Raw genomic sequence first — 144,179 nt, forward strand, 5'->3', positions numbered from 1 at the left:
CTTTAATGTGGACAAATATTTGGAGTTAGACAAAGGATTCACCTACTTTAACACCCTCTGTCTGGTGGGGACTGTTACCAAATTCTTAGCAATAGAGTGTAAGAATAGGGCAAGTACAGACCAATCTTTTCCCCAGCAAATGTCCTCGGCTTTTGTCAGTCTGCAGTTTAGGGACCTTCTGACTCACAGGTTGTAGCTATGTTTTTTACGTCTTAATAGCCTTTGATAGATTCCTCTTTCCTGACTGTTTTATGAGCACAAACCAAAGGAAGCTTTGGCAATGAATCCCACTAATTGTGTTCTGTTCAGAAGGGAAGGTCTTTCTATTTGTTTTAAACCTGCTGCCTGATTATTTTATTTGGCGCCCTCTTATTTTTGATTTTTGGGAAACAGCAAATAATTGCTCCTTATTTACGCTCTCTCTGCAAGTAATGACTTTGTGTGTCTCTCTCATGTTTTCTGTTTTCCAGGATGCAGGGTTTTATTTAACCTATTTAATCTTCTCTTGTACAGTAGCCAAATCTGATCATCCCTGTTAACCCACGTCTGTAATGTTTGCTGGTTCTACATATTTTTCCTGAGACAGGGTAATGAGACACAGTATTCAAGAAGCAAACACTCTGTCGTTACGTACTGTGGTATAATGATGACTTCTGTTTCGCTCTCTGTTCCTTTCTAAGCAAATCTGGCTCAGTCTATTTTGGTATTTTGACCTCTGCCAAGCACCAAACTGATATTTTCAGAGAACTGTTTACAGTGACTCTAGGATTTCTCTCTTGGCTGGTAATAGCTTACAAAGGCAATGCCTCTAACAGTACAGTGAGCCCTGCCAGAGGCTGATCCCGGGCACTTGCATTTCATCACCTGTGTTACTAAATAGCTACAACACTCCCCAGTGCAGTATTGGCCTATGCCAGCTAGCTCTCTGCCAAACTATTGCCAAGCATGGTTCAGGTTTCTTGAAGCACAAGTCGTCATCTGCCAGGAATGGTCACTAACAGGTAGTCTGAATGGAGCCTTGCTACTTGAGAAGGTTCAAAGAACGGTAATATAACGGGCATGTGCCATGACTGTAGTGTAAAAGAACAGTCCTGGGTAAGTGTAATGTACAAGTACAGACATAGCGTTACCTTCCATCAGTTGTACGCGTAGTTATTTTTTCCCATGGTGTAACTGCATTTCCACTTGCTGGATTTTACCAGCCATTTTAAAATAAAATCCCTGTCTATCATGGGAGGTTTCTGCTAATCTTTGAAACCAGTTTTATTCTGATGGCTTTGAATTCTTTTGTATCTTCAGGAAAAAAAAAAATGTTGCTTTAATATTGAGTCATCTAGGACTGTATGGAACAGTATGGATCCCAGAGAAGTTGTTGTGAATATGTCACTCTCTCATTGGTATGAAAACAGATGTATTAATTCTATATGTTTTGTTGTTGTTAGTTGTGTTTTTTTGTTGTTGTTTTTTGTTTGTTTGTGTTTTTGAGAGAGATAGAGAAGTAACCTCCCTTTTATGCCATAGTAACTTAGCTGTTTTGACTTTCCAGTTACGATATTTTGATCAGTCACCTCTATCCACATTTTTAGTTGAGTCTTTCAGAGAACTCTAATAGATGCAGAAGGCATGACCTCAGCTACAAAAATTATGGGGTATCTTCCCCTGTGTGTGACATCCATCCAGTTCCATTTGCTATTGTACTTTTTCCCTGGTAAAGAATTCAGATGTGCTAGTCTACAGTTTCCCAGCTCTTCTCAGCTGGTCTTTGTGCCTCAGTTCCCCATCTGTAAAACTGTGGTGCCGCTAGCCTGCGATCTTATAGGTCTGCAATGAAAATTAAATAATTCCTGTTTCCAAATCACTCAAATATGAGTGATATGAATAACTATAAGGCAAATAAACTATTCAGAAAAGAGTTTGTCTCCTAAGTAGTAACTAAAAAAAGGGAGGCCAAACAGTGTACAGCAATAAATAAAATACTGAATCACTCATTAATTGTAGTGTGCTAAGTAGAGACATAGAGTGTAAAGCTGAAAGGGATGATTATCACCCCCAAGTTTGTTCTTTAGCTTCCCCAAAGCTAGGAGACATCCTCACAGAAAAAGGTTTCTTCTTTGAGGGGTGGTGGTGGTGAGGAGGCTATTCAGTAAAACAATGAAGAATTCAGTATCATGCTTAGAAAAAGTATATGCGTTATTTCTATTCTCACTTTGTCTAGCTTGAATTTCCAGCTGTGCACATACAAAATTATTGTATTGGAGGGAGACTGGGGGTCAGAGAGTCCAAACCCCACTGATAAAGAATAGATGATCTCTACCATATAGAAAATCTGTTAATGCAGCAGAATATAAAAAAGTTTATTTTCATTCTAGGTTCCCAAACAAATCATAGCTTACCTCTGTCTTGCAATAGAGCCTGTTTCAAAGACCTTTGAAGTTTCCAACTGACTCAACAGGCTTTGGATCTGGCCCTGAAGTAGTAAAACCTTTGTTGAATGTTTATAGATAACCACTTAGTCAGTGCTGGGTTAAGAAAAGAAAAAGGAAATAAATTAAATGCATCTACCAGTGACATAAGCCTCATGAAGAATTAACTAGGATAAGCACTTATTCTAGTTGGTGCACTGTCGATCTGAACAATACAGACAAAAATAATAATTAAAACATAGCATCATGCTGAGATGAAACTTTCAAGAGTCTCTACTGTGTTAAGCTTATGATTTTTCTGTTTTTCTATTTACAAGCATAATTATGTCCCAGAGGCAACAGGAGCTAGTGCTTGTCAGTCCCCATTTCCCCCTCCGATAGGAGATTAATTTCTTTACACAGAAATCCAAAAGTTGATGCCAGAGCAATAATAATAATGTAAACAAGTCTTTTATTCTTTTAATCTGGAATGCATAATTTAATGGCATGGCTGTATAAATAATGAAAATACCACATCTACTTTAGACAATTAAGGGTAAACTGAAGGTAACATTTAATGTAGTATTGATTGACTGGATCAACAAAATGACGGCAGACATCTGTATGGATGATAGCAGTTAGGAAAATGCTACCAAGTATATCAATACAGATTAAGCAGGGGAGGGATGGAGTAGACTTGATGGCTCAGAGGACTGGTAATGGAATATGGAGCCTTTCACCTCCAGCACACTGATTCAAGCCGGCCTAGGTCAATCTGTGACTGAAAGTCATTACCATCAGATGGCTCTTCAGTGAAATGAGTTTGTCCTAATGGCAGGCTGTCTGTGTCACAAAATGCACCATCTATCATGACTGACACTGCGCTGAGATTTCCAGCTGGAAGGCTGGAATGAGAGAGGATGGACTCGGCGGTCCCTTCACCTGGGGAGCAGGGATAAGGACAGTTTTCAGGGCTTGCCCTGCTATGGGCTATGTTGCAGAGGCTTTAAGAATGTATAATTTTAGGAACCATGGTACTAAATACTAACCAAGCAAAGAGCACGAGGAAGGTACCTGTGCTAAAGAGATTGCAACTGAAATGTAAGACAAGACATGAACAAGCAGACAGAAATGGTAAATACGGGATAATTAATTAGGCAGTACCGCTAGCGTGATAGGAGCAGCTCAGCGCACCAACGGCATCAAGTTGCAGTACATTTTCTGCCGTACTTGTGGTTTTGGATGGCTGTGAGAGTACTGTTGTCACATGGCAGAAAGCACAACAGGATTTGATAAACAAAATGAATAAAAGCGCAGTGGAATCCAGTATCCTGGGTTAGTCAGTTGTGAGAAGCAACGTATTAAAGCTAAGTGAGGAACAAGACAGGATGAGAATAAAGGCCTTCAGAATGAAGGCAAAGTGCTTACAGAGACCACGTACATACGGGAACATGAGAGAGATGCAAGGGGTGGAGTGACATGGACAAAGGAATGAGATAAGGGGATTATTTCTTTCAGCAGCAATTCTGCTTGGATACGAGCAGAGCAAGACTGTATCTGTCAAAGCTGCCCAAAATGACATTGTTGTGAAGTGACAGGAGCATAAAAAGAGTTTTAGGTATGTGGTTGGATGGGCATACTGTACCTTTTTTGAGTTCTGGAGAAAGGTATTACCTGAAAGATTTAACATGAGCCTGAATATTAGCACCAATTAAATTGTTTTGTTGGTAAAATTTGGGCTGAAGTCCTGAGTGTATAAAGTAATAAAAGTGTCAATAACTTTTATTGATAACGATCACAAAATGAATGGACCAAAAATAATTAATAACATGCTTTTACATCATTGCGCTTGACCTGGTGGCTAGACATACACAAAGAGATACCAGGTCAGACAGTAGACAAAGTTCTTGCATTTTGGGGAGTTAATATTCTGTGTGCTAGTCTACTTTGTGCTGTCAGCTTGGAACAAAGATGTTGAGCATTGTTTTTCAGCCTTTGATCTACTGAGCCCTGGAAGCTCATGGAATGCTTCTAGGAGCTCTACAAAAGATAAAAAGGAAAAGCAAGCCTATGCTAACAACTTAATTTAACTTAATTCAACTTCTATTCAAAAAAATTTCACAAATTATGAAGTTGGAAACTACTGCATAGAAAGAGAACAAAAAGGAACAGTTTTTTGTTAAATTGTCAGAGTAACCTGAAGGAAAAGACAGTCACTGAAAACAACAACCCATATATTTTCTTTGAAAATTTGTGAGACAAAATAAAACCATGTAGCTTTAAGAAACAGGTTTGGATTTTTAAAGTCATTTGCTGGAGGGATATGGCAACAAATTGATGGGTGTGGTAACATCAATAGAAGGTACCACTTATTCCTCCCTGATTGATATGCATTTCAGTTGTAGTTACATATTCAGTAATTCTATTTCTTGTGTTTTTATGCCTGTAAGAGACAGATTACATATATTCAGAAACATATTCAGGATAGTGAAAATGGCAAAAGTTTTTCAGTGGTTGTAGAGATAATTTTCATGAAATCGTAATTCCTTATGCCCGACTCTATATTTTGTATCAAGGTTGCTGGTCATACACAGGTGTATTGTTTAGGAGAATAACTTGATAATGAAATGAATACCGTGATCAGGTGAAATTATGTGGAACTGAACTAGCACTGAATGCATTTTGCTATGAGGTCTCACAAGGACAAACTCCTCAGCAGTTGTTCAAATAATACAAAACCATGTAATTAGCGATGCTGATTCCAGTATTCCTTCATGTTTATTTATTTATTTTTGTTGTGATTACCTAGTCAAAAACCATGTGTAATAGCTATTTGAGTATGATTGCTCTTTTGCACATGCTACTCTATTCCAATATCTGTGAGCATAATCATTAATTGGGTTTAACTGAATCATATTAAAACAATCATGAAATCGAAATATTTAAATATTTTACATGTATGTGGTTCTTGCTAAGAGCTTAAAGAAATACAGTATCACTGCAAATTCTCAACACAGAGAAGTTAGAAAGATCAGAGATTGCGCCCACAGTGGGTGCAACCCACGTTCTCCCCATAGAGCAGGTACCCTAAGAAGAAAACATAACGTGGCCAGTGAGCTGCCTTGTTCCACGAGCTACATAGCGCTAGCATGAGGGTTCTTGGCAGAAAAGGTACAAAAACGCCTTGTGTCTCATCAGCTGAAGTCAGGGTTGGCTGTATTTCTAAGAAAGCTGTTTTGTTTCAGCCATCCATTAAGCTTGCTACAGAAATGACTGGAGAAAATCCTGCGGTTTGGTACGCGTGCCAGACAGAAACTCTGATGAATCAACTTTTCTTCAGGCTGGTTCTCCACTCTGTATTCATGTCATCTAGAAAGATGGGAAAAGTTCATCTGGGTAGGGCTTTCACTTCCTAAGTTGCAGAGGTAAACAAATGCAAATATTTCGCTTTGTGTATCTTTACTTCCAGGGGAGTGTTACCCCCGAATATCAAGTGCCATTTTGCAGGAAGCGAGGCGTGCACACGCCATACTAATCAGCGAGCCGCTCGAAGGCAGGGGCTGATCGCTCGCACCCGAGTAAATGAATTATGTGTTGCCAGGGGCATCGTCTCGGGGTGGTGAAAGGCTACCTGGCAGGGAAGGCAACTTGCCGTACGTGTGCTTTTAGGGTCTTAAATGTAAGTCCCTTCTGGGGCGGGCGGGATTGTGCTGCGTGTGGCCAACATGCTTTGAATTCCGCCTGCTTGGCAGAATCACAGGTGGGTAGCGGGGCCTGAACGGGGGCCGTGAGGCAGGGCACACCGCCCGGCCGACCTTCCGGGGATGCCGGGGCCGGGCAGCCTTCAGGTGCCGCGGGCTGGGCCCGGCCCCCCCCCGCCCCGGCCCCGCGTAGGCCGCTGCCCGGCGCTGCGGGCGGGCTGGAGCGGGAGGCGGAGCGGCGGGGGCGCCGGGGCGGGGGGCGGCGGCGAGGCCCGGCGGCACAGGACGCCGCCCCGCCGCCGGAGGAGGGAGGAGGGAGCAGGCAGCAGGCAGGAGGCGGAGCTCCGCCGCTCGGCCCCAGGTACCGCGCCGCGTCCCGGGGTAGGCGCTGGGCCGCGGGGCTAGGCCCGGCCGCCGCCGCCGCTAGGCCTGCGGTTGCCATGGCAACCGCTCCCCCCTCCCCCCCCGCCCCCCGCCTCGGGGCGCCGGGGGCGCCATTGGCCTGCGGGCAGGGCGCGCCCGCGCCGGCGGCGCTCTCGGCCGGCCCCGCTGCCCGCCGCGGGGCCCCGCCGCCATTGGCCGGGAGGAAGCGCTCGCCTCCGCGATTGGCCGGCGCGGCGCCCGGGTGCCGCCCACGGGACGTGGGCTGAGGGGGGCGGGAGGGGGCAGCGGCTGTGGCCGCCGCGGCCATTTTGGGTGTGGGCAGAAAGAGCCTCCCCTTCCTCCCGAGGGGAGCTGGGGGCGGCTGCGCCACCTCCAGCTGCCCTGAGGCGCTCCTTGGCAGCCCCCTTGCTCCCCTGTGCCCAAAGGCAGCCGGGGCCAAGCTGGGTTGCCGGCCAAGGCTGCTTTTGTGGGAAACACATCCCCTGCTGGGGGGCTCTGTAGTCAGGGAGGGGTGCGAGGTCTGTGCTGGCGCAGCCAAGGGGCTGCTGAGGGTGGTGGAGCAGACAGGAGGCCTGCGATGGGTCTACAGGAGGCCACCGTGGGCTGCATGATGCTCCTTCAAGAGCACCACGTCTCATGTGGCACCCACCGAGGCAGCTTGGTTGGGTTCACATGTAGAACACTGTCTGCGTGTAAAACCCTGTCCCGTGTAAAACCCTGTCCTCATGTACAACCCTGTCTACATGTAAAACCCTGTCCCATGTGAAAACCTGTGTGTGGGGTTTCCAGGTGGCTGGGAGCAGGACAAATAGCCATTGAGTGTTCAGGCTGGTCCCCCAGAGGCCATAAGTTCAGGCCGTGGTAGATGGAGCCGTGCATGGTCAGCACATTGTGGCCGCCTCTGCGCGGGGACAAAATGAGATACAACCCGGATTTGTTGAGTTTGCAGTGTTTACCTTGTGGGTGTTTACCTCTGGGGACGCTGGGCTCCCTTTCACTTTCTGTGGTGTGCATTGGTCGTGCTTAGGTTCAGAAGATCCTGGACAGAAACACAGAAACCGCAACGTTTCAAAGTGCAAAGTCAGTAGGGGTTTTTGCCAGCGTTTTCATATGGCTCTAAAATTGCTGCATGTTTCAACAGCCTACGTAGTTATGACGATATAGTGCCAGAAAACCCCTCTAAGAGCGCTTATGGTGTAACTGGGCTGTAGGTATGGCACACATTCACACACGCTAGTTCAATGACATGTCATATGGGGCGCAAGTTCTTTGCTCTCAGGGATCTGGCTCATTCCTATAATAGAGAGCTATTTACTGACAAGGATGTGAGGATACCTATTAATAAAGATTGGTTCTTCCAGCCTTCGCTACGGATTAAGTGGCTTCCGTAGTGGTAAATTGTAAAAGGGATGCAGAAGATCTACAGTTATGGCAAAATTTGAATTATTCCTGAAGTACTGCTGTTTGGCATGTTTTCCTTTGCTGAATCACTTCACCTCTTGGTACAAAATGGGCTAGGGACAAACTTGGTTGTTCAGAAAATAGCTTGTCTGTTCACAAAGGAAAAACTTGGCAGATGCTTTTGTTGGCATGATTATCTTTGATTGTGAATTAGTACAACTTACCCCTCTAGGACTTGTTTTGTGTCTTTATGGAAGCCCTGAAGATGTGAGTGTACTTCAGGTCAGTACTCTTAAGTATGAGCATAGAGAAAACAATGAAGAGTTGACTTTGAAATAAATTAATCACATCAGTGCAAAGAGTTGACAGTTGTTCACTTTTTTTTTTCTGTTATTCTTGCTTCAACATATAAATCCTTTTTATAATTTATTTTATAACTCTGTATTTATAATCTGCTAGCTCAATCTGTTTCAGTAGGGGTGTTGACTAGATGACCTCAAGAACTGTGTTCCAATATCAATGATTCTGTTATTCTGTTTATTAATTTAATAAAGAAGAGTTTACAGTGGTATTCTACAGTTGATTTCTTACTCTAAAATAGTATTTTGTATCTGCAAAAGCAATATAGAAAAAAATCACGGGGGCTTTTCAAATACCTAGGTTTGGAAAGATTGTATCAGATCACTAAAATGGAGATTCCTGTTAGCATTGGCAAAACTTCTCTTGTAATTAACTTCAAATCTTGTGTCTATATATACACACATATATTTCTATGTGTGTGTTTCTATTAAGTTCTGTAAAAACAGGATTATCCCTTCTGCTTCAGATGCAGACAGCTGAGCTCCTGAATTCAATTACTGCATCATATTTAATGTACAGGATTTTTCCATTTGTCTTTCGTTAAAACAGACTTCAGCAAAATGTAATATGCAACAATTAATTTTTTTCTTTAAAAAATCATGCATAAAGGCAGTGCTTTTATTATTATTTTTTATTTTCATAAACTTGAACTACACAGAGTCAGTTTGTGGACGTTGGAAGATTCCACGTGTGCTTCTACCTGTTCCCTGACTTCTTCATAGTTCTTGCCATAACATTGCAGCTTTTTTAAGAAAAGGAAGCCAATTTGTGTGAGTTTTGTAGCAGGTATGGGAAAATCCTCTAACCCACTGTTGATCACAAACAGTGAATGAAGACCTGGTCATGTAAGCTAATATATTAACCTGCTATGCTGCCAAGTGTATATCCAGGTTTTACTTTGTTCAGATATTTCAGCCATATCTTGCAGCTGAGTCTTAAAGGAGGACTGAAGCTTGGTGCACTTTATGGCAACACCTCCAGGAGACAACCAGTTTTCATAGGGACTATACAGAAAACAAGATGACGTGTGTTTTTTGTTTGTTTTGTAGTGCAATGAAGACATTTGCCTTGGATTTGTCTGTGTAATTTTTTCCTTGATACTATGAATTAATTTTTGTTTCTTAAATAATTTTTAAAATATTTCAAAAGAAACCAGGTGAATATCATAAAGATTACTTAAAATTCTGATTAATTATAGAGCTTCCTTGAGGTTTTTCTCATAACTAGGAAGTTCTTGGGTTTGTCCTCCTTTGGGATGTTTCCATATTAATCTGAATTTTCATTAGGCAAGACAAGCTGTGAATTATAGAAGAGGAGAGGTTAGAATACTTTGGGAAGTCTTTACATATCCCAAATGTAGGTTAATGTTACAAAACAGGGTTACAAGTTAAAAAAACTAATATGGGTTAACATCACCTTGGAGAGCCAAGGCACTCTGTTAAGTACTTATTCTTCTTAAGTAAATTGTTATGTTTGTTATGAAATACATAAAAAGAACGGAACGTAGACATCTCCTTCAATCCTCTGACCCTCTTCCAATACTACCATTATAATACAGTTACTCCTGGGGAGCAGAACTGCAAAAGTACATATTTCTGAGTCTGCTTTATAGTTTTCTGTTTTGTTTTTGATTTTCTGATTCTGTGTTTTTGTAGATTTTTTTATTTGCTTACACGTTTACTTTTTCTTGAGGAAAAAATGTAAAGAGCATAGCAGAATACATACAAGCTGATCATTTTTTAAAATGAAAGATGAAGTGCTTTTCAGTGCAATGGCTATCCTCATTTCAAATGAAGTCTGCAATGATTAAATATTAAAATGATCGATGGTTTAAATTAATATAAAAACTTTTCAGGAGATTATTACAAAGATTAACATTTTTAATGTTTTAATACTTCCATAGTTTATCAATCACAGGCACAGTGAAACTGTTTTTAGTTAGCAAGCTGATGATCTCATACATCACTGCAATATTATGCACAACATAAACATCACGATGTTGTTGGTAGAAGAGATGAAGAAACACAATTTATGTTACAACTCTTTAATAATCAGTTTTGGTCTGGAAGTATTTTTTGACACTCAGAATAATCAGGTAAGATTTTTTCCCCTTTGGAGAGAAGATAAAAAAGAAGGATGGCTCCAGAAAAAATGTGGTGTTTGCCATTTATAGAGGAACTCATGTTTCATGGAACAACAGAAGTAGGTGGCCACTAGTACTGCCACAGAAGAAGAAAAAGCACTTGCATGTGTTTTTCCAAGGAGGACTTGCATTAATGCAGTTTTAATATCCCAAAATTGTCTGCATCACCTATGATTCCCAATACATTTTTACTTTTTATTAGACTTATATTTGAAGGTCATGGGAAAATGTCATGGCACCCCAGGCACTTTTGTATCATAGGCTCTGTGTAGTTACCCCTATAATTCAATGCATTAAGTAAACACTTACTCCAGAAATTCTTGACATGGACAGTGCTAATTCCTTTGTTTTCAATGTCTTCTACAATTTATTTTTTTTTCCTTTTTTTTTTACAGCAAGGCTAAAAAACAGCTGTAATGTTTTAAAGTTTCATTTTGCCTCTCTAACCAGATATTACAATGATACAATGGATCTTATACAATAGTTTACTGTGTCCCAGGACTTTTTCGAATGTTAATGTGATAATTCATATACCAACAAAATATTGTTTATTCATGTGTTGTGATTGTTCTTGGCATCATCCTTCATCCAATATGTTTACCATCAAAAACAAGACAGAATTGGAAAGACACAGTGTGATGAATTAGCAAATGTGAGCGCAAGAGCACGTGTAAGGAGGGTCAGGAGATGCAGTCAGGAGAGGAAGGGTAAAATAAAAATCCAGAAATAGCTGTTGAGCTGGTGAAGTGAATAAACAGGGAAGGACTGTTCTGACAGCAAAAGCTTACAGTGGAGAAGGCACTTATGCCAGAAAGGGCAAGTATGAGAGAGGAAAAGAGCAAAGGTTAGCATTAGGTTAATGTTGAGAATAGTATTGGGAAGTTAAAATCCAGAGGGCATGCTGAAGCGTACCATTTTGTGCACAGGACCAGTTTGTTGTCAGCTACTAATGCTGTTATTTCTATTCTTAAGTAAGACAACAAAATAAAAGCTTAGGTTACATGGCCCGTAGCTGGTTGCCTCTAGTCAGAAAGCCACGTTTATCCTCATGTGTTTCCACTGAAATAAAATAAATAATGAGACGGAATAACCTTTTGTGTTATGAACTGTTTTTTGTAGTGGGGAAACAGATTGGGTTGGAAGCGTAGTAGATTTCAAAGTTTCGATTGTTTTCTTTCTGGCTGCGCTGTGTGATGTAAATGAAGAAAAGGTTAAGTTTACCCATGGTAATTCCTGCTCACATTTACATTATCAATCAGCCTTTGTAGCTTTTTGTGCTTTTGGCTATTGTGTTTTCATTGTAATCTGTGCATATGAAGTTCTCAATTCTACAAACTCTTGCACTCGATTTTTTTCATGACTGGCCCTGACAGATGTGCTCTGGAAGCCTTCGATGCAGTGGTTGAAGATGCTGCCAGCTGGTCGCCTTCTCCCCACGTCTCCGGCTCTGGTTGCAGCCTGTAGGGAAGAGTCAGCACTACGTGCATCTCGCTTCCCTCACCTTAACCTAAACCTATTTTTCAGTGTCTTGACCTGTTGCATGGGCTGTGAACAGGGCTCCCGGAGCAGAATACACCCCACCTTGCTGCCTTTTCTTGCAATCATGTCACCCCTGGCACAGAGCTGCGGGCAGCAGCATCTTAAACCCTCGGAGATGCCCACAGTTCATTAGACTCCCCTGTAGTTTCAGGTGAACGTGTTTTTAACTTTGTTTTTCAGATAATCTGTATTTTCCACCTATTACTGTACCAAATCAGCTTGGGAGACATTTCAGTGCTTGGCTTTACCATATCATCACCTCTTCTTCAACTCTCACCTTCTGGTTTTGTCTGCCCTTAAAAGTGATCGTGCCCAAAAGCTCTTATTAGAGAGCATAAATCCTTCGGTCACACAGGGAGTATGCCACAGAAATTGTCCAGTAGGCAGTTTTAGTGTTGAACTCATTGTTTATGGAGCTGATTAAGCTGCCTGCAATTAAGATTACATCACTTTTCTGCAAGACCAGTTTTGTATTACTTATGTCCCTGCCAAAAGGAAACAGTTAACCTGAAGCAATGGATTATTTGTTTTGTTTTTGTGTCTTGGCTGTCAAACTGAAAGTACCCTATTCGTATAGCTAACATTTAAATTTGATTAGGTCCTTGATTTACTGTTACTAGATTAAAATTAATTTAAAAATTAGGACTGTACAGTAACAATAAAATGGATAAAGAGCTGGGTAGCTGCCAGCACTCAGAAGCAATGGCTGGAGGCCACTGTCAGCGGATGAGAGCTTGTGGGGGCTCTCAGCAGAGTTAGTTTCGGGTGTGATGCTTTTCATTGTTTTAGCCAGTTGTCTAGGAGTAAACGTAAAAGGAATAGCGTGACAAACTGTGGTGGTTTGGTGGCTGCTGGGCTGATGAAGAAGCCTGGCTTCTTCGTGATAGCATGGCTGGGATCACCACAGCACGAGTCTCTTTGTTAGAATGAGATCTGTCTGCAAATGTATTTAGGAAGTAGGAGTGCTGGTTGCGTGTGAAGAACGAATGATCTTATCTGGGTGGAAAGCTGGGGCCATGAGAAACTTGGGGTCTGTAAGGACGCTCCTGCGGCCAAAGGTGCCTCTGGTGCAGGGCAGTGGCAGAAGGGGCTGGTGCGGCCTAGTGTAGGTCGGGGCGGAGGTGGGAAGGCGGTTTAAATCCCTGTGGTAAGACCAGTGCTGGAATGTTGTTTCTAATTGTAATTTCTCAGAAAAGTGTATTCCGAAACGAAATTGCAAAAATGGTGAAAACACAGGCTTACTGCTGCTAATGGCAGTGGTGCTTTGGTAGTGGTGCCTGCCTTTGGCAGTGTGCTTGAAAGTGGGTTTCTGACCACACATCTTCCTTACCTCGCTCATGCTGGTCTTCAGCATGATGTTAGACACCTGTCCCTCCTATGTACATAGTGTTGGGCGTCCTAGGCAAGTCTGGGTGGCACCCCTGTGATTTTGTCATTTCTTTCCATTACACACGATGCGGAAAGCATTGTTTCTTTTTTGGTATTTGAGTGCATCGTAGAAAGCTTTCTATAATGTGTTTTTTTGACCTTAGACTTAGGCATGAGTAAATGTAAGTATGATTTTAGAGGAACCACAAAGAATTTCATCAGCTGATAATTTGGGATTTTTTAATCTGTGTTCATAAAATGGTCAAAGCAAGAACGGATGTTTCTTTCTTTGGATTTTTCTGACATATACCATTTAATTTGTGAATGTATCTTTCTGTAATTTGGAGTAAAAAGGTTAACAGAGCATTCTTAGATTGCTTTTTAACTTTTTATTCTGAAGGACAGGATAATTTGAAAGTCTGGGTTCTCTCAGTATCTTTCTGGGTATACAAAGCAGCGGACTAACAGGCTAAGTAGGAAGAGGGTATTCTGGAAAAATGATTATTATAGAGACAAAACCTATTTAAAAAAGCTTCAAACTATTTTCATTTTAAGTACACCAGTGGGGTTAAATAATATTAGTAACTTCTGTTAAAGTAACAGATCATAGTAATTTAAAACAAAAGGTCCCAGTGCACTTGCTAATATCCTTTATGGCTTCAGTAAAATACATCTGAAATGATTTACGAAGCGAAGCTTCTGGATGAATTCTTCCAGTTCTACATGAGAAGAGAGCCTGTTTATCTTCATGTGTGTTTATATATACCCATGGAAATTATGATCTAAATGTGGGTACAGTGCTAAAACATAGCCATATATGCAGAGTAGAGAATCCAAAGTACTTGCATTCTGTCATTTACTGCACACAAGTAATGTATATTGTATAGGCTGTGTTCAATTCTGTATCCTGACCATAGAAGGACTCTATAGAATCTGTGCTGTACCTCGAGGAGACCATCAAGGGGAGGGAATGGTATTTGGAAGAAAAAGCTCAGGGCAATGGCTCTCTGACCAAACTTGTCTGCTTTTGAGCAATCCTGACCTGAGCACTGTCAGTGCTGGGAAGAGCGAAAAGCTGGAAAGATGCTTGTACTATATTAGACTATACTAGTGTAGGTTTTCATACCTTATAAGAAAAAAAAGAAAAAGAAAAAAAAAGTATGGAAATAACCAGGATGGCTGTAAGGCTTAGTGCGTACCAGGAGGAAAACAGACCTGCAGTTTCTTTTGCTATTAGTGTCGAATGTTTGTTCTTCTATATTCATTCTATGATTCTATGATTCTTACCAAAGCCAGCCAGGACTCGTTTTACTGTATGCTCCAGTGGTTTTTGTTGGTCAGGCGCGATCTACCAGGCTCTGTTTCAGGCAGTGTTTCCCCCTCCTCCTGATTTTGTATTCTACTAATATTTTGACAATAAATACAATTTTGTGTGACTTCAGACATCCAAATGACTGCATTTTTTCTGTGTGTTCATCTCCGTTGGTGCCATCCTCTCCTTTGGCGTTCTCCTGGACAATGGAATTTGCAGCAAAATTTCTGCTTCCTTGTGACACACCCACACACTTTGAGATTTTGGGAATACTGGCAATAGATAGGGACACAGTCTCCTCCCATCCCACGGTCTTACAAGGAAGGCTGTAGGAAGGACCCAGGCAGATGTGCCTGAATGATTGCACCAGGCACCTTCAAAAGTTCACATAACCTGCCATTATTCCAATTGACATTTTTCTTCTGTCTGCTGTTTTTTCTTTTTGCTGCCTTTTCTTTCCAGCTACACTCCAGCTTGTACTCTTTGCCTTGAAACAAGGCAACAAAAGAGTTTAACACATTTTCTGATGTCTGTCAGAGTTCATTTTTTTCATTTGACTGTTTCCACATATGAAGGTTTTATCCTGCTTTTGATACACTCCTTTAATTCATTTTTTTTTCAAGATTCATATTTTGATAGATATCAATGATTTTATGCTCACTTTTTTTTTTTTTTCCCAAATAGAATATAAACCTCTTCAAGAGATGGTATCGTGTACACTATTACTTTGTTCTTTGTCTTAAAAATCATTGTGTTTAATGGGCTGTCTAGGTAGGTTTCAGGAGAGCCAAGTCTTGAGCAATTTAGATGTAATCTGCAGAGAGTGTGCTTGGGCTATTGTTTCGAACTACTTTGGAACCTACTGAACCGATGTTATTTAAGCTGTATTAAACTCTGCACCCAATTATGGCCTAATCCTTCAAAGCCAGTAGAGTAGGACTTGGTTTTGAAAATGCTGCTGCTAACATCTATGGGTCTGTTCACTAAGCCGGACTATTAAGCTCATTATTAAGTGCTGTAGGGCTGAACTTTACATTTGCTATGTTAGTGCTAAATCCTGTAGATTCTGGTTTTCTACTGGTTTTCACCTCAGACAATTTTGAAGAAAAAATGCAAAAATGATGTGGTGCATTTAGGCTAAGGAAATGCATGTCAGCTTCATCTTCTGGTCTTTACGGGGAAGGTTCACAGGTTATTCTGTCTTTAATCAGTTATTGGAAAACAGAAGAAAATGTAGACGCCAAGCCCGCCAAACCCACTAAACTCAACTCTTTACACTTAATGGTTCTTTTACATAGTGACTAGAATATATATATATGTGTGTGTGTGTGTGTGTATATATATATATATATATATATAAAGCTTAGTTGCTTTCCCGAATCCCTAAAATATCATGGGAGACAACGAAAGGGGCATACAACTGTTTTTCTTCATTTACAGATGAGGCGATTTAATACTTATTGAGCTGCAGTAGTTTCAGAGGGGGAAAAAAAAATATTCTGAACATTAAGTCCTTTCGAATACCGGGTTTTGTGATGGAGCTAATAATTCAGTTTTGCTGAAGTGTTACAATTAGGTCTACGTGTGCTGAAGTGTTATTTGCTGCTGCCATTTGTAGCCTGCTTTCAACTGTTGCGTGCTTGCTCAAGGTAAGAAGTGAGGCAATCGTTAGACTAAATGCATGGTGGCCAGTTTTAGCAATTATTATGGCTCGAAGTCATGTGTGATGGGACATTGTATTACACTGCAGTGAAATATGGACCAGAAGGACACGCTTGTCTGCCTCCCAGCTTTTTGCCTGTGTGGCTGATTTGTGGCTATTCTCTCTTGTTTTTCTCCTGGTTTCTATTTATTAGGCTGATTGGCAGGCGGGGATGGACTATTTGCTGAGAGATGTATTTCACCATGAACGCTAGACAAAGTTCAATGAAAATGAAGTCGAAGTAGGTGGGATATCAGTAATAGAAATAATGGGAAAAAATAGGCTGAAACGTAGCCTAATGTACTTTAAAAACATTTTTTGAAAGATGGGATGAGAGGCAAGGAAAAACTCCACCAGTTTCAAAATATCTTATTTTGATGTATTTCTTTAAACAGTTCTAATTTTTAAATAATTCACTCAGAAATTATGTATTTTTAATGGTACAACACCAGCAAAAAAAAAAAAAAAAGGTCACAATGGAAACAACAAAGATATTAATATGGATTTATTTATTGTGAATAACTTCAAAAACTGACTGTATTATTCTCACTGAAGGTTGTGTCCCGTTTTGCAACACTGAAAATGTCAAAAATCAGACATTCGGTCCTCTGGGTGGTTGTGACCTCCAGTTTAAGGTGAACATGCTGAAGGGAAGTATAATTACTCCCTAAATATTTCTTCTAATTTAAGTAGGAAATAAGAATTTTATTTCCATCAAAGATGAGCCTAAGCTTAAGATCTTCAAATGAGGAATTAGAAAGTGTGTATAATTAAAGCACCCAGCAAGCTATGACCTGTGGCAAATCCAGGAAAGCAGTAACATCTGGAAAAAATCGGGTTTTTGTCACTTCTCAAAACCAACGCAACAAAGAATAGAGGGATTATTTTCCAATTCAGAGAAGGGAAGGAAGAAGTTGCTGTTCCCACACAGTGCCATCCAGCAGGGCAAAGCAAAGTTTCTGAGGTCTGGGGATAGGAGCTCAGTGAAGCCACGTGGTGCTCTACTAAATGCAAGAGTTGTAACTTCATAACATATTAAAAGTGAAGTGCTTAGACAGACTTAGCTGATTTTTAAATTTAAGGTCTCTGACCCCTTGCTTTATACCTGTTATTTAAATTATTCCCTACTTCATCAAAGGAAATGAGTGCTGAAGGTGTGCGTGCTGGCGATCAAAGCAGGAATAAAGCTGCCTGTATTTAACTGAGCCACGAAACCTTCGCTGCGGCTGCTTCACGTGCTGAGGCAGAACAAGTAATTGCTTCCCATGGTTGCTCCGGACTTGATGAAGTTTTAACTCAGGTGGCAGAGAGCACAGGGTGGGCTAGGTGCTCGCCCGAGCCTCTTTCCACCCATTTACCTCTGAGTTCTACCATAACCCCCTAAAATGTTTAAACAGATTATGGTATTTTGAAGAATGTTAGTTCTGAAATACCGCATATGGTGTCATTTATTGTATAATTTTCCCTTTAGCAGTGATTTCCCCTTTAGCTCTTTCCTTTGGGAAATACTACATGTTGAACTGTCTGGCAAGGCAGAAGTGAACCACATGGATGCTTTTCTCCTTCGTGAACTTCAAGGGTATTTTCTTGACGCACCAATGCCGTCATTTATTCTTACAAAAAAACTTTCAGCTTTGAAAGTTTGCAATTTTAAATTTGGTTGGACGAAGATCTGTCTTCAAATTAAAACTTATAAATGTTTCACAGATGGTATAGCTCTGTTCAGCTCTGAAATCCGTAGGGAATTTGGTTCTGGAGACAAATAAAAAATCCTAATAATGAAAAGTAAATGTAAGGTGCATATAATCCCTAAAATAGGAACACACATCTGCAAAATGCCATGCTTTTTATAAGTAGTACTATAAAACCAATTACTGTACAGATATATTCTAAGTAATGTTTTTATGAGTGAGTTTTGGCCAAGTACATTTTGTTTTTTCTTCCTGTAGAAGTTGTGACAAACTTTGCTGGGCATAGAAGGAACCTCTGACAATTTTAAGTCTCTTTTTGCTTAAAAAAAAAAAAAAAAAAGAAAGAAACACAAAACACAAATTTACATCATTATGAAGTCTTTCAAAAAATCTAAAAATCTTTGTTTTTGCAATCTAGGAGCATAGTCTCCCAGAAGCAGAACTGCTAGAGGTGATTTGGATTTGGTTTTCTTAGCATTGCATCTCTTCTTTCACTGCAAAGGTAGTCGAGGTGGCCTTTGTGCAGAATTTAGGTGTCTCACATTCCTGAAATTAGGTGGAACTAATCTGGGTTGTTGTTGGAATTTATTTTTCATAATGGGTTATGATGAATGCTCAGGATTTTGAAATGGCCCAGAGAATATACTAAGTGTTCATATGGAATATTATTACCCGTGTACTGCCTTTGAACATAAATTTGGAGCTAATTTCATGGGTTTCGTAGGTGTTGTGTAACTAAGAGCAGAGCAGCACCTTTCCCCGAAGCACAAAGAAGTTTTCCTGGAAGTAGCAATGGGAGTTCTGTTCCTACTGCTTACATGGAGCTACCAAACAGCCTGGTACGTGGCAGAATAAAAGTTGTAATTCCTACATGGATATAACCGTGGGTTATTTGAGCAACATTTTTTCCACCTGACTTTGTACATTTCGGGCTTTTTTTTTGGTTATTTTTTTTCCAAATTTAACTGAATTTAAAGTGATCTCCACTACTTCCAAGATCAAATTAAATTAAAAATACGTTAAATTCCTTTTATTAAAAAAAAAAAAAAAAAAAAAAAGGAAATAAAAAGTCCCCAAGGAAAGCAGAGCTAGATTCTACCAGAAGCACTATGGGCAAGTATTTTTTTCCTTTGAAATAGCACGCTCATCCTTTGAGAGAAAGTTTCCAGAGGAACGGTGAAGACTGCTGTAAGACTAATGAATAAGACATGTTTAGGTCAGCCAGTGAATGTTTTTTAAGTACTGGTAAAGCTTTTTAAATTCTTATTCCTGACCAAAGTGTGAATAAAATATTCAGTTGCATTATTCCTGCAGTTTTGGCTGCTGGTTGCTTGCATTAAATTCCTTCCTTTGCTATACACAGAATACGGTTACTGTAATTAGGTGGTACACAAAATAGCCAATTAAAATATCAGCAATAATGTCCAAAATATATATTTGCAGACATGTTCTCACTTTAAGTGCAGAGCTACCTATTCTTTGATGATCACAGAGAATCCAGTGACTTCCTTGGATTTTACCTGAGGAGGCTAAAAGGCTATTTTTTATCTCGTGTATCTTGTAAGAACCATAATATCTGTTATTTATTAAACTGTGGACTATGGAAGTGACTGATGAAAAACAGTTCTTTCACTGACAGTAGGCTTTGAATCATACTCAGAAACGGTTTGGGTTATGAGTTGAAATTATTAACCTGCATTGCATCCAACAAAAAGACAACAAAAAAGGAATTTTAAGTTTGATATCCATTTGTAATTAAAGATAAGGTGTTTCTTAATATATGCAGATATTCATTGTGCATTCACCTGCATTTTCAATTACAACTTGTCACAGTACTTTTCTGTTCTGCAGTGTTCTTTTTTGTAAGTGTTTCTTTAAACTGACTAGCTATATTTCAGCAACAAAAATAGTCATCCCATAGATTATTTTTATTGTTTTAAGGTGTCCTCTGTTAATACTGAGGCAGCTTATTGTTGAAGAATTCAGACATAGGAGACTGTCAAATATCACTGCTAAGGTAGTTTGTACATATGCACATATGTAGGTCTTTGTGTGTTCTCTGATAGACACTCCAAGCTTTATTACTATTATTAATCATTTGTATTGCACCATGAATGCATAAAGTGCAGTCTTTGTGCTATATAGTCCCTGCACTTATTTTTTATTATTATTTTTGAAGTCAATCACAGCATATTTCTGTTTCATTAACATAATGACTTTACCTTTCTTTCTTTTTTTTTTTTTTTGGTCAAGAATTGTGCGTTGGGATTTAAACACTTGTGGTCAGCCCTTGAATGGACTTTCAGAACTGTTTTATAACACAAAATGCTATTGACGGTTGGAGGTGATAATAGGCAATTTATTGTGTGCATTAATTATTATCAGTCACTGCTAATGAATAGAACAGGAGGAAAAGAAAAATCATCTGTTCTTCTGAGGGTGTAAGCCTTCAAAAGTGAATTACTAAGCGGGAAGGGAAAGACGGTGAGAAAACAATTAAGGAAACCACAAAAACAAAGAAATCCTTTTGACCTTGTGGAGTCTGTGAAATAGCAATAAACAAATAATCATTCCAGTCAACCTCGCTTCATTTTCTTAAAATCCTCTTTTGAAGAAGCTCGGAAGTTGAGAGCTCACGGTGACTTCATGTGATCTGAAATCACTCTTGCAGTACGTTTAGTAGCCAGTGAAAAGAGCAGCTCCGTTGCATCTTTTCGGGTGGTCGCAAAATCGTTGACGTGCCAGGGACCCGACAGCTGCCGCATGTTGCTCCATGTGGTCCCTCTTCTGCAGAGAGATGGAGAAGAGGCCGGGTCCTCAACCTGCTGGTGTCGGAGGGGCTGGGGCTGCCCAAGACAGCGGAAAAAGACAAATTTCCTGCAGCAAATTTAACATGACCGATTGCTGCGGGATGATGACCGCTGCTATTTTAAATGGGGGAATGGCTCTTTTCAGGTGGTTTCAGGAGTCATAAAGGATCCTGGCTTTTCCTTTACGGAAATCTGATCAGGAAAGTTGCGTTTGAAGCCATTCCTACAGCGAGATTCATACATAATAAATACTATCTCTTATTAATCCATATTTCAGTTTAACTCTGGCTCGTAGCAAGTTACTTCCTCGGGGAACGGAGGATTCTTCGCAAGAGAAGGTGATGAGCCACGGTCCCCGAGGAATTACATTGTGAAAACAAGCATGGTTTCGTACATGCTAATATAGATCTGCTATTCCCCTTCCACATCTATCACAACACGTTTTAAATTGTGGCTGATCTTTTATGCAAATAGCTGTCTTATTAGACGTTGCGGCTGTATGTGCTAATGTCTCCGTGGGTTTCCCGGGAGTTTGCTATCTAACCATCAAAGCGGTGGAAATGCAGGATGATGGCTGCGTGGCTTTGAAGAACAAAGGAGAGCCGCAGCCTTTTCAGGTTCTAGATGCCGGGGTCCGTGGTGCCGAGCCACGCGGGCAGAGGCTCTGCTAAAGTAGGCCAGCCGTGTTCCCAAATAACGGGAAATAATTTTGTCTGCTTCCTCTTCTTGTGTTTTGTTGGCACTGCTAAGACTGCAAACATCTTTCACAGCTGACATTTTGTTACAAAACATTTGTAGGCTATTGAAATTGCAAAAGGCAAGTCAAAACAGTTTCTTGCATAAAAGAAGCCAAGAACTAGTTCTGCAGCACAAAAAATATCTGTTATCTTCTCAACTAGCTGGAAGTTGGAGTGTTACCTTTATTTTCCACTCTTGTTATTACAACGTGAATGCTATGTTGAGAGTATCAGTCAAGAGAATATCTGGGAAGCATAATAGAGGGGGAAAAACCCCGATGGATTACAGCTTCCTGCTTATGCATTTTAGATAAAATGAGAATATTCTCTGAATTAAACCACAGTAATGTGTGGAAACATTAGAACACTATAATTGAGTTTTCAGTTCAGATTAAAAAATAGCAATATTCTTTTATATCTTGTTATTGCATTAGCAAATGTTGCTGATTTTTGAGCACCAAAGTTCATTTTACATCCCATATCCCACCCTTTGAATTAAAGGAGCCTGGTTCAGTCTCTGTTGCGACAGTTTTGCTATTTGACATTAAATGTTAATAAATCTTATAAAAGAGATAAATACAGAAAAAGAGATTGTATGGTTTTAAATGCACAAATCACTGATGGGATCGTCTACTTCGAACCTTGTTTGAAGTTAAGAATGTAATACCGTGGCTGTTGAAGGCTGTGACGCCGACCGTAGCCCATTCAGCAGAGACTTGGCACGTGTTTCTGCGCATGGTTTGGCATGGCAGTGCCTTCAGGGGCTACGCTCCCCAGACAGTGTGCCTTGGCAGAACCGAGGGCACTCCCCTAGCAGCTGGTGGTGCCTAACGTGGAACTTGTCCATCCTTCAAGGCTGTATGTGCACAATCTGCAGACGGTTTGTGGTGACGCAGGAGTTTGCCCTTGGCACTGTCCTCGTCAAGGTCCATTGGGAAACGGCAAATACTTAATCTTGTGCCGCATCTTGGCCAACAGTTGCGCTTGCTGGAGTTGCTCTGGGCTTGAGATGGTAAATCTGGCACTTCTGGAGAACATCAGTCCTCCGGTGTGCACAGGGCTAGGTGGTAGGACGTTTGTGCCATACATATGATCAAATGTGGGGTGAAGGCATCGGTAGGATAAGGGATGTCTTCACACGGTGGGATTTATCACTGTGAGAAGGGTTGTCTTCAGCCCAGTGGAAAAGTTTCAAAACTAGTGTTTTCAGCAATGAACGTGACTTGCCAGGTATTTTTTGATTATAGAAAAGAGGATGAAATGAGCATCCTTACGGTATCTCTTGAGACATTTGTAGCAACCCTGTGAGGGTATGAATGGTGGCCCATTAAGGCACTGCACGTTACTTGGGTGTACTGGGGGGTTGCTCGATTGCTGCTCAGTGATGCTTGTTCACAGAAGATTTCACAGCTTTCACCATCAATCTCCATGTTCTTTCCATTTGTGGATCTCTAAAGACCATGGCAGGAAGGTAGGAGAGTGGGAGATTGCTGTATTTTAGGTATCTGTTCTTATCTTCTGCTCAAGGTGGCCTGGGGAGAAATCCCTTAGTTTTTTTGACTAGGTACGCCTGTGGGTGCACACACCCTGCCTAGTCCTGCCTCAGACCCATGCCCATTGCATAGATGTGTTTACCACTAATAGGAGAAGCTCACAATGCTGCATTCCCTCTGTGGTTTACTAAATATATATATCTACATATATACATGGAATGAAATTCAATGGTGGTACTGAAAGCTAAATAACAGAACAATCAGTTTAAAATACTTTTTTTTTTTTTTTTTGAACTCAAGGTAACAAGTATTTGGTAATGTTAATAACCTATGCAGTGGGGGAAAAGGTATGTTTAGAATTAATCTAATGGTTTTTAGAATGGTGATGATTAACTCTGGTGTCTCGGTGTCTCTGGGTAGGCTTCCATCTTTGTGTGTAATATAGTAAATGCTGTTTGTTACAGTTTCTGTTGGTGTTAGAAAACATTTATTTCCTTAGTAAGTTATTTAGGAATAATGTCTTTTTTTTTTTCTTCTTTTCTTCTGGTACTGACAGTGATTTTCAAATTGAAAACAATGGGTAGAAAAGATGCCTCTACAGCAAGGACTCCTGTTGACCAATACAGGAAACAAATAGGTAAGAGATCTGAAGAAAACTTTGTGTGCTTAAAAAAACCTCTGTTTTGTGCAGGTAGACTAGTTGGTTTAACAAAACGTATTCTTTCTGCTCCAAAGCTTTGTGTTGCTTAAAATAAGTGATGCAAAATAATGGACACTCTGAGAAAACATGTTGTATGCTGTTGACTAATTCATTCAGCAAAACCTTTTATACAGACTTTGTTTTGTGTAACTTAAAAAATCCACCTTCTGTATTTAGGATTGTTAGTGAAAGGCTGCAGTTAGGTGGCTACACGATGTTTCTGAACTGTTGGAACTTTCATTATTTTCCTGTTTGTCTCCAGTTTGAAATATGGACGTTTCTGAAAGCAATAAGTGTTTATGCTTATAACAATTTTTGATATGCTGAATGATACAGACCTTTACATGGTATAACTACATTTATTTTCACATTATTCAAATACTTTTAACATTTTAATAAGTTATTTTCTTTTTTTTTTTCTTGTTGCTACCCATTGTAAATGTAGGTAACCTGTATGCAAAGTATTCATGCACAGACACATACACTCACACAGATACACGCAGAGCAGACACAAATCCCTATTTCATAGCTTATATGCGAAGGTAAGTGACTAATTTTTGGAATCCATATATGAGGAGTCTGTCTCTCTAGGTGTAAAATATTATAAAACAGATACAATATTTTTAAAGTACATATATAAAGTGAAGTAATTTAATCTATACTTAGTTATTTAAGTAAATGATTTTGTTTCACAGTTGCTAAGCACCCACATCTGTGTTTAAATATGTGGAAAAACAGCAAGTGTCTGGGAAGAAAAGGCTGTTTATAATGCACATTCTTATGGTGGACGAGCTAAGGTTATGTGAACAACTGTAATTTTAGTGTGCCTTAATTTATTTAGTGCTACCTTAATATTTTAATATAATTGTTTTAATGGGCTTTTCTGCATTTAAAGTTCAAAGTAAGGGACTATTTTATTTTATTTTATTTTTTAACTATCTACAGAATGCTCTGTGTTTCCTAATCCTGGGCAGTTAGTGTGGCAGACTTCCTTGGTTAATTCTCTGAGATAGAAACGTGGTTGAAAATCTCCAAGTACACTTACAGATGGGAAACAAATATACTGAAAATGTTCAGATGGGCTCTGTGCTTTCGTGCAATTTAGAAAACCCTGCAAGGAAACTATTGCCTAGGAGAAGATGACACCTCAAATACTTCACCAGAGTGGGTTAGGTAAGAAGTAGAAACCCCTCAGTGTATCTTCAAGACAGTGCTTCCCATGGAACTGGGTGTTTAGAGAGGCTTACTGCATCAGCTTTCTGACATCATCTCCGCATGGTTTTTGTTGCGGTCAGTGCTTTTCCAGATACCTCTTTTAGGGTTGCTTTTCTTCTTTTTGTGAACACCTTTGAGTGACTGCTGTTGGAGTTGTGTTTTTTGAAGTCCTTTGCGTGGTAGCAGAGACTAGGGGTCTTGAAGGGCTTCTCAGCAGGGTAGGACTCTGGTACGTGAAGTTTCTCTCCTTCCAGCAGGAAATTCTTCTGTCCAGGCTCTGCCTTCAGCAGGATCCCCCTGGGACCAGGCTGGACCACTGGAGGACCAGTGAGAAGGTAAAGCTGCCACTGAGTATGAGACTTGCAAAATGACCTCACACTTCAAAGCTTTAGGTATTTCTTGCACGCTAACGCCACTGGGCACCATGGTTGCACGTCTCACACCTATGTTCCAGGACTGATCCGCGGTGACTTGAGCAGGGAGAGGATGCTGTGTTGTAGCAAGGAGACAAGAGAATGTACACTGGGGCCCAGCACTCGGAGAGATGCTGTCATGTAGCTGGCTCTCCTGTTTCGGGCTAGGCTTGTACAGCATGTTGTCTGAACAATTTGGCACCTTCCCTGTTATATGATGCAGCACCGTGATCTATTGGGTACTGCAAAGTGCAGTGTCTGAGGAGTCTCATAATAAGCTCATTTTCCTTAGAAGTGACACACTGCTCTTAGCTTGGCAAAGGCAAGTGTTAAAAATTATTGTAGGGAAGAATCTCACACTGGCAGGCAAATAAACTATATAACCTACGAGGTGTTTTTCTGTCTCCAGTTTCTGTGATTGTATTATTCCTTAGAGGACAGAGAGCAAGAACTGAAATAGACTATCCATTGCCTTTTGCTCTGATTATAGTTTTTTCAGCTCCCACTCTGGTTGTTCACTAATACAACCGCAGAGTTTGCCAATGGAAATTAGCTCTCTGCTCTCACCACTGAACTTAATGAATGTAACAGGGGGGAGCTGAAAATTTATGGGTAGGGTTTTATACTTTAATGTTGCAAGTGTGTTTGAGTTTTACATATAGGCAGTTTAGGCTAGCTTCAGGCCTGGTAACTGAACTTAGTGGAGCTATCCCTCTATTCTCCTTATGCTCCCAAGGTCTGTTAGTGCAATAAATGCAAACCTGCTCCAATGAACAGATTTTCTTACCATGATAAGTATGGAAGACTTTTTTTTTCTTTTACAAGTGATGATAACTCATCTGTTTGTCACAGAATCACAGAATGGTTGAGGTTGGCTGAGGCCTCTGGTGGTCACCTGGTTTAACCTTCTCAAGCAGGGCCACCCAGGGCAGATTGCCTATCACCATGTCCAGGTGGCTTTTGAGTATCTTCAGGAATGGGGACTCCGCAGTCTGTCTGAGCTACCTGTTCCTGAGTTTGAGCACCCTTAATGTAAAGAGCTCTTTTCTAATATTTAAATGGAACTTCCCGTGTTCCAGTTTGTGTCCATTGCCTCTTGTCCTGTCACTGCATAGCATTGAAAAGAGCCTGGTTCTGTCCTCATTGCACCCTCCCTTTAGGTATTTATATACACTAATGAGATCCCACTGAGCCTTCTCTTCTTTAGGCTGAACAGTCCCAGCTCTCTCAGCCTTTCCTGGTAGGAGAGATGCTCCAGTCTCTTAATTTTAATTCTGTTTAATCTGTTTCTTCATGGCCTGATTTCATTGAGGTACTTATTAAAAATCATAAAAGAAGAATTTCAATTTTCTCTTAAAATCTAGTCTTCAAATAATCCTAGATTTGGCAGCTTAGATACCTTTGCAGGGATGCATTAGTGTGAGGCAGCTTAGCAGAAGACCCTCCAGCTTACCAAACGCTGTCGCTCTCCAGGACTGTGTAGCTTCTGGGAGGTCATTCTTGTCTGTAAGAAAAGAGAGACAGAAGGATCATGTGTTTTGGAGGTGGATTACCTTTCCCAGATAGGTTATAATCTAGAAGCAGTGGGCAAGGGGATGCTGCATGGGGCCTGTCTTTAAAAACTTAATTTATCAAGTCCCTTTACAGTTCTAAACCCATCTGTGAATGATCGCTATCCTTTGTCTCCAGGTGTTCAGCATGTACGGGGTCTTGAAAATATTGTGATGTCTGCTGGCTGAACAGCTATCTTTTGCTGACTAATGGTGTGGTGTTATTTTTTAGCTCATGATTTACTGTTCCCTAGCCGTGCTGAATAGAAGGTAGCCAGATTGAAACATTCTTAGTACCTTTTTTTGGATGGAAAATGCAGTCTTCAAAGAACAACATGTCACAAAGTCATGTCAACTTCAACACAATTTTCAATTAGGTTTTTAGTGGAGTAATTTGAACTAAAAGCAGATTTTTAATTTCATTTTGTTCCAAGCTTTCTGTTTTGTTCTGAGTTTCCATACGGCACACCACATGCTTGCCCTATGCCATGGTTTAAGTTCATGTTGATCGCTTCAGTTCATTCTTCTTTTTCTCTCTTTCACAAGTGAGGGATCGCTTGTGTTTTGTTTGCTGCTGCGCCATTAGCAGTTGCTTTTTGCTTTCAGAGGGTTCCCCCAGAATAAAGACTGATATTGCTTGTCTCTGTCATCTGGCTTCCAGCCACATCTCTGCCGCTAGCCAAAATTTGTCTGTAGTGCTTGCAAGTGCTCCAGTATCCAACAGTGGCACTGCTTTTTCTACAGGGAGTAAAGGGAAGTTTTTGCTTATCAGACCAAACTAGCACTGACTGCTTGAAGACTGTCCCCAAGTGAGGCAGAGGACGGCAGCAGCAGCCTTTTCAAGCTGACTTGGACAGAGCTTGGAGAAAGAGGGGAGGAGGAAGGACAACGCCATGGAAGTTTGTCTGTGCTCAGTCCTCTCCAGCAGCCCCCACTCTAGGGGAAGCATGAGGCAAAGTGATTTTAATGTTCTTTATTCAACTGTCTCTCCCATACACAAATTTATACCTGAGCATGCACAACGTACACCCCCACGATGCAGCAGCAGACAAGGCGCTCCTCTGCGTAGCATTTATTTATCACTGCTGCTGTTTGTGCTGCTGTGCTTAATTTGCTGGGATCAGAGGAGAGGTGTGAGGAAGCATGCATCTTTCCGCATCTACGTAGCTTTGCTTCACAAATGCTGTGAAAATAGCAACAGGTTTTGCACCATATTTGCTTTGTTTACTGTTATGTACGCTTTAAGTTCCCAGAACAATTCCACATGTATATTTTCCATCCCTCTTCATCTGGTGTGTCACTTGCTCAGCATAGGAGCCGCAGGATTTGTGGGTAGTGTTCATGACTCGTGTGATTGCGGGATCCTAAGCAGGCATACTGAGAGGATTATAGTATAACTAAAACCTGGTCTACAAATCAGGAATAGACATACTTTTGGCTCACATTACTATTGTGTTGCTGTAACATAATTTTTCATGAGGAGAGGTTGTTTGCCAATCATTCAACTTCCAAGTTGGAGACTCAAAGGTCTGCTTATTGTCTGCTCTGAGTCCTTGGACTCGCTGGCTTGATCCTGCATGTCTGTAACACGTGTAAGCACAGCTCTGGGGTAAGCCAGGCTCCGTGCGGCCCCTGGGGAGGAGTGAAAGTTATGAATGAAAATAAATTCTCTTTTTGTCTTGGAAAGCGCAAGGTGCTAGGCCAAGTGTGATGGCTCGATGGTGGTGGTGCTCGCTGGTGTAACGCACACGCAGCCATGCAGAGGCAAAGGGGACCGAATAGGAGTCCTGGAGACCCTGGTGCGGAGAGAGGGCCATCAGCCTGAACAGCTACATCTCCGTGGGTGAAGTGGCCCCTTTTCAACAACTCCTGAGTGTGGGGAGCTGGAGACTTGTCCAAAACAAAGGCACCTCCTCCTAGCGTCAGGGCTTACATTCCTGATGAGGTGGAGAAGAGCTTGTGTGGCTGCATGAGCGCCTTGGGCAGGGACGGGCTCTGTGGCCTCCCAGCCTCCAGCACAGAGTACCTCAGCTGGGTGACCACAAAGGAGGGCAGGCCCAGCCTCCCCAGCCAGGAGTTATTTGTGCACAGATATCTGCACTGATGTGGTTGCACTGATGAAATAAAGGAGTAGATTGTGGAGAGAGGCATGAGGAGGATGTGACTAGCAGCAGCATGGACATCTCAGGAGTTCCCACCTCCAGCCACCAGCTCAGTCCTGAGCATGGACCTGTTGCCTCCTTTTCTCCAGAAGGAAACCCTTCTCATGGCAGGGTGCCACATCCAGTTGCCCTGCTGTTAAAAAAACTCCTCTCCCTTTACTCTCTACCACCTCACCTTTTTTATTGTTTTCCATTATTGTTCATTTTCTTTTTTTTTAAAGAGTTAATGTTCCTCTGCTTTCCTTATCCTGAATGGTGCCATACGTACTCAAATCTAATTGTCTTTATTTTCAGCTCAGAAAAAGAAAAACTGTTATGTTTTGATATTTTCTTTTGAAATACGTTACGTACTTTGAAGTGAAATGTGATTTTTTTTGTTTTGTTTTGGATCAGGATATGTTTGTTGTCAGCATCAAAATTTTAGATTTCATTTCTGAAACAACACCAACAGCAGCAAAAAATGTTTGGACTGAATTTGTACTGAAAATTTCAAAATCACACCATTTATCGCAAAACAGTAATTCCTGTATCTTTTGTCTGCTAAGAGAAGGCACAGGACCAGAAGGCAGTATTTTGATCATTGAGAATGCTGTCCTTTGTGGCAAGCAAATATGTACCGGGACTGATATCAATTGAATGAAATTCTCCAACCTACTTTTTTAAATAGTCTTTTTTTTTCCCCCATATTTGGTATCAGTCAACTATTTATTAGGGGAAAGATGGGAAGGGAAAAAGTACAGAAACAAATGCCTGCTATTCTGACTAATTTTAAGTTGAGACAAAAAGGAAGGGACCTCTCCTAGTATTTATTTTGGGGCAGAAAAACAAACCAATAAATAGATAGGACTTTTTTATACATATGGAACTCTAATCTCTTGAGTTTTTAAATAAAAAGATACTATTAAGCACATAATAAAGAGAAAAGGAGGGGAGAAAAAAAAAGACCACTCCTTTTGCTTTTACTTGAGAATGTCGTCAAGTTTTGCGATCTTCTCCTATGCTGAGTTTCATACTTTATGCTGATGTGCCACGCATACCACGTGTAGTCATTCTCTTGTTTGGGTGATGGTGCCATGGAGAATGAATTTCTTTGTCACAAAAACTGAGCTATATCTTTTGGCCAGTGATTGCTGCTTTAATTTCAATTTTATGCCAGTGGCATCACTTCTTGGAAACTAAAGAGCAGCTGAGGGAAACAGTGCTATGAAGTGAAACCTAGACTAGCTGTACTAATGCAATCCTCATTTTTTGTCAAATGGGATGTTTTTAAATATGTTCTGTGAAGACTGATGATGGATTTTAAGCACGTATGGTATGCGATCACTTATTTTTTTAAGTCCAAAGCAGTAAAGCTGTATTTTATTGCCTTGGCTGAGAGCATAGAAAGTGGTGGTGGGTCTGGATATGTACTTGTGTTTGTGTGGATATTACTGAGCAGGGACGGGAGGGGAGTGTGCAGCATGCCATGTGCTGTGGAGAATGATGGTAAGGAGGAAGGTGGGGAATCAAAGAATTACAGAATGATTTGGGTTGGAAGGGATCTTAAAGATCATCTAGTTCCAACCCCCCTGCCATGGGCAGGGACACCTCCCACCAGCCCAGGTTGCCCAAAGCCCCATCCAGCCTGGCCTTGAGCACCTCCAGGGATGGGGCATCCACAGCTTCTCTGGGCAGCCTGTGCCAGGGCCTCACCCTCTGAGTGAAGAACTTCTTCCTAATATCTAATCTAACTCTCCCCTCTTTCAGTTTAAAGCCGTTCCCCCTTCCCCTATCCCTACACCCCCAGACAAAGAGTCCCTCCCCAGCTTTCCTGTAGCCCCCTTTAGGCACTGGAAGGCCGCTGTAAGGTCTGCCCGGGGCCTTCTCTTCTCCAGGCTGAACAACCCCAGCTCCCTCAGCCTGGCTTCATAGGAGAATCCAACTCCCTTGGCTTCCATCCCTTCTCCACAGTAAATCCCTGTTGTTTCTTTGAACTTGTTTGATTATGCTACTTCTACTATACGTTTATACTACACATGTTTAGTACTTTTATACAGATGGAGGCTCATAGTCTGCTCTTATTTTAAGCTCATCAACAATATCACCATTTCACTGAGTGGTGTCGCTATGATTTTTTTTTTTTATAGGTGTAAATGACAGTGAAATTTGGCTCAGTGTTTCCAATTGCTGAGCTGCGTTTCAGTATGGTGTTATTTCAAGCACTTGCAGTTCCTGTAAGGTAGCTGGTGTCTACAGGGTTCTTGCAATGATACATATTTGTGCTTGTGCTTTCTCTGAGCTGCCTGATCCATTCTTCAGTGGATTCATTTTTGCAGTCAAAAATCATCCTAAAACAACCTCTTTGCATCTTATCCAAAATACATAAAAATTTTGCTGTAGACACATAAGCATGTATATATTACATCTAGAGACAGAGCAGTTTAACAATTTTAGAAATTCTTGTATCAGCCTTTGAAAATCTTATCTCAGATACATGAAGGGTAGACTTCAAAGTACTCACATCTGAATGTGAATCTGTAAATCTAACTTCAGACACATTTCTTATAAAAAAATCTCAGACATCATTTTTCTATGTATACAGTATTTATATATATTCATTCTCTGCTTGTGTTCCATGTGCTTATACTTGTAAGTAATAATATTTCAATATAAATGCAAGGAGAGTTGAGCAATGAACTACACATCTGATTTTCTCTTTTTTTTTTTTTTATCATCAGACAGCAATGCAGAAAAATAAAATGGTCAGTGCATATTTCCACATATGCTCTTGCTAGATGCTTAAGATGGACATAATGCATAGCTGTAACCACATCTTCACTTACAATGCTACAAGATGTTGAGCTATTTTATTTGGTGTTGTTAGGTTTTGCCCAGCCGTTGTCCCACAGTGGAGCGTGGCAGTCCATTAAATCTGTGCTGCTCCCTCAGTGTCTGGCTAGCAGAAATGAAGGCAGCAAGGAGGCTGGTGAGCTTTGCAGGGGCCACTGAAGCGAAAGGAAACACATACAATTCCCTTGGTTCAATTCTCTTCCCTTCAAGAGGTTTAACTGGAGAGGCTTTTGTATTTCATACTTCAGGACGTGACCAGTTCAACAGGTATCACACCTATTTATGGCCATAAAAAAATGTGTTAGGTGTCTGTGTTCTGGGTAAGCATGACCACAGAACAGCCATCTGGCTTCTGCAGGATGAATTTGTAATGAATTTTTACATATTGGTGATGGTTGTCATGTGGTCCATTAATTGCATGTTGACAGGGATTTCTGTAACTTATTTGAATTGAAATATTTTTTCAGTGGAGGCTTTTTCTTCTATAATGTCTTATTTTGGAAGAAAGAAGTTAGGAATGGGCTTCATTGTGGTTTACAAGGTCTTGAACTATTTATGGGATTGCCTGCTGAGTCTTAAATATAACTTTCAGGGTTTGGGTGTTGGATGGGAAGTGAAATAGCAGGAGAAGCATCTTAGTGAGCTCAAAATGCTAGAATGAAAATATAAAAAGGCAATTGCTTAATTTGAATTGGAATTACAGAAATTGCAAACATGATGCAACTGTCATTTGCTTTTACTTGATGGTTAAGGCTGATCAAAAATATGCACTATTGAAAATATTCACATAGGCAGGGTTATTTTGAGATGTTTCAAATGTGTAGCTGTTGGATCAGTACAACACAGCACCATGAAGTGAACAAAAGAGCCATACAGTGAGAAGTGGAATGTAGGTTATGTACCAGTACTCTGCTGTGACTGAGTGCTCTGATTGCAATTAATAAATTTACAGATAATATAAGGCAAGTCACTGATCTATTGTTTAGTCTCTGAAATATTTTACTTGAAGTCTTTTTCTTGTAATCATCCCAGCTACATAGATAAGGTGTGTAACATTGGAATGACTGAGTGGATTTTGCTCTGCAAAGCTATTGCTCTAAAATAACTTCTATATTAAATAATAATATCCTCAAGAGTTTTGACTGCCTGTTAAATACAAAGGGTAGAAAAAGGCTACCTTTGCCTTAGTTTACATTTTGTGAATGTCTTGTCTTTATTACCATGTCTGCATCGACGCTATAAGATTTGTAGCAGCAGTGACAACCTGAATCATGACTTCTGATTTTTCATTAACAAAATAACAATGAATTTAGAATACGTGTTTAATTGTTTAGAAATAATTTTCCTGTGGTATTTTAACCAAATACCTGTGAATACCTTTCTTGTTTGTTAGAATTGGGGTTTGATAATCTAGGATGTAATAGGTAACAGGATGTGACACAGCTCATCACTAAATCACTTGCTCAGGTTCAGCCTAGGTGATAGTCATGGGAAGATGGTAACTGCCTGGCAGATGTTGGGTGGCATTTATGATGCAATGTTTGTGCATTCAGTTCCTAGCGGAGAAGTGTTGAAAAACATCATTATTTGTTGGCAGTCAAAACAGCGAGGAGCTGGATAATGAACTAGCATATGGAAGGAAACAGTGTCTCAGCATTAGACATGGTCCCTTCAGCTCAAGGTTATGGCATACTGATGAGAGTGGCCCAGATTCACTGAAGCTGTTGCAAGACTGAATTCAGAGGGTGTGTTAAATCCTTCGGCTTCGGGCCCCTTGAGCATTGCACACATGCTGACCTGCCTCTTAGCAGTGCTAATCGTGCAGAGAAGAGCAATGAAGCTGGTGAAGGGACTGGAAAACAAGAGTTATGTGGAGCGGCTGAGGGAGCTGGAGTTGTTTAGCTGGGAGAAGAGGAAGCTGAGGGGACACCTCATCCCTCTCTTCAGCTGCTTTAAAGAAGGTCGCAGCAAGGAAGGTGAGAGTCTCTTTTCTCAGGTGACAAGTGACAGGACTTGAGAAAGCAGTCTCAGGTTGCTCCAGGGGAGGCTTAGGTTGGACATTAGGAAGAATTTCTTCATGGAGAGGGTGGTCAAGCATTGGAATGGGCTGCCCAGGGAAGTGGTGGAGTCCTCATCCCTGGAGGACACGGCACTGAGGGACATGGTTTAGAGATGGGACTTGGCAGGTCAGGATGATGGTTGGAATTAATGAGCTTGAAGGTCTTTTCCAACCTAGATGATTCTGTGATTCTAATTGACTTGACCATGATGCTGAGCTCTATGGCACTGCATCGCCTAGTTTGAAAATGGCTTTTACCTAGCCATTTCAGAGCACAGGCAGAATGAATGTGCAACTGTTTGTGTAGGCCTTGCCTGAGGGACCTTCAGTCAATGTCACTGAAGAGCTGGAAGGAGTTTTAAGTTAAGGTAGAATGTAAGTAGGAGTTTTGGAGGTATTGAGTGAAGAGGTGTAAGAATAATCTCTGTAGGCTTTTATTCTAACAGGTGAAAAGTCTGAATTTGGGCTGATGTCTCATATCTGCACGTGTAAGTTAAGCCTGGGACTGCTTTCTGGCACAGAGGCCAACTGCCATCGAACACCCCTGACCATACTGTTAAGCTCTTTATCCCTAACACAGAGTGGCTGCATGCAGACTGCTTCCTGGAAGTTGCTCCGGGCCCACATTAACTCTTGAGCCATGTGTGGGAATTGCCTGGGAGCTGCTTACCTTGGGCATGAACTGCATCAGGGACTGTGCTCGCAACTGGATAGTGCAGACCGTTCAATTCCAGTTCCTAGTGGCATTGTATAATATGCAGTACACCTGCAAACAGATAGCCAGGGGGTGCAGTTGACATTACAAAGTGACCTTTAGCAACACCCATCTAAGGCACTTGAATCTTGCTACTTCCCCATGTCACAGTGCATACTACACCATCATTTGCAATGGCACAGCTGTTTGTGTGCTGTTTTAACCCAGCTTGAAGAAAACGATGTGCTGGGCAGTTGAATCAATTCCCTTACCAGCTTCATCATCTGGCTGCATGCAGCTGGGCTCATACGCATTGAAGAGCAGGATGGCATGCTGCAGGGACTGAGACACGTGCCAGAACCCAGGCCAACAAGTGCCATAAGCTGGTATTGCTGTTGAACGTATTGTAAAGCCAAACTACAGCTCAAGTCAGTCTATAGAGAGTCTTTATTGCATCTAACACGCAGATTGTACAGATTAGGAGGCAGTGTGAGAAGGATTAGCTTCCTATGTAGGCTTTCCTTGATGTCCTTGGATTCACTTTTGATTTCAGTTGGGTGATGTCTGTGGGTCAGATCTTGATGAATTACATTATGAATAACAAATACTATCATTTAAGTCCATCTATTTCGGGAGATATTTTGCACTCTCTGCAGAGAACAATGACATTGTCTTTCGAAAGGCACAACCAAACCTAAATGTGTTTCTTTTTTGGCACAGCCTTTTTCATTATGGTCAAGCATAGTACAGTGTATTGTGCCTACCAAAGATTAGAAAGAAACAGAATGAAATGATTAGTGGAATTATCTCTGAAGAAATACTTTTCCAGAAAAGCTAGACTGCAGTCCTCCGTGTCTTTTCTGGAAAAGATGGGAACAGTGCAAACTAGAATGAAGTGTACAGGGAGAAACATTGAATAAATTGCAAATCAAATAGAACTGAAGGTACAATCCTTAACATACTTCATAGTGTGAAGTGTCTCAGAAAATCAGCCTGTTAAGTACAATACCAGATGGAAATGATTGGTAGAGGTACAAGAAAATCAGACTCCTGTCTGCAGCACAGGAGGCTCTGTGTATCTTGATAGGGAGCTTGGAAAACCACAGACCCTGTAGCATATATTCTGTGGAAGATTTTCTGCCCAAATGGCTTAATGGAAAAAGCAAATATGATCTGTTGTGTTTGCGGAGAGAAAACTATTAAATTGTAATGAGTAATCGTCATGAAAGGGACAGAGAGGGAAGTGCTTTTACATACTCTTCAGAGAGGGAGAATAAAACGTTTCGCTGTGAACTAAAGCAGAAAAAAAATTAGTTCATGAAGGATCATTTTCCCCATCTTTATTCTACCCCAATGCAAAAAGAGAAGTTGAAACGCATGGTTCAGTGTTAACTTTTTTGCTTTATATAGCTACGTTTTAGGCAATTTTTAGTCTAAAGAGAAACACTTCCTACAGTCGAGAAGCCATGACTGGAAGGTTGGATTTTCCTCTGGTGGAGGTTTGGGACAGGTATTGAACTACTGAACTGAGCAAAGTTATTTCAGAAGCTCATCCTTTTAACCGGGAGCAAAATCCAATCCGTAAGTGTGAAGATAAAAAATGAATAACACTTAGACGCTGGAAGGGCTTCTGTTGCTTTAGGATTTTATTGTCTTTTGTCAAAATACTATCAAAGAACTGTGCGCGTTGCTAACTTGGTAACAATTCTGGAAAAGTTTTGCTATAAAGGAGGCTAAACATGGTTTGTAGGTTTCCTAGAGAAGTGGAATTTCCATCTCTGGAGACTTTTTGGCATATATGAAGACCCAGTCCACATGATCTAGCTTTGAGGTTAGCCTGGCTTTGAACAGTGGGCTGCAGCAGGTAGCCTCCAGAGGTCCCTTCCAGCCTGAATTACTCTGACCTTCTCTCTGATTATTTGCTTCTGAAATGCATTCGTAGTGTATTTACTTAGAACGGTACTGGCATAACGTCATAACACAGAAAAGGTCCTCAGAGCTGCTCACTACCCTCCTTTGCCTGGGCAGATGGAAAAATAGAAAACTAAAGATGTGGCACTTGTCAGACATTGCTATGTGAGAATATCAGGGTGGGTTGTGTCAATGTCTCAAGGCATGGCTTATATCTTTACTTTGATGACCAGCTTGCTACCAGTGCTGTGAATTCATCAGCCAGAAATGCATAGGATAGGATAGGACAGGACAGGACAGGACAGGATAGGAGCCTTTGTTTCCAGTGAGCACCCAAAATACAGCCATGAAGAAATGTGTTTTGTCATTGTGTGTATTGAATGTAGAGATAAGAAAAGCTATTAGATAATTAAAGCTATTGGATAAGGTGACGGTGCATGTGAAGTACTGATTACTGTTTTGCTCATCAGTGAATTGAGAGATGCTGAAAGAACTATTAGAATGACCAAGAAAAGAAAAACAATTTTAAAGTTAAATTTTTTAGCCCAGCCAAACACAAGCTGAGACAAATGTGTTTGCTCTTAGTGAATGTTTTAGGAGTGAACACTAGGGAAAGGCAGCAGTCCATATGCACTCAGTCTGTAACTGAATTTAAATTGTCCATAAAGAGACACAGCTGGAAAACAGACGGTGATTTCTTACCAATAGGAGACTGAGGTTCTTGAGTGATGTCCTACCTGTAGTTTAGAGAAGAGAAAAGCTCTAGATTGCTTTCCAACTGATCATTTCCTATGATCAGTTTTGAACAAAACTGAATGATATGGGTGCCTTCACTAACAGAATACTGGATTTCAGTAGTTCACAAAGTCCTTTCTAGTCATATGTTCCATATGGACAAAGTTTCACTGTGAAGTGGAGCAGCTTTCCAAGATATTTATAGCTAGAAAATGCATTTGGAAGGATTACCATAACTTTCTGCCTGTAGTTTTACTTGCGGAAAAATTAATACTGGGTGTTTTCACCAAAATCAAAATTTAAGGAGAACTGAAAAGATCATGTTGAATTTCACACGCTTTTTTCTCCTTGTTGAAGTGAAGATGAAATTCATACTGAAAGTCTGGGATGGAAGGAGGGAGATATGAGAAGAGGGGTACATGTTTGTGGTCATGTTACATTTTGTTTTTCAGTGCTTGTGCTCTCAACGTAGTATGGTAAAACTTTCAAAGCATTTCCATAGCATCATCTCTTTTTGTTTGGCTGTTTTTGTTTGGTTGTTGTTATTTTGTTTTGATAATCTGCTAGGTACATTTGATGTTGCTGCTTCTTTTTTTTTTATACTTTATTTTAGAGAAGGACAGTACTGAGAGAGAGACAGAGTCTATTAGTAATTACAGTATACAATTTCTTGGGGAATCCCAAGGTACGTCTTTGACGAGACTTTTCTGTTGTCCCTTGGCCCTAGCTGTTGTGGGATGTCCCACTGGCAGGAATAGGATGTGACTCAGGCATTCTCATCATAAAAAATGTCAATGGGAAACAAAACAAAACAAAAGGTTCATACCAAATACCTCATCTCCAAGGGAACAGAAGAGAGAAGCACAAAGCATTTGTAGGTTTTTAAGGAACCCAGGAACATATTTCGTTCAGTAAGTAAATAGGAAGAGTTTGGATAGAGTTTATAGCGGGTGCCAAAGGCTATAGAATAAGGGCATGGTAATATGGGTGGTCTCCACTGTATACATCACTGACTAAAGTGCTTTTTTTAGGTAGAGTTCTCTTTCAGAAGTAAAACCATCTATGTATGTATTGAACAGTGTATGCGAAATCAGTTGTTTCCCAAGAACAATTTTAACTTAGCTTAGCGCATTTTAAATTAAATTCATGTGGGTGTACAGCACTAAACATTGCTGAAATCTTCAGCATAAAAATGCTGCGATCATGGAACTGCACACTATGATGGGGGACACTGAAAGAGCTTCATTCCCAGTGTATCTTGCAGTAGATGGCTGTATTGACTGAAGTGGGTTATAGTTAGGGAAATCCCTGGACCAGAAAGTGGTCAAGGTACATGTATCTACTTGGACTGTTGGTCACTAACATATCAGCTAGGGCTGCTGTGTGATGGTGGTGAGGGATGCTGTCCTCGGAAGAATGAGATAAGGCCATTGCTATACGTTTAACCTTGTAAAATCTCTACACTTTTACTACCAGAAAAGAAGGAAGACTAATCTAGGACTTGAAAGTCTTGACCAAGGTCATACACAAAACATGTGGCCGAGAGAAGAAGAGAGATTTTGGTCCTTGTCTATTATCCTCACCAAAAATGCATTTGTTATCTTCCTCTGGTCCCTTGTCTCACTTGTTACATACCATACTACTTGGTCAATGAATCTTATCATCCGTATTTACTTCTCTATGGCGAGAGGAAGGGGCTTCTGAACATTATTGTGAAATGGAGTTCTGTGTTCAGATTAGGAACAGACAACTTTATGTTAATTCCTTGACTTTTCAGTGCCTGCCTTCCTACCTGTTAATATCTGTATCTGTATTAAAAATACAGGTAGGTGGGTACCTCAGGAATTTTCATGTGTTATTTTGGAGGGGGTTGACCAATAGAAAATAAAGCACTGCCACACCATTGTGTGAACTGTCAGTGAGTTCTTTTGCCACACTCTGTAGCCCTTTTATCATAAGAAAAAAATTACAGATTAGAAATGAACCTGAAATTAGCGTTGTATTTCTGATGCTCCTTTGGATTTTGCACCAAAAGAACTACGAGGTAATTTGATGGAAATCTTCATTTTATGCACCTTTCACTCAAATGTTAGTTGCTCTAGTTTTGTTTTAATAATTTAGTGGTCCTTATTATGCATGTACAGAATCTCTTTGCTCAGTTCTTAGAACTTGGCTTAATCAAATCCACAGGCTTTTCCCTGGATCTATGAAAAGCATATTTGTCATAAGGACTGCATTGTTACTGGAAGTGAAGTTGTGTCTCTTTTCTTCTGAGGAACTGAACTGTTCAAAAACAGGCCATAGGGAGGGTGTGTGGCTTTGTTTTGTTCTGTGTTTCCGTATCTATCTATCTATGAAACAAGACATTCACAAAAGCAATTCACTCTGAGTGTGAGACAAACCTCTAGGTTGCGAGGGACTGAAAAATGACTGAAAAAGAAATGCATTGACTGTTTTTTCACTCTGCATGCTATGTATAATAAATGTGTCCATTCTGGTATGTTTAAAGAATCAATCAGAGAGAGGAATGTTAATAGAGAACTGTTCTGGTAGTTTACAAATAACCTCTTTCATCTGTCTTGAGCAATGCCTGTCCTTTCTGTTGGGAGCACCCTGCCACGGGAAGCGGTGGAGTCTCTGCTGGTGCTGCACATCAGGACTAACCCCCAGCAGATGCACCTCACCCAGGACCTAATTGCTGGGCTGCACGTAACAGTGCCTGGGTGAAATTCTGCGTCATGTATTGCCCTTGAGGCCAAACTTGGTGACTTTACATGAAGAGATCTCTTCAGCAGAGAAAAAGAGAGGGGAGATGTTACTTAGGACCTTGGTGATCAGACCAATGTCAACAGTAAGAGTTTCTGAGGAAGCAGGCACAGCTAAAAGTTCATTTTCTGTTTAATTTAGAGTATTTGTATATGCTTTTAATTCCAGAAACTGAAATTGCTTTGTGCATGGGTTTATAAATATTTATCATACATTTTTAATGAATAAGAAATTGACTTTAAGGGTCACTAGCAGATTCGGTTACTTTTTCAGGTACTTTTTAATTGTTTCTCATTATATTTGTAAATGCAATTTTAAAATATTAAAAAATAAATTAATATAGGCCAATAGAGAATCATCTCAAATAGATAACACTCATGAGCGTTTTTCACTTCTATTACACCATTACACCATTACATCTCAGAGTTTTCGATGAGAACCAAAGTCTTGTGAGGGAAAGAGATTTCCCAGGGTTATACAATAATTTTGTGGCAGATTGAGGAATAAAAAGCAGCTCCAATGTTTTATCTGCTCTAATAGAATAGTTTTCCAGACTCTAGGCTGTTTTCCTCAGCAGTCTCTCCAGCTTTTATGTTTTCTACAGGAGGCAACATACTTAGAAGATCATCCTATGGAGTTAAGTTTTGGAAAAAAATTATGCTGGGAGCAGTCCTTTCTTCTTTGAGTAAACTGCCCCCATAGATGCCTTTCACTATTTAAATTGTTTATGATGAAGTCAGGTTCAAAATAAAACTATTACTGAAACAGACTGACTTGATTCATAAAAACATCAACAGAGGGCTGATTCTGGAGATAATGAAATAAAATCAAAAGGTCTCAGATAAACTCATTGCTATTGCTCTGATGGCGATGTGATTGGAAAAATATGGTGTTTTAGTTAACTGACAAATGTATATGCCTAAAGAGGAGGTGTAAAGCCAAGTCTAGCTATTCTTGTTTCTATATTGATGAGTGCAGTGAATGGATATGAGACATTCTCCTGTAAGGCATCAAGTCCAGTCCTGAAGTCTGGAGTAAGATGCTGTTATTTTACATGTTCTAATACTCTGCACACACACATGGAGTTCTTCCATGAGCCTTCACAAAGGGGAAAGAAAGATGGAATAGTAAGTCTGGAAAAGTAAAGATAAACGTAAAGGCCAGACATGCTTCTCTATCATTTCTTTCTGTAGCAGCAAGCTTTAGTATCTTAATACAAACACAGATCTCATCACTGGCTGTAGCCCAGTTTGGCTTTTGAAGGTAAAATTGTGCCTTCTGATGTGCCTTGAAGACATTATTACGCCTTTAGTTCTGAGGTCCATAAGCCATTACTCTGGGTGCTCATAAATATGCATTTCCTTTACACTACAAGTAAGCTGCTATTGCTGTCATTCACTTTTAGTTAAGACCTGTCAGGTGATGTTTCTGTTGAAGGAAAGAAGTTTAAATTATGGGTGAACTGAAGATATGTAGTTCTTAGGAGTGCTAAAATTATGAGTGAGTTGGAGAGATTATTGCTCACAAGTAATTTTAGGATCTCAAGGGATAATGGTGATGTATACAAGAGATGTTCCCTTCTCCACTAATTCCATTAAAAGCCTCTGATTTCTGCATTGCTGGAGTGAGACTCCAGAAACCTGCTTTTCCAACTTACATAATCACTTTCACAGTATCCTGTAACATCCACCTCTGCTAAGGCTGTCAGTGCATTGACTCCTGGAGTGACAGTGATATATAGGTCTGACAAAGCATCCTTTGCAATGTGCTTCAGTGAAGTGAGAACTGCGAATGCTGACAGTATTACTGCAAACCTTTTACTTAGGCAGAATTAATAAATTACAACTTGTATTTTGGGATGGTCTTGTAATATACAGCTGGTCCAGAATGATATGACTTACTAGTGAGGAATTACTGCATCTTGGCAGACAGCATCCAATTTATTTTCAATTCTGAGAAAAGCATTATCCACTGGATAAGACAGTGGATCAGGAGTTAAGACATTCAGGATCACAGTCGTGCCATTCTTCTGGTGCCTGACCTCACGCAAGTCCCTTCACCCAGATGTCTTTAGTTCCTTCCCCCACCCTGTCCCTTTTTAGATCAAGTGTTGTCCTCGAGTGCTTTTCCTGGCTGCGAGTGTTCGTAGGGTGTCTCTCTCAGGTCGTGCAGCTTCTCCTCTCCTAGGTGAAATCCATGAATCTCATACTTGGACTAAATCTCTACATTTAGTCCTTTACACACAAGTTCTAGCTCCAATTCAGGTATGATTTAGTTCAGAGTTGGGAAGGTTTTCTTCAGCGAGTTGCGACCACCGGTGATGAATTACCAGCACATCAATCTGAAGCAAAGAATGTTTTTAGTCTTGGTGGCAAAGAGACAGGCTAATGTTAAAAAAAATGTTTTCATCAAGCAGGCGTTAGAAGGAAGTCAGCCTAGCCTCTGTTTAGCTGCGTTGTCACCAAGTCTCTGCCCCTGACTCATAATGTGACTTTATCAAAGTTCTTTGTTTGCTGCAAGTCTTTTTTGATTTTCCTAAAATCAGATATAGGATTTAACGACAGCTTATGTAGTAATACTGGTCAAATTACTACTGGCAGGGGCATGGGTGAAGGGGTGATTCTGGGGTGCCGCTGTCTCGCTGTGATTCTCCCCAGGGACAGGCTGCAATCGGTACTGTTGGACACATCAGGTAGCAAGGGGTTAACTGTAGCAGAGGGGGAGAGAAGCTCTGCTGACCTCCTGAAGCACCACCGACCCTTTATCCAGAAGGTTTAATATTGCAGTGCGTGGTGATACCGCGGCGCTTATTCAGCAACCACTGTCGTGAGTGATTCAGTGATGTTGTCTGGCACCGGCGTGATATACACCAGAGTAATTGGGAATAAATTTCGCATTACCAGTATTGAGAATGTTTTTTTAGGCAGTGGTTGCTTTGGTCCATTCATATGCTCAGAGGTTACACTTATTGCCAGAGACATTGTCTGGAAGAGTTTCTTTCTGGTTCAAAGTGTTGAACGGGTTTTCTTCTTCAGTGGGGAAAGAGGAGAGGGGGTATTGGTTTTCTTCGGATCGTGGTCTTAGAGTCATTTGCATGTGTGTTGGTTTTTTTTTTTGAAAAAAAAAAATCACTGGCAGGGGATCTTTAGCTTCTCCTGTGACCTCAATCACTCATATTCTGTGTAAGGTCAAAAAAATGTAACTTTATCTAAGAAAGTGGGAGAAATTTCTGTCTCTGTAGTTTTGGGGGTGAGAAGAACAGGGAAGATGTTTTGTGGAGCATCTGTTACATAGATATGTTTTATTGTGGGCAGCTGAATGGGGTGACCTGGTTGTCAGTCTCCACATTTTCCTTTATCCTCTTTAAATACTCTCAGCGGAGAACTGTTCGTAGTCATTTTCTGCCCTCCTGCATAAGGACGGGCTCACTCTTAGTGGAGCTAACCTCTGGTAATTATACAGCCAACATCACAATAACAATCAAACAGATGGGACATATAATATTCATAAATGATCGAATGCCGCTCCCTCATCTTTCACACCCTTCAGGACAGGGACACACGGTGTCTTGTAAGAATCTACAGCACAACCAGGAGGTAAGTAGCAGCCAATGTGATTTGTCAATCCAATCTGATTTTCTTCTGTGACAGAGTAGCAAATCTTAAGGATGGAGCAAAGGAAGAGGCGCCATATGCCTCGACTTTATCAAGGCGTTTTGACAGCGTATTCTGATAAAAAAACAGAGACGTGTGAATACGGAGCTACTCTAAGATAGGTACCAAATTACTATGAAAACTCTACTTGGTGGTTATTAATGGCTTGGTGTCTGTTTGTAGAAGTGTAATGAGGGGTCCGTAGAGGTCTGTTCTGGACCCAGTATTTTAATGGTAAATGGGATGATGAATTTAGTTTGCAAATTCAGTATGGGAGAAAGTAAAGAGGTAGGAGTAAAAGATTACCTTATGAAAAAAAGCAGATAATAAATCAACTGTTCTCCAAGTTTATGATGGATATAACAAAAAGTAATGTTCTAAGAGTTCAGTAAGGAAGGTCTAAGTTAGATATTGAACATGCGGAAAACTTCCATGATAAAGTTCATGAAGAACTAAGGGAAAACTAGTGAGACTGCGCAGTCTCCCTTTTAAAGGACTGTTAAGAACTATGTAGACAAACATCCGTCGATAATTACTTAAGTAAACTTCATCTTCCTCTGGGGTGAGGACACAAACAAGGTAACTTCTAAGATCCCTTCCAGACCTGTCTTCTGTGATTCTGTAGTTCCCGTGTTTGTGTTGAACATGGTTGTTGGAAGGTCCTCCAGATACTGTGAGTGTCGGTGACAATGATGATGACACTCCCTTTCTCTTGCCTTTGCTACATAGCTTCTATTTGGTAGATCTCCTCCTGTTCAGCTTTTTTACCTATTAGGTGAGGTTATGAGTGTACCTTTGAACAAAATATATTAAAGAAGGACTGAGGCTGCAAAGACAGAGGTTGCAAAGAACGAAGGAGCACTCGCAGACCTTGCATGGCTCTGGAAGGATCGTGCTGCATGCTGTGTCTGTCTTCCTAGAAAGCTTTGACCATAAGTCTGTAACTCTGTTTCCACTTATTACAGGGTATATCACATTTTCCTCTATTTGCAGCCAGCGAAGTTAATAAAATCGGTGTAAGCCAAGTTGGAGCTGGGCTCAGCCTGTCTCAAAAAAGCAGAAAGATTCTTTGTGTGCTATATGGCCCGTACCACACGTTGTGCTGCTTTTTTCACACCTCTGATCGTCAAAGAAACCATACGGTAGTTTCCATTCTCTCCTCAAAACCTAATCAAATGTTTGATAAAAGCATGCTTGTACTCATGTTAATGTTGGTACTTCGCTCCTAAGCAGTCACATTTTTGTTTTGCTTTCCTCAGTTTCAGAATTTATACTAAAACATGGTTGTGTATATGAAAGTGCAAATGCTGGTAGTTGTTCCATAGCAAAATAATAAAAATGTGCTCAAAACTACATACGGACATTAATGCATGTATATATTATGTAAGCGGAGAAGAAAAGAAGCGAAACACTCACCCAGTGACCTGTTTTGAATTAATTATGTTAATTTATTTTTAAGAAAGGTGTTTAACGTTTTCATAGTTGTCTGAGTGAAAAATGTTAAGAGAGATTGTTGGAGAGGTTAATTGGAGAGCTGTCATCATGGGCGTTCAAGATACTCCGTGCTACATGGAGCTATTACTTTTTAATGGCTGTCAGCACACACCTGTTGGGCTTAAGCAAAAGGTTTAAAAAGATTATTTAATTTCGGAATGTATGAAAAAATGCCCATCAAACTCTGTCTAGTAAATATCAATATTTTTACTGCTGTTCTTCATAACCTTTGTTATGGTCTTACAATTAATTGAAAATATTCTGCAGGTGTTGAAAATAATGAAATTTCATGACTGAATTAACTGATTTAGAGTATTGATTTTTTTTCTATGTTATTGATAACCAGCTTTCTGAAATGTTTCTTAAATTTTTATGTATATTTTTGAAAGATTCCTTTAAAAAGTATTTGAATTAGCACCTTTCTATACTTCTTAATTGCCTGTTATAGTCAACCTATCCCTAGTTGAGATTTTAAATGTAAAGCATTTCATTAATGCTGCTTTTCATGGCAACTCAGAGGAAATTCTGAGGGATTTTCTAAGGGATTTTGTTTCCAGTCAGAATATTATATTTAACAAATACTACCAGACTTGCGTTTTGGAATCGGAGAAAGATAGCAATAATTAAATGGGTATATTTTGATATATTTAAGGATGCTTTATATTTTGATTTTATTTTATTTTTTTAATCTTGCAGACGGCATACAAGGAACTTATTCATTTTAATGCATCCTTCTTGTTGGCTTAGAGCTGAAATATAGTTGCTTGAAAATTAATTTACCCCTCATGAATGACTGGTTGGATTATCCTTGTAGCATTAAATGTCAACCCTGAGCTCAGAGCACATTGTGTCTACGGTAAAAAGTTGTCCCTGAGCACTTAATGTTGTGTTAAATGATGATGTGTCCTTTGCAAATGTATTATTAGTGTCAAGCTGTTCTGTCTCTCAAGATTGAAAAATGGTCAGTGATTTGAGCTGCCATTAAACCTGAATAAAAAAGAGAGAGGCTGTGGGGGGTTTTCATGCTTTTTCTGAGTACACACATATTCTTGAGTATGTGTAAGACATAACAAAGTGTTTCTGTTAACCTGAGACTCCGAAAACTCTGTAATCACAGCAATTAAAAACAAGAAAACCTCTTTTCTGTTTCTCTGGAAAAGAGTGGTACTTGAATAGTCTGTGTGACATTGAGACCACAAAAAACTATATTAAATACTTGAGGGCTTCGTCCTGTTTTCATGCATATGAACTAGAGTTCTGGCACCAGTTCTCGAAGGTGGATTATAACACCCTAAATACAGTTACTGATGAGTGATTTGCTGTCTGATTTTAACTGAGGTTAGGCCAGAATTTTCTTTGGAATTGTGTTTTTCTGAGGTTCCCAGACCAATAGTTATTTCCAAATTTAAAGTTGTAGAGTTATAGATGATGCATGCGTATTTAAGACATAGATGTCAGTTATGATTAGAGTTTCACAGAGTTTCACTGGATTCAAATTCTGTTACTCATTGAATGCACAGTGGCTAGTTTAAGATCTCTGAAAAAGGTTTAAACATATACTTCTGTACACACATCTTAGACGATAGTTGCATTGATACCTCTGTGGATCTGGATGATTTTACAAAGCACTTGAGAAAACACTTCTTTCCCCATACCGGACACCTAACTTGCTGGCATTAATAAAGGCACTTAAAGAAAAACTCTGCTACTGAGACGGTCCATTTGCAGGAGTTTCAGGGCATATAGAAAAAAAAATAAACTTTATTCCATCACAATAAAAAATAAACTACTGTAAAATTATGGAACTGTTGAAGGTACTAACTGACTTGAACTTTTGAGTCAGTTAACTTGCTGTATTTGCAGCCTATTGAATTCACAGAATCATGGAACAGTTTGGGTTGGAAGATCATCTAATTCCAACACCCCTGCCATGGGCAGGGACACCTCCCACTAGACCAGGCTGCCCAAAGCCCCATCCAACCTGGCCATATTGAGCTGCTTGTCAACCACCATGCCCAGGTCCTTCTCCTCAACCTGTTCTCCACCCAGCCTGTACTTGTGCTTGGGATTGCCCCAGACCGGTTGCCGGACCTTGCACTTGGTCTCGTTGAAGTTCATGAGGTTCTCACAGACCCACCTCTCAGGTCTGTCCAGGTTCCTCAGGATGGCAGCCCTTTCCCTCCAGCACCACACAGCTTGGTGTCATCAGCAAAATTCCTGAGGGTGCACTCAATTTCACTGTCCATGTCACCAACAAAGATATTAGATAGTGCCAGTCCCAATAGCAACCTCTGAGGAACACCACTCATTACTGATCTGTACCTGGACATCGAGCCATTGACTGCAACTCTTTGAGTGTGACCATACAGCCAATCCCTTACCCACCAACTGGTCCATCTGTCAAACCCATGTCTCTCCAGTTTAGAGACAAGGATATCATGGGGGACAGTGTCAAATGCTTTGCACAAGTCCACGAAGATGATGTCAGATGCTCTTCCCCTATCCACCCCATGCTGTAGCCCTGTTGTAGAAGGCCACCATATTTGTCAGGCACGATCTGACCTTAGTAAAACCATGTTGGTTTTACAATTCCTTTGGTGCACATCAGTTACATTACTGATTCACAGAATTTCACAGAATGGTTGAGGTTGGAAGGGACCTCTGGGCATCTTATAGTCCAACCCGCTGCACAAGCAGGGCCAGTTAGTGCTGATTGCCCAGGACCATGGCAAGGTGACTTATGAAGATCTCCAAGCAAAAAGACTGCAAATTTTCTGGGCAACCTGTGCCAGTGCTCCGTCACCCACACAGTAAAGAAGTGCTTCCTGACGTTGAGATGGAGCCTCCTGTGTTCTGGTTTGTGCCTGTTGCCTCTAGTCCTGCCACTGGGAACCACTGTAAAAAGCCTGACTGCCCTCATTGCACCCTCCCTTCAGGTATTTATAGACAGTGATGAGATTCACCCTGAGCCTCCTCTTCTCCAGGCTGAGCAGTCCCGGCTCTCTAGGCTTTTCCTTGTAGGAGAGCTGCTCCAGGTCCTTGATCATCTTTGTGGCCCTTTGTTACCCCTGGTACAGTGGGGAAATCGAGGGGCTGCTCAAAGGCAGACTGTGGAAAACCTAAAAAGCCCAGAGGACCATTTTCTTCTGTCCTTGTTCAGTAGGATTTCGCAGGAGGGTTCCTGGAACCTTCACTAGTTCGAACCAATAATAATAATAATAATAATGACATTGATTTCAGCTTAACTAGGTGTACTGTTTCACACTTCCAGTTTGACAGTAAAGCTGACCCCAGTCTATCTCTAGTTTCTAATTATCTATGTATACATTTTAGTCTGGGTGTCAGCATCAGTTACGTTAATGTATTTTAATTAAACTACTACCAGTAGCTAAAATTTACACGGTAGCTGTAGTTTTGTTACGCTTTAAACAATACTTTAGCATATGAAATATATTGCTACGATGTGGAGAAAAATCTTACTAGTGTTTTGATTATGACTATAATACCAGCACAGAAAGATTCAGGACAGCAGTTTGTTGGTTGCTACAAATTATACTGAAAGCGTTGAAAGGAATTTTAAATCTGTAATGTTGATTAGCAAATTTTACTATCTGTCAGGTTTTTTGGCATGCTGTAAATAACTCATCTTCAAATAATTCGTCTGAGTAATTAAATTTAGATTGCACATTTCTCATTTCAAATATTTTGACTCTTATCTATTTGCTTTTCCATTGTGGCTTAATTGGTGTGGTCTATATAAACGGACAATAAATTTATATACCTTTGTTATAAAGATCAGTCAGTGAATAGAACTTGGTATTCATCCCAGACAGAATTATGATTGAATGTATTTGCAAGATTAAAGCACTGAATTTACTTTTTTCTAATTAAAGGCAATTAAAGATTTGCAGACACAAATAAAAGACAATGAATTGAGGAATAAGTGTAGGAGCAAGTCCATTTGCAGGTGAAAAGAAGTGCCTTTGAAGCAGAACCAGCTGTATTTTCATTGAAAGAATAACAGTTTAGGAAGCTTTTCTGCATGTGCTCGCTTGATAGCATAATGTACTCATAAGCAGCTTACGCAGTACAGTATTCAGAAAATAGCAGTGCATTAATTTTTAAAGTAGCAAATGCAGGCAAAGAGCAGTGCTGCCACATGACGATAATGAAGGTGGATATGGTAAAGTCTACTGAGAGAAAAGAAAGCAGAGAGCTCCTGAAATGTGAACATTTATAAAACAATAACTAGATATTCATATGATAATAAGCTTGGACAGCAGTATCAACAAAGGCCAAAGATGCAGTCCTGTTTCTGCTTAAGCCTGATGAATTGAAAAGCAGAGAGGCAGTCTTTAGTCAGTTATTCAATTCCAGTAATAAGCTATTGTTGCAATGAAAGAGTAAACATCTAGAAGGATCAGGAATCTAATTTTTTTTAAGAAGTTATTATATAGGCTCAGGTTGTATGGTAAATGGCAGCATCTTTAATCAAAATCTTAGGTGTAGTCCATTTTCTTAAAATATTGCACTCAGCACGTTGCATTCTCAGTTACATGTGTTACAGAGTTTGTTATCTAGGCAAAAATACAGTTATGCATAGTACCTCGTAATGTCACAGTGTTTCTGCAGAGTAAAAAAAAAATATCCCTGAGAACTTAATGAACTTACCTAGCTCATATGTGTTATTTAGTCTAAGTTTTGCATTAATTGTGGTGCCATTGGATGTTTAGTTAAAGAGAATACTGAATATACCAGAATATACCGATGCTGAATATACCAGATAGGGTCACCTCTAATCTGTTATTAAAATTATTGAATAGGAGATATTTGGGATCTTGTTCTCTAGTGTGAACAGAGAAAAATCACAACATTTCTTGTGAAATCCATAGCCTTTTAATCCTAGTTACATGAGGAGAAACAACTCTATGCTGCATATTGTATGAATACCTAACATTTGCTCTGAGGGAAACACTTTGGCATTTTTCACAATACAGCTGTGTTTAGTAGCTGAAAAACTCTCCCCATCTTTCACTGTTATCTTTACGCTTTTCTAATTCTACAGCTAATAGAAGAGTCTTCATTTCCACTCCTGGAAAGTTTCAAAGCAGGATTGCTAAACGGGCACAACTCTGTTCAGCTACTACTGAGGTCCTTTTGCCACCCAAGGAGCAGTAAAACAATATGGGCAGACAAGGACAGGATAAAGGGGTGGGATGAAGGGTGAGCACTGGAGAGCTTCTGAAGACAACTTCAAGCACTGAAATGGAAAGGTGGATGGTCTTTGCAGCTGCTCTTGGGAGGGACTGGCAAGGCGCAAGAGAAGCAGGGAGGAGATGGCTGTAGGCAGTAAGAAAAATTTCCTTATCATGGACTAGTTCTTTGGCCTTAAAAATTGAAAGAAAGTGATGGATGGACTTCAGAAAAGTTGTAAAGAAAGAAGTGGTGAGTTTATAAAAAAAAAAAAGTTAAAAAAAAAAAAGGAAAGTCAGCACTGGAGTTTGAGAGAAGAAATGAAGAATTGATTATAATGATAATGTGAAGAAGTAAAAGAGGAAAGTATTTTGCTTAGGTAATACAGAAAGTAAGATTTGGTCTGGAAATTTTCCAATTCTATGTTTTTGGCTTCTTTTTTGGCCTTCCTATGTTCCCTCAGGAAAACTCTCTGTCTGTCTTGAATAGACATTGGGTAAACCAGACAAATGAGGCTTTGTCTGATGAGTCCGTCTTAACTGGCTTTGATGGTCACTTTCTGGGAAGAAGAAACAACTTTAACTGATGACTCTGACAGATAAATGTACAAGAAAACTTGCAGGATGAGGTAGATAAAACTAGAAGAAATTGGGAGTGTGAATATACGTGTTCCAACTGGTTGAAATTGCAGACTCAGAAGAACATAGGGAGCTATTATTATTTATTTCTGCTTGTTTTCCAGGTGGTAATGATCAGTGTTCACGTGATACGGGCTTTGCATTTCATAGTTCTTTATAGTCCTGTAGTGCAGATGTCTTTCCCAAGGCCTCAGAAAGTTCAGATGTTTTAAGAGTCTTTTAGTACAATAGCTAAATCTGGTTTTCATTACAAAGGACTTCACAGATGCCCTTTTTAAACTTTTGCACTTCGTGGACTCAGACTGTTTCCCTACCATATATATTTTTTTCCTTTGGCTTTCACGTTTAGCAAGGAGAGTGGTAAATTCATGACAGGTGCATAGATTTGGAGAACTACCAGCTCTAGAGTCATTATTAAAATAGCCTATTTGTTATATAGGGGGGTTTAGTTGTTCATATCAGATTTAATATAAATCTGGATGTATTCTCTGGATAAGCTGAATCTAGTCTTAGCCATACCCACAGTACTGGAATAAACAGTACCAGAACGCTTGAAACTGTGGGAAGGAACACCAATAATCTCTCCCTTTTCTAGGAATAGACTGTGTAATATTTACCCTTGCTCTAGTCACCTTCACAGCTGGTCCTTGGAGAGGAAGAGGGAGAATGGGCAATGTGAGGAAGAGGAGGTGGGGATCAGCATCTGACTTTTTTTCTCATTCCTAATGGGCCTTACAAAGCTTTCTAGTTTTTATCTAACTCCATGGCATCACAGGAAGGGAAACCTCTGTCTGTCCTGCTTTATTTACCCCAGATGGGAGAACAGCAAATCTGAATTATGAGAACTGAAATTGAACCTAGTCCTTGTCAGTTTTATACTTCTAAACAAAAGTATTTGTTGTGCTTAAAACATATCAGATGGATAAATTTCTATAGTTTGTTCATGAGTAAGTAAGAACAGCTGCATCACTTTATTGAAAGTTGGCTACAAACAAACAAACAAAAAAATTCAAGACTGGGGTATACCTATGCCAAATTTCACCCTGGAGTGAATTTTTATGAGTTATAAACTCCTGCCATTTATAATGGAAATTCTGACAGCTCTTTAACTGTTTCATTGCAAAGGTACGACTGCAGTACTTTAGGAAGAAGAAACACATTGTCTTTCAGGCTGGTTTCGTCTCATGATTTAGCCATTTGGGTTGTTCCTGCAATTCTTTCTGTAACTGTTTAGAATATTACAGCACTCCACTCTCTGTTGCATCCTGTTTTCAGATATCATTGACTTCTGAAGAATAATGGTGCAGTCATCCTGTCCTGTAAATATGATATGTTGACTGGATGAATATGTTGGAACGTCAGTCATAAGTAGTCATTTTGTCATCTTCACTCCATCCTCTAAGAAGGCTCCTTGGATATATGCTTTTTTCACTTGGTTTTGGTTATTTTTCTTTTTGTCACTGGGTATTTTCTAAGTTATTTCAGTTCTTTTATGAATAATACCTGACCAGCGGATAATACAGAGACCTTCACAATATATAATCCCCAGGGCTGAGGAGAGATTATACCATGAGAGCAAATTCATAATGCGAGTTCAGCATCCACAATATTCTACACAGAGAAGAGCTCTGCATTGAGTATGAGCAGAGAGATGAAACAGAAAAGGTGGACAAAGGTAGAAGTGTGTTTCCATGAATTCAGAGTATCGCTGGAGAAGATCTTTCTTTTCCAGTTCATGTTTCAGAATTTCTCCACTGTGCTGTAATATCCCAGTTTTGAAGATGACAATGAAATGAGAAGATTGCACTATTGATTGTGAACATAAGGCCCCATCTGGCAGATTAAATGGGAGTGCTGCATGCACAAAACTACTGAGCACTCTTTTAGAGGAAAAGGTTAAGTTATCTGAATTTAACAACGATGAAACCTAGATGTAAAACTAGTGGTAAAGAAAATAATGAAAGATTTCTACTTTAAGCATTGCAGCTCAGCTTTGTAAATAGGCAAAAAGGACAAAATGCATGTACGCATGGGGCAGGTGGGGGGTGGAGGAAAGGACTTTTTTGAAAAGACAAAGCGGTTTCACTGAGATTCTACCCCTCTGAGCATTTTCTTAGAGTATTCTTCTTTTCCTTCTCCTCCTTTTCTGACTGTATCAGTACCTTGACTTCTGTGGACTTAAAGAGGCTATGGTTAATAGTATACAGTACAACAGTAGCAGGGACTTTAAGCAGGAAAAATATACCTGAGATATATCAAGTATCTTATGCTTTATTATTAAGTTGAGATAAAAGATTTATGACATTTCTAAGTACTTTCATGTCTTCCTCTGAACTCGGTTCATATAGACTCACAGTAATGAAACACTTGGCTGCACTATTTAGTGGCTGCAAGAGGTAGTCCCCATTTTTTAAAAGTCCATCTAAGACACTTCTGGAGGATTCTGTGTAATGTGTTTCTATAAACGGATGGTGCGAAGCAGTGGTTTTATTAATGCTTACTTGGACTGACCTGCATGTCTCCAAGTTCTGCTACTCACGGAATAATGTTCCCGTTCAGAATGATGAAACATTTACACTCACCAGAATGTCACGTATTACACATTTATAAGTGCGTTAGAGATGACTAACCAACAAAAATGATAATGAAAATTTTGTTTTGATTGAAAAGTGAGGGAAAAAAACGTCATCCGTCTTTAATCTACTTATTTGCTGTCTGATGCGTACAGAACAATTTAGTAAGCATCGTTCTAGTGGGTGGCTGTCGGTATGTGTATTTGGATGTCTCTCTGGAGTAATAAGTTCTGCACTGATTTATCAACTCTTGCTTGTTGCTATCATCACCTGTGCTGAGGACCGTTGTTGCACTGGTTGGGCCCCTGGCTTATAAAGCAGCTTCTGGTTAAAGTGCTGAATTGGGGGATGTTTTCAAAATGTTAGATCTGACTTTCAAACTGAAATAATTGCTGACATTCTTTATCTTTTTTTTTTTTCATCATTTTCAATAAATGTGTTTTTCTGCTCTAGGAAAACAAGATTATAAGAAAACCAGGCCTATGTTAAGAGCAACAAGATTAAAAGCAGAGGCCAAGAAAACTGCACTAGGCGTGAAGGTAGAGTTCTCTTTGATAGCTTATCCCACCTTTGTGTATTTCTTGTTTCTTTTCCCCATAGATGTACTGCGTGAATATTGATTTCTGAGAGATATTGTTTATGACACTTCAAAATCTAAGTGGAATGCCGGAATCTAAAATATTTATGATGGATTGCTTTTACTTAACCCTAAGATAACTAGAATAGATGAAACACTAAAGGATTTTAAGTAGTCCATGTTCTTGTTATGATGCATACTTTAATGTCAGTAAAATATTGTATACTTAGAAAATTGATCTTTTCTGTGAGCCACTCTGTGCACAAAACAAATGCTTTAATGATTTTATATTGTTACAAAAGTGACAATACACAAAACATCTCCCTTCTTCCTCTTCCTGCCCTATACCCGTTTCTAAGAACTAGGCTTTCTAGAATAAGTTTCTTATGTCATTTAAAGACAGTGTTTGTTAAATATTGTAAATTCACAGCATTATCATCTCAGTCTGCATTCTTGTGTACTACCTCTGACTTGGAAAACAGTAGGCTTAACTAACAGCAAAATACTTGGAAAGGGACTGAAATATGTTTTGGAAATGTCCCTGTTCCAGGCTGGTATGAAGTGTAATAGTGGCTGGCTGAATATGGCTGTGAATATGAAGAAGGAAGGCAATCAGGAATATTATGTTCTATCCAGGATCATCAGAATGGAGTTTGGCTGAATGTACTTTGGTTATTTAGGTGGCATCCAATATTTTTCCATCATACTTATTTTTGAATCAAAGTGATATACAATTAGCTTAGCAGGAAGGTTAAAAAATGTTGTGTTTTTGTTTGTTTGTTTGCTTTGTTTTTAAAAGATCAGACACCTGAGTATTCTAGTGAAAGGAACTTTAGAAATGTTAAAAGGAGAACATTTTCTTGTTTCTGGCAGATGAGAAATCAATTTTTTCAAGTTATAGCTTATAGCAAATGCCAAGGTATTACTACCAAGCTGTAACAGCTGTTGAGCTGCCAGATGATGTATTTGGTTGTCTTCCAGAATTTGCTATTATAATCACGAAACAGTGCTTTCTTTTTGCTCCTGATTGCTGATCTCGATCAAGCATTACCATGCGATGCAGTATGTTTTCACAACATAATCTCCTCAGTTAGTGCTGTGTGTCAGGTTTTAATGAGAAAAAGTAGATTGCCTTTTTTGTTTAAAGGATAGATTATTAACCTTTTGAGTTCAATGTTTTCTCCTTCCCTTCTTATTAAATTTTACTTTTTCTTTTCATTTTACTTTCAATGACATGACCTTTTAAAAGTGATGTTCTACCTGGAGACTTTTGCTGTACAGCCTAGTTCTTTAGAAATGTACAAGTTTTACGTGTATCTCTTACAAGTGAGAAAAATATGTCCTTCAGACTATGTTTTGTTTCATTTTTATCTTGAGTAATTATTACTTTAAAATGATGGAGAATAGAAAAGCATACGTGTAATCATATGTATAATGAATACCAAATATTAGTGAATAAGGAGAACAAGAACAGTTTATACTGTACAAATTGTTTCTGCATATTTTTGTAGAATGCCAGCTTTGTTGCAGTTTGGAATGACTTTTGCCATCAAAGTGCACACGTGCTCTCCAGGTCCTGGGGTGTTGTGTTCCTGGGGTTGCGCTAGTTGCAATGTCTTAGGTGTCTTAGGTTTGCAATTCTGCCTCTGCCTTTTAAACAAACAAACAAACAAACCAAAACATAACAACAATAACAACAAAAACTTTAAAATATTGTCTTCTGGCTGTTACATTTCTTGCACACATGGGCCATAAAATCTGATTCTGATTGCCCCCAAACAGATCTCAGTCGTTTTCCTTGCTTCCTAATTGCTGACAAAAGCTGGCAGAGCTTAAGCAAAAGGGAAGGGAAGGTGGACACTTCTCCCTGCAGGGATGTGCTTGTGGGGCAAGGAAGGCACGGCCTTTGTATACAACCTTCTCGCTGAGCTTATATAACCCATCAGGTTATGTACAATTCTGAAACTATTTCGAGGCTAAATGCACATAATTGTTTGTTTCCTAATATTCAGAGTTTTGCATGTGCCTGAGCTCTTCATTTGGGAAGGTATTCTCACAGCTGTCACTTCATATTAGCAAAGTTTTCTGATGCTGATAAACAACATGGTTCACCTTCCTAAGGGTGAGGTTTTAGTGTTTTTATACGACGTAGGCTCCGATTCTGTACTGTGACAGTTGACTAACTTCAGTTTTTGTTGAAAGAAAAGTGGTGTAATTACAGTGCAATGCAATAAGTAGGCAGCACTTTAAATAGAAATGGCCAAGGCTCTTGTTAAATGTTTGAGAAAAAACATATATATGTGCACTCTCCATTTATTTGTTTATCCAGGTTTCAATACACGATATAGTAGGTATGCAGCACTTCAAAATATATTAACATTTTCCTATAAAAGCTAAGTTGCAGGTAATAAAAATACTGTAGAGGAGATATAACCTTATCATACTTATAGAAGTACAACCTCTCAAGGAAAGAGGAAAATTTTATACATTTACGAAAATGCCATTTACAATAGGTTTTTTTTAGTACTTAGTGATACCTCTAGCATTGTTTTGCACTGGGGTCCAATTCATGGGAAGAACAACCACTAGATATAAACTAAGGTATTTAGGGAAAGAGGAGGACTGAAAAACAGAGAAGGGATGTAGTCCTCAATATCTATGAAGATAATGAAATTCTGTTGTTGTGTATTTCACCATAAGAGCTGACAACATTTGCTTTAAAAAAAAAGCCTTATAAATGACATAAAACTTTCGAGAACTGATCCCCTGGAGATCCTTCACATTTCATCGCTGGCATACTAATTAGCTTGTCTTGTCAAACTTTGATTGCCTTGTCATTTTAATGCAAGGTTTAAAGTAACAAAGTTTCTTTCAGTCACTGCCATTTAGTACTTTTTAATTTCCCCAATGAGAGATTTTATCCATGTTGATAATGTCAGAGAAGTAGCTAAGCACTAATAACTATCAAAAGTTAGTTCAAGCAGGGTGACCATGCTAGTATTCAATGTAATATTCACTCTTTAAACATGTTTAAAAATTAAATATTGTAAAAGAGCTATTGTGCTGGCTCTGTTTGTATACATGACACTAATGCAGACAGTGCCAAAATACATGGTGCGTCTTGGACAAGCAGGATCCCTGTCTTAAGAAATAACTTGGAGAGAAAGCAATCTGTTGGATGTTTCTTGGTTTTTGGATAAGACAAAATTCTTTATAGCAGTACCAAAAAGGGAGCCTCTGAATTTTCTCTTTGTGGTTGTTTTGTTGCCCCCAGAGGTCGTGCTGATGGAAGCCCACCTGGAGGTGACGACCAGGTGGAGTAGCAAGGACTCTATGCTGTCAGTGCTGACTCAGCTCTTAGAGGTGCCAGTGGGAGGGTGGCAAGGGGAAGATGGTTTGAGGAGTGTTCAAGTTCAGCCCCAAATAGCTGGGGTTTTGTATGCAGAGGCCAAAAGTAATGGGAAGTCTTGAGGAGATGTTTTTTTCACAGGCTGCAAGAATGAATCTGTGGTCCAAGGGATAGATGATGAAGTCTTCTCTACTGTTGGAAAGCAGACACAAATCTGAACAGTAGCATTTTACACCCACTTGCAAAGACATAATCAGCTGCAGAATACCGCTCCATAGAGAATTATTAGCATCATAGTACATTGATTGAGCTAAGAAATAAATGTTTCTTAGAGAAGTGGAAGCTCTCTGTCTTGTCTTTCTTCTGCATATCTGCTTAATCTATTGTTTAGCTAGCTAGCTCTCTATTAAGAGTTTATCTCATCTGGAACAAGTTATGTATGAAGAGATAACAAAACATTCCTAGTGTATTTTGGCAAAGGGTGTTCTCTGATTTCATGCTGCTCATAATCTGCTATGTTAGTGGACTGTTTGCCAAGATATGTTGGGAATACAGTTTCATAGCTTTGCAGAAATTAAGGCCACAAGGGACTATTAGATCATTTGATCTGGCCTCCTATATACTACAGATCATAAAATTTCATCCAGATACCTTCTAGGAAATCCAAGCACTTTTGTAGGCCCAAAGTACTGGGTCTTCAAACCAGTTTATGTGCCTCACAAAAAGAGCAGGGCAGCTTAATATACCACCAATGAACAGTGTGATATATTCCCGGTGCTCCCAGCAGTCAGACTTTGATCCCTGACCTTGAAATGGAAGGGAGAGGGGAAAAAAAGCGTACAAAGTGAAAAAACAAAATCAGATTGCTCCCGTCTGACCCTGGCCTGACCAGTACACTTAAGCACAGTAATCATGGTGACTTTCAGCATGTGAACAAGATGCACCAGGCGGGAGCTTAGGAGGGTTTTCTGTACCATCTCAGAGCAGAAGTCCATCTTTCTCAGGCTTTAGTATCTGGCTATGACCAAGCTCTAACACTTCAAAGGATAGTTGAAAGAAAGGAAGTCCAACAATAAAACATCATATCCCGGTAATGGAATCAATATAATTGAAGGGAAATTTATTGGAAAGGACAGAAACTCTTACTCTGATCCTATATAGAAAAGTCTGAAGCACAGAAGCATGAACTGTCATTATTTTTGACAATCTGTTACTCCAGGGATTCAGAATGTAGCAGTGACCATGAAAACAATTCCAGTCTTCCCAGGCCCTGAAGGAAGGGAGCAGTCTGGAGGATTTTTTTCACCAGATCCAGAGCTAGCAGCCAGGACCTCCTTTCACACATGCCCAAGCTGAAGTATTCTTCCCAATGGCTAATTATTTTTACCTTTATTTTTTTGAGAAACCTTGCTATAAAAGACTCACAGCCATGGAAGTCCATATTCTCCCCAAGAGGTTACTTGAATGTTCATTCATTCTTGTTCCTAGGAAATTACATCTTATTTCAAGACCGAGTTTATCTAATCTCGGCAGGACCTCAAGAGGTTCTTGTAAACAAGGTAGAAGGACCCCACACTGTGAAGCATCTTACTTAAATACAGGTATATGGCATATAGTTATATGCTGTAACCAAGCTACCTCTCATTCTTCTCTATGATAAAATAAATAACAGTCATCTCCTTACTGGAAATCCCCCTTTCCACATCTAGAGATCGCACTGAGGGAGTGGTTACCTCTTAAATCGAAAGACCTTTTTAGAGTCACAGGCTTTCAAGGCAGAGTCTTCCATTTTGTAAGTACTGCCTTTGTAAGTGCTACAATATTATCTAGTAGCATCTTTGTAGTACTACAATATTACAATTATAACTACTATATTATCTTGCATTTAGCTGTGTTAAAATGAATCCTGCTTTGTGATCATATAACCATCTGTTTTAGATGACATTGTAGTAGTACCTTGGTTTCATTATTTGAGACCATAATGGTTTTTGTAACATCTGAAAATCTTAATGGTAAAAGTTTATAACCTAAAAATTACTGATAAAAGTTAGTAAATTACTTTTGTTACCTTGCATTAGATGTTAAATGTCTTGTTAACAAGTAAACATTCATTTTTAGTTCTTATTTTTTGAAATTCTAAAAAATGGTCACAGTGAATGCCCAGCTAAAGTCTTCCACTTAGAAATTATATGGGATAAGAAGATTTATTTTTAAGTCCATGTAAGTTTTATTTCTAAAAAGACAAATGTCCTTGGTCCATGTGATTTTCTTTTTATCCCTTTTCAGAAATATCTAGAAATAGTTTCTATAATAGTTTCAATAGTTCAGAAATTTGTGGTACTCTTTCACCTAGATTAAGATGGTGTCAGATAAAATATATATATATATATATACGTCTATTTGGAGGACAATAAACAAATAAGTTAACATGTAAAAAACTTAAAATTTCCTGAGTGTGGTATTTTGTTATATACATGGTATCTGATACTGTTATACACAGTGTCCAAATATGTACAACTATATTCAACATATTTTCCCCACCTAGTCCCCCATGTTTTTTCATATCCTGATTAATCTTATTTAGATCCCAACTCTGCAACTTATTCCATCAGGTTGAATCTGAGGACATTACCAGAGTATTTTGGCATGAGAGACATAAAACTGACAAAAATGATAGGAGAATTAAATCTACGGTATTTTGTAATGGCATGTGTTTCCTTTATGGAGAAGTTTCTGACAAACTTAACTAAGCTGCAATCAATAGATTTCTGCAGAAATTCTAAATTTGAGAGAATATAGTAGAAAATTGTGTTCCTTTTAAAAGCTTCTTTGACTGTACTTTGGAATTTGAGAGCAGGGATTTTATTTCCTAGTGTTCTGCACCGTGTTATAAAAGAAAAAAGAAAAAAGGAGAAAAAGCCCTGTGATCATTTTAAGTTTATTTCTATAAGACTTCTTCTTATTGGTTAATTATTCATGGTGAAATCCTCAGAGTAAATGGATTTCGCAGAGGGATGATAGGGATGATCCATAAAGTGCAAGAGAAAGGGAGCTATATATGCCAAGCGGGGAGTATTTTAACATTTCATTTCTATGCATGGCTTAAAATACAAATAGCAAAGCCTGATAAGTATAAAACAAATTAGAATGACAATATGTACTGTTGTTGCACAGACAGTGTAGTGGTGTAGCGTCTCATTTGCTACTTACATTGCAAAATTTATGTTTATAAAAGTTCATAAACTGGATACAATTCTTAAGAGACTGCATATCCCTAGCTAAGAGCCAGGCGTCCTTTGTTAGACCATTTATTTTAGATTTTTGTTACTTGGCCTTCTTCAGTAACTCAGAATTAAGGTGCTTGCATAATTCTCAAGCTTGGAATTTCAATAAGGCTTGTCATTCCCAGGGTTAATAAATACTGATCCATTCACCTACATCCTAATGCCTGTGTAAGGAAAGTAATGTTATCATGGTGTTACTTGCTGTAAAACTTAGGCAGAGAGAAATTAAAGAGCTGCTCCCAAGCAGTTATTGGGCAGCCTGAGGATAAAATCAAGATTTTCCCAGTTTTGCATCCCAGAAAACATATCTTTAATGCAAACATTCCCCCCAGTTTTGCTGCTGCTACCGCGGTATTTCATAAGGGAGTCTGGGGAGAAGGGAGAGGGAAGGTGGCCTGATTGTAGAGCAGAAAACATGGCAAGTGTGACATCCAAACAAGGGAAAAAACTTTTAATACTGGAATGAATTTGCTGTCTGTGTCAAGTGTGAACGGTGCCTGCATTGTACGGTTTTGTTGTCCACTCTCCTGAGCAGATGGAGCTTGCAGTTGTATGTCACTTGTTTATTACATCCTCTTAAGATTAGTAGCTGTGTGGCCAGATGGGTCTGGGAGCACAGCTGTGGATACAAGGAAATAAATGAAACCTGTCTGATGCTGCCATGCCCTTTTGTGAGATACTGACGTGTTGTAACTGCAACAAAGCAAAAATCACTTTCCTTTAATATATTAGTGAATTAGATGTATTTTTTTTTTTAATCAAATCATATAAAAACAGGAGGGTAAGGCTCAGAGAATGGGATAACTCTAAGAGGAAAATGTAGCTGAAATCCTTAGCAAACAGCCTCAGCAAATTTACAGGAACGATTTTAATGTAAAATAAATTTAAAGTGCATATCAATTAATCATCCATATAAAATGTAAAGCAAAGGTTTCTATAGAACAAAGACTTCTATAAAGCTTACACCAACTAGGCAGTAGTATTTCAAAGTTTATTAGACGGCATATGTTGAATTATTGATCCAACATTCTGATAAACTATATAATGCATTCATGTAAATGCAAATGAAATGCTGTTCTATAGAAGAATGCCAGATTATGGGCTAGACTTTAAAAAGTGAAGCTAACACACTTTTAACTCCTTCATGGCAGTGGACGTGCAAAGTCAGTCACAAAGCTACCACGAATCTGGAGATCCCGGATGGGACTTGTCCTGCAGCGTAGATCTCTACACCTGACCCATCATCTACACTCCCTTCATAGTCTAAGGGGAGAAACAGGCATTTTTAGAGGGTGTCCCTGTGACCTCGTTTAGATTTCTTGTTTAGGACACAAGGAATCTTACACTGAAGAGGGCCAGATCCTCTCCTTCACCTGGAAAGGTTGCCTGATTGTCTAGGTGAGGTGTAGGCATCTCCCTTCTGTCCCACTGGCAGAGTAAGTTTGATGTAAGCATCTTCTGTACCAATTCAGATTAGTTGCTATAAATGCATTAAACTGTTTCTCCCCTTTTAAGTATATGGGTGGGTTGCTCTGATGCAGATGATTTGTAGGTTAACATGAAGCTGAGATTCTGAGGAGAGATTATTGCTTCTTTTTGTAGGGAGTAGGTGGTTTGTGGGGGTGGGCAAACTGACCTGTTCCTTATGAGTACATGATTTGTACGTGTACCCCAGTACATGATTTCAAAAATCCTTCACGGTGATAGGTAAGGAAGCGGCGCGTGCTGTTAGCTGTGAAAGTGGTACTTACTGTGGGCTGGAGGAACACAGGGGTTTTTCTCAAATCTGTATTTCTTCTTTTATTGTCTAACAAAATGAGAGTCAACGGTAAAGGGAGTGTGCTGTGCTTTCCTGGAAAATAAAAACTTAAAAATCTGAAACACTGCAACTTTGCGAGAAGTAGTGTTTTAAAGAGGATGATCACACTCTGATTTGTTATATCCAAGATCTAAAGCTGGAGCTTAACAGAGTCCAGCCTTAAGATAGAATATGATGATAGGCAGTCACATAGTGAATATGACGTTTAGTAGAAAAACATTTTTTTCTGATTCTGAAAGCTGCTATAAATCATGTATACTTTGGAAGACTCTTTTATGTTAATTAAGGAAGATGCAGCAAGTTGCAATATTTTATGGGAAGAGAGGCAAGTGCAAGTGCGAATTGTTGTGCTTTTTGCCTTATTGAAGAGAGGAAAGAAGAAAAGTTTCATCCAATTCTGAAGGATTTTGTAGATCCATATTGTAATGTATGCCAGGAGGTTGGGAGGTAGAGGTAGCAATTTTCATTGACTTCCACCATACTGTGTTTGCTTCATTAAAAAATTACAAATTTGTTGGCAAAAAGCAGTAACATATTGCTAGAAAACATCAAAATTCACAGTGTAAATTCATAACTTAAATTTGTGTTCAAAACTGTGGTTCATGAATTCTGTTTTCTTTTGAAAAGGAAGGGATGGAATAATAAAAGGACATAAAGCTCCTATTTCTAGGTCAGACCAAGATCTTTGAGCCAAGGATCTTATTTCTGGCGGTGTATCAAACTCACCAAAATCTTTATTAAGTGAATGGGTTTTATAACACTCTGAATTGGTAATCAAAAAGAAGAAATCATTAAAGTATTGATACATTATGCAGAGTCTACGTCTGGTGTTATTTTGATGTGCATTATAGAGGGGAAGTAACATTTATTTCTTATTTATCTTAAATTATGATAGTGTTCCTAACAGTTTTTGTTTTGCCTTTTTTTTTTTTTTTCTGCAGGAAGTTGCCCTTGTCCTTGCAGCTATATTGGTATTTTTGTTGGCTTTCTATGCTTTCTTTTATCTTAACATTTCCAATGAAGTTGACCTTGATCTGGATCCAGATGAAAACTAGCAGATGCAATGAATCTATCATCACGATTTCTTCAGCTTGAACAAGACTACGTAGGAACACACAGTCTCTTCACTGTGAGACAGTAAACAATGCCATTTCTTGCAGTCCAAATTAGTAAGTTTTGCAATACATCAGTTACTTCTACATTCCAGATCTCCAAAATAAACGAAGAACACTCACGCCCGGCAAGTATATTTGGTTAACACCGAAGCCAGGAGCTGCAGTACAACACATGAAGTTTATTGTTTACATTATTTTTTCTCAGGCAGAGAACTTTGATGTCGAAAGACAGGTGCTATTATTATCATGGGTATTGATGCTGACTTCACAGGATAAGAATCTGCCTTGAGTAAATTTAGGAATCAAAGCTTCCTAATAGCCAAATTAAGTTCCTTTCCCTTTCCCAAGAGGAAGCAGAAATACCAAATAAAATAATCTTTTATTGTTTTATATTTAAAGTATATCAAAAAACCCTCGGTCTTTCTCTCCCTTTTAATCTTTCTTGTAAATGTGTGCGCACACATGCACACACAAAGATGGAAGAAATTGTAGGAAAAAATTATCTTTTTAGAAGCAGTCTGTCACCTCCTATATGGACTTAATTTTATGTCATCCCAGATTCTGTGTGCCCATATATCTACAGTAATCTTTTTCATTCTTTTGCCAACTGTTCAGCACACATGTGTTCTGTCAGAAATGGCACCTGGATGACAGAAGCTCTAGCATTCGCATATGCCTCTGAAACACAGTTCTTTGCCTCCTGTGCTGTCTGAACTAGTGTAAATAGAAAGTTCAGTCGATGTTGGGTTTAATTAGTGTATTGCTCTATTATTAATATAAAGTCAAAATTATATTTTAATTATACTCTTCCTGTTGTTTGTGGTATCAACTGGCTCTACCTGTGAGGGGGATGTTGTAAAAAAATTCTTTGTGGTTATACAATCATTTTTATCATCAAACTAATGTGTGAAGTTGTAAGTATTAAGAGGCTTTTTTTTTTATGTACACTTCTAATAATTGGGAAAATCTTGGCTCTGTGTCATCCTTTAATTTTCACAAAGTCTCTTTCAGAATATGCAGTGTAGATAACATTTCTGATGCCTTTGATAACCACAAGCAACTTGAAGAAGTTGGTATGTCAAAGCAGCTGCAGGGAGCTGTTAAATTCTGCCTTTACACTGTTCTGCTTCAGCTTCAGCATATTACTGAGCTTATGGTTGTAAAGGTTTTGGTTTGATCCTTTAAATTTGTGGTCAGTCTTTCTCTAGTTTGGTTTTGTTTTGAAACCAAGAAGAGCATGGAGCCATTAGTGCTGAATGTGCAAATAAGTTAGGCAGATTAACTTCCAGAAAAGCTACTATAATTCTGAAATCTTGTTAGCAGACTAGCTTGGTTGTATCTTTGATACTAGTCTGTGGGCTGAAGGTTAGGTTTAATTGTAAATGAGACATTTACTGACTTTTCCAGAAATGCCTGAGTAAGATTCCATACACTGATTTTGAAGACAAAGGCATACCAAATCCTAGCAACTGTTATAATGGAAAATATATTTATTTTAAATTGACACAGTCCCATTATCACCACTTAAGGAACTTAGATCAATGCAGTTAATTTTTAAACCATACAGTAACTATGACCATATACGTTATGGCTCTCTAAGGATACACTTCTTATCTCTCGTACTCCTCATTCACTTTATGTAATGCAAAACAACTCCTCTAGAAATTCAGAGTACAACCGTCTTCCAAGAATATGAAAGGGAAAAACATATACATGCAAATATTTCTCATTTTCTAATTATGACTGTTACAGACACAAAATCTTAACATTTATACATTCATATGACTTATAGGCGGCTAATACTCTTATACGTGACCAAACGCTTACCAACACGTTGAATTTATGGTGAAGCATTTTCTGACACATGGCCCGCCTTTCAGTGCAGAGAAAAGCATATCACAATCTGTCTTCTTGGATGTGACATGCCGTTCATTTCACCAGTGCCACACCACATGTCACAGAACCTACAGACCTCTCCTTTTACTTTGCATGAGCAATTTTCTTGTTCCATAAAATGCTGGAAGGATTGCTTTCTTAATGTGTTTATGTAGCTCCCTGGGTGGTATGTGGTCTCAGAATGATGTGTGGTTATCCCCATCATGCAAGTTGTCTCGTAACTTGCTTTCTGACTTGGTTACATTAAAAAGCATGCTATTCTTACTGTCAAATTTATGAAGTTCTTAGAACATGAAGATCTCATTTCCCATAATTATGACTCATAGACAAAATCTGAAGTGCATAAATGTGTGACTGAAGCGACTTTCCTGTTTTGTGGCTTATCAGTCCATATTGCCCACAAGTACCATAGTTTGCAGTTTGTCTGTTGGCTTCGTTAAGGTTAGGCCTTCTCATTTGCATGAAAGATATTTTCATGTAATGAGAAGATTTTCTGTTGCTTAAATAAACTGGATAGAGTTCTGTTCAGTGTACACAGAAATACCTGGTAAATATTGCAGGAAGCACACTGTTTCTCTTATCAGCACAATAATTTCTAAAGGAACCATGTCAATATGTTTTTAAAGCTAAAAGCTTCCACCTTTCATAAATTTTTTTATCCCTGTTTTTCTAAAAGGCACAAGCACAACAACATTAACAATGAGTTTGGATTATGAGCTTACTCATTTATGAATTCGCTGAAATTACAACTGATTTACTCAAAGGAGATCATAATCTAACCTGAAGTTATTTTTACTTTCTAGTGACCATACCTGGTAATTTAGAATAGGGACTGATTTGAATCTTGCAAACATGTGGCTTATTTTGCTCTTAATTATATCACAGACTGAAATATGCCTCCTTATTTTTGGACCATCTATCTTTGTATGAGTTGCTTAGTGCCTATGTTAATAATAAATGTATTTGTATTATCTTTGTGCTCTTATTAATGTTGGAGGTATCACATTGAATTACATATACATTTTGAAGGACACTAAAGCAATCTGGACAGCACAATGTTCAAATGTGCACAGTGATATTCACCAGCTTTAGAATATTTATATTATTCTATACCTTTCTAACCTCTGAGCTCATATTCAGACTAAGTGTAGCCTATGAATACTTAAAAGACAATAAAGAGAACTTCCCTTGGCATCTTATCCAATACCAATACAGCAGATTTTCTGTAGATGAAGTTGTTCCGTGTAGCTCCCATCAACTTCAGACAAGTTGACTTTATTATAAAAGTGATACTTTTATACACTTGCTTCAAAGAAAGATTGCTGATCAAATCACTTACACAGCAGCCCTGGCTTGACTGGGTAGGTTTTTTCAAGGGTATTTACCTCTGGGAACAGGGTAGACTTCAGTCTGCTTGTGGAGTAAACAGAGTTTCTTTCAGGCAGAGGTTGTGGTGGAGATGCCTGTACTGGGCCCTCGCGCAGTGGGTGGGAGAGGATGTCCCATCTGGAAGAGTCTCTGGCTAGGAAGGCACGACAGCCTTCCAGCAGTGATTTTGCTCAGTAAATATTTCCTCAGCAGTTTTTCTTTTCCCTTTGATCCCACAGAGGCAGAACCAGCATGTAGACCATCTCAGGACAGAAGCCTCAGTATAGTAGTTTTACTAGTGCTGCTGGTGAGCATTGCCAAGGAAAGGCTTTAACTCTATTTCCTAGAGTCCATAAATATATTTTACTGGAAGCTTAGGAGGCATGTTAAGCATTTCCCTAATGGACCCTAGAGATGTATTTAAACTTTTGTTGAAGAACGCTTTATTTAAACTTCACTGTTGCATATCATATGGACATCATGTGATTCAGGGTATGTCATAGCTCCTTCCATTCATCAGACCAGCTTGTAGCAGGGACAGCACGTACATAACTGCAAAGATGTACAACACCAGCAAACTCATCCTTTCATTTAGGTATAATCTAGAATAGCTGACCTAACAAGCTGTGTTTGGAAGCAACTTCTAAACAACCCAACTAAGCGAAGGCACAGTGGAAGCCCTACAAAACTACCCATCCCATGTCCATGAAAACTGCTACCAAGGAAGAGGCTTTTCTGCTGAATTAGGGCCAAGTTTTGAATGCTGCCCCTTCGGAGAGGAAAACGTTGCTAGCAGCTCCCAGTAGAGTTATGATTCATTTTGCTCTGATGTATGGGATTGCGCCTATAAAAGGCACAACTGAGCCAACTGGTGAAGGTCAAATGCATTTGGGACAATTTTCTGTAAAGTACTGTACTTGAAATGCAGACTATGCAAGTTAGAGTGCCAACAAACAGGATACTACAGATCTTGATTGCATTTCAAGTTTTACTTACAGTAGCATAATAATTAGTGATGCTTATGACTAAGAAAATAACAATATGGCACATCAATAAGACAGCAGAAATGTGACGTTGGAACTGCTTCTTAAAAGATTTTGTGGTGGATTATGCCTGCACTTTGGGAAATGAATCCATGAGATAAATAAACTGGCAAAGATTGTCTGTGATCATATGCTTACAATATTTTTCCCTGAAAGAGCCGACGCTGATATATCGCAGCACTTTTCCCCATCATCCTCTTAGTTTGCTGTAATACATTCTTTCATAGATGTATTTCTACACTTTTCCAAGAGTGAAGAAATATTTTTTTTGTAGTTTATCAATGCATTTAACTGACAGAATCCTCTACTCTTCTTCCACCCCCACCCCCCCTTAATCAGAACCAAATTGGTGGGGAGACAGCCAAAATGTTAGGTACCAGTGTCTCTCAAGCAGATGTCACACCACTATTTTTTAGCTCGTTTAAATGAATAAACATGTTAAACTGTGAAGTATTACATTTTGGATTTTTTCATTTAAAAAAATGGGACAATCTGTTTACTGTCCTTAATTGAGACAACAATCCTGGTGGTTGCCAGTTTTGGCAGTTTTAACGATGAACTATAAATATTGGGACAAATCAACTAACTGGTGATTGTGAAGAATAGTTCAAGTAGAAGCCTCATTTTGCATGAGTACTTTTTTCAGTGCTATATATTTTTTCTAACTTCTATAATTGTTATACTGTTTTTGCATGTTAAAGCCACAAATAAATACATGACTAGTCAAACGAGAGTCCTGATTCCCTTGTCTTATTCTTAGTCACTGAAAAGCAGATAAAAGCTGGCAGCTTATCTAGTTTTTCCAAATTCTTCCCAAAAGGTGTTTGTTCTGGTCAGTTATAGATACGGATATTATGAGGTATGAAAAGCTTCATTTTGCTGCACCTTCGAAGAAGTGAGTCTGCCATTTCACAAGGAAATTGTAGGAATTTATAAAGCAGAGGCACAGGAGGTAAGTATGGAGTATGGTGACAAACTGATACCTTTGTCCTATCACAGCCCCCCTGCGAATGAGAGTGGAAAGAAAAAGAACGAAAATGGCCAGTTCTTCCAGCAGACAGCCACCATGCAAGTCACCATGTTGCTGGAGAAGAGGGTGGAAGAAATGCTAACTCTGATGTCAAATCAGAGCTCACTCAACTTTTTATTTTTTGTAGGGAAAAAAAAAAGGGGGCGAGGGGGGCAGGAGGAAATAAAGATGTCTGAAACGAAGCAGCTTCTCGCTGGATCAATGGTTCATATATTTAAGTAAGGAATAAACTGGGTTTGGTAAATTTACACCTGGCTAATTGTTGCTACCTTCACATTAAAAAACAACAACCAACAAAAAAGCCAAGCTAAAGTAGCATTGTGTGTCTGCTATGGAGTTAAATGTAAATGTTCTTACTGATATTGGCAATGTCTTCATTTCTCTGGAGACACCTTCTTCTCCTGTGATCTGAACAGCAGAGAGGACAGACAGGGAGGGAAATGGCCGGGGAGCCCTTTTACTGATTCTGCACTCCTCAAGCATCACCCCTGCTCAGCAGGGACCTGCTGGTGTTTGGAGTGGACTGCACTCCTGGATTGCTTTGGACAGGCTACAAAAAAAGAACAGAGCCGTGCTTAACCTAGAGGGCGAGTCTCCTACCATCACTGGAGCCTGATTTGTTACCACAAATAAAGAGAAGCTGAGAGGTTGAGGCTTTTTACTTTTATTTATTGGGTTCTCAGAGGGGTGCCAGAAAAGTCTTTTTTTGTTGTTGTTGTCTGTTTGAAACTTGTTTCTGCATAGTTGTTTGCCTTACTCAGCGTGGGACTGCTTTCCAGTAAAAGGGTGCCAGGCTCATGCTTACTACTTTCGGTAGGAAATCTGTAGACGTTATTCTTTTGCAAGGGCAGGATGAGCTGCCACCTGCATTGCTCTCACCTGGCTGAAACTGAAGAGACCTCAAATAGTTATTACGCTATAATACAGAAAGACCTGCTCTGCTTTGGGAAGGACAGTAAAATCTGAAGTCAGGGAGATTTTTTTTTAGCCTACCTCAGGAGCCTTCACACTGGCCCACATAGTTAGAGTTCTTACGTCATTATCTGCTTTCTTGTCTTTTGATGGCTTCCTTTAGCTTCTCATTTAAAAAGATGAGCTAAGGTGCTATAGTTTTCTAATTAAAGCAGGGCTGTTTTAATAACTGTAGCGTGGGTTCTTGCTGCCCAAATGAGCTTATGACTGTCCCTTCTTAAAAGTCAGATGGTCGTATCTGAGTTTATTTGTTCATTAACTGTAGCTATTCTCAATCTGCTCATCTCAGGCATTACTTTACCTTTGTGCCACTGTGTCTTTGCCCTTCAAATAATAATAGAAAGTGCTGAACAGAGAAGACAGTAGAGGGGCTTCTTCAGATCACTGGTGACAGTAGAGAGGCTTCTTCAGGTCTTTGAAGAGCAACTTTTTACTTGGAGAGCAACTTTTTATTCAGGCAGATAGTGATAGGACAAGGGGGAATGGCTTTAAACTAAAAGAGGGGAGAGTTAGATTAGTTACGAGGAGGAAATTCTTCACTCTGAGGGCAATGAGGCCCTGGCACAGGCTGCCCAGAGAAGCTCTGGATGCCCCATCCCTGGAGGTGCTCAAGGCCAGGCTGGATGGGGCTTTGGGCAACCTGGTGTGGTGGGAGGTGTCCCTGCCCATGGCAGGGGGCTGGAACTGGGTGGGCTTTAAGGTCGCTTCCAACCCAAACCATTCCATGATTCTATGATTACCAAAGCCACAAATTCACTTAAAGTTGGGCAACCTATGTTAGGAAAATTTTTCCAGATTTTGAGTATGAAAAGCAGCCCTTTAAAACCTGCTGTATTCCTGTGAATGTTATTTAACAGTCTTCACACTTACACATGAAGACTTGTGAGTTCACATTAAAGTAAGGCAAGCTAAAAACATGATTGTATTATTCATGACAATACTGCAGATTTATTTATTTGTTTATTTCTCATAGACATTCATCATCTTTAATTAATAGAAAAGCTGTTTTGGTTTGGTTTAATACAGTTTGGTCAAATGTAGCATCTCATTTGAAATGTTACACAATGGTAATTTACCTCTCTTTGCTTAAAGGTTGCATCAAAATAGGAATTACTTGTCATATGTATGAATTTTTCCAAAGACTGTGATGCTGAAATTTGATAATTTCTTCTTGGAAATTTCAGATCTATAACTCTAACAAGAGCAAAGGTTTTGAAATTATTCATTGACTGCTAATTTTACCTTCTGTATTAGGAAATTTTCAGCTTGATATCATGTTGGAGTTTGTAATTCCTGAAAAACAACTGAAAAGAAAAAAAATAAACATGTACGAGACTCTTCACATAGATTGTTTAATCTCTTTTATACACACTGCTATGAATGGACTATATTGGTGGTACAGGGTGATGGAGAGACGATGCATCTGAGACAATCTGCAATGTTTCCTTTGATTGCTGCACCCCGAACTCTGGGTGGCAAGTGATTCTGCTACACTATGTTATGCTCCTAGACACGGAAGAGACATGTCACTAAATGAATACTGTGTGCAGCAGAAGATAGCTTCTGTTTTGTACATCTTCATGTAAAATGTACAGATAAGGAGAAAGAAAAATACTCCCTGTGAGCAAGGGCATTTGAAAACAGTAATCATTGCTGCTGCACAGGAGACATGCATGGGCATAAAATGTATTAAATTTAAAAGGTAATATAAATACAGAAAGGAAGTTTTCATTACGATGCACATGTATATAGGATAAAAGTAGGTCTTACTCCTTTGTCATATACTCACTGCCTTACAGTACAAATCTGTAGAGTAGCTTCCACAAAGCTGTTATCCCTCCTATTCCACCACTAGTTTGGAGATCTTCATTGCCAACTCAGAATAAAAAAATGATTGTGTATTTCCAAGAACTGAAGAAAATTAAAGCATCCTTGTTAAGTATTCAATTATTTGGTTTCTCTGAAAGGGTCTACTGGATGATATGTACAATAATGTAAAATGCATCATGGTGTACAATAACAAAGAAATAACAACTGACTTTCAACTGATCAGCTAACAGTGGAGCAGGCCTAGGGGCCCTCCTTGCTTCCTTGCTGCTTCCTTGCAAAGCCTGGAGATCTGTCACGCCCACTCATCAACATTTATTGCAGTTACCAGCTTTGTTTTTGTGTCCTCTGTAAAGAATTAAGACTTTAGGGTCTTTGGTCTGTTTGCTCAGGTCAAGACTCTTCAGCAGATTTCTTCCAGAGAGCCGTGAGCAGTTTGAAAAGAGACCACATACTCTTACATCAGGTTAACAAGGAGGTCAGCAGAAGATGAAGACACTGAAAAAGTGACTCAGCCTCCCTCAGAGCAAGAAGTGTGTGCTGAGGTTGTCTGGCAGTGGGGTACCAGATATGTCAAGCTCCGTACGAAGGGAGGAGCGCGCCTGAGCAGATGGATCTCAGGGTGCCATCAGGGACTGGATGCAGATGTACTGCCAGATGCTACTTCTTATGCACTCCCCCCTGCGATGGCATAAGCCCAAGAAAACTTATGAGAGGACCCCAGTGAAATCTTGCTCTTCAGGAGTCAGAGTTGAGGCCATGAGAAGCATCCCTCATGCTAAGTATGATGAAAAGTTGGTCAATTCATTAACAGCTTAATATTATAGGAGCTGCAAGCGCTAAAATAGACCTTCCTTGACCTAACAGCAGGAGTTCATTTGTGAATGAACCTTTGTGAAAGTCTGGGCACATTACAGATAACCAAACAGTTTAATACTTGTTACGGGGAATGTATGCAGCTGAACAAGAGAGAAAAGAGATATTTCAATGAGAAATATGTTAATTCTGTTCCAGAGGAACTACAGAGGCCCCAGCTCTGATGGAGGCTGAGGAAGGAGTCATGTACACTAATGATGTCTGCCTCCTTTCATCATCTGCTAGCAACAGGGTAACATATCTTTCCACCCAGCCAACATGAAGACTTTAATTAAGTAAAACAGGATTACAAAACACCAGGCTACCTGGCTGCCCCAGTTTGGAGAGCTGCAGAAATAAAGATCTCAATTCATTAAATTACAGCTTATATAGATACCCCACTATTACGTGCCTCACAGACAAATATCAAAAACAGATCCACCAGCAACATTTTCGTGTGCTGTCAAGTTCTTCTGTGTCTCAGAAGTCTTGAGGAATACAGAGACCATCACATGTGTAAGAGTTTCTGTCTTATGTTGCTCCTCTCACAAGGTGTTCCTTGACCTTAGCATAGGCTGTGAGCTCAAGTTTGCAGACTAATGAGGAAGAAAAGGAGGATATTCTGTAAAAGCTCTGCTGTATGCTAGTCTTAATCATTCAGAGGCAGACATCACAGATGTCCTTGAAGGTGGAACTGGGATAAAGTACTCCAGAAAAGATGCTCTTGTCCTTGTTTGGAAAGCACAACGGAAAAATGTTTGGGCCTTGTATGTTCCAGTGGAAGAATAATCAGTGATGTGTAAGGCTGAATATGCAGTCCTGAAATGAGGGTAGCAACCAGCAATCAGAGGAGTCCCTTCTTCCAGAACCTCAAACCCACAACAGTGTCATGGCCCGAAGGAGCAGCTCTGCCTCTCCATCCAAAGACCAAGGCTTTGGCGAGCTCACCCTACCTGGGAGCTTGGGAAAAACAAACCTTGCATGGCCACTTAACAGCAGTTACACCGTATGCCTCTCCAAGAATGAAAACTTGCTCACACAGGAGAAAAGAGCTTGAGAGCCTCTGTGTAACGCTACCACCCACCAACACCCACTATTTGTGAATTACATATCTAGCTTTCATCCCTCTGAAAAACAAAGTTGATTTGACTAATACCATAATGTTCTTAATGACTTGCTTTCTATATATATGTGGCAGCTGCATTAAAAAAAAAAAAAAATTAAAAAATGCCCACACAGATGGTAGCTTGATTCACTCTGGCTGATGCAGATCGCCGTTGCTCACAGGGATGGATGCAGCACCTCTGGCAGGGCAGTTTATGTTACAGAAGGCAGGGGTCTGCTCATGGTTATGCCCTCAGGACACTTCTCCCCTTCGCCTGCTCTGGGACTCTTCAGTCCCTGCAGGGCCAGGGTGGCTGATGATGCTCCCTGCTGCTGCATCAGCCCTCTGAGCTGTTTAAGCATTGACAGGGCTTATCCCCGAAGCACTCCTGTGCAAGCAATACCCTGGAGGCAAAACCGAGACAGGAATGTAGGTGGGAGGATGAGCAGAAGCCTCAGGGGACACAAAGCCTGTACGCTAAGTTGTCAGGAGGATGGTGTCTAAATCCAACTCTAGTCATAAATGAAGGGAACTTGGAAGTTGGGTTGGTTTAGGGTTGATTTTTGGCTGATCTGGATGTACAGTGGACAGCTGCCCACACCAGAAGTCACCAGGGAGCAGAAGGCAGTCTGGAGCTGTAGATGTGTGACCCTGCCTTCGAAGGATGGCTGCCCTCCCAGCTTATCGGCCCCTTGTCTGCACTGGGACCTTATGGGTAACTTTTGGAACAACCTGGTGACAGGCTGGCCCACTTCACAGCATGCCAGTAATAAATTTGCTTCTGGGCGTGCAGGTTTGTGGGACTGTGATCTCTGAAGGGCTGCCACCAACTGCTCTTAGGGTGGCCTGTGGCTATTGTCTGTATGGCAGTAGAGGATTTTGAGGAAGACTGTGGGCCTATTCAAACAAATTCAACTTTTTATGTAAATGTTCTAATTTTGCTGTAGCATAGTTTTATCCTTTCTGTGCATGACTTAAGGAGAACTTAAGAAACTAAAGCAATACACTGGCAACATACACATGAACGACATTACCATAGCCCCATTGAGTTCATTATAAAGCCTGCCTGGAGAACTAGCCTTGTAGTAAGTGAGCAAGCCATCTTTCCTTCCAAAACCCACAATGTTCCCATATAAATTCATTTTCTGTGGATCAAGGATTGTGCCACAACAGAATCCGAGTGTCTGAGGCTGTCAGGGCCCTCTGGAGGCCACGCGGTGCCACCCGCGCCCAAGCAGGGACACCCAGAGCAGGGTGCCCAGCACCACGTCCAGGCGGCTTCTGAAGGGCTCCAAGGAGGAGACCCCACAGCCTCTGGGCAGCCTGTGCCAGGGCTCCGTCACCCGCACAGCACAGAAGTGCTCCTGGTGCTCAGGGGGAGCCTCCTGGGGGCCAATTTACAACAGAAACATTAGCCCAGCTTTTCAAAAACTATCCAGCAAAACAGTGTAGTTTTGGACTAGACTAGGACAAATAGGGTTTGGGGGATAAATCAGAAGCCAAACACTTTTCCCCAGGGGAAGAATTATAAAGGCCTGGACACTGAGAAAGGCTCAGTGGGACTGCAAGGCTCAGCCAAACTCTCGTATCGCCCTAAGCTCTATCACACGTGGTGACAGCATGGGCCCATTCTGCTGACAAAACATTTTCTGAAGCCAGCAAGGACATGGAGAAACGTCCAGTCCAGCGTGCAACCCCTGCTGAAGAAGAGAGAGCTCTACCCAGGGAGAAGCAGCCCAAACTGCATCAAAAGCATGACAGAACTTTGTTTTGAGTGTGGAATAAATGGATTAGGAATTCATGAAGCAAATGGAAAAATAGAGCTTTTATCATACATAAACAAGGATAAAAATATTGTAATTCCCCAACATTTATGCAGTTGTGGGGGTTCATTGAATTGTGCAATTCATCAGCTGTTGTGGATATTACAGCAAGAGTGTGGGGTTTTTTTTTATTTGTTTGTTTGTTTTTTTCCTAGTGTGTTTCACTGCTGTATCTCTCTCTAATCATGACCAAGATCTAAGCAGAACTTCAAAAGGCTATGTCACTTGCTGTCTCCCACACGTGTGTTTTTTCTTGTGCTGCATTAAACAACTGGTTTGCATTTGCTACTTTTCACAGGAAGCCAAGATAGAGCTGCAACTTCTGAATAGTCCTAAATTGAAATTATAGTGGGGAAAAGAAACCTAGACCCTCATCGCCAAAAAATAATTGAACAGTTGTATACTCTATTCAGTCACAGACTAAAATACTTATTTCTAATGATTAAGTAATAAATAATTAAAATATTTTAAAATTAAATTAAATATTAAAATACTTTTACATATTTTAATTAAGTCCATGATGCAGAGTACTACTAAATTCATTAAGATAAATGTGATAGGTTGGGATGAACGTAGGCATCTTAAACAGTGGTTCACTTTGCTCACTTTGTGGTGCCAGCAGGCTTTATCCCGAGATTTGCTCAGAACATATTTCACAGTCACTGAGAAGCTGCACACTTCAGTCCATCACGGGCAGCTTTTCTCTCCCCAGTCCCTCCCTAAATATGGTATCAGGATAGCTATACAGATTAAGATTTTGTCTTTAGGTTGAGGCAAATCTCCAAAAACTCATGATTACTAAACACCCTATAGAAGTTTTCCACAAAGATAAGCATTTTTTAGCTGTTTCTTTCCTACAGACCTCAATTCAAGTAATTTTCTTTTTATTATTATTTATTCACAGTTTCCCCTTCTCCTGATCCTAATCTATCACACAACATTGATACTATCTGTGTTTAACCAGATGTTGTGATTCATTCCAGAGGTGGAATTAATTAAATATTCTATTTAAATGTAAATTACTATTATTTTTATTATCATCCTCATCATCTAATGCTAGGAATGGATAATAAGGATTTATTTGTCCACATTTGGAATAGAAAGAAGCTCACAGAGGAATAGAGGAAAGCTATTTGTCTACCTAATGCTTAATGTGAACGGACTTGTAGCTTATTATCAGTGTTGTATTTTTTGTCTTGGCTTAGCCAGCACTAAATGTAATGAAAACAGTTTGGAGGTATTTGTCTGAATTCAGTAAACAAATTGTTTTAAACAACTTTGAACATGAATTTCACATTATGGCTTAATTTTCCTGGCAGACTTTATCATTCAGTTGTAGGACATCCTCCTGTTGAAGCACTGAGAGAAATGGTTTACAGGTGCATCTCACCTGTTGCTCATTGTGAAAAGATTTATACCATTTAAAAATAGCTGCAAAATTATCTACATGGAACTCTGCTACCTGTTTCTCAAAACATGGTGTATACAATTTATTCCTACTAAAATCTGGAGGAGTCTTCATTAGCAGAGCCTCTTCCCCAGCAGTGGGGGAAAATGTGTCCTTCGTTCCTTTGAGCCGTACTGGCTGATGGCAAAAAAACAGTCGGAAGCTCCCAAATACAAAACCCCAGATTTTAAGAAGATTCAAGTCCAGTGAAATTTTTGTCTATCTCCACAGTCTAGCATTTTACTATTCAATATCTCAGTTCCCTGATCCTTGGTTGGTTGCCCATGCTCCATGAACAGCACATAGGGAATGTCAGATTCACAAGGACAGGGCATGGTGCCTCACTTCAATCAAAGGACGTGGAGAAGTGGAAGCCAGGAGCCTGTCTGAAATCACATGCCTTCCCCTTCCCCAGCATGGCTTTTAAATTTCTATGCCATCATGAGGATTTGTCCTTTTCCCTACCATCTGGACACTCTCTTGACGGTAGGTGCCTAAACCTTCTCTGTCAAAGGTGGAGTGGCTGTCACGTCTCTGAAATCACAGTCCTGATGCAAATTACCATGGCTTTTCTCTGAAAAGGGACGGGAAAATCGCACACCAGCTTCCAGAGAAATGAAGCCTCCTGGCTAGAGTGTATTGCAAGAGGAATGAGCTCTGACCAGACAGAGTAATGCATTGAAGGTATCTCTCATATCCTATTCAAATATTGCAGTATTTGACTCCAGCATATTTCAAAGGAAATTTATAGCTGTCATTGTGTTTTATGTAAAATCCAATTTCAGAGCTGTTTGGTAGGAATTTTCAGAGGACTTGAAGCAGTCCTGAGGGAAGATAAGTGGAGAAACATAATTTTGGGGTCCCAACTAATCTGGTGCATGAACGAGATGTTGGGCAATTTGACCTTTTTAAGGTTGAGGAGCTTTTGGGTATCAGAAGGAATCAAGATGTCTGGGGATCTTCTGTACTGGCAGCTGAAGTAGGGGGGAGTTCAGAAACCTTCTGGATTAAACAACAAAACTCTGTTTTGTATGTAGGCACATAAATTCAACCTCTGCGAGATTTTGAGTGCCAAAGTCATTTTCTGGGTGTGAAGACGTGACAGCTATATGGCCACCCTTTAATATGAATTCCAAGTGGCTTTTTCCTTTTTATTCCACAAGTCAGGAAACTGTTATAACTTAATTTGTGCTCAATGTATGTTGAACAGCACTTTTATCCTGAGTTTTCCTTCCAGCATTTCTTGCTAAACTAACAAGCAATGAGCATGAAAACGTGTAAGGGGTTTCTATAACAACACTGTGAAATAATAAATACCACAAAGAAACTCTGCAATCTCAAAAATAACGTAAATGTATTTTACATTTAATTACTATCTGCATTTCTGACCAGCTTCAGAATAATACAGCCGCAAAAGTAATTAATTAATATAGGAATATAGTTTAATAACGGCACAAGGTTTCTGTGCTCACCCGTTGGTTACGGGCACTAGCTAGCATGCAGATAACAGGTTGTTGCCATTGTTGTCACCTCATTAGAAAATTAGCATTTAATTAACTTAGGAAGATATGGAACAATTTTGATATGGGAAATATTTGTACACATTGTCTATTGGAATTAAAAGCTCCCATCCAGCAAAAAGCACAGCAGCCTCTACAGCTGGTGGCTGTTGGCCCACAGAAACTAAACAGACCCGCCGGGCTGTGCAGCTGCAGTCGCTGCCTTTGATTTGGAGGGGAAAGGGAAGCTGTGAGATGCACTCTTATCTGAGGCATCAGATAAAAGGAGTGATCCAGCAGCGGCATCAGAGCTCTCCTTGCAGGCAGAGGAGCAGCACGTTTTTTCCCCCAAAAGTCTTCTTGCACCACCAGTGCCAGCCTATGAGCTACCAAGTGGAAGTTTGGAAGGGATGGCTCTGCCTCAGCCAGGGTCTGATGAAACCTTCCCTGAAATCAGTGGGAGCCTTTCCACTGACGTCAGTGGGTTTTGGATGGGCCCGCTGGGGTGTCGTGGCCTGACAGCCCCAGTGCTGCAGAGAGACAGATGCAAGGAGAGGTATGTTGGGCTGCCCAGGTGTCAACCACGGCCTGCCTGTGACAGAGGGGAACAGGACAGCGAGAGAGGGAAGGGGCTGCTGGAAGGCAGCTGGATTTGCCTGCTGTTGGTTTCTTGTGTTGATGCTGGCTGAATGGTCTGAGGTTTGATTTAAATGATCTTTGTGGCTAGAATGATCCTCTTTAAATTGCAATGTGGAAAAAGTTGCTTTCAGTCTCCTGCTAGCAAACACACACACACACACAAAATCCCTGATTCCCAGGGAAGATTGTTATTCTGACCGGATTTAGGTTGATGCAAAACCAGAGCCATAGTCAGATGGTGTTCAGGCTCGCTCCTGCGGGGTGAGGAATTCACACCTGCGTGTGCCAGCACAGCCACGTGCACACACAAGGGACTCCCCCAGGCAGGGGTGAACGGTTGTGTCACCTCTGTCATCCCTCGGGCTCGGGGGCAGACACTGCAAACCCTCTGCACGTGTTCAACGTTGCACATGCACGGCTGTGGAGCCGTGCCAGCATCCCACAAGTTTCTCTCACTGACGTCCCTGCAGCTGTGGCTGAATCCGTCCTAACCCCGGGCTGAACCAGCCCTCGGCAGCAGCCAGTGCTCCTCCAGTGTCTCCAGGTACTTCTGAGAGATATATCACTGCCCTTGCCAGCAAAAACAGGGTTTAATGCTCTTTGCTCGACCCTCCCCAGCCTGAGGAGGAGATCGCCACCTGCGAGGAGCACTGCAGCAGGACATTAGGGTCTCACTGCAAAGGACGGGTGGGCTGCGCAATGTAAGTCTGTCTCCCAGGGGTGTAGCTCACCCCAGTCAGTGCAATGAGGTGACAGGTAGGGACCGACAGCACCCATCAATCACACCTTTAGCAGCCTGCCACGCTGCCACTTCCCTTGCAGGGAGCAGCAGCTGAGCCGACAGGCTGCGCGGTGCTGTCAGAGCGGGGAAGGCCCATCATGACAGAGCTCCTCCTGAGGGCACCTCCCACGGTCGTTCCTGTTTATCCAAAGCAACTGCCCCCTATTCTTCCTCCTGGCATGAGGTGAACAAATATCAGGGCCGGAGGGATTAAGAGTAATAGCGTTGTGATCAGCGCAGATGCTTTTTCACGCGCACACTGAACTGCGTGACACTGCCGTTTGCTGTGTGTCAGGGAGATAAATAGAGTGGTATTCCTTCAAGCTGCAGCTGAAAGGGAGGCCGAGCCCAGCACCACGGGGACGAAGTGTGTACGCCTGTGTTACACGTTTTTAATTGGCGGCAGCAATTAAAGGCTGCTTGTGTGTGTGAAACAACTGATGTAGATGAACATGAGCACCGAGGTTTTGCTGTTGCTTAAGAGGGAAATGATCCTGTGCATGGGAACCAGAGCAGTGTTTTATTGCTCAAAAAAACAAATTTGGAGTAAGACCAGCTCTAAAGGTCAAAGGTGGAAATAATGTAGCTGAAAGTCATTTTAGTAGCCAGTGGCAATGGTTAAATACCTGAATGAAGAGACAAAAGAAATGAGGAAGCAAAGAAAAAAAAAAGGCAGCAAACAAACAATCAAACAAACAAAACCCCTCATTAAAATCTCACTCATTATGCTGGTCTTGTATTTTCCTGCAACCGGTTCAGAAAGGCTGGGTGCTTCTAGCATCTGAATAATCCCACAAGCCCATTGAAACAAGCATGTTTTGGGCCCACATTAACAAATTACTCTCTTCTTGTGTTTGCAGTTCCACAGGAAGATGGAAGGACAGACATCTGTCTGACAGTGCCTGATGAGCAGCTGTATGACAGATTGACTTAGGCAAGGGCCTCCAGAAGAAAATGCCATGCACTCATACAGTTTTACACTGGCCTTTACATTTTCCTGTGTTTATGCTTTGCTTTCACTGCCAGTAATTTATCTTTAGTGAGATTCAGACCACCTACTTTGGTGCTAAAGTCCAAGAATCAAATTTAGAAACCTACAGTCCATCACTGCTTAACCCTAGAAGCACCTACATCCATATTAGACCCCAGAGCTCGCAGGAGCAAACAGCTCCTGCTCTCAGAAACATTTGGGCATTTAAAGGAGCAACAATCAGGTCACAAAGCCATCACCTTGTGCTTGTACACAGCAGCCAGGGGTCAACCGACTTGTGAATGACCCATGAGCCTGTGCTGGCTCGGGGCCCAGCACCAGCAGTAAGGTTGTTGTGCCCCTGCTCCCTGTACTGTTCTCCCCCCAGGTTTTCCCTGGATGGGGACTTGTAGGCCGCCACGTCTGTGCTAACAAGTGAGACCGGGGCAGAACATGGTAGAACCTCCCACAGTTGTCTGGACTGATTCCTCGGCAGGATCCTAAACCTCCGCAAGGTTTAGGCCCAAGCCCACCAGTTATGGCCGAACAAGGTCTGGTCAAGGCCTGGGAATGGCACAAGTCAAATGCTATGTCCAGCAGATGCTATGAGTGAAGCTGCTCTTTTGGTGTAGGAAGAAGGCTGAGTTGAAATGGGCACAAGCTACACGGCAGTATTTGCCCTTAGGCCAAAACCCAAACCAAACCAAAAATGGCTTGATTCATTTAAGTAATCTTATGTAATCTTAAGTAATGCATCCTGATGTAAGGTTTCAGAGGAGGCTGAAAGTGCAGAGACATTCCTTCAGCCTGCCCTCCCCATGGTCCAGGTGCATCCATCCCTTTTGCTGCCCATTGTCTGCTTTGGGGCTGCTTTCTGCTGTCTGTGGTGGTACTGTGGTGGGTTGGCCCTGGCCGGCAGACAAGCACCTACTCAGCTGCTCACCTACTCCTGCTTTCCCCATGGGACAGGGGAGAAAATAGGGACAATGAGAGTAAAAGAACTCATGAGCCAAAACAAAAACAAGGAAATTACCAATTACTGCTACAGGGAAAACAGACTTGACTTGGAGAATTTAATTTAATTCAAATATTCAATTACTGATTCAGACATTGGGAACCAGAGAAGAAAATATCTAAATACTTAGGGAAAACAGCTTTCCTCCTCTTTTACAAGCTCAACTAAACTCCAGACAGCTCTCGTCACCCCTTCCTACTCTCTATCCAACTTGTTACCACTGCAGGTTACACTCAGTCCCTCTGGTAAGGCAACAAGTAGTGCAGGAGGAGACCAGGGCATAGAGGACTCTTTCTGTTGGTCCTTATTTAGCATTCTTTTCTTCTGCTGCTGCTTCCTTCTTAGTTGTTTTCTCTTCTCCATCATGGGTCCATGCGTCATAGTCTCTTTTGGGATGTACCTACTCCATCATGGAGCATACAACCTACATACAACCTCTGCCTTGTTCCTTTTCTCTCTATGAATTTTACTTTTCTTTCAAATGGTTTCACAGATATCACAAACTCCTCTGATGGGCTCATCTGTGGAGGATCTATTGCAGAGCTGCCTAGAACTGGCTGTGTCTGTCACAAGGCAGCCCCTGGCCTCCTCTCACAGGGGTTCCCCATATAGCTCCCTCCCTCCCCCCCCCCCCCCCCCCCAGTTAAAAATAATAATAACAACAACAACAACAAGAAAAACTTGCCATCTATACTGATTACAGGTGCTTATATGGGCCTGTTCAGGCCCAACTCTTGCTGTTGGGCCTGAACAGCAGACTTGGGGATAGCAAGGAGAAGGCAGCTGCTTTTTAGATGCTATAACACCTAAATCAGGTGTCCAAAGTTGATCTGGAGATTTGGTCAGTTTGAACTTCTGCTCATCCTTTACATAGCAGCCACTTCCTTCCATCAGGCTTTGTACAGACATTTAGTAATTGAATCCTTACAGCTCATCCAGTTCTCAGAAAATGTTAGGAGAGTTACACTGTTGAATGCTGATGAAATTTCGGGAAGCGCTAAATTCCCCCCCACCTCCATGCTACCTACATTCTGGCATTTCACTAATTTGAATTGCTCATCTATTTAAAATGTAAATTGCTGATCTATTTAAAAGGCTACAGCAGGAGCACAGTTTACATGGAGATCCAGCTGGGATGGAGGGTCAACATTCAAGTTCAGTGTTTTCTTTCTAAATAACTTGGCTGCTAGAACAACACCTCAAGGATTTGAATTTAGTAGATCAAATTTTCTTCTCAGTACATCCCCACTGACACCACTTAGGTCAATGGACCAGCTTGTGATCTCAGTTAAATCAGCATGTATTGGGAGTAACATTACAGAGACTAGTGGAACTATTCCAGATTTATATTGGTGCTAATGAGACCAAAATCTGGTCCAATATACTGGCAGAGATAGAACTGAGAGCAAAGGCTTCATTTCATTCCTCGAGTAAAACATACCACCCTGCAGCCTTTTTCAAATCTTTGAACTTTGTCTGTGCATAACAATAAGAATAAACAGAAAGTACACTAAAAGAATTACAGATTAAAATTTATCCTCTAACCTGTTCCAAAACTAGTAAATCCTGTGAATATTCCCGGGCAGATGCAAAAAATACTGATTATTTCAGATGAGCTACATGAATGCTCAAGTGATGAGTTAACAATTGTTTTTAAAGCGTTCTAGTTTAACACAATATTTTCAGATGAGAAGGATCATTCAAGGTCAGAGCCTTGCAAAAACTGGGGTATATTAACTTTTTTTTAGTGGTAGTGACACCCCATTTACTTTATTTGTGTTTTTAATCACCCATAAGAGGCTTTGTACTTGTATTCCCAAATACTTACCAATTCTTTTCTTTTTACTATTTCAATCTTAGCTTCTTCATGGTTTGTTATTTTTTAAGATAATATTTCAGAAAGCATTTTTTTTCATTATATTTGTGAAAAACATTATTGAAAAATATTATAGTTATGAGAATGATTACAAAAATCAGAAAAGATTGGTTTGAATTCTTGAATTCTTTTTATGATAGAAGAGACCCCTCCCCCCCAACTTCCTGTTCATTGGAAACATTTGAATTGTTCCTGTTTGGATGGTGAAAAGTGGTAACTACGACTCTGATGGCCAGCTCCTATTGCTAATTAATACATTTGCAATGTAGTTGTAGAAATGGACCATCAAAAACAGAAATATGAACTGAAGAACAACCAGAATAGCTCCAGCATTAGCAAAACCTGGCAGTTTATAGCTCAAAATACTCTGCCCATTGGGGCAGGGGAGCAGAAACCTCTATAAATTGCCCTCCACCAAGTTGGCTCTTTTTCCATGTGTGCAGAATGCTAGTCTGGAAGTGTGGGAGAAGAATGCAGCAGGATTTTTTTTTTCATTAAATTAATAACAAAAGGAGAGCTATAGTAAACATGTATATATGTAAGCTGTCCTGTCCCTTTCCTTTCAAATTAGATGAGGAAAAAAAAAAAAAAAAGGTAGAAAGAGAAAGAGTAGGGCAGGGGAATAGGGAAAGGATATAAGTAAAGGAAGGTTTTAATCCCTTGGGGATACCTACTGGGGGAGTGGGGAGGTTGTTCCAGTCTTCCTACCCTGGGAGTCACATTGGGGGGGATTGATTTATTTTTCCTCCTTTTTTTTTTTTTATTATTATGTTTATGTCTGCATGGACTGGGATTAAGTACAGCAGAATGTATATGCACACGTGCTGGAGGGTTTGCTGGGTAAACCACTACAGCTTCATGCGATTCAGTGGAGCTGTGCTGATTTGCATGACAAGAGGATCACACCTTCCTACCTGGTAGTTAAACTGAAACAGCAAGCTACTGGTGGCATCATTTGCACAGGGTTTTTATTCCTGTTTTAGCCCATGCCTGATATGGACAACGAAAAAAAAAAAAAATGAAGCATGCAGAGATCTTTATTATCATCTCTAATGAGAATCTGAGCTCCAAACTTCATAGTATGTGACTGTGCATAAAATTAACTAGATGTGTCTGTTAGCAGATCTGGCTGAAATTGTGCGTGATTATATTCTGCATGCATATTTGTTTTCAGTCATATTTACAGGGGTGCCTCTATCCTGATGCTTCAGTTAACTGTTACTTTGAGGCAATAAACAGAGGTGAGGGTCCAGTCACCTTCAGCTGTTGGAAGCTAATAAGGTGTTAATGAAACATTGGCAAATAGCAGCAGTTTAGCACTCGGTTGACACTTGATTTTTAAAAGAGACAGAGTGTAAATAAGCTGTGTTTGCAGTGAAAATTAAAAAAGTGGGAGGTGGGGGAACAAATAACACTCTCACAGCTTATTGGTTTTAAGCAGGAGACACTTGATAGACCACATCAGGGAGACTAACTCGCGAGTACAGTCACTGGCTGTCAATAAACTGTAGGATGGCAAAGGGCTCTGTTTTAGTACATGTTTTCTAAGATACTCTTCTAATGCAAGACCAGCTGATGCACATAGCCAGTGTAAGAGGAAACTTGGCCCCCCTGCCTCCAACCCCTGGAAATGCTCTGTGTGAACATCGGGCCTGTTTCAGACCACAAGCCCTATGAGGGATGTGCAGTTCCTGACTGTAGGGCACCTAAAGCTATCAAGGAGCACTAGCTCTGTCATTCCTGTGGCATTATGGACAGCAAACCGCACCTTGAGAAATGGTAGGACTCTGAAGATTTATTAACTTGTGTCCCATGGCAGGGCTGTAGAGGTGATCTGTGTGGTGCAGGGAACAAGTAATTTAGGTTTAATGCATATCAGGCAGCTCTACATAAGGTAGAACAGCGTCATCCACAGTGAATTCTTTTTTCATCACTCAGTATAGAAGTGTGTCTTGAAGATAGCACAGCCAAGCTATACCTGTGTGTCCCACTTCTAGCTGAAGGAAAAGGAGGATGGTGGCAGAGCAGGGGCTTCCTTGGTGAGGGAGTGGAATTACACAAAGGTAGCCTGGCAGGTCAGCACTTCTGAGATACCTGGGAAGACCATTTGCAGCTTTGTTTTGGGGTGGCTTCTTGGAAGAGATAGCATGGACATTGACACCTAGAATAGACTTAGTCTGAGTAGGAAGGTGCACATTTGTAACTAATGCACTGAGGATTTCGTTATGCAATTTATCCCCAAAGAGGCCTAGATACAACAACCTACAACACAAGAGCTACGGCCAAGGCAATAAAAAAGGAGAGATACTATGTGAGCATGGCTTTTTCTGCATGGATGCAAAGGCATTGTTTGTTTTGCAAGCGAGTGGTGCGTGTGTGAGGTTTCCTTGCCAGGCTGGGGAGATTAGTGGGTTCTAGCAGATTATCAGCCACGTCTGAAATTACTTTAGCAGCATGGAGTTGTTAGAGTTAGTAACCTGAGTTACTTGTTTTGTTTTATTTTTTTTTCTTGTTCTCATGTGTCACATTCATTCACAGCAGCCCTTGCTATAGTGTACCTTACTAGCATAAGGCAGCTCCTTTGGCACACATACTGTATAATAATCTCTTACTGTACATTACAATTGCAAATTAGAGTTAGCTTTAATTTAAAATGTAAAAATTTCATTTTCCTGAGGTAAGGATTGTCAGAGGAATAAACCTGTGGGTGTAATATACCCGTGGGTATTGGCAATTCTGAAGTGTTGAATAAACGAAAGACACAAAACCTATATTTTTGTGTAGGGTAAATAATGCTACACATAAATATTGAATTATTGAACATAAAACACTCTATGCAAAAATATAGACTTTGTTTGCTTGACTCTCCCCAATGTGTTGGAAAAGCTTTAACCCAAGGGGACTGTAAGTGCAGTCTTTAGAATGAATTCAAGTGTATGCTGTCTATAAATTTCTCTATTGAATTACTGTCTTATTTTCAGTTTGAGGCAATATATTGTTTTGTTTATGAAAACTGTAGTGCAGTGGGTATCTTTTGGTATCAACGCACTGTAAGATAAACATCTTGAAAAATGTTTGCTGAGATTTTGTAAATTCTCACTTCTCAAACAAGACAGAATCCCACATTCTTGAACACGCTTCCCGGCACTGCTGGAGTTTGGCAGCAGTCAGAGTCGGGATGTTGGGCTGGGCACAGGAGGTACCCAGCTGCTCACACGCTCAGGACTTGGGGTCAGGGTTTCCCTTGGTCAGGCTGGCAAAAAACATTGAGAGCCCTTTTTCTGCCTTTGTAGTATATGGTCAGTTTCCTAGGATAATCCATTTCTTCACTAGCTGCTATTATGAGGACATAAGACACCAGGAGGTGCACTTTGACCTCTCCTGTTCTCTTCTGTCATACACAGAGTATTTGAAGCTTCTGGCCTTTTGTACTAAAGGTCCAGTTTTGTTGTAGGATGTCAAGGCTCCTTTTGTAAGGGGCGCAGAGCATAATTCCTATGATGCTTTTGTCACAACAGTGTATTTGTTTTAATGACAACTAAGCCACCTTTAGCAAAAGCAATTGACCCTTAGTGATGGACTGACTTTCTTGCCATCAGAGCATGGAACATTTGTTTTGACATTAATGTGATATTGCTAGTACTACTATTTTAGTATTTTGTTCTTACTCCCAGCCCTATGTAGCCAAAGGCTGTGCATGTAAAAAAATGTGAATGCATGTTCGGTAGTTAGAATACAGAAATCTGACTAAGGAATCTTTTGCCAATAGAATTTTCATCCTTTTTTTTTTTTTTTTTCATCCTTTCCTTGCTTAGCCTTTAAAATCAAGAATGCAAAGTCTGTTTTCTTCACATCCAGGGCAATGTAGCAGGAGATTGTGTAACCACTCATAAAAGGAGTTATTTGAGGCTGTGAAACTAGGAGAGAAGATAAAGAAAAATGATATCATTTTCAGTATAGCAGAAAGTAAAGAGGGGACTGAAAAGAGTGGAAAGAATGAAGGAAATAGCATTAATATTGCCAGAAATAGATGATTTCCTCTTGAAAAAACAAAACATATTAGGAGTTTAACACCTGAGGAAGATATAAGATATTACTGCACAGACCAATGCTTGGTTGCAGATCTTGTGGAAGATTCTTCCCAGTGTAGCTTATCCTCAGCCCATGAAGACAATATTTTCCTAGGTGAGGCCAGAAGTTCAGGGCAGGATTCAGTTTGAGATATATGCATGCACATTTAGGTGCCTAAATGCAAGTGTCTTAATCTAAAACAAGTCTAAAAGAGTCAGCCACTCCATGGCTATTCCAAACTAATGTTTAATTTCCATTTATGCTCATTGAACAGCAAGTCATCTCCAGAGGAACTGCCATCCCAGCCTGTGGTCAGGACTCCAAACTATGGGATAAACATCTTTGATACGTCCAGAAGACTAATTTGGATTAGATACCTAATTAAAATCCTGCCTATAGCCGTTAAACTTCATTTTTCAGGTATTCCAGACTCCTGTTAGTCTTTGGATGAGCACTTGTTAAAAGAGGTCGCCCTTTTGTTGGCGTACATGTTTCTCATACCACAAAGACACTGATGGTTTACAGCACTATTTGATAGCACATTGTCCTGTGGACAGATTTGGCTTGTGCCAATGTGAACGATAGTATGCTGGATATGCCAGAATTGCAGCTTCTGGTCTGCACAGCTCTGGAAGAGGTTACTGCCTCACCTTGCCGAACTGCTACCAGATGGTTTGCAGGATGCAATGGAGAATGGCTATTTTATACGCTTTGAGGCACGATTCTTTTAGAAACAGTATCCAGAAGGCACTGCATGTTTTCCTGCCCTTCTACACTCCTTGCAGAACTAACTTTTGAGCATTGTTATGGATGAGGTGCTTGTACATCAGCATCCCGTTTCGCTGTGGTACGTTGACTGCAAATATAGCTTGCATACAGGTTTCAAAGTGCCAAGTATTAACTGTAGGCTACTGGTCGCTTTGGGTAGCTTGCTTTAGGTTTATAAATGTCTCACACAGGTTCAGCATGCCCATGCCTCATCACAAACAAGGAGAGGAAGGAAGGCCAATATGGACAACTGGTACAAGTCTCTCATCTGTCAGTAAAGCAAATGATGTTGAGAACTTCTTTAATGTGTAGAAATACTTTGTCATTTCTCTCACTGTAGCCACTTTGAAGTTTATACAGGTTAAATCCTGATGGATAACTGATCAGGTGCTCCGATCCCAAGCAGCTGGACCTCTGAATTTGGAAGCGCTGTTTAACTCTGTATTCTCCATGGTCAGATCAGCAGTCAGTCTGTTATGAGGCAAGCAGCATGACCACATACAAAGAATCGAGTCCTATTTAATTAGGTCTTCCCATGATGATTATTTTCCTGGCTTACAAAGAGGGAAAATTAACCTATGCATAGTTTGTCTCCAAGCACTGTTCAGGGGGTTCATTTAATTTGTCAGTGATAGAGAAAGAGGAGTATTTTCTTAGTAGATATTTATCTGAAGAGAAGAAGGTGGTAAATAGCTAGCCAGGCCTGTGAAGTGCAGGTGTTCATTAAGTGTATCCTGACATAAATCTCTTCCTTTTTTTCTTTCGTTTCTTCTGTTTGTTTGCTCTCTCCTGTCTTATTCAGGAGCAGCCGAGTGTTACCCAGCAGAGATATCCACCTGTGGTCACTGGGGTAGATATGTCATAAACGTTCCTGGAAGCTCATTAAAATAAATCCAACTTCCAAGCAACTTTGTTTGCTTTTGAGTATTCTCTTAAGAACCCTGCAGCCATCATTTTATTACATCAAAATATTTTTTTTTCATGGACTTGTCTTTTATATCACTTTAAAAAGAACTAGTTGTGCACTTTTTCAGATGAGACAGAATTTCATCTATAATTACAGCAAGCCTATGCTTCCTGAATAGGCTGCAACTGGAGCCTTAAAAAAATGTTTCAGAAAGCTGGAAACTTTGTTTTACAGTTTGCATTACCAACTGTTTGTTAGCTTGAAATACTGGTCATATAAAGCACCTATTTTTCACTTTTTTTCCACCGTTAGCCTGACAGTCTGTGTTTTTTGGGGGGGGGGACAAATTCTGCGCGTAGATACCTCTGAAATCATTAAGAAAGGGTCAAGAATAAATAGGCTTGAGTCAAAAATGCCTTGAATATGTAGTCATATTCAAAAATGGTTACACTTTACATTTTTTATGACCTGTTTCTAAAATTCGGTTCCACAGCTTCCTCCTCCTCACTTTGAATACATTTCACCTCCAAATTCCACAAGCCTTCATTATGGCAACATCCATTTACAGTGAGCTTTAACACATGGAAGTGCAGCTACTTTGGTAGCAATTATCAGTATGGCAATGACTTATCTGTTGTCTTCTTTGAAGGTTAGAATCAAGGCACTGACTTCATGAAGCTTGATTGGGAATTAGATATAAGTTTGGAGCACAGAAAACTCCTTCCCCTTTCCCTTCCAACATTTATATTACCCTTCTCTTGGTCAAAGCTATAATTTCTGCATTTTGTATGTAACTCAAAGTATATGTTAGGATTTCTGATAGATGTATGATGATTAATCAATGAGGATTAGTTTTGTTAAAAATCAAAGATATTATGTAATGAAAAATTGTTTTCCTATTTCATTCAGATTGTTGTCATATATAGCAGAGTAATAAAACCCTAGCAATTCAAACTGAAAGCTCAAAGTGTTTCTTTGGCACGTTCAAGTTTGCAGAAAGGTGTTATCTGAAAGGTGTGACTGAATGCCATTAATTTTACAGCTTTGTGGAACTAGTTCAGAAGAGAATAATGATGATGTTATTTAAACGTAGAAGGTTGTGTCTGTATTTCATTGGAAAATAATACCAAACAGAAGAATAAAAGTAGTAGGCACCAAAACTCAGGGCACAGTTGTGACCAGCACGGAGATAAATTGCTCAAGGTGGCTCTCAAAGGTAAGAAAAGAAGTCCACAGAGACCTAAAGGGTGGTAGCAGTTAAGGCTTGAGCACGACAGACATTATCAAACACTCCTTGGAGGTAGGATCCTGAAAGGTCCAATGATGGACATCGCCTTTCCAGCTGGAGAACCCCAGGCAATGATGTCAAGTGGAAATCAGCTGCTGTTGCACATGTATAGTCTGAAGGGTTTTTGTACCCAAGCCATGCCATAGTAAGCAACATGCAGTGCAGATCTGGCAGTAGGACCAGTTCATATAAATTAGTTTCGTCTGTGCTATGTCATTGCTCTTTTTTTTCTTATAATAGACAACTTTTCTACTCATGCTTAATTCATAATGAAAACTTTGGTCAGCAAACAGATATTGGAAAAGAATATTTGTCATTTAGTTTTCAAATAATTAATTTTCAGCATATGTTATATTCCAGTGGGGAATAACAGGCTGGTGTGTTTGGGGATGAATGCATAAACCATTCAGGAACTGTTTGAAAATAATTAAGGAAATAAGATTCCTACTGTATATAAAGTGGGCTTTTAATTGTAATAGAAAAGAAATTCTTCAGAAATCATTTGTAAGATAACTTACTTCTGAAGCGTGTTTTGGCAAGATTTCAAATAATGTATCAGATAGTGATCGCAGGGTGTGTGACAGGATTATAACTAACCCAGCGCATTACACAGGCCTAGCCACTGCAGCTCAGCTCCTCCAAATTGAAGGATGTGCTGAGAAGGTATTGGAAAAGTTGAATCTGCGTTCAGGTGCTTTCATTTTCAATATGTTCTGATATTGCAGCACAGGTGGAGAAGTGTACAGCCACGCTGAACCAAAAAACTGTCCAAAGCAGGTTGATAATATGTCCTCCACTGGGAATGTGAGAAACGCCTGCTCCCCTCTGCAGTAAAATGGTGGCTGCATGGTAGGTGATCTAATCTGTTAAAACTTGATTTAATCTGGATAAAAAATGAGGATGTGAACATTTCTGCTAAACTAGACAAAGCTTGCAATACAGAGTTTAGACTTAATGTTTTACGCTGGCTTTATGCTTCCTCCTGCAGGACAAAGAATATGGTGCTGATGTTGTCAGAAATTTTGAGTGCTCTTGAACTGGGGAAGTAAAATAGTAGCTAGATTATCTCTTTGTAGCATATGGAGACTGCAGTGTTTGTCCCACTAGGATTTACAGAAAAAGGTTTGTCCAGCTCTGACCTGATGGGAAAGCTAATACCGACACCGATGCTCATGTTTGTGGGGATAGCTGGTGCTGTATTCCTTACTCAGGGTGTCAGCAAGTGGGTTTGCGTTTAACTTCCTCCTTGTTCATTTGTGGGGACAGGATACTCCACCAGCAAACTCCCAGGAGACAGCTCTAAGTGCCAGGCCATAGGGGATTTGGAAATGCTGCCAGTGGCTGGGCTGAAAGAACAAGGATGATCAGTGCTCACAGCATCACCCAGGGAAGAAATACAAAATTCCCTGAGTTCCAAAGCATGTTACAGTGCATATTTTGGTGTTTCATGTGATATCATAATTGTAGCAAAGGCTAACGTTTCTGTGCCTGTATTTATGTTCTCTCACTTATGAATATTGCATTAATTTTAACAAAGAAGATAGGAGGAATTCAGAAGATGTTGCCTTAGATTGTAATCTGCTGATTAAAATGTTTTCTCAGAAAGATGAAGATGAAAGGGAAGATACACTGGATTTAGTATGTCTGCTACCATTCACATAACTGTGAGAATGTGCATGGTTCTATACCACAGCTGGTTGTATATCATAACTGCATTCCCACCACCTAGATGGCTAACCCTCTATATTACAGAATCACAGAACAGCTGAGGTTGGAAGGTGTCTCTGGAGATCATCTTGTCCACCCTGCCCCCAACTCCAGTTTGAGGAATATTTTTACAAATGTGGGAGTCAGTAGCATAAAGAGTCTTAGCATAAAGAGATTATGCCTTTCAAATCTCCGAACCTACTTTTGACAGTATGACTTTTTCATATAATAAATTGAAAGTAATTACACAAAATTTTTCCTCTTGAAACACTTTTTTTTTTTTCTTTTTGCCTAGCTTAGAATAATCTAGCTAATCTAATATTTGGGGTTTCTGCAAAGTGCCCTTTGTAAACAGCTTCTTTTCTTCAACTGTGAATCCTAAACTGTATACAAAGCTACAAAGCCAAGGGTATAGCCCACAGTTTGCATTAAGTAGCATTTGATTAGGTGGTAATAACATTAATTGACACCCAGAATCAGTTGGCTGTAGGTGATCTGAAGCGATAATGCACTAGAGCTAAACATTCTGTTTTAACTCAAAATGCTCCCTCAGCCTGGGGAAAGATGCAGGTGTTTGGGATAAAAGAGTGTTTTGTAAATGAAGGACTTGAACACTGTGATTCCACTTCATTACTCCTCTGCTGTTAATATAAAATGATTACTCTATTGGCACTTTTCTTCCATGTTTTATAAGTATTATAAAATTAAACAGCAAACTGTAAAGAAAAAATATGAGCCAAATATTTTTAATATTAAAAAAAAAAACTCATATCAAAGCAAAGAAGAAGCAAGATATTAAATGGCAATGAAATAATTTAGAATCATTTTGAATTACTAAAAGCTCTGGCTATTAATGACCAGTTCTTGATTTTCTTGCTTGGCTTTGTTATGATGAAACCCTCAAAATATTGGCCTTCCTGGAAAGATTGTTTCTGCTTTGTGGGTTAGGGTCTTCACAGAGATAGAATATATGCATGCAGCTGGAAAAGCAAGTGTTTTAGTGAAGAGTAATTGTTCCCCAATTCCCCAAAAAAATCCTTTCATAAAATACAGGCCTCATTTATTTATTTATTTTAAGTACCTTTCTTACATTTCATTAACAAATGAGCCATTGTAGGGGGCCTACAAGAAAGCGGAAGAGGTACTCTTTGTCAGGGAGTGTACTGATAAGACAAGGAGTAATTGTTTTAAACTAAAAAAGGGGAGATTTAGATCAGGTATTAGGAAGAAATTCTTTACTTTGAGGATGGTGAGGCCCTGGCACAGGCTGCCCAGAGAAGCTGTGGATGCCCCATCCCTGGAGGTGCTCAAGGCCAGGCTGGATGGGGCTTTGGGCAACCTGGGCTGGTGGGAGGTGTCCCTGCCCATGGCAGGGATTTAGATGATCTTTAAGGTCTCTTCCAACCCAAACCATGATTCTGTGATTCTATGATTCTATAAACTGCACTTGATATGCTCAGGAATAAGGCTTTAGCAAAGATTCTACTCAGCAATGCCAACTGAGGGAGTATTAGTGTTCTGGTAACTTTGCATTTTGTCCCTGCTCCAGGAGCCTGTCTTTTGTCTTCAGGCAGAGCACAGCATGGGATGGTCAGGCAATAAAGCAAGGGACTTGACTGTAGTGTCTCGGACCAGCTTGTGCATGAGTGTAGTCTGCAGCTTGTTTTGCACTGAGGGATGATACTCCTCCATGGGATGGAGGCAGGTTTTATGTTCTATGTGAATAAATGCAGCCCTCCTATTTTATGAAAGCCCTCCTATTTTTACTCCTTTTTATGAAATATGCCCTGTATTTGTTTATGATCAAAATGACAGTGCATCTTCAGGATAATTCTGAGCAAGCCTTTGGTGTCCATAGTTGTAGTCAAAACCAAAATATATATATATTTTTTTCTTTATTTTTTAAATAACAAGGAAGAACAAACATAATTAATGAAGACATACAGTGAGCAGAGCTGTGTGCTGAATAAAACAGCATTTAGAAATGTAGATCAATATTTCTTATGTCATGCTGTTGGAATGTCCATGTGGTTTCTATGGGCAAATCATTTGTATAAAACATGGAAGAGAAATGTGTAGCATAAACACAACAAAGATCCGATTCTTTTCTTAAAGACTATTATGCAGTTTACATAGCTTGTGATTCCCAAACAAAGAAGGGTTTTGTCAGATAGGGAACAATGTGCATTGCTGCAGGCATGAGAAAGGAGGGCTGCATTTGGAAAGTATTACAATTATAATGGGAGTAGATTACGAAGCAGATAATTACTGGTAGGGATACAGGATCTTCCCTTCCCACTGGGATTCATTCTCACTCTGTTGGTGTAACTTATAGCCCTGAGGAACACTCTTTTTAGTTTCAAGGCTCTCCTTTCTAATCTCTAGGTCTTTTAGTGTTTTATTGCATCGGTCACAAAGGTTCAAGGAGGTCACTCCAGAAGATATTCTCTCCAAGGGATTAAATTGACTCAGAGGAACAAAGTAATTTGGAAGACTTTTCGCAGAAGCCTTCTTCCACCTTCAAACTACAGAAAGTCTCCTCTTCCACTTCTACAAGGCCATTTCTGAAGTGTTTCACTCTTCTGATTTGTATTCTTCCTGCTGGAAGATCAAAAAGGAGTATGTAGACTTCATAGTTATATCTAAACTATGGAAAGAGTATATTAAAAATGTATGTGCTTGGAAGATTATTCTGAATGTTGAAATCATTTCTATTTTTATTGATTAATGTAACATTGTTATTTATTTTCAATTACATTAAATTATATTATTTATCTTCTGAAGTATTTTTGCTATTGAAAAATAAGATTTTGGATGGGGAAAACTGATCTGCTAAGCATGATGCTTCTGCTAATACCTTTTTAAGGTTATTCCCATAGAATAAAATAGATTGGAGGTTAGCTGAGTTTTATTCCTGAAACACTTTGAAAGGTTTTTGAGCATAATTATTAAAAAAAAAAAAAAGTTAGAAAGTAATATGAACAATGTAACCAGAGCAATTAATCTTAAATTTTGAATCACTAAGCTGGCTGGTCAACTAAATGAATAAGAAACATAGGTTAGTACACTTATTAGATTATCTGATACAAAATGTTCACTGAATTTCTGATCTGTAAATAGAAACCCTCCAATCTGTATGCTAAGCACATGTATAAGAACAAGAGATGACTTGTAAGTGGAATGCAGCATCACCTTGAAGTGCTTCAAAGTTATCCAGAATCATCAAAACAGTAACTCAAAGTACCATCAAAGCAGCAAGCATCATAGCCTCCATATAGCAACACGTAAATAATTAGAGGAGAGCCATCTGTAATGCATCATGAACAAGTGTGTTCTGGATATTGATCTATTAACACACACATATATTAACGTATTTAATGTGTTGAGATAAGCAATGATGTACTTGCTGCTAAAATAAAGGAAAACTATTTTTAAAGCATTTTTGATTTGTATTATTGTGTATATGTGTAGAAAAATCATTACTGTATTTTGTCTTAAATAATAATACTAATAATACTAAATTCAGCTTTTATTGATTATATTTATGTGAAGAAAAATAAGCTTTTCATTAGAGCAAAAATAGATAAAAAAGGTTTTTATCTAGTCACTCAACCCCTTCCAGTCTAACATAAATGCATATTATCCATCCAATTAAAGTCTTTCAGTGTACAGTAAAAAAATCTGGAAAAGTTTTATAATTGCTGAGGTTGCTAGAAGAAAAGATATATATATTCATGAAATGGGCCCTGTAGTTTGATGTTTTGCATAATATAAGCCCTAGAACATCACCAAAAGGCAGCTCTGCTTAGAGAAAAATGCTGACTTTATTGTTTAATAGAAAAATAGAAAATATTATTGATTTTATAGTAAAATTATATATGCAGACTTATTTAAGCTTGAATCATGTTTAATTCATATCTGGTTTTATGTATTTTGCAGAAGGTTTTGTGCAGTTTAATATTACTGAAAAAATAGTACTTCTACAAAGCCAAGCTTAAGGCTTGCAGTGTGGCAAGGTTGAGTAGTGTTGAAATATATAGTTAATATCTTAATGTGCATACCATTTTATGGTTTTATGATTAGCAGAAAGCTATACTGAGCAGATAGCTTTTACTGAATGTTCAGATAGTGTTTTTCTATAGCAATCCAGTAGATATTTTGAAACAATATTATTGTAAAATTTTGGGTATTTGATCTCTTCAGTGAATAATGAGATCATTATTTTTCTTTATGAAAATGAAATATAAACCTATTTTGATAATATTAGAGCTAGAAAATCCCCAGTGAGACAGAAATGCTATGTAACAGGCATTTAGGAAATCAGCAGCTTCTGTTCCTGTGCTTTGGTGGATGGTGGTGAGGAAAGAGGCCAGAAGGACGGGAAGAGAAATGAGTATTCGTATCATGATATCATGTATGAGAGAATGACATGGAAGAGAATCTGGCTATTAACAAAGTTATTCAGACAGACTTTAACATCGTCAAGGAGTAAATCATGTGTTTCGCCCCAACTCCTACCTTAACAGGATCTTAACCACAAGGCTAGTTTTTCTTCTTCAGTTCCAAATTAATAATAGCATTCTGAAATTATAATTTCACTCAGCTTCATTTCCTGTTGTGCTGTCTGGTGGTTTTCAGTGTATCTGGTATCTTACCTCTTATTTTTTATTAATTGGTTGACATTTGATTAGCCACCAGTCTGCTGAACAAGAGGGAAATTTGTGTTTGAGCAAGCTGAGGTGAAAATTGATTCCAATATAAGTCATTTGAGTGCAGCTGAGCTGGAGATTCAAGGTGTTAAGTACTTACTGAAGACTGTTCTTATAAATCAGGCCAGTATGTGCATATACAACTGTGTAATCTGAATTAGTGCACTTATGTATGTTCTATATTTTAATAGAGCTGCACAAAGAAGGTATAGTAAGGAACTAAATGACTCAGTGAACACCTAACTTCTTTAATGTCAACGGGACAAAAATATCTGTATTCTACCTACAGTGTAGCCAGATTGACTTTTTTTTTTTCCTTTGTATATTTGTCTACACTGAATATGAAAATGGAAAAATGAACGAATATGGGATATTTGGTTTGTTGCTGTCCTTGCTTCTGTACAGCAGCTCTTCTGTACTGCTCTTCTTGTCTCAAGCAGCCAAAATAGTGTTGAGGATATCTTGCTAGAAAAGACATTTTAGAAATGCCTGTCCTGTTCCCTAATGAAATGTTTTTGGAAAGATTTTTCTTTATATATAGTAGAGCAGTGCTCCAGTTCAGTTCTGGCTAGTGATGAAAAGGGCTTGTTACAGTCTGTCTCTTTTTTATGTTTTGTACCCTCTGAAGTGCCCTTTTACCACCGGAAAATTTACCGCATGGCAGAGGAACACAAATTCTGCAAAAGGAAAACACAGAGTATGCAATGTTTTGGCATCAAAATACTTTAGCACAAAAGCTTCCTGTTTTTCTAGCATTATGGGAATGAGAAGGGTCCATAAATTTGTAAAGGAAGTCATTAGCTTAAATGTCGTATGTGCCGTACTTGTCATGCAAATTTAAATCCTGATTTACAGAGTTAAAATGTTATCAGTTGAGCTAGAGTATTATATAATACCTGAAGTAACTGTTCGCCCTGAATTATTCAGAAGCACATATTTATTAAATAAAAACAAATTGTGCTCAAGTTTTGTGTTAAATTTATAAAGGGGAGCAAACTGACAACTAATCAGCCATAGCTTGTAAAAATGATTTGTGACTATAAAAGGAAAGGAAAGGAAAAAAAGAAGAGGGGGTGAGAGGTAAACATTGTACTGAGCAGATTGGTTGTGCTTCATTCTGGAGCAAATTTGTCCAAATAAATTATAAATGTAGTAGCTCAATAATAAATGGGGAGCAGGAGGGTACAAGCAATAAAATTAGGTGAATGCAGAGAGCGCTCGGGTTTTTAGTTAAGTGGGTGGTGTGATGTGGTAATAGAAATCTGTTACCTATATACTCTGTTTTAATGAGCAGTGCTTCATTATACTGCTGTAGTGAATGTTTCTCATTTTCAAGAAGAGAGTATTTTCGTGTATGTTACAATTGGAAAAAGATACACCTATTAAACTGCAAAGTTGCCAACATGCCATTCTTGATATATACTTATACACATACACACACAAACACATACATACTATATACGTATATAAAGCAGAAAATGATTAAAATGTTCCTGAACCCATGCACGCAATTTCATTTTTGCAATATTCATTTTGTCCTATTGCAGAGAAATGCTGTTTAATTTGAACGAGACTGTGAATTTTGCAAAATGAGGATGTAATAGCATTTTACTTAAACTTATGGCATCTCTGTTCATATTGTGTGGTTCAGGAACAGTTTCTTCATAATTAAAGTGTCAAAAAACACATTTGTATCAAGAATGATGAAATTCATTTAGGATGATTTGCCAGAGAATAATAACTTTAAACTTTCTTCCTTTAAACAGAATTGTTTAGGGCTTCTTCATCAGTTGTCCAGGGTCCTCTTATTTCCTTTTCATGTTACCCACGGAAATGAACATTTTTTTTTACAGCATTTCCTTTATGTTCCTGTGCTGTGATATTTTATACTTTTTATGGGTCAATTATTGGGAACTGCTTTACTGGAGTTTTATATGATTATTGGTCAATAGTTTTTGAAACTTTGCTTCACTGAGTCAATAAGATTTAACATATCGCAAAGTGAATAATCTGTGGAAATCCAAATTTTTGCAGTAACTTGGAGACTTTGGAGAATCCAAGCAAAGAAATCTGAATTTGCCAGTCTGTAGAACTTGACCCCATAGTATTTGGCTTATTAGTTCACTGTTGAACACAGCATGGTACCTCTGGCCTTGATTCAGCAGAGTCTTTAAATACGTGGATAAGTGCTCTCCTGAATCGGGGCCAGATGAGTGCAATGCTTGTACAGGACAGGGTGGGTAAAAGAAAATACTGATCACTCAGGTTTGATTTCTTCTTCCTAATAGGGGTACAAATCTGAAATAAATCAGGAGAATTACCTGCACACAAAAACAATGTTGAGAAAGAAGATGACCCAAAAAGTCTTATCTGAAAGTAATCATAAGTTGCTCATTTAGAACAATAGTGTTTATTCCCTCAGATGGAAAAGATTTGCTTGATCTTGGTAATTTTTCTGTCTCTTTTTTATTTTTAGACTACTCACTGGGGTTGCTTATAGTAAGGGTGATTTTTGCTGTATCTTGATGGCTATCTGAAAATTTTCTAGTATGAACTTCTTTATGTGGAAAGAGACAGACCCTCTCTGGGACCTGATTTATGCCATCCTGGGGTATGTGCATTGGTGAGATGCCGCTGTGTTGAGGGAGACTAGAGGACTATCTTTGATCAGTAGGTAGGACGTAAATGATACTACCTGACCAAGTATAATACATGCTTATTATACTTGTGTCTTTCTTGCTTTTTGCCCAGCAGAATTAAGACACAAGATGAAGAGAAAAAATGAAGTTTATCTTTTACCCCTGTGTCTGCGTAAAGCAGGTGTCTGAATGCTAGCCAAATAGCCAGCCCTTAGATGCAGTTTAATTTTTGGAGAATAACTGCTGTAGGAAAAGCTCTCAGTGTTCCCTACACTGACCTAGTTTTCAGTGTTATCTAGTGACTCTGTGCTAATGTGACCCAGCGTTGCTTTGCTGTTAGCTGCCTGCTTCATTCAGAATTTTTCCTTTTTGTTTACCACTGTCAACTATACTCACCAGGCACCTAATCCTGCAAAGTGCCAAGTCCTGTCCGGGAGGTATGGGCTGTTCTCTTTTCCCAGTTAGCAGGAGTCAGGCTGCCCCATTTCTCACAAGATTTGACTGGAGAAGAGACAGGTAACCATAAACAGCACTGTAGCTGGTTTTAGGCTTGTACCCCAGCAAAGGTCAAGCATAACAATACAGTGGAAATAAAGCATTTTGAGTCATTTATTCCTTTAAAAAGGTTTGTATCATCCATGCAGCTGCAAAGCCATAATGCTTTCATTAAAAGTCACATCTGTGCTGAATTAAAACAGGAGCCTTTTCCAGCCAAGAAGTATTTGTCAGGTTGAAATTTTTTCTCTTAGCTCCTGAAGCTTTTTTCCAAAATCCAAGGGCTAAGACAGAGAGCAGACCTTGTCACGAGCTGGTACCGAGGTTTAAGTACATTCCTGCTACGTTATTCACAGTCTGGCTCCAGTTTGGAGGTACATCTCCCTTGCGTTCACTTTATTAACCTACATATGACTGGCTCTTTTGTTTAATATGGAAATGAAAAAATAGATGGTGGGCCCAAGAAAAGTAGTCTGAAAACATCTTTTTCCAGATTTTGTGCTCCTTGTGGCATATTAACCGCTTGCATGGAAAATCTGGGGGATAAAAAAATATATTTTAAAAGCTGTTTTTGAGGGTAGGCATTTTTAACTTTATGTAAAAAGGCTAAGGCAAGTGTGAAATGTTAGTCCTTCTCCTCTTCCCCCCACAACTTTTTGAGCCCACTAATCAATTTCTACCAAAAATGACTTCAGAGATAGGACTGTACCAAATACATGAAAATCACAAAGCAGAAGATGGCCAAAATTAATACGTCCCCTGAAAGAGTGCCTGGAACGTGAGCCTAGCAGCTGCATACTGTGTAGCTGACCAGCCAAATAACAGATATGTATTTCTCAACTAATCACTGGATGTATATTTCATAAAAAGCCATCACATAGGCTACTTCTTTTTCATCCGTATGATAAGTATGGGAACTGGTAGGAAGTGGGAGGACTTGAACAAGGAACTGGAGTTATTGTGGGAAGGTCTGTGGTGGATATGAATGTAAGTGTGGGCTGCTGGGCATGTACGTTTAGGACAAAAGGCTTTGCATTTTCTGCTGCTCACAAGCCAGCTCTCTTAGAGAAATGTTTACTTCAGAAGGGGTGGAAAGATTCAACACTTGTGTTTGTCATCTCTTCAGTTTGACCATTTCACTTAGAAAAGGACAGCAAGCAACTGTCTGCATGACAGCCCTAAGCAGAGAACCCAGTGGAGCTGGGTTTCTATATCACTGCCATTTGTTTTCATGAGTTGAATGATTTATTTATTTATTTATTTATCTAATTTAATTTAAGTGCAAGAGCAGCAAAGTATTGAGAATTTACTAGGAAGAAAAGGATGGACAGGCCTTTACCAACACAAGTGACCAGAAAAAGTGCAGTGTGACAATAAGAGTAAGCTGCTGTTTATACCAATGTGCTGCCCAGAAGTCTCTGGTATTATTCAGGACTCCTTATGCTAAACTTTGTATGACTGAAGAAGAAAAGTCCCTGCCCTCAAGGATCTTAGCCTATTTTTGGAGGAGTAAAATAAACAATCTTCCACAATTATTTAGTCTTTTAATACCTACCACACATAATGTGTATCTCTATCTGTACATATAGACATAAAAAAAATTTTAAAAAATCTGAGTGTTTCTGCAGCTATTTAAAAAAAGACAAGCAAGCAAAGAGACCAGTTTTTATTTTAGAAACAATGGTATTTCAACTGAGTGTTTCCCTTTCCCACTCTGACATCACACATCACTGATGTCAAGGTCTTTCCCAGTCAAGAGGCGTGCTCTCATATTTTTCTCAGTAAGGACTGTCATCTCAGAGGGAAAGTTGTACCAAGGTTTACTCCTTTTTTCTTTTTTTTTTTGGCTGAGATGTTTCACAAGGGACGTGTTTTCTCTGAATAAGATATTTGGATGTATTACAAACAGTGCAAACAGCTTCCTGATGTTGTGGAGGAGACGGGGGTGGGAAACCACCTCAATTCTTTACATGAGAAGTGGCAGATTTTCAGGATGTTTTTAGCAGTGCCTTGCTGGATCTCATATCCCAGGGAAAAAATCTGGCTCTGCAGAAGCCCACAGCAAAGCTCCTGCCAGCTCCCATGAAGTTGAGCAGAGGCAGGACTCCTTGGTGATCCTCCTCAGAGCTCTGGGGTGAAGTTTGTGTGGGGGTTCCCCCCAGAGCCTGCATCATGCCAGGTCTCTGAGCTCATGCAGCCCTGGCTCTCCCTTCCTCTGCTGAATCTTGTTCCTGTTATATATTTTTAATGGAAATAAATTTAAGGAAATATCCCTGAAGGTAAACTTTGATTTAGGCATTCCCTCAGGGTTGATTTCTTAACCTTCTCCTTCCTGCAATTATTTGAAAGGAGAGGAAAATGGAATAAATGTGAGAGAGAGCACTATTTTTCTAAGCAAACCCAAATATATTGGAAAAAATGATGTTGAAAGAGAATTTCGGACACAACCCAAGCCGTCTCTGCAATTCTGTGTTTTCCCTTACTCTGTCAGGTTTCACTGCCCTGTACAGCTGAGGAGCAGGAGAGGAGATGTACAGACCTTGCCTGTGTTTTCCCCAATAGATATTCTTGGGGTTGTGCTGGCGATCAATATTCAAGCACTCTTTGATATTTCCAGGTTCCAGACATTGAAAGTTCCTGAATTTCACTGTCAGGTGCAAACAGTGAAGAGGATGAAGGGATTTCATTATTGCCGTGTTATAATATTGTTCAGAGCCTGCTGTCTCTTGAGGATGCCTCTGGGCTCTTGTTCCTGGTTCCTCGCAAATTAAAGGAAGAGGGTTGCAGCAGTGTTTCCCACTACCTGAATTTCACAAGATAGAAAATTAAAGAGAAGTAACATGGACTAAGCACTCTGACTTATATAAACTCTTGGCAGAGGAAATTTCTATTAAATTAATCTGGTTAACTTAGTGTTGGTATTATATTTACGTTTAATTGTCTTGTATTAATGTTTTTTAATTTTCAATATATTTAAACTTCTAAGCCCGTTGACCGAGGAAGAGGTCATTATTTCTTTAAGAAGAAAATTACTCTGTTTATGGCAATCTTTCTCCTTGTGCCTCTTATCACGCAAAAGGGTTGTGTGTGAGGCATGGGTGCATCACCATAAACCTTGATTCACTGAAGAGGAAATTCAGATAATCTCCTGGATTTGAAGCTATTCATCATTACTCATTGTCTTGGTGTATTTTCCATTCAATACAGATGCAGGGTCCACTGTCAGGCCCCTCCTAGTGGACAGGGAAAGGCCAAAGCCAGGCTGGGACATGCGCCTGCAGGTGGGCCTAGCTCAGCAGGGCCTGCGGCTGGGCAGGGCAGTGCTGGAGCCGGGCCATGCCATGGCCACCACTGGGCCAGAACGACAGCCCCAGGGCTGACATGGGGTCCTGGGACCTGGGAAAGGTTAGGGGAGCCCTGGAGTTGGGCAAGGACAGGCAGGGCTGGTGGTGCCCTAGGGCACTAGCAGTGTGTTTTGGTTAGCTAGCCAGGATGTTGAGCAGAAAGGGGAACCCATCTGCTTGAACCCCAATTTTCCTTCAGGTGGGGATGTTAGTTCAGATCTCTTTCCACTGTAAAGTCGTCAGCTTAAAGCTAGAACTTCAGATGTTTGAGACTGTTGGCTGCTGGTTAAAACGAGTTGAAATTACTTGGGTTGAAACATTTGGCAGAAAAGGTGGAGAGATGCTTCTGGGCTGGAGGTTAGTTGCCTCTAGGTGCTGCTGATGGGTTTATGGTTTTGCTACTTTGAGTAAAAGTATCTTGACTTATCTAGCTGGTAACTTTGAGGCTTGAATCTGACTACAAAGACACTTGTTTTTCAAAGCAGTACCTGTTTTCCGTGCATCTCCAAGTACTATCTACAGGCATAGATTCCTCTCCTCACACGGAAATGCAATGATGCATCCTTGTGCTTTATAGTTTTCTGAGTTGTCATCTTCTAAAAATGGCCCTGGCTGTTTTTAAACCTGTGGGACAGCTGCCTTGCATGATCAGGGTTAACATTTCTAGAGAGTATTCAGTATGCAGAGAAGTGATGTTCCCTGTATATTTCTCTATCTGTAGGTTGTCCTTTTCCACTGGCTTTCTCATAAGAATGTTTTGCCCCCCATTTACCTTTTCTCACAATTAATTTATATCTCAGATTACTGCATAACTAAGAATTTCCAGTAGCATGACTAGGAAAAAAAAAAAAAGAAAAAAAGAAAAAAGGGAAAAAGAAAAAAGGGAAATCCACAAAGTAACGATAATAATAAAATACCCTGTTCTTACCAGGTTGCAATCTCAAACCAATCCACTTTGACTGTAGCCGTGGCAAATTGCTGTCTGAAAACGACTGCCCTATTCATCTGTTAATATTGTTAGAAAGAAAGCTACAACTGTACCTATCAGTGTAACTAAATTAGAGCAGGTTCACATAAGGCAGGCACACATAAAAATGTACTTATGAAACAGATGTATCCCTCAACAGGAAAATGACAGCAATTCTGATAAAATGCTTTTATTATTTACTTTCAACAAGTATCTATAGCTGCAGCTTGACTATTGTTGAATCATTTCAATAATCTTGTTACAGGCCTGGCAATAAAAGGAAAAGCACTTCAGTGGAGTGAAATGGCCCAGCTCCTGACATGTTCAGTGGCATGTCAGCGATACGTTGATATATTTTTAAGTCATCAAAACACACAGCAGCATTGTTTGTACAAGTGGGGAACTGCTTTGAAACAGAGCACATCCCTTGCGAGGAAAGTGGCAGCTGGTGCAGGTTAAGCCCTGCTGGTAGGTGCTGCAGGTTGTGTGGTGCTGATGGCTGCAAGATGGATGGCCCCAGCACAAGGCAAGCCCAGTTCTGCTGGGTGCAGGGGTTGCGCTTGCATCTCATTGAGATAAACATGGCAGTGTGAAGGATTACAGTTGGAAATTAAAAAATAATTTTGACCTTAAACTGAGCAAGCATGGGTATCTCCAGACTTATGCTTATTATACACCATAATGTTTACGATCCACTTATAAGTTCAACTTTAAAACTAGTGCCCAGAGTATCACTTATTTCAGACTTTTTTTTTTCTTTTTTTTTTTTTCTCGTATAATCATATAATCACAGAATAACCCGAGTTGGAAGGGACCCAAAAGAATCATCGAGTCCAACTTCCGTCAGACCTAAAGTTTTTTCATCACGGATTGTGAGCATTTTGAAAATGGATGCAAAAGAAAATCTGTAGTTAACACTTCTGCATTCACTGTCTTTTCAGGTTTTCATAGATTTTGGAAGAACTGTGATGATAACTAACTATATGCTCAAAATATTGCAATTGACTAATATAGGAGTATCTTCTGCTATCTATAGGAACACCAAAAAAATAGTGACTTGAATAGTCACATAGGATGTTTGTGGCAAAGTAAGCAATATCTTTGGAGTATTTAATTTTAATCTGTTACAAAATATCATTGCTTCCACTTCAAAAGTGTGGAACAACTTATTTTTATTTGTTCTCAGACTTCCATAAATATCCATATCTGAGCAGGGATTGAAGCTTGGAGCATTTCAGAACAGGAGCTGAAATTGCCTATAAACAGCGGACAGTGTCTATGAAAAGCGTTATGCAATGCAAAATGTGACAAAACTGGACTGATTCTTCTAGTAATTGCTCTAGGTGAATACAAAAATTTATTCTTTAGCAGAAGAAGTTAAATTACAACTTATGGTAATGAAAGCATTAAGGTTTCTGTAGCAACAGTGCTTTTCTCTTATATCACTTTAAGGATTATTTTACATAGTATATATAGAACACATATTTATGTTTCTGTATAGTAAAAACTTTATTTTAAAATTTCTGGATGTTCAGTGTAAGAAAGCTAAGGCTGTGACTGAACTCTTAAACTTTTTAATCATTACCATGTTTTCAGGATCTCTCCATGGAATTGGCTACTTAACTTTTGCTTTTTATAATTGCTTTACATTTATAATATTTTCAATTTTATGTTCATATCTTTACATATATATATATACATCTTTTTACACACTGTTTTAGCAACTATTAATTGAAAAGCCAATAACTACACTATCAAAGTATTTCAGTTCAGAGTACCTAAGTTTCTGAAATTTTCTCCTGTTGCTCTGGAACATGCTGTGATTAGATTCTGCCTGAACGATAATAATTCTTTTGAAAATTAGAAATAAACCCTGTACTTCTTTTATTTTTGTTTTCTTTTGATTTGAGACATTGGGAAGTGAAAAAATACCCCATATGTTCAAAATTTAAAATTTTGACCAACACTCTTGCAAGATAAATTGTTGAATTTTGAACTCTTACCTTAAATGAGGACCACATACCTGGGCAATTTGGGAAGAAGTTAACAATAGCAAACATCTTAGGCAGTTGACTAATCTCTTCCCAAGCATGCTTGATGAGTTTCTGCCAAAATATTTCAGGCAGCAAATGAAATTGCTTCCCTTTTGAAAACTCTCATTGCCTGGTTGCCCTGCACAGCCTGAGAGCCCCAAAGGGGTGGTTTGAATGGGAAGATTATAAATATCTCTGTAGAACAGACATAACACTTACAGTGAAAAGATGGGGGAAGAAGGAAGGTGGGAGACAGGAAATTGGGGATTTTGCAGGGAAAGGTGTTTTTTGTATAGGGAATTTACTTTTAGCAGGTGCCTGACAGATCCTGACTCAGTTTAACTAAGGCTCCATCTAGATCTCTTTTTCCAAAACACATGTAAACTTCATCTTCAATTTTACCTGATTGATAGTTTGAAATACTTTGAGTGCTATAAAGATGTTTTCTTTTAGTGACATGAAAATTGATTTCTGGTCAAGGCAAATACTCTGAAATGCCTGTCCAAGGTCCATAAATGGAGAAGCCGATATTGTATCAGTGAAGGCTGGCAAGTGTGGGGAAAAAAGGTTTATTCATTCTGCCTACAAGAGCTATGTAAACAAAAACAAAACATTCTCTCAGGAGAGAACATGAAGAACTGGCAAGAAAACAAAAGTGTAATGGAGAAGATTTCTAGGCCACCCAGCTGCCTAATTACTGGCAGCATCTCTGGATTTTTGCAGCATGTCTCTCTAACACAGTCCTTTGGAAAACAAAATGCCATGTTATTGCAAAACAGTTACAAATTTAAAGCATTTTGTATCCTGTAGACTTCAGCTTTTACCTACAGGGGATTTTTAAAAAAATTTGTACTGTATATTGAACTAAGTAGAGCAACCTACTGCTATCTTTTTGTAACATATTAAAATTTAATTTACCAAGATGAGGGAATTGAATGTCTAGTTTCATTTTCCAACTTGATCTGGAGGACAGTGGTGGCGTTATTCACAGTTTCATTGGGACAGTAATGAAAATGCTTGGTTTTGTATAGTCTTGCTTTTACAGTGTCCATACTGTGTTATGGAATTAGTTAACCATTCCCGTGAGTATTCCCAGCAATGTTTTGTACCTGATTCCTTAACGATATTATTAAGACTTGATGGGCTAGAACTAGGCTATTTTTGAGCTTTTTTAGGAAACTCTCTTAAGATGAAATACCAGCATTAAAAAAAAAAATTCAGAGACAAGAAGTAGGTTTTACTCTGTTTCCTCAAGCTGTAGCCCTGCTTGCTTGTAGATAGAAGAGACCTTTGCTTGTTCTAATAACGCATTGCTAATTGTAAACATCTGTATAAAATAATGCAGATGTATGTAATTATAAAAGTATTTAAGGCTTATTTAAGATTTCTGGTTTTGAATCTTTGCAGTCCTTCTGGGTTTAGAAAACAATGTTGAAAATACATTTCTTTATTAGGAAAAGTCTTTTCTTTCCAGATCTGAACAAAAAAACGTGACTTTATTTTTCCTCAAGTTGCTGCTCTCCCATGATGCATCGTTGATGCTGTTAATACTTTTTCTATGTATTAAACTTTGTTATCACAGTATTACTGAGGGAGTAATTGCAATCCATTTAGCACAAGCAGGAAAAAAAAAAAAAAAGAGGTGAGTTACTTACTGCTGTCTCCAGTGACTAGTGTTAATTAACTCTGGCTTCATCTGCACTATAAAAATGAGCACTTTTTAAATGGTTATGAAGTAATCTCATGGCTCTACTATATTTATAAAATGTATTTCCATTTTTAATCCAAGAAACTATCCAGCGCTTTGGACGTCCTGCAGATTACTCCAGTAAGTAAAAAAGTCACATTAGTCAGGTATGTTACATGTAATTCTGTTTACAGGAAAGTATCAATATCTCATGCTGCAAACACAGGAGCACCAAGTGACTCCAGAACAGGTGGTTTAATTTGTCTTCTCTTGCATCTTTAAACCCATCTCAGACAGCACCTTCCCCCCTAGAGGGGCTTTTCCTCAGAGCTACCCTACAGTCCTATGTCTCTAACTAGAGCTGTCTGCTCTGCCTCTGAGCACTTTCTTTCTCTCATCGTCATCCATTCCTACACACAGGGGTCAGTGAATCCTTGGCATCCGTGTAAGTTAGATTCCTGAGGGGATCTGCATATTTCTGTATTTTGGGCTGGGAAGCTATTTCAGTCATTATCTGTTTACCCAAACAGACTTTTTCCCTTCTCCCAAACATCTGAACATCAGGTTAGTAGTTACATATATCACCCCTAACGATGCATAACCCAAACTTTCTATTATTTTCTCTGGTCATTGACAGGTAAGATCACTTTTATTATTGCTTATAAAACCATACTTAAATCCTTTTAGATGCCTAGTTTCTGTGCACAGTAACTATAAATCAGGGTTTGCAAAACGGTTGTCATCTAGTCCCCATCCAATGCAACTCAGCTAGCTCAGCATAGGACACAAAGCAAAAAGGCTCTTATAAAGAAGGAAGAAAAGATTGTAGTCATATTGGTGCAAAATGTCCTACCATGGAGTGTATCCTGCTAGCGTGAACTGTCTTGTTGAATATAGTTTTCAGATACAAGTGTTAAAAACAAACCTCTACCAATAAGCATACTGTGGTCAATGTCCCAAGATACTCACAAGCTGAGCTCTGCTGCTGACAAGTTCCGCTGTCCCCAGAGGATCAGAGAGATCTCGGGACACAAGCTAATTCCAGCAGGAAGAAGTTTGGTATGTTGGCTGATGACACTGTTGTTTTTTTCTGTGCCCGATTGCTTAAATACATTATTCCAGCGAGGTCGTGGCATAGCAATCACTGCATATTTCCAGGAAGGCATTCTGAGCTCTGTCTCAGGTGACTAAAAATGTCATTATACTCCACATGCATGTATTGATTAGTTTTTGTCACCAGCTCCAATTACAAACGGAACTGCTGTGGTGGACACTAGATAAACATATCCTAAGGTGATCCTTAGCCTTTAGCCTATTAATCCAAGACCTGACCCAGCTCAGATGTGATAGATACATCATTGTTGCCCAGACTTCTCACATGTATGTCTGATTAGATCAAATGTGAATAAGTGTATGGTGACATACACCAAACCTGTGCACTACACTGCTCTGTGTACTGCTCATACCTTTGCGATGCTGTAACTGTAGCCTTTAGTTATTTTAAACCTTTGGAATGTAATAGAGAAAAATGCTTGCTGGGCAATAAGTAATGTTGGTGTGTTAATTGCTACTCATTGTGTTAAATCTTTGGTATATGTGGATTGCTTACATAGAGTGGGTAGCTGTATTCTGTCTCATTTAAAAACAAAAAACAGAAAATATTACATTGTTGCCCTACAGTACTTGTATTATCCTGGGTTGCTATGACATTGCCACACATAATACAACATAATGGCAACAGCAAGCGAAAACGCATTCTGGTCTGTGAGAGTGTTGATGTAAATAGATAATGAAGCTTTCCATTGTATACCATGATAATAGCCTTGGAACAGAAACAGATAGCAGTTTTGATTTATATATTTACTTGGATTTATATAAGGCATTCATCGTGATTCTGTACTCCTGCACAAATAATTATGTATAAATTCCTCATGCTAAGATATCAGAGCCAGTATCCTTAGCAAGATCTTTTTTCACTTGTCCAACCCATTTAGCCACTGAATAGGATAAAACTTTTTAAACTTAAACCCCAAGCCTCCTCACCGTATGAGACCTTTTGAAACGCTGACTTTTGACTTTTGGACTCTTTTTTTTTTTTTTTTTTTTTTTAATCAAGCGAGGGGATGATTTCTTTCAGGCTTGTTGCATCACAAGTACTTTCTCTCTTTTCATGTGTAAACAACTGAGGATCAGCATCCTAGAAGTGGCATGCTTTGTGGCAGACTTGCTACCGCAGTATGACACCAGGAGACAGCTACTTTCAATTGGGACTCAAGTTTGGGTCAATTTAAGAACATTTTTAGCCCATACCAACCAACCAACAACAGTCAGTCAGCATGAGCTCTGGTTGCAGCATCAACCACATAGTGGAGGCCCCATGGGTTATATGAGTGTACTAAGAGACAGATTATTTATTTATTTATTTGTGTTCTGTAGAATATTCAGAACTGACATTCAGAATATTCAGAACAGAATATTCAGAAATGCAAGAGCAATACTGCAAGTATTCCTGACTTCTGGCAGCTCTGCATCTGCCACCTCTGTCTTTCTACCATCTGACAGTGAGCGACATGCAGATTGATTCCTAGAAGCTTCCTGTGGCATGAAGGAACCCGAGATATACTTCAGGGTTACCTCTGAGAGTTCAGAATTGCAATGTAGGCAAACTTCCTGAAGGCTATAGGGCATGATATAGATGGAGTTCTGTGTTAAGGGAGCTGTAAGGTTAAACCTATATATCGGAGTAGAAACTAAGTCTGCCATCAACTGAAGTCAGAGGGGCTTGACAGCAAGTTAAATCTCCAGGGGGAATAACAGGGTTGAAATAATTTGAATTGGGAACCCTTCCCCTCCCCAACCAGTTGCAATCTGAAATAGTTTGAGGCTCAACAGAGCAATAGCAATGCTTTGCCCTGGCCTCCAAAACAAACAGCAAGCTGGTGCAGCCTGAGAACCTCTGCTGGAAGTATATTCCCTGGCTGCTACAGCAAATAGGCACGTGCATGTTCTGCTCCCAAAATGGGAGTTTCAAATTTAGTAAGGGTTACCCACACTACACACACAGACGCGCACACACTGTAGACAAGGAGAAGAACCCCACTCAATCATTCTAAAATTATTTTTTCCCCAAACATCCCCTTCTGCTCCACTCACCTTAGCTACTGGTCTGAAAATCCATTGTTTGATCAATTTGGGTTAGCAGCAAAGAGAAAGGCATCAATCATATCAGTTGTCTGGTGCATGGGACTTTGGAGGTGCTGTGTTATTGGGAAACAGCTTATTTCTCTCTAGACAAATCTGCAGCTGTACTACACATTTCCATATACATTTTATATGTTAGATTGAGAAAATATAGGAAAGAAAAGAAACTGGTGCTTTAAGAGGTCTTCTTGATTCATTTGACATAGGACATCCAAAAAATAAGGTGACTCAGGAACATGGTATGAAAAAGGGAGGAAAAGAAGGCAATTGCTGGTGATAAAAGTATTCAGGAGCCAAAGCTCTTGGTAATGTACAGCAAGAGCTTGGCAGTGCCCTGGTACTCTCTCTTTTGTACTCTGAACTTGATGGGCACCTCTAATCTCCTGCACCACAAAGGAAAAAAAAGAAAACAAATGGGTTCACCAGGAGCTACAAGGACAGTTTTACTACATCACTCTTGACAGTCTTTAATTGTATAGACTAAGAAAAAATGCAGAAAGTAAAAGAAATTAGAACGAACATATAAGCTTATATATCTTCAGCCCTCATAAGCAGTCCGTATATTATGCATGTTAATATGTATCTTTGAGTGATATTAAAAATAGCATTCTGATCATATGACAGACCAGTTGCTATAGTAACTACATTTTTGCTGTAGAACAGCAAAGTAATAATGTGTAAAATGTGTAAATTATCAGTGTGTAAGAGCAACTGGTGCGTCTTCGCTCTGCTATTCTGCTTTAAAATGAATCTTTCCATGAATATACATATCTCATTCATGTATTCTCATGACACTCCTGTTGCTGGCTCCATCTCTTCAGTTGGCCACCCTTGTAGTGCTTAAGTAAGACGTGACATTTCAGCCAAAAGAAAGAGCAGGAGAGGCAGAGATAATGGACTCAATCCAAAGTAAAAAGGCTTATACTGATTTCAATGGACTTTGCCTCAGGCCTTATGCAAACAAAGGTGATTTATGAGGGATAGCGTAAAAAGGCAGAGTTCACTCATTTTTGCGTGCCTGTTACCACATTCTCCTGCTGAAATCTGAAGAGATGTTGCACTTGACATTGGGGAGAGGTAAGATCAAGCAGTAACATGTTGGAGATTTCCATAGCAGCCTGAGAATCTGTGAATGTGGAACTAATTTTCCAGACCTCATCTCCCATCACCCCAAATTCCAAGCTCCTAGATTTACAAGCCTGACAAATGTGGTTTATTTTTGCCATTGAAATTTCTTAGGATAGATAAGATAAGTGTTACTAAAATTTAAGAGTGGGTGAAACACATGGAACGAAGTCCTGGCTTAGCTGAAATCAATAGCAAAACTCTCATTGACAGTACTTCACCTTTTCTGTTTAGTGTCACACTGAAGAGGGCAGTGACTTGCTGACCTGCAGGAGATTTTTAACCCCCCAAAAGCAAGAGATATTTGTTTTAAACTCCAGAGAGAGCAACAGTGTTTGTAGCAGTGCTGGCTACAGATCAGACACGTTCCCATCTAGGGGGAATTACACAGTTAACAAGTAAATCGTTTGGCTCGCTCACTTTAATTATACTAGGTGACTGTGATGTATATAATTATTTATTTATTAACCAGGCTTTCTAGTTTTGCTGTAGTCCACATTTTAAAACAAGTTAGTTGAGTCTGAAGTCATTCCTAATTTTAAGGTTTTGAGGTATTGTGTTTTTCTAGTTACAACCTCACTGTAGATGTAATCTGCAGTGTAACAGCACCTGCCTAAGTGGAACACTTAGTTATTTACCAAGATTTCAGGAGGAACTCCAGATTGAAGATCAGCCCTGTCTCTGAGCTCATGGGTAGATGAGTACTAAAACATCAGTCCAGATTTGCTGTGGCTGAACTTCCTGATACAGCCCACCCCCTGTTCTGTATAACAAGCTGAAGACTTTGTTCAAATGAGCCAAAACCAATTTTTGAAGCAAATTCAAATTCCAAAACAGACAGCAAGAGTTTAAAATCAGAAATTATTTATTAAGTCATTATCAAGGAGTAATGGCCTTAAACAAAGAGAAGGTAGATTTAGATTAGATATAAAGAAGAAATTCTTCACTCAGAGGGTGGTGAGGCACTGGCACAGGTTGCCCAGAGAAGCTGTGGATGCCCTAGTGTTCAAAGCCGGGTTGGATGGGCCTGCGAGCAACCTGGTCTAGTGGGAGGTGTCCCTGGACATGGCAGGAACTGGGTGATCTTTAAGGTCTCTTTGAACCCAAACCAGTCTATGATTCTATGAAATAAGAATTCTGCTGGAGATTCTGTTTCCTTCTGGTAGAAAGTTTCAACTTTTGGCATACATCAGAAACCATTTGGTTGGAAATTATGCTTTGGTACCTTCTTCTCTCTTACTCTGTTGACTCAGCATTTCCTGGACTCTCATCATGCACAGAAGAGATAGCAAGAGCTATCTGAGGTGGTCCATGCTCCAGAAAATGTGGGACTCCATCTGGATAATAGGGTGCCAAACAGCTTCATTCACATATCTGTTAATGTTGTTCATGTATTTCTATGCTGCCCTACAATCTATGCCTGCATTCTTGCCCACAGTGTAGTGCAGGCAACTCTAGTGGTAGATTCCAGCCCAAACAAAACAGTGGCAGCATGAGGTGTCTGACTTACAGTTCTTGTAACGTGTTGCAATGGTATTTCCAAAGAGAAGACCAGTCACTTTAGTTTTAAGAAAAAGCCTCAGGATAGGGGTGGTTGTGTTTACCTAAATCACTTTTCTCTTGAAACTTGAGATCTCTAGGTGCAAATACAGGGTTTTCAAATCAAAGAGAAATTCTTCTTTCTCTCTTGCTTTTTAAACAAAAATGACATCAAAATAGACTAACGTAAAGGAAATATTTTATGAGAAGCAGTGTGGGCAAAACAATAATAAATAATCAACAAAATAAATACGTTATAAATTATTTGTGGCAGGAAATAGTTAGGAAAGGTAAACTCTGCAAAATGGTGTCTGAGTGTATCATTGTTCTCATTCCCACATTTTTGTCATTTCCTCAGAGACTTCTTTTCAACTGACAAAAAAAGATTAAATAAAAATTTCTTTGTCTTTTTTAAGCTGAATGGTAAAGTATATTCTGCTATACGTCTTCCTACACTTCCTTGATATTGAAATTATAACCCTCATTAGCAAGTCACCTTTAACTTGATGGAGTCTTATGGAGTTAGAATTGAGTCATTTAAAACACTTGTCCTTCTAGCAGTATCATCTTTACTGATGGTTATTAAATAAAACTCGTAATTAGGAGCTGGTCAGGAATTTCCTGACAAAATAATTTTGCTAGAAAACAATTAATTGACCTTGAATGTATGAACTTCCCCACGCTGGAGCAGGCGAAGAGAGTGATTGTGAAGGGTGGCGGAGGCAAAGCACTATAGACTGACTGCAGCCCTCATGCCCCCTTCCCCTGCTCCGTTCTGGTGGTGGTTTTACTCTGCTGGGCAGCTGAGCTCCACCACAACCACGTTCTTACTCCCCCTTATCAAAGGGAATTGGGAGAAAATATAATGAAAAGGGCTCAAGGGTTGAGACAAGGACAGAGAGACCACTTAACAATTATTGGCACAGGCAAAACAAACTCAGCATAGGGAGATTAGTAAAATTTATTGCCTATTACTAACAAGCTAGAGAAGTAAGAAACAAAGGAAAGAAAATAAAACCACCTTCCCCCCATCCACCCTCTCCCACCTCCTCACCCCGAGGGGCTCCTTCACGGTCCCTCTCTGCCCCTGTTCCATGTGGGGTCCCTCCCACGGGATGCCATCCTTCCCTAACTGAGCCTGTGGGGGCTGCCCACAGGCAGCAGCTCTTCAAGAACTGCCCCAGTATGGCTCCGTACCACAGGATCCATCCAAACTGCTCCAGCACGAGTCCCCCACGGGCGGCAGCTCCCCCCAGACCCCTGCTCCTGCGTGGGCTCCTCTCCACGGGCTGCAGCTCCGGCCCGGGGCCTGCTCCTGCGGGGGCTCTCCATGGGCCGCAGCCTCCTCCAGGCCACATCCACCTGCTCCACCGGGGGCTCCTCCACGGGCTGCAGCGTGGAGATCTGCTCCGTGTGGGACCCGTGGGCTGCAGGGGGACAGCCTGCTCCACCAGGGGCCTCTCCACAGGCCGCAGGGGAACTGCTGCTGCGTGCCTGGAGCACCTCCTGCCCTCCTGCTGCACTGACCTGGGGGGCTGCAGGGCTGCTTCTCACTGCTCATTCTCCCAGCTGTTAATACCCAGCAGATTTTTTTTCCCTTCCTTAAATATACTCTCACAGAGGCACAAACAACTTAACTTACTGGCTCAGCTCTGGCCAGCAGCAGGTCCCTTTGGAGCCATCTGAAACTGGCCCTTATCTAACATGGGGCCAGCTGCTGGTTTCTTCTCACAGAAGCCATCCATGCTGCTGCCCCCTGCTACCAAAATCTTGCCATATAAACCCACTACAGCTGCTCGGGGGGAGAAGGTGGAAGAGGGTGGATGGGGGGAAGGTGTTTTTAGTTCATTTTCTTTGTTTCTCACTTCTCTAGTTTGTTCGTAATAGGTAAGAAATTTCTCAAATCTTTCTATGCTGGGTCTGTTTTGCCCATGACGATATTTGTTGAGTGATCTCCCTGTCCTTAATCTCAACCTTTGAGCACTTTATTTATCATATTTTCTCCCTTGTTCCCTTTAAGGATGGGGAGTGAGAGAGCAGTTGTGGCGGAGCTTAGCTGCCCAGCTGGATAAAACCACCACAGTCCTTTTTGGTGCCCAACATGGGGCACAAACCCACAACCCTAAGATTAAGAGTCTTATGCTTTACTGACTGAGCTAGCCAGGCAGCAGTGTCCTTTTTCTATGAGGGAATGCACTTTTACTCAGTGGTTAAGGTTTTCTTTCCCGCTCCTTGGGCTACTTTAAGTACACCAGGATTTTTCTTTTCTTCCCCTTTGCCATTTCTTCCCCAAAGCCACTGATTTTGAACCATCATGGATTCATACCAGTATAGAATGGATTATTTATTTATTTATTTATTTTATTGGAGACAATCTTTCTACGTTTGGAAGAATAATAAATACCAGCCTGGCTTTGATCCCAGCATGTAACCATCCACATCAGTTTTGCAGCTATGGGACACTTTCTTTTCAAATGGGGAGTAGACACCAGATGCGCCCATTTTGTTATGAAACCCACCATTTTCACAACAGGGTAGCTTAAATTCTGTAAGGTGTAGAAATTTATAGGAATATTCAGAAAATAGTGTACAACTCGATGTAGGTAAAGACAGCAGAATCTAGCTTTCAATTTACCAGATATTCTGGACAGAAGCCAAAAGTCCATTTACATATAAATATATAATTTATAATGTGGAAATGCTTCAAGGCCTTGCATGCAAATGCTTTGGATTTTTCAGAAAAAAAGAAAAAAAAAAATCTTTTCATCCTCTTGTCTTTTGTTTCAATTAAATCATGTTTCATTGTTGCATGCATTACAATAAATTAAGAGGGCAACCTCTTCTCTCTTTGCATACAACTGGCATATAAATGACACTTCCTGCATGACATAAAAACTCAGATAATTGTTTTATAATTAATTTACTGAAATTAATTTAAAACAGGAAAAAAATGCATGATTTTATTATAAATGTGTCCAATTCATTCAGAGAAAAGACAGAATATAGTTTCTAACTCTACTCGCTTTCTTCAAAACGCCATTCCTCCTAAACAGACTAGATGTTGAGGGTTTTTTTCAGCTAGTGATGTTTTTTTCTCTTTACTGTTTTTGAGTGTCACTGCCTTTCTGGCTGTTGGCTGGATCAAAAGAAATAAATATAAAAATAAACATCTGAGAAAATACTTCTGAAAAGATTTTCTATATTTTAATTGTTTTAACTAAAACTTTGTTTCATGTTTATGTTCAGCTGCTGTTGTAGTGAATTTAGTTTATTTGCCATTAGTAACACCATGAATTAATTTATCCCAGGAAAACAAATTCTGGCTTTGGAGCAAGAGCTTCTGATCACAGGAATTTGTTTTTAGACTATAGAACTAAATATCAAATATGGATAGGTTTTGCAATAAATTGTGTTGCAGTCATTTTTTCAAAACCCAAAGTCATTCACCAAATATCTGATGAATGGATACATGAGAAAATTGTTTTGCTGATGGATTGATCCCAATGAGGAAAAAACCCCAACAGATTCCTTCCATTGCTAAAAATTCCAGAATAAAAGTCCTTCTCATGGGGATATAGGTCTCTTGAATGTACAGATAAAGAAATACCAGAGTTTAGAAGAATGGACACTACAGAGAGAAGGAGGATTAATGTTGATGAATTAGCTGGGGGGCAATACACTACTGTCTATGTAACTAGGAACATGCGTGAATTTTATGAGAAATAAGTATTTAACCATAAATTCAGGTAACTGGGTAGGAACCCTGAAAAATACATTTTCCTGGCTTAGACTGTGAAAGCAGACATTAGGGAGATAAAGGAAAGCTGGTCCAAGAGAACCTGGACTTGGAACGTGATAATACACGGAGGTGGAGGGAAAATTGGTCAAGGAAAATTAGAAAAGGAAAAAAAAAGATAAAGGTAGTACAAAGCTTTGGATACTAACAATGTGTTAAACTGTTAGGAAAGACTAGTGTGCAGAAAATAATACATTTGGAATAAATACGTTTTTGAGAAGGCTAATAAACACATTATTTTCCACATGGTAGTAATAGTAGAGGCAGTAATCAACACAATTAGGTTCAGACTGGACAAACATTTATTGAATAGAGCAAATGTTGCCAGGAACTGTAACACTGTGCCATTAAAGGAGATTTCAGGGGCAGCTGAAGGAGCCAGCCTAACAAGCGCAGTTTGCCTGGTGCAGCTCTTTCTGGATATGGTAGCCACCTGATTGCCACACAGTCACTGGACCGACAAGAAGTTATGAATTGGTGTGAGTAGCAAGAGCATTACCGAAAAAAATCGTTTCAGAGAATAATCTTGATCAGGAATGGTTTCATGTTAAATTAAATGGAAAGCTAAATAAAAGCAGGTGCTTAAGTAAGGTTTCTTTACTGTTTAAGACATTAAGGAACCCAATTAGTGGAGTCAGCTGGATTGAAAAGTTCAGTGTCTTGAATATGGATGAGTTCTGAATATTTTAAAGTCAAAATAGCAAAATCTCTCTAAATTTTTGAAGGGGAGAAATGTAGAAAGGATGTCAGGTCCAAATACACTCAAAGCAAGACAGACGCAAAAAGGACATAAGGAATGGACAGAGAACCCACAGGGAATGGAAAAAAATATTGATCAAGAAAGAAAGTTACTTGAAAGGAGAAAAGCTGTTGGGTAAGAGAGAGAACTACCTTAAGTCAGACTGAATTAGGCATTGCAGAGGGTATTAAAACAAATGGCAGAAGGTTTATTCGTAGTAAAGCTATCAAAAGAACAATGAAGAAATCCATATGCAGGGGGAGTGAGTTAAGATTTAAGATTTAGCAATATGATCTTGCTTGCTTGCTTGCTTGCTTGCTTGCTTGCTTTTTTTCTTTCTTGGGTGAAGATGTTCAACAATGCGTCTTGATGAACAGATCAAGATATTCAAGGGAAAAGAAGTGATTAATCTGAAGTAGAATCACAGAAGAGTTGGATTGGGACCCATAAGGATCATCGAGTCCAACTCCTGGCACCACACAGGTCTACCAAAAAATTCAGACCATATGACTAAGAGCACAGTCCATGGTTCTTAAACTCCGACAGGCTTGGTGCCATGACTATGTCCCTGGCGAGCCTGTTCCAGTGCACAACTACCCTCTCAGTGAAGAAACTCTTCCTGCTATCCAGCCTGAACCTTCCCTGTCGCAGCTTGACACCATTCCCTCGGGTCCTGTCACTGGTCACTAAAGAGAATATCTCCACATCTGAGATAGAATCAAAATCCAGAAAGTCTATATCATCAAGCATATGGAGAAAACACGTACGTAATCATCAATGACGTATGAAATAATCAGAGTTTGTTAGCTATTATTTTAACATATTAATTTAAAAGGTGAAAAGTGTGACTGGAGAATAAGAAGTATAAACTTATACGACTATGCTAGGAGAAAATGTGTTCTGAACTATTACATGTTCATGAGCTTAAACTCAACAGTGCATATAGTTTGGAATAAATTTGAAAGGAATGTATAATCAAAGATATGAAGCTCAGTGAGCTAAAAATGCAACTTGTATGTACTAGAACTAACCTGATATCATTATTCAGTAAAATAACTTACTTATTCAACTTGGAAATAAGGTAGGTTAAATCTGCTTGGACTTCAGTGGGGCATCTAATGTAGTGCTCCACTGGATTTTACTAATTGCACTAGAGAGTATGGGGATTAGCAGGGAACTTATAAAATAGGTAAAGAGCTGACTGAGGGCAAGGTAATTATGCAATGGCTTGTGCTTAAAGGGGATCATCAGGCTGGAAGGAGGTTCCCTGAAGTCTTGAGGGATCATTAGGGACCGATTGTGGAGACTTAATCAATTGTCATGACTGTCATGGGCATGAGTTTACAGCTTATGTGGAGTAACTGTTTCTCTGCATGTTCTTGCCCCTTAGTACCCCATGATAAATATGAGGCAGCTCCTCCCTTTCACTGAATGTAGGAGGGTGCACATGGGCAGTTACTGCACAGTAAATGATGTTTTCTGGCTTTCCCTCCAGTAACCAGTTCCTCTGCCCATACCTTTACTTAATAGCTCTGGTAATGACAAAGACATAAAAAGTGGCAGTGTGGTAATGAGACAAAATTGGAGGTTTTGTCAATATGGAGAGGATCGAAGTATAACGCAGGAAGATCTGTGTTACCTAAAGGACTGAAATAGTAAAAAAGAGATGCAACTCGATAGCAGAATGTGCAAGGTCAGTCACTTAGAGGGGCAGCTAGAAAGAACTTTGATCAGCTGAGATCACCAGGGCAGGAAATGGCAGAGGAGAAGAGGAATCGGAACACATCAGTCTCAGGATATGTCTGAGCCGTCCAAGGGCTGCTTCCAAGAAGGTGACAAGCAGTCCTCAGATACACCAGCTGATCCTCACCTCTCAGTCTAAAGATATTAATAAGAGCTTACCGAAAGTTTTTTGCAGTTCACATAATCAATCTTAACAAATGTGTGTTCAAACTAGAGTATTGGTTGTAGAGGAAAGGATCGATTATTTTTGTGAGAAGAGATTAGAACTTTTTAGTTTGTTTGCCTCATGGGGAAAAAGGACTGGGAGGTAATATGTTACTGCCTAGCAGGGGAATAAAAAAAAAAAAAACGTGATAGGTCTTTTTGGGAACAGAACAGAACTGGTTAAAGGCTAATAGTTATGAGCAGGCAAGGATGTACCTGAGGGTAGAACTGGGAATGAAAAGGTGTCTGATAATTATAGAGTAAATTTTTGAAAATCCATGAAACTTAGGAGTCCTCATAACAGCATAAGCAGTATAGGAGTATATTTGTTTTTATTTAATAATTAAGTTTTAAAGATTTTTTAAATCTTTTGGAGGTTTAAAAAATCACTTAATATCACATTATTCTCTGTCCTAACAGGGACTAGACCTGGTGAGTTGGTAAGATGCCTTACATACTTAGAGGGCTTTTAATGCTGGCTAAATGTAGAGGAGAGAACGGTGTGGCTAGATATTCCCAAAGTCTCGTGCAGAGTATTTGTTAGTTTATTTTTGTTCTGTTTTGTTGGACCCTGATTTCTATTTCTGTCCACTGAAGTATTTGGCAATGACCTATAGTTAATAGTATGCTACATCGTAGTTCTTAGTGTAGAAGGGCTTAAGAACATGCTGAAATATTTTGCAGAATTAGGACAATAGAGATGTCTGGGGCTGCTAGTTAAGTTTTGCTTATCTACTTGTTGGGGTAATTTTGTTCTGCCCTATCATTTTAAGATGCATAGCAGAATATTTTATTGCTGTATTTTCATATAGTACTTTTTTTTTTTTTTCTGTTTACAGAATTCAGCATAAAAGTCAGGAAGATATAAGTCCTCTTTGCAGTATGGCCATTGCTCTTAAAGTTTCTGGCGGCAGTGAAAGTTCACTTGTAAATCTGCTTCTTTAATTATGATTGGAAAAAGTATGTTGGACCTCTATCTTCAAGTGGTAGTATATAGGTATTTTTGCCATGTAATTACCATAGGTAAATCTTTGTCCACCTTGACTAGGTGTATTACTCAATGGAAGTTATTATTCTGAATTTTTTTAATATTTCCAGCCTTACAGTATGTGAAAGGTATATGGATTTCCAGCTGTAACCAGATGTAAAAAAAAATATATTAAAAATCAAGTGAGAGAGGAGTAGATCCATAGTCCACTTGAACCTATTAATGACTTGTAATCTTTAATGTTTAGAAATATAGTTCTTTCCTTTAATCTCAAGGTTAGTGCCAAAAAATCTGTGATGACTTCAGGTGAAGGTTGTACAGCTGCAGTGAGAAGCTAAATGAGACATTTGAAGAAAACAAAACCAAAATGCATTTGCATGGTTACTAGCTATGAAATACTGTCAAGATCTCATAAGATCCCTTATGAGACCTTAGAGATCCCCTTATGAAATCTTATAAGAGGGTGGGAGTCGTGTGCTGAAAGGCAATTGCAGTGGAAGAGAATGCATGTAGCTGAATAGCTGAGGACTTCAAGATGTTTTTTATCCTGTAGAACACAAAGGTAAGTTTTGAATATTGGAACAATGGTTTGTGAAGATACCAAAACAAAAACATCGGAAACACCGGTAATTGCGTATGAACCGTAGGTTTCATTATATAGGGACTGAGAATGTAGTTTCCAACAAACAATAACAAGGTTAAAATGATGCAGTGATCTCTAGGTAAAATTATACAGTGGCCTTCCAGGTGAATCAGTCTGAAGGTACAGTGCTGCCCTCACATCTTAGGTATGTGTAGTATAAACTAAGAGGTTAAGGGACAGCAGGAACTGCAGGAAAGGCAGAGTTTACAGTAATAACTCATTTGACAGAATGGAATGCTGGTAAGCGATAGTAGGAATTAGGTTTGTTGCTATCGGAAATGAGTTATTTAGAATGATATTTTAACTGGAAAAAGTTGCTTTTTGATGAAAACTTGAGAAGTTAAAAATTTGCAGTTATAATATTTCAGGCTTTTTGGTAGTGTTTTTTTTTTTGGGGGGTGGGGAGCGGGGAGAGATTGAGGGTGGGATAATTCACTAATTCACTCTTCAGATGTCTAAGTTGGTGTCCAGTCTGCTGAGCTTAGTTATACAAATGGTGCTGCACATGAATCCAAAATCTAGGCACAACTTTTAAAATCCACACCTAAATTACTGCTAAAGTACAGCTCCTGTATTTAGGACAGGAAGGATACAGTGGACATCAGAAAACACTACAGACAAAAAGAACTGGGTTCATTTCAATGTTGCTAGAGATGTTTTACTGGCCTGTCTCATCGAGAGGGTTGCGAAGATTGAGCTTTTGGAGGAGAGCTGAGCTGAAAAGCTCTGGGAACAAGAAGAGGTAGAAGGTAAAGAAAGGCAGATCTGGCATGAGGCCATTTTGAGAAGGAAGGACATGGTGATGGGCTGGGCTGGAGAGCTCTGGTGCGGTATGGATGCACGGCACAGATCTTAGACGCTGCAGAGAACTGTTTTCACCCACCCATCTAGGCAGGCCTACTTCTCTCAGCCACTCAAAATTCCTGCTCACACTTTACTCTCTCTGCTGTCAGAGATGCAGTAGCTGTTCTCTCATCCGTCTGTAAGAAGAATTGCACTACGCAGCCTATGGGAATGTCTGCCAGCTAGAAGCTGGTGAAATTCACTGACCCCAAGTAAACTTTTTTCTGACAAAGTATTTACATTTGTTGCCCTTAACACAAGAAACTATTTTAGACTTCGATGTGAATAAAGTTATTTTTGCTAGATGCATGAAGTGTTTGCCATTGTTCTGTGTACCTCATCACATTTTGTGTGTAAAAATACTCTCAATGGAAATACCTGGATCAAAACCAATGAAGAAGCTGCACACATACTCCAAACACCTGCATATCACAAAAATTTAACAGCGCCAGCACCAAATAGTTCTGGTTTATCTCAGAAGAATATTTGCAGCTAATCCTCTCTTGTGGACATAGATAAACATACTGCAGCTAATACATACTTATCATAATTCAGCCGAGACATTTCAGAGTGCACCACTTAACTGCTTTTCAATTTCGTTTCCTCTTTTGTCATTATCATTCTTTCTCAAAAAAAAAAAATCATTTACAGGTGATTGTTTGGCCGTGTCTTGGAACTACGGGGCTGTGGAAGAAGTTCTCACTGAGCACCTAACTACACTGCAGGTTCTTCAGGCCCTGTGCTGGCAATGTTAATTGCTTTCCTGCCCCTGTGTTCCTGCTGTAACAGCAACCACATATTTAATCAATTCTCCCTCTTAAGATGGTATTCTTCTGTATGGTTCTTGCCTCTTACATCTTCCTCAGCAGCATATCATAAGAGATTTGCTGCAGGCCTTCAGGTAGGTAGGTAGGACAGGGTGAATTTTGATGCCATTCCCCTAATGGGTCAAGGAGTGAAACTTGTGGAGGTGGATAAAGGAGAATACATTTACCAACAAGTTTAGCCTGCCTGAGTTTTCTCGTTGTCTGGAGAATTCTCAGACATTTTTCTGCTATGTTTCCACATCAACGATCCTTGCAGTGAACCAGCTCTGTACTGCTTATGTGCAATGCAAAGAGTTTTTCTTTTTTTGTTTGTTCTTTGAGGATATCATGGAGTTCCAAAGTTGGGAAAGACAAAAATAAATAAATAGATAGATAGAAAGGTAGGTAGATAAAATAAAAACTGTTGAGTGTAGCAAACTTCTGGCTCTGAGGAATAAAAAAGCCATACCACTTCTGTAATGTAAAGATTTCTGGTCTGTCTCCACTGCCATGGTTTATCTCACATGCTTTGGGGTGCATGCAGAATGGATGTCTTTCATCTCTGATTCCTTGGCCTTTTGAGCTCAGAGCATGTTTGCAGCATGTACAGGGTATAAGAGCCACTCTTCCTTGCTATCTTGTGAATGTTACTACTACACAGTAAGGGCTTTAAGGTGGCAGTAGGGCAGAGTTTCCTTTTACTTGATTCACCAAAGGTCATGAAGACATAGCTTGAAGGAAAAGAGGGAGAGTGTTAGTTGGTCACATTAGTTCGTCCATCTCCCACGGAACTGTATCTCACTGTTTCCTCATCCCAACTCTTCCTCTGTTTATACAAACAATAAATCAGTGGTTTACCTCCATGTAAACTCCTTCTGATTGGCCCAGTCTTTGCATATCTACTCATACTCATGTCTCCATATTCAGAGTTTGCTGCACAACCTCACCCAAATAGTGCTACATCTGAGAATATATATATTCTTCTTTGAAAAATGTGCATTTGAGAGAATGGGAATCTATTTACCTTCTATATAAACATGTTCAGTGTGCATTTTTCAGATATTTACTGTAGTAGTTTAGCAGCACAATTGCACTTCAGAAACTCCTCTTTCTTTGTGAGATGCATTCCACACACACAATAAATATTTTTATGCTGATATTTTGGTGCCCAAGGTGGTTTGATAGCCATTATTTTTTTTGAGTAGGGATAGAAAGCATGCCAGTGTAAGGCATGGTATGAACTGAATAAGTTGGGATTGGTTTTGTCAACTAGGAATGATGTGACAGTGTACCCACACACTATGATAAGATCAATGTATACCTAGTTGTCTAAAAGTCAACAGTAGTTAAACATCAGTGGCAGGACACTACAGCCTCTCCTGGTTTTCTGCTGCTCTTGTTTATTGGCTCTATCTTCCTTATGCCATTTGATTTACAATCCTAGTATAAATTCTTTGAGAACAGTGATTATGTGTTTCTACAGTGGTTGACAACTGATCCAATTCAGAGCCATTCAATAAAAATAAAGACTGTGCTTTAGATGCTGGTGGGTATTTCTTGTTACAGATATGCATAGCATGGAATATCTGGGAGAGGGCATGTATATATGATTTTGCATATAAAGTGGGTTTGAATCATTCATAGGCTTTAGGGAAGCGCCTGTAAGCCTATTTCACCACTGTGGTAGCCCTGGAGCAAATGCAATGCTAATACTCCTGCTTAGTGATTTTAAATAGTTTGTAAGCTGCTGTAAAAAATGCGTTGTCAAACTCTGCAACTAATTTACTTCTTCCAGTCTATAAAACAAGGAAAGGAAACATCTGTTTAAATGGGAATGTAATGGCAGTGGGGATTATACTTCTCCTGTCTCTGTTGTTGTTCGTTGTGTTTAATTGGTTTAAATATACAAAAATGAATGTCACTGATTAATAAGTAGTAATATTTATTAGAGCTTGAGACACCCTGTGCAAGCCTATGTAGATGAACATTTTTGTGACACTGCTGGCATTTCTGAAATAAATTAAGCAGATGTGGGAACATTCCAGACATTGCTGAAGACATAGTTCACTCCACATGGATGAAGTCATGGCAGAGTTAGCACAGATGACTGGAGATATCAACACAACTACTTTGTCCATAAATTCTCTGTGGAAAGGGTTAACATGTTGCAAAAGACGAATTCTGGGTGGGAATTTTCATATTCCTCTGTGTGATTCATTTATTTATATGTGTCCTATGTCTGTCTCTCAGATTATTCAGCCCCTGGTACAACAAGAATAAATGTTTTGGAAAGGTCAACTCTGCTTACAGTGAGCCAGCCTGGTCGTCTTCAAGACTCACAAAACCCAGAGACTGTTTCTTGTGTTCACTTTATAATGCCTCTGAAGAAAATGCACTAGAACAGCATTCAGCGGAGTGTGAAAAACACTAAAGGGTTTTACCCTTGCCATTGTTTACTGTGAAATGTCAATCTAGTGCTCTAGCACAGCTTGGGCCGAGGGGCCTTTCCTTGTCTGCTCTATTCTACTTGGTTTTTGCTTTTCTTGGTCTCACAATAGTGTGTTTTTTCATCTATAAACTGAGAAGACAATCCAAGGTTAAGCTGTTGCTGACAGAAAAGAAATAAATAATTTGATATGAATGTTTTGACATAATCAAGTGAGATGAACAAAAATACTGGGGGCGTGTTCTACTGATCATTTCTTACTCTAGAGTGTATGGCGCTCAGTTACTGAGCCATGAGGGCCCTGGAAACAACCTGGCCAAGCCATGGTTGTTACAGATTTAGATATTGATTAGTATTCAGATGGTGTAGATGTGTATGAATAAAATAGTGTAAGAAAGCTTTTTATTGATTCAAGCACTTCAGCAGCACGTGTGAGAACATCCAGGAGAAAGTTTAGGAACAATTGCAGGAGAACAAAAAGCAGAAGAAAAAAGCAGATGATTGTGGGAATCCAAGCTAAAATACAGTGGAGAGCAAAGAGAGCAGGAGTGTGCTCTTAAACCAAAACAACAACTAAAAATATCTTGGGGAAAAAAAAAAAGTGTTTGAGGAGATGTCCAGTAAATAGCAATGAAGAATTCAATATGATGACTTGGCAGCAGTCTGTGTTGGAGCTCTTTAAAGTTAAGCACAAACAAACTTTTGCAGGATCTAGGCTTTAGAGTGGCACGTAGGGCTGGGCTTCTCCAAAGGGTTGGTCTGTTGTGGCTAGGGCTAAAGGCTCTCTACTCACTGTGCAGATACATTACATATGGTCATCATGTAGAAATTCGTAAGTGTTCATGGGTTCTTTCAATTTTCCTCAGGCAGCTGGAGATGGCAACCAATGCTCTGTAAAGCTGCGTGAATGGCTCAAGGTGTGGGTGTTCTTATTTCTTATTTCCTAAACTAATTTTTGTCTCTAAGCACTGTTTTCTCTTCATCAAATCTATGTGCTCTGCAATAATAATGCTTGGTTTGCAAAGAGTTATTCCTCTTCCACAATGACTGACAGAACAAAATCAATGTTGGAGCATGTCTGGTGGGCAGAGAGGTAAACGAGTGACACACTAATTGTAAGCTCTTTCTGAAAGGTCAGGACATTAAACATAAGCCTTAAATCTGAACGAAGCACTTGTAGGAGCCTAATTAGATTTTATTTATTTTTATTTTTTTTTGTAAGATGGGTACCAACTTTCCCAAACTTGTTTTTTCTGAATGAGTACTCAAGCAGCCTTTCTTGGGTTTAAAATGGATCTTCTAAGGCCAGCATCTCTTTTTGGCTAACTGGAAAATAGCAGCTCAACTGTACTCTAAAACATGGATTATGTATTTTCCTTTTATTGTTTTCACATTTATATCTGTTTTAATCAGTCATCTGTAAGCAAGCAAATCAGTTGTCTGCAAGTCTAAAGCAGATGCTGCATTGTTAACCTCATAACACCCATCAGCTACTCTTGGCCAGTTGGTGAAATTCAAGGTCGAAGAGATTTATATCAAAAGTAACATTTTCTTTTCTTTTCTTTCTTTCTTTCTCTCTCTCTCTTTTTTTTTTTTTTTTTATTCAGTGAAGACACTAAGATGAAAAAAAAAGGAACTTATTTTTACTTTTTGCTTTAAATGCTGCTTTATTTCCTTGAAGACCCATCAACCTTGAAGACCCATCAACCAATTTTAAAGTATTGTCTTACCAATGGGGAAAGAAGAAATGAATCAGTGCTTTTAAATATGTCCTCTTCACATGAGATATGAAATGAAATATGAAGTTCAGCATATGTAATGCTTTATCAGGAGACGAATGAGCCTTTTTTAAACGTCTCGGAAAGGCAACCATCACTTTTACAAGACCAAAGAATGGAAGGGCTTAAAAATACTTTACACAGGCTATTTGTAACACTTGAATAATGTCAGTCAGAAAGATTTGAACCAGTGGGAAGTGATTCCATTGGTTTTCTAGCTTTGATCACAAGAGGGAGTATTTGCAAGTAATCTTTCCTTGTAAAAACAAAAATGCTGCTTAACAGTACAAGCAGTAGATTTGGACAATTAACTATTTGCTTCGATGCATCAGCATCATCCATATCAAACTTGCAACAAGTGCAAATTCAGAGAGTATTCTTTCCTGTTTCTATGTTTGTGGAAGTGCATACAATGAGAACACCTTCAGAAGTTTCATACAGAGTGTATACCAAACATGATGAACTGTTTTACGGAACAAATTGTAGTCTAACGGTGCCATAAATTCCTTGTATCAAAGAAAGAAATAAGTCTTTATTTTACTTGTATCTTTCTGTGCAGAAGTGAGTGGCCTTGCCATAAAGAAGGTTTCAATTTTTATTAGCTATAATCTTTTTTACAAGATTTTTTTTAATTGTAATTTTTGAGAAGATAGCATGTCATGGAAAGGAACATGTAGACTGTAAAAATAAAAGAAGGCAGTTTTGGACTAGTGTGATTTAAAGGTCACAGTTTAAGCTATCTGCAAGTTCATAACAGCAACATAAAAGTCCTCATTCATTACTAGTGACATGACTTGCAGCTGTGTTTGGTGCTGATCAGTTGTCTTACACTAAATAAAGGGAAGACAGCCCAGTTGGTAGAATTAAAATAAAATAATAATTAAAAAAGCTAACATTGCCATAGTGTGTGACATGTACAATGCGAACATCTTGAAACTATGACATGCATTAGTAAAGCTTCATAACTTTTCTGCAAAATAAGGAAAAATTTTTGCCCCCTCTTTGACTAACAGGCAGAATTTGATCCAGAGAGAGCCATACATGCAGTGGGAGGGCAGTGATGCAGAGAGGAGAAGGTGGTGAGTCAGTGTTATTTTACACATAGAGGATTGCTTGAGGTTTCAAAGGAAAACTTGCCACAGGTTTCATGACTCCCAAATTGTTAGGTTAACCTTTTCCTCAATTAAAAATGTTACAGAACTACTTGGGGATCAGAGGAACATGGAGCAGGGAAAAAAAGATATGCTTTAAAGTTACATTGTCAGGTAGAGTTACGCTCTATATAAATGTGATTTTTTTATTTTATTTTTTTTTAACTACAAGATCAATAGAAAATTTCCATGAAATCAAATGTTGAAAATTATTTCACTAAAAAAAAAAAAAAAAGAAAAAAGTTTGTATTTAGACATTTCACTGCAGCATCTGTGATCCAAAGAAAGCAGCATTGTTTGAACTCTTCCGTGCAAATTTTTCTGGCCTTCTGTGAGAGCAATTAATCATTTCATAGCAAGGAGAGCTGCTTTTTGTTGTCAACATGTAGTTTTCCTGACTGCATGGAGGTGTTTTGATGATGGTCGGCAGAGCAGCGTGTTAGGATCTTGCTTAGTGATGCTGGTGATAGGTGGTAACATACCAGAGCCAGTGGGAATGTCTGAGCAGCCAAATTGTGAAGGACTGGAAAATGCCAAGCCAATGCTCAGAGATGTGAACACGAATAATGCCTCTTTGCCCTTCCCTTCTAAACTGTCACACACACCTGCTGGCTCTGCAAAGCATGTGTAAAGGCTGCACGCTTGAGGATGGCACGTGTCGGCAGGCAGACAAGAAGAAAGGAGGAGGCGTAGGCTAGCCATTCCTCCATGCACTTACATCTTCACATTTGGAGGGATATGTTGTTGCTTTTTAGCAAAAATAAATTTAAATTGGAGAGCTTGAAGTGAGTTTTAATAGCACTGGGTATATTCATCATAGTACTTAGGTTTATCATAGAATTATAGACTGGTTTGGGTTGGAAGGGACCTTAAAGACCATTTAACTACAATCCCACCACCATGGGCTGGGACACCTTTCACCAGATCAGGTTGCAACAAGGTCCCATCCAACCTGACTCTGAGCACTTCCAAAGATGGAGCATTCATAACTTTTCTGGGCAACCTGTTCCATTGTCTAACCTCCTTCACCATTCCCTACTCCATGTCAGTTGTCACTCTCCTTAATGCTTGGAATAAGCACCAAAATAGCTGTGCTGGAGCCTGCCTCTATCTAATCTGCCGCTCTGAGCAGCACGCTTCTTGATGATACCACTTCATGGAGAAGAGGCAATAGGATGGCATCCATTCCTGCCAACTTGAAGTGTCCATGTCTTGGGGAGACTGCTGGGAAATGAACCTGTTTCATAACCCCAAAAGCCAAAAGACAGTGATTTGCTGGCTTTAAATAAAATGGGAAAGCTTTCAAGCAATGAGTTAAGAGGGTTCCCACAAAATCATCATTTTTTTTTCCCAGATGTTACTCAGTTTGCTGTAGTTCCCATGCCTGATTTCTAAAGTGCTTTCTCTTTAAAAGCTGCATGTTCCCTTTGTCACAGAGTTGCCCTTAAAAACACGGTCCTAGAGAAAGAGAACATCCCTTCAGCTTGAAGTGAATTGCAAAGCAGAGCTCTCTCCTTCCATTCTTAAACACGAAGGGTGGTATGAGTAGCAATGCTGACAGTGTACATTTGCAGATGCCACCATATGGGTCTTGAAAAACTAGTTGCACCGATGATTCCCTGCACATGTAGGAGACAGTTTGCATTGTTGGCATCGTCCCTGCACAGAAACAAGCACAGCTTAGCAAAGCTAAGCAGATGGCACTAGATCTGGTGCCAGGGAAGCACTGAATTAAAGGTTATACCCACCAGGTTTGATGCGGTGCCAGTTTGAATTGGTACAGAAGCTTCGGCCCACCTGCTTATTGGCCCTGTGACATCTGGCATCTTTTTTTTTTTTTTTCCTTTTTTTTTTCCCCCTTGGACTAAGCTAAATGCAGCAAGGAAAAATGTCATTTTAAAAGCTAGTTACCAATAAATGGGATTAAGATTCTCTAAGAAAAAAGAAAGCTTTGCAAATAGATTGTGTTTAATACCACTATATTAGAGATTTTGGGACAGCTTTGGGAAGATTATATGGTGGAAAATAAGGGTCTGGGTAAAACCACATTTTACAGAACCACTTAATGGTCAGGATGGCATACCAGTGAACGCACATAGCTGTTAGGAGTTTATGGCTATCAGCAGCCTGCACATAACAGCTCACTGTCTCAGACTGTCACCATACATAGGTTGTCACTCAGAGCAGCAGAGAGATTTTACGCTGTGGCACCTGAGTGTGGCCAGTGTAGGTGCCTAAAGAACAGCAATGCACCCCGCTAAACTTATTGCTCTGATCCACTTAGGTTCCTGCCTCACTCATTTCTGTTGTCCTACAGGTTGCACCATTCACTTTGCAAAGATGATTATTATATTTTTAAACCAGTCCCTTCTTCCTCTCCACACGTTCACATGCTGTATACACAAATATGCTGCCATGGGGACTGTGCTTGTTGCAGAGACTAAAACTGTTTATATGTCTTCTCCATTAGGGATTTAATCCTTGCTCCCTTGGTGTGAAATGAAAGCATGCAGCTGTATGGCACTCTGGAGATGATTACCATTAGAGCTAAGCCTGAGTTTATACACACCATGAGCCAGATTAATCAACAATTTATTGACTCAAAATTGAATCCATACAGCATTGTTTTTGACTTCTCTCTCTCTCTCTCTCTTTAAGGGAGGGACTCAGGCTGCCTGAATAATTTTGGTGGAGAATTGTCAGAAAATCATTGAACCAGATTTATTAAATATCTGAAAAATAGTGACAGGCATTGTGTGATTTCTAAGGCTCCATCACAGAATGGCAGGGAAGTCGATTTGCTTATAAACTGTAGACATACATTTTTAAATCATCAGTCCTGGTTTGGAGTTCTCATTGCAAAAAGAAAGAAAAAATGATCAGCTTTGGAAACTGCCTTGAATTTTCTTGGCTTCTCTATAGTCAGCACCAATGTTTAGAAAAGACAAATGAAAAGCTGGTAGGAATAGATAAATAAGGCAATATATAGCAGAAGAGATAAACGTACTGAGGAATCAGTTATAATACAAGTGTGTTTTGCAGTGAAAGGCTGTTGGTCTCTATACAGCAACAACAAAAGCACTGTATGCCTGGCAGTCTTTAGCTCAAGAACACTTAAAACAAAGCAAAACCAAAAATTGCTGAGGATAATATTAAACATCTAAATTTTCTACTTCTGACCTTTGAGATAGGAATTATTATTAAGGAATCCAATCCAAAACCCACTGAAGTCAGTGGAAAGATTTTGTTGGCTCATGCCTGTCTTTTCTTGACTTTGAAGCTGGTTATCCCTGCCTCTTACTTTCTCCAGGGAAAACAGAGGCATGGTGCTTTCTGCTGCAGGAGGCTGCCTCGCAAGTCCTTTCCCAGCCCAAATATGCATTGAGTGTCAAGTTGGTCACTGACTATTTAAACTTTCCTGCAGAAGAGCTTTGGGATGTGCCTTGGCTGTTGATTTTCAGTGGCAGAAGCTCATGGCTTTCAGCTCTAGCTTTCAGAATTTGCTGCTAGTGGACAACAGCCTCATCACAGTCAGCAAATATGCAGGAGCTAGAACTCTTGCGAGGCACTGGTGAGGATCAGAGCCTTGGAGGTAACTTCATTCTCCAGCACACTCTGATGCTGCCTGATCTGTGAACATCTGTGATTCTTCAGATTGTGAGACTTTCAGAGATGGAGGTGTGCAAGGACAACTCTGTTTTAAGGTTGGGTGGGGACAGCCATGTTGGCCTAGCTTTTTATGTTTTACTCTATGTGTTGCCAAAACAGTATTTAGGCTATCCTCTTGGGTTTTACTGAATATCTACATTGAAATAAAATCAATGGGTCAGACTTTGAACCTTTATTCACAACAGATCTTCCTCCTTGTCTTCTCTGAGGTTGGGAAATTTATCATTCAGTCCAGTAGCAGTATCAGTTGAAAAGTGGTTTTTTTGTTGTTGGCTTTTTCTTTTTTTTTTATTTTTATTTTTTTTTTTAATTTGCCAAGTGCTATATTTACATAACAGATTGATAAATAGTTTGGAGAAAAAATGCTTTCACTAGCTCCTCAAATTTCCTCATTTAGTGTTGCTTTCTCAGAATATAGTCTATTTTTTTTTTCTCTCATATTTTTAAGTTATGGACAATATCTCATCTTACCTGGGAAAAAGATGCTGAATTTAAGATAACATCCCTAAAGAAAAGGTTATAAACAAAATAAGTTTATTACATACCTTTAACCAACATACAATATTGATATAAACTGTTCACTATTTGCCTGAATTCAGTCTATTTTCTTCTCTCATGGTATATTACTACTGCAGTTTGATTTTTTCATCTGGCATCTCTTCAGCATTTCCATCACCATCACTCTGTTCACCATCTTCAACTTCTCCACTTCTAGTGTCTTCACAATTCTCAGCTTCTTCTTTGAACTCAAATCTTCATCATCTCCTCCTACAGAATTTGAAATATGGTATTTCCTAAACCCTGCAGTGGCAACTTCTAGCTTTATCTGATCCCACGCAGCCTTAATCCAATGACAAAGCAATGCTGCTCTAGGACTTCTTTATCTTCCCTGTAGGGCTTACAGCAGGATCTGCTGCCAAGAACCATAAGGGCTACAAATGCTTCTTAAAGGGTTTGTTCTCTGTTACATCAGGAATCTGCAGTTGTGACATTCCTCCCAGTACGATTGTAAGAGCAGCATTTATTTATCCAACTAGATTCTTCATTGCTGGTGTTAGATACCCTTTGAATGTACCTAGGACAAGCATTCTCCCTTTGAATACCAACACACCTGGTCTCCTGTTCCAAATGATGTTCAGCCAATCCTTCATTAAGCCTGTAGACATCCATCCTTGGTTTTGACACCTAACAATTATTCCAGTAGGCAGCTGGTCCTTCAGCACTGTTTTACGCTTCAAGATCACATACGGTGGCAATTTTATACCATCTGCTAACACTGCCAGCATTACTATAATGCACATTTTTTCATTCCCCAAAGTTTTGATGATGAAGGATTTTGTGCCTATTTCTTCGATGATGTTATTGGATGGTTTGTCGAAGGAATCTGGCGTCTCAGCTGCATTTCCCATTTGGCTCAACAGATAATCATGACCTTTATGCAATCCAATCACTGATGGAATGCAAGGATTTTTTGGGGTGAATTCAGAACGTAGATGTTGGCAAAGCAAAGTTCTCCTCTGTAGGCAAAAACCATTATGACACATCATCTGTATGCACCAGCCATTAGTGGCCTTGAATTTTTGCCATGGAATGCTTGTGTTATTTCTTGAGAATTCAGTTTAACGATTTCCTGTGTGAGGTGTTTTTTTTTTGCTTTGAGTATGCACATTCTGACACTTATCATTCTACTTGAGCAAGAGGGCTGAACTAGAAGATCTCCAGAGGTCCCTTCCAGCCTTGACTATTCTGTGGTTCTTTGCATTTGTGATACTCCATGGAAGTGTCCTTTTTCAGGCACTGAATGATTTCTGCATTGAGTTAGTGCATAACAGCTTCTGTTTTGATTGTTTCCATCTTGGCACATTTGCCTCAGTAACATTATATTTCCTCTTGGACTCACAATTGTTAGTTTTTTGTTTTTTTTTTTTTCCTGCATACAGTACCACTGTGAGTTTAAAAATTGCATTGTAACTAGTGCTTATATCTTTTTTATGTTCCCTTTTGCACTTGTCCCTCTCATCCCCAGATGTTTTCCTATTTTACAATTCACCTAATACCTGACCCCCCCCAAAAAAAAAAATAAAAAATATCATGGGGGAATTCTCTCATCCACCCTCCATTTCTCATCTAGTGACTGAGAAAACCATCAGTAAATCACTGTGTTGCCCTGTTCAAACTTGGGGCTGCTTTGCATATAGCTGGGCACATAACTAAAGAGCCTCCCATAGTGCACAGTCATAGTGTCATATAATGCAAAGAGAAGACAACCTTCAAATTTTAAGTTAAACCTTTGGAAAACCATTCTAATCTTGCTTTTGTGTAAATGTCATATTGTTTGGTGTTGCCACAATTTTAGTTAGATTTAGTCAGTGGTTTTTGGTAGTCGGGAAACCATCAACACATTCAGTTTGCATGTTACGCAAGGATAGTTAATATCATTTATTCAACTATTTATTAAACCAGGTTGGTAGAGCACATAGACCTGTGAAATATATATATATATATATTTTGGCCAGCCAGTCCCATAGACACTGTATATGTTCCCTACTGTCAAGTATATGACAATTATACTGGCCCTCTACATAGACATTTCACCTGAACATACAATAAATATACTGCATAGATGAATCATGACATGTTAAATGGTAAGTAAAATATGATTGTAATAGCCCAAATACAACATATTTTCAATGCATAAAGGAAACTATTATGAAATTATATTTTAAGAATTAATGCATTCTGTCTTTAAATATTTTACCATCCTTTTATATTTTGAAATGCATAGAAAAAATACAACAAAATGATCTACATTAACAAAAGAAACCTCCAAGCAAACAATCCCTTGACTATGCATATAATTGTTTGAAACTAATCACTAGCACTGTTTAAAAATAACAACAAAATAAACTGGCAGCATCTGACACTTCTACTACCTTAATCCATAACAATAAGATTTTTATTTTTTCTTTTCAGCCAGTGACTAATTCCAGATAATAAATTGTGTGTTGCTGTGAAGTGCCTCATAGCAAAGGAATGTATTTAACTTCTTTAATTAAGCTACAACCGGATCCATTTTTAAAAGAGGTTGTTTCTTCATTATTTTGGTGGGTTGGATTTAACTTCACAAGTTACAGAGTAGAGCTATTTTATAGACTCTCTTTATTATTTGAACAGTAGACAAATAAAAGTGGACATAAAAAAGGTCGTTTGTTTTTGAAAGTTTTATTGCTACAGTTGCAGATAGTACTTATACGTGTAAAAAGACTGGGGCCCATATTAGTTCCGCTATATATTTCTGGTTTTGCTCTTTAAATTAAAAAAGTGTGATGGCATGAAAAACAGATGCTTTCAACCCATTTTCCTCCAAAGTGAGAAAAATTATATGTTCATTCTGAAACACTAGAAAAATTGTATATAGGGGTGGATCATTATGAAAAGATTCTCTACTTCCTAAATAATTTATTTGGAGTTGGCATAGACCACATTACAGTTCACAGACTTAGGTCTAAATTTTGGAGCTGAGTGCTTGATGCCTAGAGAACATAGGTTTTGTTTTGTGCAAACTATGCCCCACAATGTAAAGCCTCAAAACAAGACTGTATGTACATCTGTTGTGTCTTACTTTCTGGGAAAAATTTTGAAGCTGGAGGCCACTGAATGGCTGCAGATCTGCTCCATGCTGAGTACTTCTGCAGTGTAAGAATTCAATGTGCTGTGAAGAGGGAAATGACTGGAAGCCTTCACTTGGCAGGTCTGCATAATCTGGCTGCTTATGATTTTAGTCATATAGCACTACAAGTAGATTTTTCAATTTTTGCATTCATTTTTTTTATCAGATATTCTTGTATATTCATAATAATGGAATAAACCTAGAACAGCTTGCAAACTCCTCTGTGGGTGTTTTCCACAGATTCCTCATCTTGATTAGCTTCTTATTCACTTGTATTAATATCATCCCTTTTCTAGGGAATAATATACTATTTTTCCCCCCTAAAATGTTAATGTTTATTGATTTTTTTTTTCTAATTTGGCTTTGCATTAAGGTTATTTAATTTTCAATTTTATTTCAAGAGACTTTAGCAATGCCATGCTGAAAATGAGTATAAATTTAAGGGTATTAACCAGAGTATATGTTAGATTATCAGCAGAACATCAGGCTTCTTGTTTAATGTGGTTTTGCACTGGCACATCAAGTACTTATGTCACTTTTAAGCACTGGCACTAGTAGACAGTCTATAAACTATCCAGATAAAAAACCTGCTCAGTTCATGCTGGATTTGCATGTCAAAATGAGATTTTGCTGGTAAAAATGCTCTAGTTTTCATGTAGATGACATTGTCATACTCAAGGCTGATCCCTGTCAAAATTAGAGGAATCGTCATTTCAAAGTTTGGGTCTCAAGCTCAATATCCGTATTACCACCATTGATTTCAGTAGTGGTGTTTCCGAGGGCATTCTTTGTCTTTGCATTTTATAAAGCTTTAGTACAATTTGCATCACGCTCTTCATTTTGAAAACAAGAACATTTCAGTAGGAAAGAAATATGGAGAAAGAACTTGAAGAACTGTATCTTAAATACATCAGACAGGTAATTATAGGATAATAATGCAATACGGTATGCAGGAAAGAGAATGGGTATAGCAGCCTGTATTCAAAACTAAGTCTTCCTCCCAGCCCTGTCTATTGTATGACATCCACTGTGGTGAGCATCTGTTCAGAGTATGTAGAAACACCTCTTGGGCAGGAGTAGCATGTGTCTTTGAAATGATTTAAAGCAAGCTAATAGCTATTTGGGAAATCAAGATTAAAAAATGTTGAAAGTAGCAAAATTTAAATAAAGGACTATATAGCTACGGTTAGATTTTATACAAAAGCTGTAGAAAAAAAAAAAAGACCTAAAATCAGGTTTTTCTTCACGTACCTTATGTTTCAGAAAGAAACATAAAATTATCTTAAGCAAAGATTTCCTACAGGTAAGAAGAATGCAAGAGCTTGTGCCAGTCTCAGGCAAAAATTCAGAGCGAGAATCAAAAATATTAGTGATCATACCCACATAGTTCTCTGACATAATTGCTCTGCTACATCTGACGTGGTACTTGAAGGGAACTACCAGTCCTAGAAAGAATATGATCAGTTATGAAGTCTAAATGTAGTGCTGGAACTTGGGACAAGGGTCAGTCCTCATATAAACAGTCCCAAGATTATTTGGACAGGTATATGGAACCCTTACTCACAGAACTGATTCCATTGCAGTACCAAAGACAAAGAAAAAAAATTTTTTTGGAGGGTAGTGTTAGTGATTTTTATTTTTATGTTATTATTTTTTGTTTTAATGTATTTCTCCTGCACTGGGAAATATATTGTTTATATAACTAGAGAAAGGAGTTGCATTGATTGTCATTATATTATGCATTATTAGTCATGGGGTGAAATCTCTTCAAAGTGATGAGCTTTGTTATGCAATATTCAGATAAATGCACAGCAATGACAATACTACAAAATCTCCATTATTACAAATGTTTACACTCCTAGTGTACATATATATAGTGTATGTATATATATATACATATACATGTGTGTATATAAAAGAAAATTATATATATCTTCCTTCCTTCTGTAAAAATCCTTCTGATATAATAGACTGGAAAAGAAGTACTTTTTAAAGGTGTATTTCTTAAAAGAATTTTCAGTTTACAGTGTAATATTTTGTTCAAAAAAAAAAATGAAGGAACATAAACTGCAGTGATCGCTTTTCCTTGGACTCAATGGCCAGTGAGTGAGAAGAAATATACCATTTGAACTATATCTTTAGATACACAACTTCAATGTTGCTCATTAAATTCGTGCAACACAGTGGCTACAAAGAGATACAACATTATAATGAGAAATGTGACAAATGCTTTGGAAAAAACGATCCTTTGTTTGTAAAAACATGCAAACAGTATTATATGCTTGTTCGTACAGCTTTAATAAAGATAACAATTCAAAGTCCAGAGGAAAAGCCTGCAGTATTTGAACAGTAAAATTAAGAAGCATCTATAAAATACAGAATTGGCTGTAAATATAACTAGGTCCTACTTTAATTTGACATTAAAGTGGATCTAAAGACCCAGGATTAGGTCTGTATCAAGCAATGGTGACTTTTCTGTGGTTCTTTGTATCACAGGCAAAGCACCTAGTGGAAGTGACCACTGCAAAATGTTTTTCTCATACCTACAGGTAATAGATAACTAAGTAGTGACTGTTGTTATCAGAGTTTTCCATGCAAAAGATTCAGTGTACTCTAAAAAAGTATCTGTCGTGCGACTACAATGTCGCTAAGTTGTGACAAGGAAATACCTGTGATATGACAGTGGCATCGTACGACTGTCAATATAAAGTAAGTGCGATGGGATTGCTCTGTACTCTAAAGCAACTGTCATGTAATGGGGGCTGTGACTAGGCTGTAATAGCAACGTGACTGCAATGTGCCAGCAGAGTGACTGATAAGTAACTCCTAGAAGAGAGAGAGGACTCTCAAGTAAAATCAGCTCTAATAGTTTTAAAGCGCTGCGGACCCTATCTGCAGTGACAGCAGTGCCCATCAGCCTCAATGGGCTTTCAGTCGGCACCTCGCCAGAGGCCAGACCAGCCTATTGCTTGTGGCTGCCATCCTGGATAAAATATCCTGGATACCTGATCAGGCTCCTGGGGAGGTCCCAGCTGTTTCTGAATGGTTTGGACCAAACCTCTGACAATGGGTTCGCAGCCTCTCCACGGGTCAGGTGCTTCAGCTATCTGGAATTAGTCCTAAGCCATGAATGCTGTGGGCAGTTGGCAAATGAGGAGAGAGAATATTACAAATTAATTAAGAAAAAGGGAAGAATTATTATATTCATATCACAGATGGAGATATTGATGTTCAGATTAATTGATTTGCCCTGAAGCTATGCAGTATGTCATTAGCAGCCTTGTGATTACAGTCTCTTTGCTTGAAAAATGTTTTTCATGGATTGTCTTTCATTTTCCAATATATCAATGGATCAATGGAGAAAGCTAATTCCCTGAAAGAAAAACATATATATATATATGTATTGTAAAAGAAAAACTGTTAGGTATTTCCTCTTTTTTTTTTTTTTATTTTTATTTTTTTACAGCTTTTGAAATTCCATCTCTCCTCTTCTCCCCTCTCTCAGATTTCCTTATCTTTCAGTCTGCATCAAGTAATATTTGGAACATTACAACTGAGATGAAGAAAAACAGAAGAAGGAAAGCTAAGAGTACTTTACATTTTCCTTTATCTTTTGGAAGTGCAATGGCCATCTTTACTTTGGAAGGAGTTCCAGATGGAAAATTAAAAGCTGCTTTAGAGTGCCAAGTTTGCATTATTTAAGATGAAGGCATGGACATGTTTACATCAGTGAGACTGAAGAAAAAGTCAATGATGCCATGAGAATTCAGATGACTAATTTGAATCCTCCTCTCACTAGTTATTGTTTAGCATATAGAGATCAAGCTTGTTTTATATTGTAATAATTAAGAAATGAAAAATAAACTACAATAAAAGTATTAATCCTTACCCCAAAATAATCTTTTGATGTGAATTATAATCTATAGTCTGTGTCTTTTTCCTCAGGTTTGGCCAATACCTCAAGCAAATACTTCTGTTATCTTTCCATACCACTATATTTAGTGTTCTGACCATGCATTTTGAAGGTTATTGTTTTCTGCCTTCTCTTCTACATTCTATGTATATTCTGTTTTGTCTAATAGTCATTGGATAGACCCAAACAGCTCTGCTGGAGTGTGGTTTGTAGCTTAGTAGGTATTTTAGAAAACATGTTAATTTGGAGAACATTCTTTGCTTGGGAGATTGTGCAAAGCGGTCTTTGGACCCAGCAGACTGTAAAGGATCAGGAGGAACTATTACAGTGTGTCATACTAATCCTTCTTGCAGCCTTTTGGGTCAATAATCTGAGCAGTAATGTTTCCTTAGATCTATTGTGTCAGTCCAGCCGCCTTGCCTTTATATTAAATTTATGTGCTTAATATCTTCATGAGATTTTAGTGGGGAAAAAAAAAAAAAAAAAGATGTACAATATACCCAGAAATTTAAAGAAATAATGTAGTCAGATTGCTGTCCCCTTGCACTCCAACTTACAAGAATCCCAAATATGTTAGTTCATGTAATGGATCATTGGTATGTATGTCATTGTATTCAGGTCACAAATCAAACCAACTGTGTTGGAAAGGAATGCAAACATCACTCAAGTGGAGAATAATATTTCATACTAAACAAAAGAGGATGGGAATAGAAGTTTATCCTATCTGAAAATGGTTCTGTTTCTGTATACCGATGCCTTCTATCAGCAGAAACACCTGCAGCGACCATAAGGTCCACCTCTCAAAGGCGACATTTTCATTTATTTATTTTTTCTTTTTTTTTAATATAGAGGAGCAAAATATGTATACCGATGTGCAATTAATTGTAAAGGCTCACTGCTGAAAAGATTTACTTGTGGTTCAGCAGTGTAATCATCTGTTGGGCATTTGCTATAAATCATGGGTGTCTGCTGTTGTCTCCACTAATTAGTACACTAACTTATTATTAAGTCCCTTAAACATTATACAAGATCTGGGCTGTGCACAGAATTACTGAGAGAAGGAAAACACTTGAAGTTTTATTGCACAGCTACAAAGTGTACAGTAAATGTCTGGGTGGTGGACAGTTGTAATGCATAAGACTAGATGGAATATATATCCTTTAGCAACAGCTCTACCCATCCATAATTATAAAAGACCTTTATTGTGCAGGCTTCAGTGTGCCAGTTCAGTCACTCAGGCACCAAATAAAGGTCTCCGGCACAATAATTCAAAGCAACTGGTACAGTAGTAAGCGAAGTTTTAAACAACAGTAGACAAGTTGATTAGAGCCTTTGGAGATGCATGCCCTGAATAAAGGTTAACCTTTGTGAACTTTGAATACAAAGCTTTCAGATGAATTTTATATGAAATCTAGTGACAAAGAAAAGCACTATTCAGCCAGGGTTGATTAATTGAGTTACACTTCATTGTAAACCCCTGACAATGATGGAAAATAAATTTAGCAATGTGCTTTGTAGCCATGCAAGTTGACGGGATCTCACTAAAAAGCAAGAATCAGACCACATAAAGGCCCTGTTGAATACCTCTGAAGATAGTCTGGTGAGTGAAACGTAAAGCCAGGATTTACAAATATTACATAAGTGAACACTGTTATTGCACTCAGGCTGAAAAATCCTGTTCAAATCCAATAAGTGGTTTAAGATGTGCAAATAGAGGTTTCTGCAGGGAGTCAGGCATTAGAAGCCACCTGGAGCATGTGGTAAAGATTGTATCCATCAATACAGCAGCTGGGCTGAAATTATAAAGAGAGCTGCTTTCCATCACGCTTGTTTTAATGCATACATTTCTCCTGTCACTAGCACCCCAGGAAAACTACTAACTACAAAAATGAATGGTACCCATTACCTGATATTCATACTTGTGACAACAGAGACAACAATCACAACACAACAGTAAGCAAAAAAACTGATATCCAAATTATTTTTAAGTTGTTGCAGTAGAAAGATCTTGAGAACCAGTTGGTAATATTTTAATAACACTGTAGGTTAGAGGAATGAAGCAGGCATCTGGCATTCAATCCAAAGTTTCCTTCTGCTCCACACATTCCATCAAATCATGCACCAAAGCAGTTTAAACAAAGCAAGATCAGTAAAAAATTGTTCCAAGAGGGGGAACCCTATGTAAAGTTCATCTGCATGCCAGCACCAAGGAAAATGTGACAGTAGCTTTCATTGTGATTGTTTCAAAATAGCATGGATTTACCATAAATGTGCTCCCTATGCACAGAGAGTGGGTTTTAGTCAGACACTAGCGTGCACTGACTGCAGAGGCAGGTAAAGTAGGCAGCTGCTTGCCCCAGGTAGTAGCTCAGCACAACAAAAATATCAGCTGTGGTTTCCTCCCCAAACTGGCAAGGTTGATGGGTCAGAGAAATGTGGGCCTCAAATTACAAAAAGCTCCTGTGGGGAAAAAAAAAAAATGTGAGTGCCACTCAGAAACAGGAAAGGAAACTGTTAAATTGCTCATTGTAAAGTCGTGTTAAAAAATAATAATAAAAAATCAAGCAAGCCATATTGCATGTGCAGGGACAGACTGTGCCACTAAGCCACAGGCCCAAGCCGTGGGTGGTGTGGAGCAGCATTGTTCCCCAGCAATTAAAATGAACATGCTCTCCACACAAAAATGCAATGTGTTCTTCCTTTGCGAGTTGTGCCCTCCTTCTGCCTGCGATCTGCTCGCTGACATAACCAATGATCGCGGCAAGCAGCAGCACGCTCTGGTGTTTCAGAGGATCTGAAGGGCTTGCAAGTGTCATGGATGTCTCTGAAAAGAAAGCAGCTGAATTGGCTTCCTTGAGTACCTTCCCTCTCTTTTCTGGTGTGTCAATTCTAGCATCAGGCGCTTCCAGTCCTGCATTTGGATCGCTATCTTATTCCACACTGGTTTTGAATGCATGCACTGATACTGATGCTGTGTTTAGCAACAAGCTGGTTGTGCAGTTAGGTGGATGAGGTGTTATTGTGCAGACATCTCTAGGCAAACCTGATGCACAGAGTGGTACCCACCAGCCTGAATCTCACTAAGGTGAGCACCAGATCAACTCCCTATAATTTTTCTTTTCTGAGTTCTGAATATTTATATTTCCCTTTAATTGTCTACAAAAAGAACAGCAGGTCTGTATTTAAACTTGACCAGAGTGCTACTATTCTATCAATTAATAATTTTAATTTCTATCAGTTAATAATTGCATGCGAGGAAAGCTGATAACAACCCAAACTCTTCCATTGTTTTTGCTGTGGAGCTTATCTCCTCAGTAGCTGGCCTGATTTAAAAGTGTTAATGTGGGTGTCACAATGTTGACCTGTGCCATTAATGGACCAAACCCACTGAG

The 144,179-nt window shown here is 39.4% G+C and overlaps 1 protein-coding gene across 4 annotated transcripts; it reads left to right on the forward strand.

The window, feature by feature from the left end:
- Window positions 1-5,720: 5,720 nt before the first annotated feature.
- Window positions 5,721-68,812, forward strand: TRIQK (triple QxxK/R motif containing). 4 transcript variants are annotated; one of them, XM_083822981.1, is made up of 4 exons: window positions 5,721-6,162; window positions 23,600-23,680; window positions 54,082-54,167; window positions 63,599-68,812. In XM_083822981.1, the coding sequence occupies exons 2-4, from the start codon at window positions 23,620-23,622 to the stop codon at window positions 63,710-63,712; spliced, it is 261 nt and encodes an 86-aa protein (XP_083679107.1). In that variant the 5' UTR covers window positions 5,721-6,162; window positions 23,600-23,619; the 3' UTR covers window positions 63,713-68,812. The 4 variants fall into 4 exon arrangements, with proteins under 4 accessions (XP_083679107.1, XP_083679106.1, XP_083679105.1 ...); XM_083822980.1 differs by having other exon boundaries at window positions 5,721-6,081; XM_083822979.1 differs by lacking the exon at window positions 5,721-6,162 and adding an exon at window positions 6,324-6,464.
- The last annotated feature ends 75,367 nt before the right edge of the window (window positions 68,813-144,179 follow it).

The sequence above is a fragment of the Anser anser genome, assembly GCF_964211835.1.
Source record: "Anser anser genome assembly, chromosome: 2".
Lineage (NCBI taxonomy): Eukaryota > Metazoa > Chordata > Aves > Anseriformes > Anatidae > Anser > Anser anser.

What these genes read in the sequence shown, in the direction of transcription:
- TRIQK (XM_083822981.1), top strand. Translation starts at nt 23,620, where the DNA reads ATGGGTAGAAAAGATGCCTCTACAGCAAGGACTCCTGTTGACCAATAC. An exon ending in CCAATACAGGAAACAAATAG is followed by an intron (nt 23,681 to 54,081) that starts GTAAGAGATCTG and finishes TTTCTGCTCTAG; the next exon opens with GAAAACAAGATTATAAGAAA. An exon ending in AAACTGCACTAGGCGTGAAG is followed by an intron (nt 54,168 to 63,598) that starts GTAGAGTTCTCT and finishes TTTTTTCTGCAG; the next exon opens with GAAGTTGCCCTTGTCCTTGC.